Below are 112,051 nucleotides of genomic sequence, written 5' to 3' on the forward strand. Positions count from 1 at the left end.
GGAGCTATTTGGAGCATCACATTCCAGTCTGATTTCTTCATTGCCCTGAGGAGGTGAAGTGATCAGTTCAGTAGATCAGCAGTGGGACTCAGGGAAGTGTCTTCTAAGGACTTGTTGCTAAACATGCAATCAGGGAGCCTGCTAGAGAACCTAAATCTCTGGCCCCACTCCGGATGTACTGAATCAGAATCTGAATTTTAATAAGACGTCCAAGTAATTTGCTCACTAAAATTTGAGAAGCACTATAGGAAAGGCAGGTTTGAGCTGTATAATCCTTTTCAGGGCAATATTAGGGAGCCAAGCTCTGGCTTCATTTTTTTTTAAGTACTGAAGACTAACTGTCGTCAGAGATGATGAGGCCCTGATATAAATGACTCACATTATTAAATTTTACAAATTATTGAAGTAGACAGCTTATTGTCAGCTTAATAATATGAAGTAATAAATAACTGATACACCATTTGGAATGCTCATGTTGGTGTGCTCAGCATATTCACTCCTGTAATCTATTGTGATATGTTGAAAAATCACAACCATATGCTACTTAGTACTTGATCATGAGAAATCATAGGTCCAGAACCTTGGAATGCCAAATAATCCTTTCCTTGGAGACAGACTTGGGGGAAATTAGATCATAATCTGAAGGTTACTGTGTGATCTCAGAATCAAAACAAAGGAACATAGGGATTAAAAACTCAGAGGGTTTCAGGCATCAGGAAAGTATTGTACAGAAGCAAAATGGGGTGAGTGAGGACTGTGGTCACCTGGGAAATACGTGTCTCACCTACAGGTAGCAGTTGATGATATTTAGGTTTAGCTAATGTTTGTCCTGTGTCACACATATCATGCTGCCAGATCTCCAATTTTTCAAGTGAACTTAAAAACCCGTATTTTTTTTTATGAAAGCTTCTGAGTTTTGAATATTGACAACTAATTCAAAAATTTTGTTAATTCTGCAATACTCTGAATCAGCAATTCAAATTCTGGGAATTAAAATACATACCTTTGAAATGACATACAGTGCTAAATTATCTTCTACAACATTGTTTGAAATAACAAAATATTTAGAAGCAAAATAAATTTTCATCAGCAAGGGTTGGTTAAACAAACTATGGCACACCGAAACAGGGGCATACTTTTCAGCTGTGTTTTTTAAAAAAGGCTAAGGAATCTCTTTGTGTATTAATATGAAGTGATTTTCAAGACACTTTATTAAATGAGAAAAACAAGTGCAGAACATGGTATACACCATGCTATTAGTTGTTAAATAATAGTAAAAATATACATTTTTATACATATACATAAAATATCACTGGATGGATACCTAAGAAATTAACACTGGTTGTCTCTGAAGAGGGCAAATGGAAGGGTGGGGGACAAGAGTGAGAGTAAGAGTTTTTACAGTACACCATTTTATACCTTTTGAATTTTGAAACATGAAAATAGATAGTTTATTCAAAAATATTACTTTAAAAATAAAAGGAAAAGAAGAATGTCTGGAAAGATACACATATATGCAAAAACAAACTACCTTAATTGCAGTTACCTCTAGAAAGAAGGATTGGGAAACAAGGCAATGTCTAGGAACTTTCTGCATTTTTATCCTTAGGTAATGATTGAAAAAAAAATTTTTTTATTATGTGCATTTGTTACTTTTACAATAATAATTTTAAAATGTCAACTCAAAAAGCAAATATAAAACCCAACACATAACCACACACGCTTTGTAGATTACACTGGAGGGGGTCTGGCCCAATAAAACTTCTTTGCAGACCCACTGGATTTCTAAATCGCCAGTTTAAGGTAAGTGAAAGGAATGTTTAAGGACACCAGATTAACAGAGGTAATGTGGGCAATAAAACCAGACAGACCCAAGGTCTGTGGGCTGCAGCTCCCTGAATCTCCGCACCAAGGACTATCTGGCTACTGAGCCTAGAAATAATCAGCTGTCCAATGGCTAATTGCCTTCTTTCCTGAACAGCATTCACTCTGGCCCTGTGTGAGTTTGCCTTGGGTTGCTACTCTTTCTCTGCTTCCACATATGATCCGTTTCTTCTGACTGACGCACTTTTTTTTTTCCTTGGATAGGTTACTGGAGAAAGTAGGATAACAGTCAAACCTGTCACTCTCTAGTGACTATATATGGATGCTCTCATTAACCATGTGTTTGTCTTGCATTTTATTTTATAAGGTGGAGAAAAGGTTAATTTCTGAGCTTCTGGAGGGAAACACATGTAACCCTCAAGTACTGCTTCAATCTTAATCTGCTTTCATTTTACCCTGACCTGCACCTTGTCCTGAATTTCTTTTCAGCCAATAAGGGTACAATCACCTCTTGCTCTCTTTCTCCAGTTTAACCAATACAGCACCATCTGTTCTGGTGAAGGCAAAGTCTAGTATCTCCAGTGGAAGGCTCCAGTATCCCTGCCTCCATTTTCAAATAATCCTGAGCATTTACTCATGCCAAGCAGGGGGGCAGTCCTGCTTCCAGGAATCAGGAACACAGACAATTATCAAGTCTCTGCTAACAGTGCATGGCTAGAGTTATGTCTCCATACCATTTCGTATTGCTGCTAAAGCCTGGTCCAGCATGGTCCCAAGGATACAAGTCTCCTCTGAAGTGACTGCATGCTGGTACAAGTCCCTGCACAAGCCCAAGTGATGCCCCACACTTAGATTCCAGGGTTACAACTTTCTTAGTTCACATTCCCATGCGAGGTCACTGTTGCCTAGAACATTTGGCCAGCCTGGCTGGACTTGAGAGCTTTAGTCTCTATTATTTACTGTGCTAGAACCAATTCTCTTCAGCCAAACCTGTGTTGAGCCTTGGTCAGTGGCCTAGATACCTCCTTTCCTTCTAATGAATTCTCTTACAGACTTTCCTGCCGGTTAGCCCTAGTTCACTCTACCAAATTTCCATTAACTTCAGACTTTGGAGAGTAGGCATTATGATTTCCTTCTTTTTTCTCTTAAAAGGTCCCTGGGATGCTGATTGTGACACTCATCATCATCATCATGATGTATTATATATGAACTTCCTGTGACTGCCATAACAAATTATGGCTTAAAACAATAGAATTTTGTCTCAGAGTTGAGACAAACTAGGTGGCTTAAAACAATAGAATTTTGTCTCAGAGTTCTGGAGCCTAGAAGTCCAAAATCAAGGTGTTGGCAGGGCTGCACTCCCTCCAAAGGCTCTGGGGAGAATACATCCTTGCCTCTTCCAGCTTCTGATGGCTCCCACCAAGGATTCTTTAGATGTGGTTGCAGAACTCCAATCTCTGCACTGATCTTCACATGACCTTTTCATCTCCCTCTCTCTGTGTCTTCTCTTCTGTCTTTTATAAAGACACTTGTCATTGGATTTAGGGCTCACCCCACTAATCCAGGTTGAGTTCATCTTGTGGTCCTTAACTTTCCATTTGCAAAGACCCTTTATCAAAATAAGGTCACATTCATAGATTTCAGGGGTAAGGACATGGACATATCATTTTGAGGGCCTCTTTTCAACCCACTAGATGTTATTTTATAAATGAGTAAATGAGTAAATGTAGGCTGAGGGAGATTAAGGGACTCACGCAAGGCAAATTTGTTCCCCTCTACCACAGAGCTCTGCCTGCTTGAGAAGGGCATCAGCTTTTTTTTTTTCTTTTTTTGGCTGCGTTGGGTCTTCGTTGCTGCGCACGGGCTTTCTCTAGTTGCGGCAAGTGGAGGCTACTCTCCATTGCAGTGCGCGGGCTTCTCATTGTGGTGGCTTCTCTTGTTGAGGAGCTGGGGCTCTAGGCGCACAGGCTTCAGTAGTTGTGGCTTGCGGGTTCAGTAGTTGTGGCTTGTGGGCTCTAGAGCGCAGGCTCAGTAGTTGTGGCGCGTGGCTTAGTTGCTCCCCGGCATGTGGGATCTTCCTGGACCAGGGCTTGAACCCACGTCCCCTGCACTGGCAGGCAGATTCTCAACCACTGTGCCACCAGGGAAGCCCCGGGTCATCACGTTTTATAAAACCTCACACACTAAAAAGGTCCTGTAAGACTCTTTATCTTATAAGGTTCCTGCTGCCCTTATATTTGCATAGCTAAAGGTACTTCCTAGGGCCACCTCTAGGAGGGCTTCTAGTTTTAGATGCACCTTACCAAGCATCATGATATTATATTACATTACCTCATAAAATTATGGCCAACTTTCTTATCTTAAGAATATTAGATACTGGAGGATTGAAACCCATGGCCTTATTTATTTATTTTTTTTTGCTGTACACGGGCCTCTCACTGTTGTGGCCTCTCCCGTTGCGGAGCACAGGCTCCGGACGCGCAAGCTCAGCGGCCATGGCTCACGGGCCCAGCCGCTCCGTGGCATGTGGGATCTTCCCGGACCGGGGCATGAACCCATGTCCCCTGCATCGGCAGGCGGACTCTCAACCACTGCGCCACCAGGGAAGCCCATCATGGCCTTATTTTAATCAATAAGTTCAACCTGTCTCTGTCCCACTTTGGTAACTATTTTCCTGAATAGGAACAACACAGACTGACTTGTGTTTCATCCTTGTTATTATTCTCAACTCAACCTCATGTGCCTATTGTGGAATGCAAGAGTGAGAAGGCTGAGAAACAGGGAGGTGAAATAATAAAAGTCTGTTTCATAAATGTCTGTATAAAAGATTTCATATCTCCTGTGAAGGAAGGTCTACCAGGCTTTTTCATAGTTCAGCTCAGAGATGATTCTGTGGCTGTGGAGCTGGCCTTATAGGGATTCTTCACCAACTTGGCACACCGAAAAATCATCACCATTAGGAACAAAAAAAGAAGAACAACAAAGGCAATGGCAAAGCCTTTGTCTACATCAACACTGCTGGACAGGCTTGAATCATCCATGAGAACACACACCTCTTTACCCTTGTCCAGCTGTAGCTACTTCCTCAGGAATGTCTTCAGATTTGTCATATTCCTAGACAAAAGAGGATAAAACAAGTTTACTGGTTTGTATATGTATATATGTATTTTCTTAATAATGCTATGCTGAAACCAGAGGGTTTTCAAAAAAAATTAGCAAGATTTATTTGAGGCACTTGTGAAACTGATAACATTAGTATAGGTGACCTTCAAGAAATACACATATGCAAAAGCGGAAGAAATACTCCAAGGCAAAACATGAGCAATTATGTGTATCTCAGAAATCAACTGGGGCTTCCTTGCTCTGTTAAATCCAGGTAAAATTGTCTTGAACACCCCAGTTCTGTGTTAAGTCCAAATCGTTCTCTAATATTTATTCAAATTCTGAGTACTTTAAGTAATTTCTTGTAGGGTCTTAACTTAGTAGGTATGAACATAAAATTGTTTTATTTTTTCTAATCACTATGTGCTGTCATTCCCATGTCTTAATTAAAAATCAGGTATGTCGCAGAAGTGATCAGTTTCAGTTATTAAAACTTAATCGGACTTCCCTGGTGGTCCAGTGGTTAAGAAACTGAGCTTCCAATGCACGTGGTGTGGGTTCGATCCCTGGTCAGGGAACTAAGATCCTACATGCCGTGTGATGCAGCAAAAAACCCCCAAAAAACAAAAGACAGCTTAATCCACCAAAACAATACTGAAAAGAACAAAGTCAGAGGACTCCCTCTTCTCAATTTCAAAACTCACCATAAAGCTACAGTTATCGAGATAGTGTCGTATTGGCGTAAGGATAGACATATAGATCAATGGAATAGAATTGAGAGTACAGAAATAAACTCATATATGTATTGTCAACTGATTTTTGAGAAGGGTGCCAATACCATTCAATGAGGAAAGAAAACAAATGGTGCTTGGACAACTGAATAGCCATATGCCAAAGAATGAAGTTGGACCCTTTCTTCACACCATATATAAATATTAACTCAAAATAGATCAAAGACCCAAATGTAAGAACTAAAACTATAGAACGCAGAAGAAAACAAAGGGGTAAATTTTCATAACTTTGGATTTGGCAAAGGATTTTTAGATATGACATCAAAATCACAGGCAACAAAAGAAAAAAATAGATAAATTGGACTTCTTCAAAATTTAAAACTTTTGAGCTTCAAAAGACACTATCAAGAAAGTGAAAAAACCCACACAATGGAAGAAAATGTTAGCAAATCTTATATCTGATAAGGGATTTGTATCTAGAATATCTAAAGTATTCTTACAACTAAATAATAACACAACCCAATTAAAAATTGGGCAAAGGATGTGAATAGATATTCCTCTAAGGAAGATATACAAATGGCCGATAAGTACATGAAAAAATGCTCAACATCATTAGTCATGGGGAATTACGCTAATCAGCAGGCATAAAGTTTCAGTGAAGCAAGATGGATAAGCTCTAGAGATCTGCTGTATGACATTGCACGTGTAGTGAATGATAATGTATCATACACTTAAAAATTTGTTAAGGTATATCTCATGTTAAGTGTTCTTACCATAGTAAAACAAAATTTGAAAAAAGAAAGAAAGAAAAGAGGTTGGCTGAAGCAGCCTGTGGCAGTAGAGAAGAAGGCAGCGTTGAGATTGAATTGATCAAGGGGGATTTTTTTTTTTTCTTGAGGACCAGATACGGACCACAGATAGGGACCAGCCTGGGGGTCACATAAAAGAGGATCTAGCCCAACAGAGCTTCTTGCTAAGATGACGGTTACCTTAATAGAAAATGGCTGGAGGTGAACTCGGATTCAGCATTGTAACGACCAGTCAGAGGAGAAACATTGACCTGGAGGGATCTGCAGTTAGATAACCCTAGTGAGGGAATTTCTGGGGAGCTCACGAAAAGCACATCATGAGCGAAAGAGTCCTGAACATCATCCAAGCCTAGAGAGAAAAAATGTCAATAGATTTGTTGTGAAAAATGGTTTAATGGGTCTTTTGGTGACACACAGAGAAAACTAAAATATTGTTTTATAAAAGATTAATTGGGATGGTGAGGAGATAAATTGCTCTGTGAAACAATATCAAGAATTGCGTTCATAATGGGCAGAGGCAGAGAATTGTAAGGAAGTGTTCCTAAACTGAAGATGAGAGAAAAACTAGTCTGGTAGCTGGAAAATGGGGGAAGATTGGTAAATATTTGTACCGTCTTTAAGATATGTATCTCATTTACGTATGTATCACATTTTTTATGTGCCTTATCCTTTCTACAGTGCAGAGTCATGTGTATTTTTGCATTGAGCATTTCAGTGGCTTATCACTCTCTACCTCTGTTAATATCCTTTCAGGTCTACTTCCCAAATATGTCTCAGATCAATTCCCTTTTCTTTATCCCTTATGGCCACCCCTGTGCTCTAGGCCATCAAATGCCAGACACCTGCAAATACTCTCTGATCTCCTGAAAACACTCTTATTCTCCTCCAAACCACAAAGCAATCTTTAACAAATGTAAATCAATCAGTCTGCAGATTAAAATCCTTCAGCAGCTTCCCACTGTCTTCAAACTTCTTGATGGGGTTTCAAGGCTGTCCACGATTTGGTCTCATCTTGTTTCCTGCCACTCTCTTCTTTGTACTTTTTTACCCAGCAATGCTGGGCTTCTCACAGTTCCATGAGTTTTGCATGATCCTCCTTTGCCTCCATCCCTTTTCTGTTAACATTATCTTTGCATTACTCCCATCCTTCTACATTCAACTTTTAGGCCTTAGCTTAAATGTTAATTTCCTAGGGAGATATTCTAGTAACATTCACTATAGTTTATTATAGTTAGTTTCTGTCTTCTCTGATAAAATAGTAATCCTACATGAGACTAAGGACCCTATATAATTTTTTTTTTTTTTTTTTTTTTTGCGGAACGCGGGCCTCTCACTGTTGTGGCCTCTCCCGTTGCCGAGCACAGGCTCCGGACGCGCAGGCTCAGCGGCCATGGCTCACGGACCCAGACGCTCTGCGGCATGTGGGACCTTCCCGGACCGGGGCACGAACCTGTGTCCCCTGCATCGGCAGGCGGATTCTCAACCACTGCGCCACCAGGGAAGCCCTATAATTTGTTTTTTTATCTAAAAGTCTGGCATACATTAGATGTTCAGTAAGTATCTGTTCAATGAATGACAGTAGCACTACACTTTGTAAAGATGCTCATTGAATGAATGAATGACTTTGAGAATGTGGCACTGAATTAAGAAAGGAGAAGACTGTTGCTGATGTAAAAGGATAGTGTTAGCAGAGTGGTAAAGAAGGAATCCAGACTTTAGTGGATTAAGCAGGAAAGGGCAGTGAGGAAATGAAGACACCGAGATTTTAAATCGTTTATGAGGAGTTCATCTAGGAAAGAAAGAATAGCAGCTAAAAGCCTATTGCAGAATCAAACGAGGGATTCCTTTTCAAAGGCAGAATGGAAAGGTATCAGGTAGGATGTTTTTGGTTGCAAGAGACAGAGAAGTCCACTTAAGTGAGATTAAATAATACATGAAATTTATTGACTTATAAGACTGAAGTCCAGAGTAAGGATAACTTTAGGTATGGTTGGATCCAGAGATTCAAGACGTTATCAGGGTTCTGCATTTATATGTCTACCTTTCTTCTATGTTGATTTTATACCCAGGCTGGGTTCCCTGTTGTAACAAGAATGGCTCCAGAAAATCCAGACCTCACATATTCTCCTTTCATATTATCTCCTCTTCATCAATTCCAGAGGAAGAAAGAACACTTTTATATCCGTCAGGATTCTTGTTTGCAAGCGATAGAAACAGGGTTTCCTTTACTTAAGCAAAAAAGGGTATTTATTATAAAGAGATCAGGTGGCTTCCAGAATCAAGCAGAAGGAGAACTAGTCCTATAAAACAAGCAGAAACCAAGAGAGGCCAGGCATTGGGAACCACAGCCAAGGTCAGCACAGGAAAAGTCTGGTTAGGGCACTGTCGGCACTGGACACTACCACAATTGGACACTGCTGCTGCTGAGCACTGCTGCTACCGTCATTGGATACTCTGCCTCTGCCATGCCTGAATTATAAATTGTGTCATCTTTGTGTCATTCAATATTCCAGACCCTGGCTGGAGCATCCGACTGGTCAAGGCTGAGTCATGCCCCAGGACTTAGCCACCACAGGGTGGAAGAGGGAATATTTGGTATCTCTAGGCACTGTAGTGAAAATGATGTTCTGCCTCTCACAGACTCACATAAAGGAAGATTTCCCTCAAGTAAGACGAGGTTTGGGATGTTGAGCAGACCAAAAATGACAAACATCTATTTTTCGGTCTTGGCCCCAATCCAACTATATGCTGTTTATAAGAGACTCACTTAAAATTTAAAGGCATAAAAACATTGAAAGTAAAATGTATGCTAAGTAAATACTCACCAAAAGATAACTGAGGTGCTATATTAATGTCAGACAAAATAGACCTTAAGACCAGAAGCATTATTAGGGATACAGAGGAATAACATTATGATGAAGGGCAAAATTCAGTAGGAAGATGTAACAGTTCTAAATTGTATGCACCTAATAAAATAGTCTCAAGAGAAATAAGAAAACAATAGGACTATAGGGAGAAATTGATAAAAATTGTAGTGGATAATAAACACATTCTTCTCAATCATTGATAGGTCAACTAGACAGAAATCAGTGAAGATACAGAATATTTCATTAATACAATTAACAAGCTTGATTTATAGAACCATGCATTCAACACTGAGCAAACTCATACTTTTCCACATATTGTTTAATCACATTTGAGTTGGCTTTGGGATTTTTTTTGGTAATTTGAAACTAAAAACATCCTAATTCCATGTATTAAATCCTGTTCTGCTTAGAATAGCTAGAATGGTTTCTGTTCTCTGCAAGTAAGCCTTGATGGATATAGATACCAAGCTGAGTTTATCCCAGAAGTAGAAGTGTACTATATATATATGTAAACCATATGAATACCTCAGTTGTTGCAGAAAAAGCATTTGATACATTTCAATACTAATATAAAACACCCATATTAATATTCTTAGCAAAATAGGGGTAGAAGGGAACACCTTTAACTCAATAAAGGTACCAACAACAAAAAATGTATAGCAAACAACCTACTTAATGGTCAAAAGTTGAAAGATTTTCCTTTTAAAATTGGGAACAAGACAAAGATGTTCACTAGCTTCACTTTATTCAACATCATTCTGGACGTTCTAGCCAGTGCAGTAAAATAAGATGAAGAAAGAAAAAAAAGGGCTTCCCTGGTGGTGCAGTGGTTGAGAGTCCGCCTGCCGATGTGGGGGACACGGGTTCGTGCCCCGGTCCGGGAAGATCCCACATGCCGCAGAGCGGCTGTGCCTGTGAGCCATGGCGTCTGAGCCTGCGCGTCCGGAGCCTGTGTTCCGCGACGGGAGAGGCTGCGGCAGTGAGAGGCCCGCGTACCGCAAAAAAAAAAAAAAAAAAAGATTTAAAAGGAAAAAACAAAAATGTTCGTCATTCACAGATGTCATTTCCTTCAGAATAGTCTATAGAAAATATGAGAAATAGGCAATTTAGCAAGGTATCTGGATGAGATACATAAGTCAATTGCATTTCTAAATGCCAGTAACAAACAATAAGCAGAAGGAAGAAGAGGGAGGAGGAGGAGGGAGGTGGTGGAGCGTGGTGGAGGAGGGGGAGGGGGATGGAGAAGAGAAAGCTCCTGGGTGGCGTGGCGCCCCTGCTCCCCCAGGCGCTGCCCAGCCCCCTGTCAGCCAGGGCTGATCCCCCGCAGATCTTGGCTCTCCTCTCATTTTCGGCCTCACGAATGTTAGTTTGTTCTCACACACGCTCAGCCTGCAGAAACTGTTAGATGTTCTCAGGTCGCCACGAGGGAAGCTGAGGGTCCTGGACTTCACCAGAGCTGTGTCTGGAGGACAGCTCTCTCTTCCAGGTCCAGGATGCCCCTCATCTGTGGGTGCTGGGCACAAGCTGGGTACTCTGTGGGTGCTGTGGTTGCTGGACTGATGTTTGAGGTACCATGAGGACCAGGTGGAGCAATGACCAGTTTGCTAGATTCCTAGAAGTGGAACTGGGGACTGTGGGATTACAGGCTCTCCAGGGCCTAGGCTGGCTATCCCCATCCCGTGTCTGGCTGACCATGCCCACCCTCAAGATTCCTTGATTGCGAAATGAGAAACTCAGGGGCCCTCAACCCTAGTCTCCTTTAGCCTCCACTGGCCAGATGACAAACACTTTACCAGGATAAGGAAACCTGCGTGGGTCCCAACAATCAAAGCTACATCTGTGACGCAGGACACTGCTGTGGACAGTCTCAGTGCTGCAGCTACTACTCTGAATTCTGGTGGTTCTGGCCCGTGTGGACCATCATCATCCTCCTGAGCTGCTGCTGCGTGTGCCACCACCGCCGAGCCAAGCACCGCCGTCAGGTCCGACAGCGGCAACATGAAATCCACCTGATCGCCTACCGGGAAGCCCACAATTACTCAGCGCTGCCATTTTATTTCAGGTTTTTGCCAAACTATTTACTACCTCCTTATGAGGAAGTGGTGAACCGACTCCGACTCCTGCCCCACCATACAGTGCCTTCCAGCTCCAGCAGCAGCTGCCTGCACAGTGTGGCCCTACAGGCGGCAGCCCCCGGGGCGCCGACCCCACCAGGGGCTCCCAGGGGGCTCAGAGCAGCCCCTCGCCCGGGCCCAGCAGAAGCAGCACGCGACCCCCGAGCATCACTGACCCTGAGTCCTCCAACACGCCAGCAGACCCAGCAGTCGAGCCAGAAGGAGAAGTTTTGTGTGCAGGCTTGGCTGGGGGCTATCTCTGGAACTTCTACGGGTGAGCAGAAGGCCCTGCACTGTGGCAGTGGATAGAGGTGCAGCTTACCGCATCTCTCCCCTTTTCATCTGTGCCCACAGGTGATCAGTACCTCCCCCATCCCAAACACACGTCTGCCGGCCTTCACGTCTCACTGTTCTCTATGAACAAATGAGGAGGCTGTGGGACCTGAGAAAGGGGAGTCCCGCAGCCTGACTCTCACACAGTATTTTCTCTTGATTCTGAGTAAGTTGTTTTGTTTATTTGTTTGTTTTTTCAAACTGACCATTTGGAAAAAATGCCTTGGTTATCTGTGGTTTTCATGTCCTTTCCCTGCTCTGCCCCGCCTTGAGTGGGGTAACTAATTTTGTAGCCTATGTAAAGTGTCTAAGTGGCCCAGGTAGGAGGGTGAAGGCAGCCATCCTGAAGGACCACAGGATCCTTATTACTGTAGTTTGGCTTCAAAAACCAGTTGAGTTTTGATAGGAATAATCTGAATGGAGAAAGCAAACTGCTGAAACTAACATTCCCTGTCCAGCCCTGTTCATATGAAGAGTTTGGTTCTTCCCCCACTCTTGAACGATGACATTCAGACTAGGCATTGATGTTATGGTAAGAAAGGAAGGTATATATATGTATATATATGAATACACATGTATATATGTGTATGTGTGTATATATGTGTATACACACACACACACACACACACACACACAAAATAGACAAATCCAAGGCTGTGAGGTGAACGAGTGTCTGAGTTTGGAGTCCACAAAACCAAAATCCATGTTGAACAAAGTGCAGTCCGTATACAGTGACTTTTTGGATAACCTGTGTGTGTCTGTTGTGTGTGTGCCCCCAGCCCTGTTTTCCTGTGACTACACTTTGAACGGCAGCCTCTCTGCTCACGTTACCCATGCGTTTGGAGCAGGCACAGCCCTCTCAAGGTAATTTGTTTTACGCATTTACTGTTTACTGAGCAAATGTCTGACTGTGCGCTTGGGTGTACCCAGCAGCGCTGTCGGCGGCAGTCCCCACGTTTGCCAGAGATCCTGTGCTCCATGTAGAGGTTTTACTTTACCCATCACTGCAATTTGCACATTGCTCCGTGGACACTCAGAGGCCTGTGTTCTGCTCCCTGTAAATGGAAACGTGCTCTGAGCCTGTTTGCCTCCCTCAGCTGCTCCTGACCCTCGGCCTCAGCCCCCGGGGGTATCCACAACCGCTTGGGACAGAAGGCCAGGGTGGAACCTCCGACAGAAGCTGGACTGGATCTTCAGTGTCCAGCTTGGACTGGCTGTGGCCCAGACGTCAGCCCTGCCCAGAATTGCCAGGAGGGTTTGGCGGCCACCACAGTGCCGTAGGACTTACCTCCCTCTGCTGAGGTCCAGCGCGTGGCTGATGTGTGGTGAAAGTGGGCAGAAATGTGCCACAGCCCTCAGATGCCTTTCCTGCCACCTTTTGGTTTTTGGTTTTTGTTTTTGTCTCAAACAACTCACTGAAGTGTCTCAAAGGAGATCAAGTTTTACCAAAATGAACCCTGCTTGAGTTAACTGGTCGAAGGGATGGATTCTGGCCCTCTCAGGATTCCTTCTCCAGTCAGAGTGGGGAACTGGTCCACGTGTTTACTGCTGGGTTCACTGCAGCATCCAACCCAAAAGGCATGAAAAGAAGAAAACGCAACGGGTGGAGCTGGGCTCGAGTCCAGCGTCACAGTCTGGCCCCTGCTACATGAGGCTGCCCTGCATGACGAAAGACGGAAGTAGGGAGCTGAAGGACTTGGGAGGGGGCCGGGGAGATGTGAGGGAGTCTTGTGTTCCAGGTGAACGAGAAGAAAGGGGTTGGTCGAGGGTTTGGTGCTACAGTCGGAAGATTTGCAAATGCTAACACATTCCCCTGTGAGGCACATCACCTTTTGTCAGTTATTGTGAATATGTGTATTTTAAGCAATAAGATTCAGTTGGTCAGACTTTTCTGGGCAGTCTCGGTGGCGCATTTCCTGTGCTGTGATTGTTCTGAAGACGGAGTGGCTCTAACCACTGTGAGAAGCCCAAATAAAATCGATCCCCGAAAAACAAAACAAAACAAAACAATAAGCAAATGTAATTTAAAAAAGACACCGCTGGGAATTCCCTGGCGGTCCAGTGGTTAGGATTCAGCACTTTCACTGCCGTGGCCCAGGTTCAATCCCTGGTTGAGGAACTAAGACCTTGCAAGCCATGTGCCGTGGTCAAAAAAAACCAAAACCAAAACAACTCATTATTTACAATAGCATAAGAATATATAAGGTATTTAAAAATAAATCTAAGAAAAGTTGAGCAGGACCTGTTTGGAAGAAATTATCAAACTTTACTGAAAGTCATTAAAAACACCTAAGTAAATAGAGAGATATGCCATATTTATGGATTCAACATGGTAGAGCTTTAATTCCAACTCTCCCCAAACTAACCTTTAGAGGCAGTGTAACTCCACCAAAATCCCATCAGGGTTTTTAGAGAAAACTGACAAACTGATTTTCTTAATTGTATATGGGACCTCACAGGCCCAAGAATTAAAAAGACATTCTAAAGAAAAAGAATAGGGTGGGGAGATTTCCCATATCAGTTATTAAGGTTTATTACAGAGCTATAGTATTTTTGACATGGGGTATATGTACATGTGTAGATAATAGACTATTTGAGCAGACTAGAAAGCCCAGAAACAAATTGCACATTTAGGGAAACTTGAGTTATAACAGAATGGGCATTTTTGACTGCAGAAAAAGAATGGACTATTTAATAAGTGATACTGGAAAATAGGATATCCATTTAAAAAAACACATCTATGGTCAAGAGCAAACTTTAAAACGTTTAGAAGAAAATACAGAATGTTTTTTTGACCTCAGAATAGGAAAAGATCTCTTAAACCAGACACAAATGGTACAACATATATTTTAAAAGATGGATAAGTTTAACTTCAGAGTTAAGAACTCCTGATCACCACAGACATGATAAAGTAAGTAAAAATACAAGTCACAAACTTGGAGAAACATATTTCTAAAAAAGGATTAGTATCCAAAGTTAGAAAAATAACTCCTCCAACTGAATAAGTAAAGGACAAATAATAGGAAAATTAGCAAAAGACATGAACTGGCATTAAAAAATAAGAAACATGAAAGGTACAAAAATATATGAAAAGGTGTTCAAGTTCACTAGTAATCATTGAAATACAGATGTTAATTTTTTATCAACTAGATTGGTAGACATTAAGAAGTCTGATAATACAAAGTGTTGGCAAGGATGCAACTCATCCAAAGTTCTTATACACTGCTGATCAGTGGTATCGAAGTACAAATTGATAAAAATCCCCTGTAGAAAACCATCTAGCATTACCTCTTAAAGTTGAATATACATATTCTCCACAAACCAACAATTCCACTCCCGTATATATACCAGGAGAAATATAAAAGAATGCTATTGTGGCATTGTACATACAAGCAAAAACCAAACAACTCAAATGACCACAGCCTGGAGAATTATCACAAAAATTATGGCATAGTCACAATTGAATATTATAAAGCAGTGAGAAGAATGAATGAATGAACTAGAGTTGCATCCAATAATATGGGTGACTCTTAGAAACATATTAGTGAGTGAAAGAAGCAAATTACAGAAGATTGCATACATTATTATATTATTTTTATAAATCTCAAAATAAAACACTATTTACAATAACAATGCACTATTTAGGGATGCATACCTATGTGATAAATCTATTTTTGAAAAAGCAAAGGAGGGAATTCCCTGGCAGTCCAGTGGTTGAGACTTGGCACTTTCACTGCTGTGGTCCGGGTGCGCAGCCAAAAAAACCAAAAAGCAAAGGAGTGATATAGAAAATTCAGGATAATGATCACTTCTGGGAAGGAGGCAGGAAGATGATTTAAAGGAAAAACACACAGGTAGATGCACTGAAATGGTAATGCTATATGTTTTAAACTGGGTAATGGATTCATAATAGTTCATTTATTACTGTTTCATAACTAATATGTTACATATCTTCTTTTGAATGTATCAAGGGACTTCCCTGGTGGCCCAGTGGGTAAAAACTCCGCACTCCCAATGGAAGGGTCATGGGTTTGATTCCTGGTCGGGGAACTAGATCCTGCATGCTGCAACTAAGAAGCCCACATGCCACAACTAAGGAGCCTGCATGCCACAATGAAGATCTTGTGTGCAGCAACTAAGACCCAGCGCAGCCAAAATAAATAAATAAATATTTTAAAAAGTATTAGACTTGATGAGGGCAGGGAAAAGAACAATTTTCCTGCACTGCAAGTATATTATCAGAAATCCAAAGTTCTTTGGCATACAGAACTCATTGGCTCCAGAGATCACTATGTGTTCGTGGGGGTGTCCTCTGAAGAGCCAAAGAGGGAACAGCTTAGAGAAAGCTCATTGGAAGCTCTTGCTTGTCCATGCAATTCTTGGTTTCAGAGGGGCAAAGGGCTTTCCTTCCAGATAAGTCAACCCCCAATGAGAACAATTCAATGGCAGTCATGAAATATAACATGGTAGTGGAGAGCATGAATTCTGTAGTCAGTCCCTCTGGATTTGGATCCTGGCTCTAATAAAGTTTGGTGATCCTGAGCAAGTTACTTAACTTTTTAGAGCCTTGGTTTCCTCATCTGTAAAATGGGGATAATAATACAATAATCCCATGACGCAGATGTTGAAATTAAATAAATAAGTGTATGTAGAACACAGCACAGTGCCTGGCACTTAACAACTGCTATATAAGTGTTTGCTAGTATTATCCTCCCTGGGTTTACTATGTTCCTCATTTCTTGCACCTTTTCTCTTGCTATGGAGTGTCTGGAAGTCAATGCTGTTTTACTTTTTCATTCAAGTGGAGTTCTAGAGCAAACTCTTCCCATATCACAGTTGTGCAGTATTGATAGTGTGTAACAGCAGCAGAGAGGGGAGGCTAAGAAGTTCCACAGTTCAAAGTACTGACAACTACTCTGGGTTACATACAGTTCATTTGGTGCTAGAAATGTAATAGATATTCAATGTATGATACGACTTGAAGAAAGGATTCCAGTTTAAGCTTAGCCTGTGTGTGTCCCAGAATTTAAGTGTCAAAACAAGTCTTGGGACTTCCCTGGTGGTGCAGTGGATAAGAATCCACCTGCCAATGCAGGGAATGCGGCTTTGAGCCCTGTTCTGGGAAGATCCCACATGCTGCGGAGCAAATAAGCCTGTGCACCACAACTACTGAGCCTGCGCTCTACAGCCCGCGAGCCACAACTACTGAGCCCACGTGCCACAGCTACTGAAGCCCGTGCACCTAGAGCCCGTGATCCGTAACAAGAGAAGCCACCACAAGGAGAAGCCCGCGCGTGGCAACGAAGAGTAGCCCCTGCTCGCCACAAACTAGAGAAAGCCCGTGCGCAGCAACGAAAACCCAACATAGCCAAAAATAAATAAAATTAAATCTTTAAAACAAACAAAAAAAACAAGTCTTTATGATGGTTGGGAATTGGTCTTCCAGACATTTGGTTGATTTCTAATTAGAAATTTCCCTGGTGAAAAATTCATCCTAAGGGAAGAGATAGTCTAGGTTGTGGGTTTAGCTAGAGTCAGAGCAGAGGTAATATTCTGACAATACAGTCTCTATGAGGTAAAGTGTTTTTTGACCCACCTCTTCTGAGTTCACTCAAACCTCAGTCCTAGGGTATGGGAAATTCTCCTTTATCGTTGCTCTTGTCACTTTATTTTACCTACAGACTTGTGTGGTTTGGGAACTAGAGATTACAAACAGATCCGTCTCTATTACTATATGAACTCTATCAACTTTCAATTTACTTTCAATGCACCACTTACCATTTAATAAGTAAAGCACAAAAACTAGGTTCTGTGGGCATAAAAAGATATATAACAAGGCCTGATTTCTGTCTTTAGGAAACTTACAGTCTGGTATGGGAGATGACATATCCATACAACTATGACACCAGTATTAAAATGATAAATGCCAGAACAGAAGGTAGTGGGCCTCTGTGAAATTGTCTGGCCCACACTTCCCCTCCTGTCCATCCATATGGCTATTGTGAGAGCTGCCGTGTTCTGACATGGCTCCACCATGCTGGCTGCCACAGTTCAACAGTCTGGGGTAGACATCCAAGCCGGGCCAAAGCTCTTCTCTTGAATTTTTGTAACTGGAATGGGAAATGCATCCTGGCACTTACTAGGTATTCAATATGTACTTGCTGATAATTGAGTTGTAGTGAGAAAAGCAATTTCATTGCAGTTTTAATACCATGCCTGTGTCTTTATCCATTTGTATATACCTCAGATGTCACTTTCTAGATATATTTCTTTAATATCTCATTACATTTGCAGGCATGTACCTTCTCTTTATTCATCATTACAGTCCCTCAAAAAGGTCATATTATTTTGCCCTGGTACTTACGTATCTCACTAGACCCTTTACAGTCTGGATAGTTCATTAATTTCCCAACTTCTCTCCATTATTGCATTTCAAGAGACTTGTGTTTCTATCATTTATTCTCCTTACTACAGATTTCTAGCTATGATTTTATATACTATGTAAACCATCTCCATTTTATAAAGTTAAAGAGAAAAATAAATAAAAATATATACCTCCTGAATGAAAATAAATAATTCCAAAGCAATCGCTGATAAAAGTATGAAAGGAACCCAAAGGGAAGAATCAGGAATGTTTCACTGAAGAGGCAAATACCTGAATTGAATTGAGGCCTGAGAATGAGTAGGAGTTTACCAAGCTGATAAACGTGGGAAAGGGGAGAAGCAGGAGAGAAGATAGTTCAAGTACAAACATGAAAGTTTAAGGGAGGACAGCATAGTATGTTTGAGAAACAGTAAATGTTCAGTAAGTATTTGAGATGTATTCTCCCACCGAATGGGCAGAAGCAGTAACCTAGGGGCCTTATATGTCACTTTAAAGACTCTGGACTCAACTTTGCAATCAGTGGGAAGCCATTAAAAGCTTTTAAGCATGGAAATTATACCATTAGATGGTGGTTTTAGAAATATTAGACTGACAGGAATATGGAGGGTGCACGAGACAACAATTAACCTGAAATTCTTCCATTAATATGAGCTTCTAGAGGGCAAAAATCTCAAAGTTTTTCTTTTTTTTCTTTTTGTGACTTCTCACAACATAGATTAACACAGTGCCCACACCTAGTAGGAAATGTTTGTTGATGTAGAGACTCCAGTGTCAGAAGGAACACTCTGCTCCTCTTGGGTGATGAGAATGGACAGGATGACCCTTGTCTGATTAACAAACTCAGCTGGGGTAGGATTAGTCATAGAAGTCTTTCTACAGGTGATGGTCAAGCTCAATCTGGAGGACGGAAAGTACACTCCAAATGAAGGAACAGTGATAGAGACAAGGAAGCATGGGAACTTTTGGGGAAATACTGCTTAATTCAGTATGTTGGAGCTGACAATACATGAAAATGAAAGGTATAAAATCACAGAATCTCAGAGTTGGAAGGAACCTTTAAAAGTAATCTTGTCGCATCAGCCTTCTAATCATTCCTGCAAAGCCCCTGGGGGTAGGGTGAATTTAAAGGTACTGGTGTGGCATATGCTCAGGTGGCAAAAACATGGGACTGAAGTTTAGGCGTAAAGAAGAGCGAGATCTTTAGAGCTGATAGTCACCCAAGGACAGGATAGTTGAATCACAGGAGTAGATGAGATGGTCAAAGGAGAATTAGAAACAAGTGAATGTCTGCATTTATGGTGGAGGAAAGAGGTCAAGGAACCACAGATGGAATAGTTACAAGTAGGAAAACTAGAAGAGATGGGAGAATTTCAGGGAGGGGGCGGTTTGCAAACAGCCTTGTATGCTAGAGAGGCACGGACAACCTTCAATGTCTGGAAATTTGAAAACGTCAAGTTATCTTTGATTCTCCTTCTCCTCTAATTACATCTGAATTCCTGAACTTTGAATCAAAGGTCTCTAGTTTACTCATTCAAACTTCTCACTCATGGCTGCCAAATTTCAACAAACTAATTTTGCCCCTGTTAGGCTATCTTTCCTCTCTCTCCCTTAAAAAGTAAAACACATTCTTATTGAGAAGAGAAAAGAAAAAGGATGATGTTGTTTTGGTTTCAAGTATGACATGTATGTTCTTGGCTTTTATTTTCAAATGTATGGATCTGATCCAGGTTTTATAGGGTCTGAAGTTTATACAAGTTGGAGGTCTCTCTTTAAGAAAAAAAAAGATTTTTAACACAAAATTAGGTTTAAAGTTTTTAGAATGGGAAAAGATCACAATAAATTATTGGAGACTTGGATATTCAGTTTCCATTCTTCTGAAAACTCTTAGATAAAATAGCTTTTCTTGACAGATACAAATGACAGATAAAGTGGTAAATTCAAGATCTGTTTTCCAAAGAGAAGAACTGCCCTAGAATTTTTTAAAGTAGCACTTAAGTTCCTGTTTTGTTTGGGTTGAATAGCAGCACTGCTCGGGACTAGCATAGGGAAAAAGAGGTAGGGCCTGAATCTGTTGGTTTATGTAAAATTTGGTCTTGCTAAAATAAGAAACAGAATAACCGTACTTACTTACAAATCTATAGCAATGTCAGTCCCTCTTTCACTTAACACTTTCCAGAAAGATCAATCACCTTCTCCTTTCCTTGTGTTCTCTTCCCAAGTCACTTAATTTTTCCCATCTGTAGTGCCCTATATTTCTTTTCTGTTTTTAAACATTTTTATTGGAGTATAATTGCTTTACAATGGTGTGTTAGTTTCTGCTTTATAACAAAGTGAATCAGTTATACATATACATATGTTCCCATATCTCTTCCCTCTTGCTATATTTCTTATAAAAAAAACCCCAAAAACCAAAAATCCCAAAACTTAAAAAGACCCAGATTCTTTCGTGGCCATAAGTTTAGTCTGAAGGGAGAGGTGATGGTGAAGAACTACAATAATGAAAATTTCTTAACGATAATCCCTAAAATCAAAGACTTCCTCTAGCTAATAGGACTAACAGAAGTTCCACCTAATTTGCCTCAAACACGACTGTGCCCAAGATATCCCCTCTCAAATGAAAATTTCGCTTTTCAAAAACTCCCTAAGGAAAAAAAGCTCTTTACTTCCCTCAGTCATATCCCTAGTATTCCCCAAGCTTGTAGAAAGGTGTTATTAAATTCAGAAGAATTGTTGGAATTATTCCCATAAAAACTTTACCAGGAAGGTAATACAGGTAGTTATTTACCTTTTGAGAGAGTGATATCCAAGGCTGGCTGTTGGTAGGGCAGTCTCCTCCTACTCAAGCACATCTCTTGGCAGCCTCTCCGCTTTTCATCAACCCCTTCTTACAAAAGGAGAGTGGTTGGTGGCTCTCTCCCTTCCCCACTCCCACACTGAACTCAGAAGCGTCATGAATAGTTCAACTAAAACAGGATCAAGTTTCAGACACTCCCATAGTGGGTGAGAAAATGATCCCACTAGATTAAATTGGAGCCTAGATCAGTAGAAGTATATTTCCACAACTCTGCTAGGGCTGGGGCAGCCAAGGTTAATGGCTCAAGTAATACCTTTCAAGCAGGATCACATGGGTGGTAGAAGTTGGGTCAGTAGCCAGCTTTTTTGATCTCTGCGATGATTCTCTGCACTAGTAGCATCACCTGAGAAATTGTTAGAAATGTGAATTATTGAACCCCTATTCCAGCTTTAATGAATCAGGAACTTTGGAGGTGTCGGCACCTGTGTTTTAACCAGCCCTTCTGGTTACCTGCAATGTATGCTCAAGTTTGAGAATTACTTGCCAACAACATCAGTGAAGCTCTAAAATCTCCCCTTTTCCTCAAAAAGAATTTACTTAGGACATTTGGATCAGAAAAGTCAAAACTATTTCACTTAGCATTAGTTATTATACATGTACATACACTTCAAATGCAAAATTTACTGCTATTTCCTCTTAGGTTTTATTTGGTTCATTTAAAAAACTTCCATAGGATGTGTGTGCCTGTGTGTGTGTGTGTGTGTGTGTGTGTGTGTGTGTGTGAGAGAGAGAGAGTGTGTGTATGCTTATAAGTATACAGAATATTTCTGGAGGGACGCACTCCAGGGCTTCAAGGTGAGAATTGGGTGGCTTATATTGTACCATGGGCATATTATCTAGTCAAAATTAATTTGTTTCAATTAGACAAAATTTTAAACTATCATCACACCTTAAAAAAGTAACTATCCCGAAAGATGTGCTATATTTAATAAATATTTACTGAATGCCTACTGTGTGTCAGTCACTGTGCTGGATCCTGAGGACAGAATGGAGAATGAAGTGTAGTCCCAGCCCTCAAATTTTTATTTTCCCAGAACACTAATTATAGCAATTAAAAAATATTTTCAGTTTCCAAATTTCTTTTGAACTTGCCCGTACCATTTCAAATTGTGTGAAGGAACTGAGGGAAGGTAAGCGTATTATCTCTTTCTTTCCAGGAAAAACTAAAACCTGAAACAAAACCACTCACTATAATAGGTACCATCTATTTAGTGATGCACCTTAAAACAAAATTGTTATATCTTTCTGTTTTGCATAATTATAAGTGTAATGTAAAGTCATAGTACATTCAAACATTACAGACATACACACCAAAAGGTAGAAATCTCCTATTAATCCCACTCTCTAGAGATATACTGTTAACAGTTTGGTGGATTTCTCCAGCTTCAATTTCTATATTTACCATAATTTATTATTATTTACAAAATAATACTTATTTTATGCTTTTTCATTTAACAGTATATCTTGGACATCTTTCCATTTTAATACATATAAATCCATTTCATTCTTTTTAATGGCTGCTGAGCACGCAGGTACTCCATTACATAGATATCCCATGGTCCATTTTCTCTATAAATAGGCATTTGGGCTGTCTCAAAAAATCTTTTTAAATTAATTAATTTATTTGTTTTTGGCTGCATTGGGTCTTCGTTGCTGCGCACAGACTTTCTCTAGTTGTGGTGAGCGGGGGCTACTCTTCGTTGCGGTGTGTGGGCTTCTCATTGCGGTGGCTTCTCTTGTTGCGGAGCACGGGCTCTAGGCGCGTGGGCTTCAGTACTTGTGGAACGTAGGCTTCAGTACTTGTGGCTCACAGGCTCTAGAGCTCAGGCTCAGTAATTGTGGTGCGCAGGCTTAGTTGCTCCGTGGCATCTTGCTCTGTGGGATCTTCCCAGACCAGGGCTCGAACCCGTGTCCCTTGAATTGGCAGGCGGATTCTTAACTGCTGTGTCACCAGGGAAGTCCCTTGAATTTCTTATTATTATACCAACATTGCAATGGATATCCTGTACATATATCTCTGGGTACTTGTGGAAATATTTTGTGGGATGCATTCCTCAAAATATTAGAAATATAAATGCTGAGTTACAGGTTATGAACATCCAGAATTTTAATAGGTATTGCCAAATTACACACTAAAATGGTTATAGCAATTTGTGCTTCATTCTTGTTTTTTTAACGGTGTCACCAATATAGATTACTTTCAATCTCTGAAATACTTGTCCATCCAACAGGCAAAAAATAATATCTTAGTTTCTTAGAAACTTGCATTTCCCTAAATACTATGGTATTTGAAGCTCTATTGTTTGAACATCTTTTGTAGATTTCCTGTAACCTATCCTTTCCCTTCTTTTAACTGGGCTATTCATCTTTCACTTACTGATTTGAAGAATATATGAATTCTTATATATTCTTATATATATACATATACATATATATTAAAATATATTTTTACTTATAACTTTTTTTGATTTGTGCTTTTCCTAGTTCCTATCCTCTACCACTCCCAATCCCTCATATTTTTTGCGTGTGTTATAAATTTATTTATTTATTTGTTTTTGGGTCTTCGTTGCTGTGCACGGGCTTTCTCTAGTTGCGGTGATCGCTTTGTTGCAGTGCTCAGGCTTCTCATTGCAGTGGCTTCTCTTGTTGCGGAGCGCAGCTCTAGGCGCACAGGCTTCAGTAGTTGTGGCTCGTGGGCTCAGTAGTTGTGGCACACGGGCTTAGCTGCTCCGCAGCATGTGGGATCTTCCCGGACCAGGGCTCGAACCCATGTCCCCTGCATTGGCAGGCGGATTCTTAACCACTGCGCCACCAGGGAAGTCCCAATCTCTAATTTTTGAATCTGCTCTTTATCAACATCAGCTTCCAGAATTCAACCTCTTTTCTCAGCCCAATAACCTCTTTCTGGCTTCTCTTGTTTCCCTGAGCAGTCTCACCCCCTTCCAGACACTTGTAAACTATACTTCTTCTGCAGCTCTAGAATCTTCCATTCTCAAGATACTGATCTAATTTGTCAGTCATTTCTCCAATTCTGGGTAAATTGCTCTGTTTCCTTTCTTTCCTCAGGCTTCTGAGTATTGGCAGAGAAAGTAATTACAATGCTCCATAGTTTCACGAAAATTTATGCCTTCTCACTTTGGGCTCTCAGAGCATTTGACAATCTTTGTATTATACTTTTTTTTTTTTTACATCTTTATTAGAGTATAATTGCTTTACAATGGTGTGTTAGTTTCTGCTCTATAACAAAGTGAATCAGTTATACATATACATATGTTCCCATATCTCTTCCCTCTTGCGTCCCCCTCCCTCCCACCCTCCCTATCCCACCCCTCCAGGCGATCACAAAGCACCGAGCTAATCTCCCTGTGCTATGCGGCTGCTTCCCACTAGCTATCCACCTTAAGTATTCATACTTTTTTATCCATACACTTCCTAACCAATTGCCTACAGCTGTACAGCTACAACCAACACCATTTCTACCTCTTATTCTCAGTGGAAGTTTCAGCTATTATTTCTCTTTGAGCATTGAAGCCATCGCACATGTGTTGTCAATTTCTCTTTCTTCTAGTTCAAAATGTTTATACATTTTCAGTAAAAGGGTGCCTTGGTTTTTCCGAGACTAACACTTCCGCACGCAGCCCAACCTATCTCCTGGTCCCTACTAAGATCAGTCTTACTTGTTTTCTTGAGCATATATATTTTATTGCATTTTTAAATTGTATTTTTCATTTGCCCCTTTCCACAAGCTCAGTCTGTAGACATATTTTTATATCTCTACCCCTACCCTATGCCTCACCCCAAACTAATGTTTGATTATATTCTCTTAATTGCCATATTTCTTGAGAAAATGGTGTATGCTAACAACCTGCCTGTATTTACCCACTTTCTATTCACGTCTCACTCATCTGAACTATGGGTTTCATTCCTTCTACCTCCCTTAGGTTTGTTCATCCTCATCTCTGAACATATGATGCTGTTTCTCAAACTCTTTTATCTGGAAATTCCTTTGGCTTCCATTGCCCTGTTCTTTCCAGGTTGCCTCTTCCTTCTTCTATAACCTGAAACAGGCATTTCTTTTTTTTTTTAATTGAAGTACAGTTAATTTACAATGTTGTATTAGTTTCTGATGTACAGCAAAGTGATTCTGCTATACATACATATAGATATATTCTTTCTCATATTCTTTTCCATTATGGTTTATTACAGGATATTGAATAGAGTTCCCTGGGATCTACAGTGGGACCTTGTTGTTTATTTTATATATAATAGTTTGTATCTACTACTCTCAAACTCCTAATTTATCTCTCTTCCCTTTCCCCTTTGGTAACCATAAGTTTGTTTTCTATGTCTGTGAGTCTGTTGCTGTTTTGTAAATAAGTTCATTTGTATCACATCTTAGATTCCACATATATGTGTTATCATATGATATTTGTCTTTCTCTTTCTGAATTACTTCAGTATGATAACCACTAGGTTCATTCGTGTTGCTGCAAATGGTATCATTACATTCTTTTTTTTAATGACTGAGTAGTATTCCATTGTATATATATACCACATTTTCTTTGTTCATTCATCTGTTGATGGACATTTAGGTTGCTTCCATGTCTTGGCTATTGTAAATAGTGCCGCTCTGAATATTGGGATGCATGTATCTTCTCGAATTATAGCTTTGTCTGGTTATATGCCCAGGAGTGGGATTACTGGATCATATGGCAACTCTATTTTTAGCTTTTTAAGGAACCCCCGTACTGTTTTCCATAATGGCTGTACCAATTTACACTCCCACCAACAATGTAGGAGGGTTTCCTTCTTTCCACACCCTCTCCAGCATTTATTATTTGTAGACTTTTTAATGATGGCCATTCTGACTGGTATGATGTGATACCTCATTGTAGGTTTGATTTGCATTTCTCTAATAATTAGCGAAGTTGAGGATATTTTCATGTGTCTGTTGGCCATCTGCATGTCTTCTTTGGAGAAATGTGAATTTAGGTCTTCTGTCCTTTTTTCTTTTCTTTTCTTTTTTTTTTTTTTGCGGTATGCAGACCTCTCACTGTTGTGGACTCTCCCGTTGTGGAGCACAGGCTCCGGACGCGCAGGCCCAGCGGCCATAGCTCACAGGCCCAGCCGCTCCGCGGCATGTGGGATCTTCCCTGACAGGGGCACGAACCTGCATCCGCTGCATCAGCAGGCGGACTCTCAACCACTGCGCCACCAGGGAAGCCCTTCTGCCCATTTTTGATTGGGTTCTTTTTTGTTATTGAGTTGTATGAGCTGTTTGTATATTTTGGAAATTAAGCCCTTGTTGGTCGCATTGTTTGCAAATATTTTCTACCATTCCATAGGTTGTTGTTTCATTTTGTTTATGGTTTCCTTTTCTGTGCAAAAGCTTATAAGTTTGATTAGGTCCCATTTGTTTATTTTTGCTTGTATTTCTATTGCTTTGGGAGACTGACATAAGAAAATGTTGCTACAATTTACATCAGAGAATGTTTTGCCTATGTTCTCTTCTAGGAGTTTTATGGTGTCATGTCTTATTAAATATATTTAAGTCTTTAAGCCATTTTAAGTTTATTTTTGTGTAGGGTGTGAAGGAGTGTTCTAACGTCATTGATTTACTTGTGACTGTAACAGGCATTTCTTGAGGTGTTCTTTGTGTCCTTTTTCTTACCTGTTTTAGTTTTTGTGCTATCATTCCTGCAGCCACAAGTCTCTTGTGGCTAATGTACAAATTTAGGTCTAGGTCCTATCCTCTCTTTTGCACAGATGTCTTGTAATTCCATACGCTTAATAAGCATTTTTACCTGGTTTTCCCACCAAGCAATCCAACAACTGAACTTCAACTGAACAAATCTGAACTTCCAGTTAGCATCTGTCTCTGTCATTGATATCATCCAAAAGACTTCTTTGACATCACAGCTTCCTTTCATTCCATATACAATTACATGGTAGGCCTTGTTGATTATTCTGTCACAACAGTATTTGTGGCAATCATTTTCTTTTCAGTTCCATTGACCTATGTCAAGTCCTTGTAATTTCTCCCCTGGATTTCTGAAAAAGTAGAATCCACCTAAGTGGATTTCCTGCTTGTAGTCTCTCCCCTCCCCAAAATAACCTGGATCAGTGTTCCTTAAAATTTTAACTTCGAGAAGTAGTATTTCCAGATAAAAGATGAATATTTTTAATTATAAATATGTCACATGCAATATTTAGAACACACTGATACTAAAAATTTATTTGTTGTTTATCTGAAATTCAAATTGACTGGCCAGCTTATATTTTTATTAGCTAAATCTGGCAACTCTATCTGGAGAGACTAAGTAAAACTGATGTATCTGCAGACCACCATTTTAAGTAATTAAAAAAACTGGCTTACCATGAACTTACCAAAAAACTTGTGATAGTTAAAAATTTAATAGTAGTAATGGTAACTGTTTAATATTGGCAAGCTGAATACACGTGCAATAGGGCAGGTTTCACAATTGACTTCTTAATTTTTATTTCTACTAAAATTAGAAAATCTAAATGCACAATGAGCTTGTCAGATATTGCAATGAGTGTTAGGTGGCTACTAGATAATTCTGAACAGTTGAATCTAGCGTGGATCTAGCATCATGAGGAGCTTCTAATTGAAGACAGCTTTTAGTAGTGTTAGATCCTAAGTAGAAGAGCATATGGCAACCTAAAAAATTGAAGTTTCAAGTTGAGAAAGAGTAGGAGTCGTATTCAATTGCATGGATTGCATTCAGCTCTGAAAAGCATTTTTTCCATACAGTTGCAACATTTGGATGTGGTTGAAAATATGTTGAATAATGTGTCATTCATTTTTTTCTCTTAATAAGAAAGAAAATTATCATGTATTGGGAAATAATAAACTCCTGGAAGTAAAGGCATTTGCATAAAAGTCTGGTTTTCTTACAAAACCCTGATACTTTGTTTTTTTTAAAAAAAATTAATTTATTTATTTTTGGCTGCGTCGGGTCTTTGTTGCTGCGCACAGGCTTTCTCCAGTTGCAGAGAGGGTGTGGTACTCTTCCTTGCGGTGCATGGGCTTCTCATTGCGGTGGCTTCTCTTGTTGCGGAGCACAGGCTCTAGGCGCATGGGCTTCAGTAGTTGTGGCTTGCGGGCTCTAGAATGCAGGCTCAGTAGTTGTGGCACACAGGCTTAGTTGCTCCACGGTATGTGGGATCTTCCCGCACTAGAGCTTGAACCCGTGTCCCCTGCATTGGCAGGTGGATTCTTAACCACTGCACCACCAGGAAAGTCCCGAAAAATCCTGATACTTTGTTCCTAACATTAAAAATCATGGCATTTAGAATTTGAAGTAATAATTCAGGTTAATAAAAAAAATGAAAATGTTGCTCAGATAAGCCATTTGAACAAATCTACTTGGAAAAATTAAAATAGTTTCTGTTAGCATTGTTTGTATAGTAAAGAAGGGATTTTTACTCTAGCCCTTATTTAGAAACTTGTGAGAGCACCTTCCCCATTACTGGCCTCCATACTTTATTGTGGAAAAAGCAGTGTTCTAACATTTGCCTGTTTCTTCTCAATGATTATGCTTACTGGCTGCTATTACTATATACATAGTAATATGTTTACAGTTTACACTACTTTGTTATATGTTGAATCAGAATCAGGAGAAATATTGTTTGACTACCAATGTTCTCTGAATAAAACACGAAGTGGACTGACATTTTGCTTATTGTAGGAATAATATCCTTTGTACACCCAAAGCTACAACCCCATCAGTTTTTTTTGCGGGGGTACGCGGGCCTCTCACCGCTGCGGCCTCTCCCGTTGCGGAGCACAGGCTCCGGATGCGCAGGCTCAGCGGCCATGGCTCACGGGCCCAGCCGCTCCGCGGCATGTGGGATCCTCCAGGACCGGGGCACGAACCCGTGTCCCCTGCATCGGCAGGCGGACTCTCAACCACTGCTCCACCAGGGAAGCCCACAAAATAATTTTTTAAGTGAAAATTTTTCTAAATGAAAATGTCTTCTTCTATAAGCTGAATTTTTAATGATAAACCAAACAGGAAATTTCTGGGCATCTTTCCTTGTGTACCACATATACACTGTGAAATGATTCATATTGTGTATATCAGTGCATCCACTCATAAGATAAACGTCTGTTTAGCAAGTACAGGGTGATACTGCCCTTTCATGTTGTATACCATGATTTTGTATGATATTGATATTTGATTAGGGATTTTTGCCTAGAGCTTGTTATACTTTCTCCAAGCAAAATATTTATTATTAACTGTGTAGCTAGTTGCACAAGTTACCTCTGAAACAAAGTGACCTTTACCATTTTTTAAAAAAATGAGGGAAGTAACTTGATCTTTTTTTATCCACAAGTTCATCTATTTCATTCTGGAAAACATTGCTTTTATTCCAGAAAAATACATTTCTTGGCAATGAAGTTATTGTATTTGGGTCAAAACTGACTTGAAGGCTTTGATGGCTTTCCAAGTCATTGACAAAATTTCCTAAACAGTCGAGGTGTATTGGGCAAGGGACAAATGGATGCTAGCCCAATAAAATCCAATTTTTAGATCTTCATAGCTGTACTTCCTATTTACTGTTTATTTTTTGTTGCTTGGATCAACTTACCACATTTAAAGCCACATAATGATTCATATTCTATATCTGCACTGCAGTCTTGTTTAATAGCTAGCTACCTTTAACACGTAATTTGAATTGAAGTACTTGTTACCTTTTTTCACCACTACTTCTAATGCTTCAATGTACTTCATTTGAGTGAATGATTTTTCTCTTTTTGGTGAATTGGAAATATAATACAACAAAATGGTAACAAAGAAAAATTTAATTTTAACAAATGTAAACAATAATATATGAATTATGTTAAAATACCTTGGTTGAGATAAACTATACTGATAACTAAATGAGGGAAATGGATCTGTGTAATCTTTGTAGTACATATACAACCTACAAGAATTCAAAGATGCTCAATAGCATAATGGGATTTCTGTTAAAATTGGAATAAATTTATGTTAGACAATTTGTGAAAGATGTGTGAAGAGGTAGTACACTGTAGTGCTAAAACAGGGGGATGGGTGGAATATAGTCCCAGAGTCAGCCTACTTCAGTTTGCCTCCCGCAACACTACTTACCAGCTGGGTGTCCCTTGCTTAACCTCTTTGCTTCTGTTTCCTTATCTGCAAAATGTAAATAATAGAATCTACCTCACAGTGTTGTTATGAGGATTAAATAAGTACTTATAAAGCAGTATGGACAGTGTCCGGCTCGAAGTGCTCAATGCTTCCTATTATTAGAAAATAAATCTGTGCAATCATCTTACCACTTCTCTACTAAAAACTTGTCACTATGTCCCTATCGTTGATCAAAGGAAGTTATCCCACTCTTAATCAAAATACATTGCCTCCTGTTTTGGCTGTCGGTATCTCTCCTACCAGACATAAGCGCCCAGATCCTCTTACACTACCAGTTCTATAGCAGGCATTCAAAACTTGCTGAACTTTTTCCCACTAGGGACAAAGGTCCTTAAAAGAGGAAAAAACTAGAAAGGATTACAAATCACGAAGTGAAGTTTAAGCAGTAAGGCACCTAAAGAAGATTTACAAAACAAATCATCTGCAGAGTGGCCAACCAGGCGAATCCACCACCCAGCGAAGCTTTTTAGTAAAATTATTTTTCACTGACGTCACTCGATCGCTGACCTCTAAGGTAGAAGAGGCGGAATTAGAGAGACAGCTGGACTTCTTCCTCGCCCTCCCTCCTCCACTGGACTGGCTGGCAGCTCCGTGGCCAGTCCTGCTTCTGGTCGTTTTGCGATTCCATTGGTCAGTTTTCCCGAGGAGGCTGGCCTTGGGGATGACCCCGCTCCCTCTAGGGGCGGGTCTCTCCGTCGTAGGGGCTGGGGATGGTGAGGCGGGGGGCGGTTGCTGCAGCCGCCATCTTGGATTCCGCGGTAGCATTGGCGGCAGTACGGCGCCGCGTCTGGGGAGTGGCTCTCCCCTCCCCCTCCCCCCGGTTCCTTGGCGGTGGCTCCTCCCACTGGGGGGGGGGTGCGGCGGCGGTGGCATCTACAGCTATGGCGGCGACTACTGCTAATCCCGGTGAGGAGACGGAGGACTGGGGTGCCTCTCAAGGAGGAGGGGCTGAAGGGCTTGGCAACTGGGTAGACCCAGCGCTGAGGGGCCGTAGTTGGGGCTGAGGGCGCTGAGACGCGTGGGGGTGGCTACGGGGCGGTGGGGGAGGGGAGTGACCTGGGGGAGGGGAGTGACCTGGGGGAGGGGCCCGCCCCTGGGGAACAGGGGAGACCCGAGGTGGAGGGAGGGAGCAGGCGGGTGGGAGTTGGGGATTCCTTGCCCCGAGTTCTGTTTGAGCAGCTGTCCGTGCGGGGCTGGCCCGCCTCCACTCTTGTGGCGGCTTTCTGGTGTGCGATGTAGTCCTCTTTCAGCCTTCTGCCCACTGTGGACCTGCTTGATGCCGAATAACTGTGGGCAGTGTGGCTCGTTTTACTTTAAAGGTAGTTGGGACTCATAGGATCATGTTGCTGTTTAGCTGAGGTGTTACTTCCAAACGTTTAGATTTTAAATTTTAAAAATCTTTGAATTCATACTCAGTTTCTTAAAAAAAAAGAAGCTGTACCTCCTCCCTCCCTATCCGAGGGCTATCCTTTGAAACTGCCTCTAGTGTCATTAGCTGCTGAAGGCAGAGGTTTGTGTAATGTTTGAGTTACAGGATAGATCTTGCCAACAGCAAGCATCCAGGACCCAGATTTAAATCTTGTTAGGTGGGTCAAGGCAGTTCCCATTCTTTAAGAAGAGTTCAGTTCATGCTATTTCTCAATGAACATCTCTTCTAAAGTGGGAGCTTGAACGTTAAAAATCTAGTCAGTCATGTCTAAAAGATGGAATGGGGTGTAGTGCAGCAGCAGGTCTAGACAGATCAGGTCTTCAAATTCCTAGTCCCAGTCCTCTTTCCAGTACATTACAGTTATTTCTCCCTAGGAAGTATTTCATTTAAGGGATCCTAGTTTACTTTGCTGACCTTGGCTATTCCCCAGAAATCCTTATCTTTGATAGCCTTAGAAAAGAAGTGAGAGGTGGGGGTGAATAACTTGAAAGTATGGTAGTGGGAAGGATTCACTGCTGTTCCCTTGTTAAAACTTAAACTGGATTTTTTTTCGTGTCTCTGAAAGGCAGTAGTATTTTACAGTACTCAGCTTTTGCTATTACAATTGAATCACTGAAATTTACTGTCTTTCCTACCATGTTTCTGGGAACAGACCTATTTAAAGAAGTTAATTTGTCACATGTCAATATCATATTTTTAAATCTTTTAAATATTTTAAGAGGAAAAGGATATAAAGTTAATGGCTAAAATTGCATTGCAGGAAGTGCTGAGTGATGGAATAAAATCAGAAAGATGCTATTATTATGGCAGACCTGACCTTGAAGTAAAATAACCTGTTAACTAGGGAGTAAATAAACAAGATTTTAAACTGATAACACATTGCAAAATACTTATATAACCCTAGTCAAGTTGCAAAGCATTTCTCTTATTAAGAGGTGGCCTGGGTAAAGAAGTTTAGTGCATATGTCAGAAGCTTTTTTCCCAGCAGTGTGGGTTGGGTTGCTTTATTTTGTTTTGTTTTTTAAACAACAGTAACCAGAATGACAATCTCTTGACCACATTTTCATTAGCTGATCAATATCAACTTAAAACTGTAAGCAGAAAATAACATTCATTTGTGCAGAATCCTTGCTTATGATGAAACAGTTACTTTGTTTATTGCCCTTTGGCAGCCTGCTTCTGCAGTTTTTAGGGTTCTTTTTTTGCGGACCTCTCACTGTTGTGGCCTTTCCCGTTGCGGAGCACAGGCTCAGCGGCCTTGGCTCACGGGCCTAGCCGCTCCGCTCGGCATGTGGGATCTTCCTGGACCAGGGCACGAACCCGTGTCCCCTGCATTGACAGGCGGACTCTCAACCACTGCGCCACAAGGGAAGCCCTAGGGTTCTTTTTCGATGTTGGATAATTCTCTCATCTCTTACAAGTTATTGATCCCAAGTTCAACACATGATAATTAAATTAGAAAGTGCATTTTCTTCCTTCAATTCTTGTTTTGCCCCTTTGTATCAAAAGGAAGAGATCATAGCTGCATTGTGGAGTTTTGATAGCCTGTTCCATTTTGGGAAATGAGGACCATAAATGTAGGGACACAGGGTGGGAATGAACTGTGCTCAGTGAAAAGAAAGTAAATGGTTTTCAGGTCAGAATTCTTTGTTGCATGGTCAAACCTTTAATCCTTAGAGTCATTTTAAGGACTAGGGACATCAGACTGATTTCTTTGAGTTTTTTCTACTTTGTCATTTTGCTAGTTAAGTTTCCCTATGGTTCTTGTTTGTTCTGTCCTCACATATGTCTGCAAAGAATTTTGGTAATAATTATTTAACTCTTCTAAGCTTCATTTAAGTTAATCCTTAGTGTTAATAACAATACTTGATGATCATTTTAGTTGTATTTAGAGTTTGATTTAGAGACTGTTGGTGTCCTTTCAGGGTCTTGCAGGGGAACTGGTTCCTTTGCATTTTTCTCTATGTCTTAACATGGTGCTGGATCAAAAGAAGAGTAAGATATAGTTTATACTCCACAATCTAAGAGTTACGTTGAAGTAATAGTTCTAATGTGGTGGTGGCTTTTTTCTGCGTAATTGATAATTCTTCATATTCTATTATTTTTCACTAATTCTACTTAGCAGTGGCAAGATAAGTGAGTGGGTGGGTGGTCCATGAAGTCTTAGGCTATATCTTTCTTGTCTACATAATACTAAACATTTTGAGAAACATTTAAAAAGTTGCACGTGTGATTTGTAATGTATCGGCTAAGGCACTGTTTGGGAATAGATTAGTTATTTGATTTATAATTCAGTATTCAAACCAGAGATGTGAATGAATTTTTAGGAGTGCAGTTTTCTTCTTCCTTGATTCTGGTGTTCTCTTTCCCAGGGACCTCTTTTTGTGGTATTAGGTACCATTTATTGTGGGTAGAGAACGGGTAGAAGGCAAAGGAAGGAACACACTTGTTTGGGTTTGTAAGGCTGACACTTAGGAAAACTTTTTTTTTCCACATAATTTTTACCTTCATAAATTATAGTTTTTAAAGCATCAATTAGCAGACTTCTTACCCATTACCTTTACTTAACCTTTTTCAGATACAGGAAAATAGGAATTTATGCAGTATAAAATTACAATGCCAAGATACTTTAAAAATTATATTCTATTGCAAAAACCTATTTCAAAAGTGTTTAAATATAGTTTACTAATTCAGCAATTGAAATACAATTAACATTTTTGAAAAAGAACCTTAATCCATATACTTTTTATGCTGTTCGAATTGTGGCACCAAACTGAATCTTTTCTGTTTTTTTAGAAATTAAGAAGTAGATACTTCTGCATTCTTGGAACTCTACTTTTCTTGTTGTTTTGAAATAGTGGTCTCTCACTTTACTTTTTTGCATTCCAGCCCTACTCCTCTACTCAAACAATCCACTAACAGATGAGAATATGTTGTTTCATGGATGTTTTGTGAAAGTCTTTTGTGGTTGTCTGCTATGGATGACTTTCTTCTAAGGCAGTAACAGTAGGGATTTCCACAGTACCAAGTGGTGGTTGATCTTCAAAAAACTAAATTGCAACACTCAAGGAAACTAAACACTTTTTCCTTGATTTTACTTAGGTTATGACATTTGGGGCATATTTAATTTCAAAACTAGTAAAATTTGAATCCTTAATTGTAGAAACTATCTTTGGAACCATCTTTTTTTTTCCCCCTTCAGGCTATTTACAATATTTATTTTAAATGTTAATTCCCTGGCGGTATAGTCCTGTATAGAGGTGCAAGGGTGACATTTCTGTCAGTGTTATCCAGTGTCTCTGTGGTTGTATAGCTGATCTTATTTAGATGTAACAGTAAAGGAATACATTTAAAGCTCTTGTGATATGCAAGGCCTGAGCTCAGTGGAGTCTATTTGGGCCCATCACCCACACCCAATGATAGGCCCTGCCTGTACAGCCATCTGTTTTTAAGAATGCTGCCTAATATGCCATGATGATTTCAATAAGTAGACATCAACGAATATTGGAGTTGGATTCAAGGTAACTCCTGTCATTTTACATGTAAGAAAACAAACCTAGAGAGAGGAACTGGCACATTTATTAAACATCTATTAAGTTCTTACTATATGCCAGGCTACACTTTCCTGTTTTGTTGGCTATTCTGTATGTTAGAAACCGTCTCTTAGTTTCCAAATAAATTCTCTAAATTTGCATCTCTTTTCATCATTTCTTCATTTTGTATTTGTCCCTTCACATTTTCTCTAGTTGAGTAGACAAACTAAGTTTATGACTTCAACAACTTAATTAGAATTTAAGTTCCATGAGAGTAGGACCTTTACCTCCCTTGTTCACCACAGCACCCTACTGCTCCCAGGGGTGCCTAGTACGTAGGACTACAGTTCAGTAAATGTTTGTTGAATAAATGAATGTTGTAAAACCTGGCATTAGAGGTTCATATCTTTATGCACTGTTAATATGAAAATACCTTTGAAAGGATAACACTAATTAAACCATTAACAACATGAATTAATTTATAATAGCTAACAATAATTATATGCCAGATATTGTTATAAATATATTACCTCACTTAATATTCATATATTTATCTCATTTAATATTTTTCTTTAAAAAAAGTTATTTATTTATTTTTTTAATTTTAGCTGTGTCTGGTCTTAGTTGTGGCGCACAGACTCCAGAGCACACGGGCTCAATAGTTGTGGCATGTGGACTCTCTAGTTGTGGTGCAGAGGCTCAGTAGTTGCGGTGCGCGGACTTAGTTGCCCTGCGGCATGTGGGATCTTAGTTGCCTGACCAGGGGTCGAACCTGGGTCCCCTGCATTGGAAGGCGGATTCTTAATCGTTGGACCACCAGGGAAGTCTCCTCATTTAATCTTTACAAGACTCCTATGAGGTATATATTAATATTCTTGTTTTCAGATGAGGAAACTAAGGCACAGAGTGAATAATTAGTTTGTCTGAAGTCACATAGCTAGTAGCGGGTAGAGACAGTTTTTTTGGGGGGTGGGTGGAGACATTTTGATTGCTGGCAGTCCGTCTACACAAATTTTTTTTTTTAGGAGTTTTTTTTTTCTTTTTTTAAATTAAAATATAGTTGATGTACAATATTATATGTTTCAGGTGTACAACATAGTGACTCACAATTTTAAAGGTTATATTCCATTTATAGTTATTATTAAATATTGGCTGTATGCCCTTTGTTGTACTATAGATCCTTGTAGCTTATTTATTTTATATATAGTAGTTTGTAGCTCTTAATCCCCTACCCTTATCTTGTCTCTCCCCTCTTCCTTCTCCCTACTAGTAACCACTAATTTGTTTTCTATATCTGTGAGTCTGTTTCTTGTTTGTTACGTTCAGGAGTATGTATTATTTTTTAGATTCCACATATAAGTGATATCATACATTGTTTGTCTTTCTCTGTTTGACTTATTTCACTTAACATAATACCCTCCAAGTCCATCCATGTTTTTGCAAATGGCAAGTTTCATTTTTATGGCTGAGTAGTATTCCGTTGTATATATGTACTACATCTTCTTTATCCATTTGTCTGTTGATGGACACTTAGGTTGCTTCCATATCTTGGCAATTGTAAATAATGCTGCTATGAACATTGGAGTACAAGTATCTTTTGTATTAGTGTTTTGTTTTGTTTTTTTTGGATAAATTCCCCCGAGTGGGATTGCTGGGTCATATGGTACTTTAATTTTTAGTCTTTTTTGGGAAACCTCCATACTGTTTTGCACAGTGGCTACGCCGTTTTACATTTCCACTAACAGTGTCTGAGGGTTCCTATTTTTCCACATCCTCACCAACATTTATTATTTGTGGTCTTTAGACAGTATTCTTTTTTTTTTTTTTTTTTTTTTTTTGCGATACGCAGGCCTCTCACTGTTGTGGCCTTTCCCGTTGCAGAGCTCAGGCTCAGCAGCCATGGCTCACGGGCCCAGCCGCTCCATGGCATGTGGGATCCTCCCGGACCGGGGCACGAACCCGTGTCCCCTGCATTGGCAGACGGGCTCTCAACCACTGCGCCACCAGGGAAGCCCTAGACAGTATTCTTAATTACTAAGTTATAAGACTTTCTCCATTGTGACTTAAAGTCACTTCCTACAGAAATGTGGCACAATGGATACTTTTTGAGGAGGAGGAGGGTGGGGTATTGTCTTTTTTAGTAGATGAAGAAGGTGAAATACCACGTCCAACAGCCAGGATGGCACAGTTGCTTGGATGGAGAAGTGAGTGCAAGGTGCTGAAAAAGTTGCTGGAAGAGTGTTGCAGTTCCTAAAATCGTTTCTATAACTTCTTGTATTCTTTCTTCATAGTTGTTTTTCACCTCTTTAAACAACTTTTACTGGAATCCTTAACTCTTACTGGAATCCTTCTCCTAGTTTTTCATACCCCATTATTGTCCCTTTTTGATGAACTTCTTGAATTTGGCTTCAGAGACACTGCATTGCTTGTTCTTTCTCACTGACTCTTCCTTCTTTGTTCCTTAGGCCTGCTCATTTTCTTTTTCTTGTTCATTATGCTTCTCCTTTTCTAGTCTCACTCCTGGGACTGGAGCTCTTAATTGATTAATTAATTAGTAAGCCAGTCAACTTCCTTCATTTCTATTTGCCCACCTACCTGCCTCAATTAAACATTTATTTGGTAACTACTGTATCTCCTTCCCTCATTTATCTTTTATATATTGAAGACTCTCTAAAATTTTTATTCCTGTCTTCTCACATAAGCTTCTTTTCCTGTATTTTCATCTATTTAAAAAAAAACTTTATTTGAATAACTGTAACATGTTTTTTTTATATATATATATATATATAGTCACTAGTATTTCCTTCAGATCTGCTGACCTTCCTAACTTTTCTGTATCTTTTGTGACTATTGCAGTTTTTCCAGTTCCCCAGGTTAAGCAATTAGATGTGTTTGGATTCTTTTATGTATTTATCTGATTTGTTATCACATCTTGTTTTTTTTTGCATTTAAAAAAGCATTTTTAAACATATAAGGATATTAAAACATATAAAACATTTTAACCATATAAAATATATACCCAAAATAGATGTATTTATTAATTTTTTAAAATTGATCTTTATTGGATTATAGTTGCTTTACAATGTTGTGTTAGTTTCTGCTGTACAGCAAAGTGTATCAGTTATACATATATGTATATCTACTCTTTTTTAGATTCTTTTCCCATATAAGTCATTACAGAGTATTGAGTATAGTTCCCTGTGCTATATAAGTAGGTTCTTAATTAGTTATCTGTTTTATATATAGTAGTGTGTATATGTCAATCCCAATCTCCCAAGTTATCCCTCTCCCCCTTTCCCCCTTGGTAACCATAAGTTTGTTTTCTACATCTGTGATTCTTAAAATATATTTATTTAAACATATATATGTTAAAAATTATTTTAATAAAAATTACCCATGCATATATTTAATGACTTAGTGTTACATGATTTGTTATAAAAACAGCAGTCCTCTACCCCTTCTCTCAGCTTCTTCTCCCCAGTGACATCCATTTTTATTTCTTTTAACCAAACTTTTAACTTTTGATTAAATAAAATGTCCCAGAAGTAAAAGGCAAGAGTTTTCAAATTGAAGGAGCCAGAACAATGAATGAAAAACTCACCCACTCAAGGCACATTATTATGAAATTTCAGCATCAAATACAAAGAGTATCCTATAAGCTCCAGAGAGAAGAAAATTGGTCAGTTAAAAATAAGAAGGGGGCTTCCCTGGTGGCGCAGTGGTTGAGAGTCTGCCTGCCGATGCAGGGGACACGGGTTTGTGCCCCAGTCCGGGAAGATCCCACATGCCGCGGAGCGGCTGGGCCCGTGTGAGCCATGGCCGCTGAGCCTGCGCGTCCGGAGCCTGTGCACCGCAGCGGGAGAGGCCACAGCAGTGAGAGGCCCGCGCACCGCAAAAAAAATAAATAGGTAAGGAATCAGATTAGTTTTGCTTCTCAGTAGTCACACTGGAAGATAGATGACAATGGAGCAATGCCTTCAAAATTCTGAGGGAAAGTAATCTCCAACTCAGAATTCCATACCTAGGCAAACTATCAGTTAGTGAAGTGGAAGAAAGATATTTTCACATACCCAAGGTCTCCCTTATACTCTTTCTCAGGAACTTACTAGGGGATGAGATTTACCAATAGGCGAGAGTAAACCAAGAAAGAGGAAACATGGAATACAGGAAAGAAGCAGTACAACAGGATACATCCATTTTGCATACATTGCTGTTAGTTACCCTGTTTTCAGTATTGTAACCTCACTTTCAAATTTGTCTGGTGTTCCCCAGTCCAGAGAACCTCTGGTTTACACTCTTCAGAGAATAAATCAGTTTTTTGACTGGGTGGTGGAGGGGCATTTTCCCTGCTGGAAGGGACGGGGAGAGGATCTGGGAATCCACCTGCTGCTTAAACAGATATCAAACTAATCCTTTTTATTTTAGCTTTCATTTGCCCTGCCTTCTACACCCCACACCTCATTTTTGATTAGTCTCGTTTCCCTGCTTCTATTCAAATTTTAAATCTGTCAAATTAATCTTTTAACTTACATTTTCTTCTTGTCACTCTGACTTAATATATTTTGTCTTTCAGTTGCTTATTGAATCAGATTTAAGATTTCATCTTGGCATTCAAGGCCTTCTTACAGTTGGCTAGCATTTGACATCTTATATTTTCTCCTGAATACAGACTCTGCTCTTTACAGGCCTGTTTCCCTACACCTCCTCACAGCTATGTTCATACCTCCCTTTATGATTTGCTCATGTTCTTTTGTCTATGTGGAATGTCTTTTTCCTCTTCTTTAGTTTTTCTGAGGTCCAGCTTGACCAACTTTTCTGAAACTTCCTGGCTGGCTGGCTGGCTGGCTGGCTGGTAGCTTTATTTCCTTTAGTTTTTCCTTCCTGTTGAGTACCTTCTCTGTGCTAGGGAGTGTGTCAGACCTTAATTTAAACCATCTCAATTATCTTTTTTTTCTCTAAATTTCTCTATCCTTTAGATCCCATAAAAACCTATTATTGAAAGTATGGAATTTATTTTTTATGGGAAAATTTTGTTTTTTCTTAGGAAAGTTACATATATTAGCTATTTAAAATTTAACTGGAAAAAGTTAATAGTAATAACATATAAAGTAAACTCAGTTTTACTAATGATAGAGAAATCCACATCAAACCAACAATGATAATCATTTTATACCTGGAAAATTAGTAAAAATTTGAAGATTGCTAAGGTCCAGTGCTGTTGGAGGTATGGATAATTTGATACCATTGGTGAGGTTCTTAATTGGTATGACCTTCTTGGAGGTTAATGGGCAGTTTTAAATATGCTCCTTTAGATCCAGTGAGTCATTTTTAGAAATTTTTTAGTTGTAGGTAATACTGGCATCTTTGCTTAAAGATATACAAGGATATTCATTGAAACATTATTTATGATAATGATAGTTTGAATGTCATAAATGTGTACGTTTGTACTATGAAATACTGTATAACTTAAAAAGAATGAGCTAACAGTATTTATTGACATGATATACCTTCCAAGATACATTGTTAATTGGAAAAAAATAAAAGTTTCAGAATAAATATAATATGGTCCCTCTCCTTTGTTATGTAAAAATTGCTAAAACCCTGTAATATATGGTGTATAGAAAAAGGTCTGGAAGGATTCGTATCAAAATGTTAACAGCAGTTTCCCATGGGGGAAGCTGGGGTATATGTGTGGAGGATTTTACTTTTGACTGTTTGCTTCTGTATTGAGTATTTTTAGAGACGTCTACATCTGAGTTTCTGTATATCCATATTTTAATATATTACTTTTGTAATGTAAAAATTAGTAATGGCAAAACCAGTTAACAAATTGGTGTTCGATATATTTTTACAAAGCTACTATTCAAGGCGTACTTTACAATGTGTCAGGCACTATTCACGTGCAGTATCTAATTTAATCTTCCCCAAAGGTAGGTACTGTCATTAGCTACATTTTACAGATAAACCCTGAGAGATTAAATAATTTGCCCAAGGTCATACGTAGTAAGTGGTAACCCTAGGATTGGAATCTAGATTTATCTCACTTTAGAGTTTGATTTGTGTTCTCTAAGATTTTCAATGCATGCCACACACATAGACACATGCACATAAATTTTCTTTTTAAAAAATTGGGATCACGCATTTCCTGATTGTAAAAGTAATATATGTTTAATGTAAAAGAGAAAACGAAATGGATATGTAGAAAATCAAATATAGGAGTCTCTAAATGCCATCCCATAGATAACGACTGTTAATAGTTTATTGTGTAACATTTGCTCACTCCATTCTAGCCATGATGTCATCCACACCATTTCTAGAACTTAGGCATGCTCTCACCTCTGGGTCTTTGCACTCTGCCTGGAATGCATTTTTCCCAGATACCTGCATGGTTTGTTCCTTTACCTCCTTCTGACCTTTCCTTAAATGTTAACCTTTTCAGCGAGGTCTTCCCTCAGCATCTAAAATTGCTGGAACCTTTATGTATTTCTGAGTTGACTCCCCTAGTTTATTTTTCTCCACATTTATCACTATATAACATATCGTTAGGTCAAACCAAATGAAATGACTATCCATTTTTTACCTATAAAATGTCAGTTTCGGGCTTCCCTGGTGGCGCAGTGGTTGAGAGTCCGCCTGCCAATGCAGGGGACACGGGTTCGTGCCCCGTTCCGGGAGGATCCCACGTGCTGTGGAACGGCTGGGCCCGTGAGCCATGGCCGCTGAGCCTGCGCGTCCGGAGCCTGTGCTCCGCAACGGAAGAGGCCACAGCAGTGAGAGGCCCGCGTACTGCAAAAAATAAATAAATAAATAAAATGTCAGTTTCATATTATCAACCCATTTTATATTTTAATCATTTCTCAATTTATCTTTCTCTTCCACTAACATGTAAAAAAAGTTAGGATTTTTGTCTCTTTTATTTATTGTTCTATCTCTAGGGCCTGCAACAATGCCTGGCATATAATAGGCATGCACTAAATAGAAATGAATTCTTCCAGGCTTTTGTTATGCATATAACCTTTATAAAGGATTATATTATATATAATTTTCTGTAGCTTATTTTTCCATATCATATATGGTGAATAACTTTCCATTTCAATCATATAGATCCACCTCAAAAATTTTTTTATATATTGAAATTTTTTTATTGTGGCAAAATACACATAAAATTTGCCTTTTTAACTTTTTAAAAATTTATTAACAATTTAAAAACAATTTTTATTTTATTTATTTCTTTTTGGCTGTGTTGGGTCTTTGTTGCTGCACACAGGCTTTCTCTAGTTGCGGCAAGCGGGGGCCACTCTTTGTTGTGGTGTGCGGGCCATCCATCACGGTGGCCTCTCCTGTTGTGGAGCCCGGGCTCTAGGCACACGGGCTCAGTAGTTGTGGCTCACGGGCTCTCAAGCGCAAGCTCAGTAGTTGTGGCGCACGGGCTTAGTTGCTCTGCGGCATGTGGGATCCTTCTGGACCAGGGAACAAACCCGTGTCTACTGCATTGTCAGGCAGACTCCTATCCACTGCGCCACCAGGGAAGCCCCTAAAATTTATTTTTAATTGAAGTGTAGCTGAATTACAATGTTGTGTTAATTACTGATGTACAGCAAAATGACTCAGTTACACCATTATATGTACATTATTTTTCATATTCTTTTTAACTATTTTTAAGTGTACAGGTCAGTGGCATTAGTATAGTCACATTGTTATGCAGCCATCACCACCATCCACTTCCAGAACTTTTTCATCTTGCAAAATTAAAACTCTGTACTTATTAAACAATTACTTCCTGTTCCCCAGTCCCTCCAGCCCACGCCGCCATTCTGCACTCTATGAATCTGACTATTCTAGGTACCTTATATAAGTGGAATCCTGCAGTATTTGTCTTTTTGTGACTGGATTATTTCACTTAGCATAATATTTTCAAGGTTCATCCATGTTGTAGCATGTTGCAGAATTTCCTTCTTTTTAAAGGCTGGATAGTATTCCATTGGATGTATATGCTATGTATTTAAAGATCCATTCATCTTGATCAACACTGGGTTGCTTCTTCCTCTTGGCTTTTGTGACTAATGCTGCTTTGAACCTGGGTGTTGTACAAGTGTCTTTTCAAGACCCTACTTTCAAATTTCAGTTCTTTTTAGTATATGCCCAGAAGTGGAATTGCTGGATTATATATTCATTGTAGTTTTAATTTTTTGAGGAATTTCCATACTATTCTCAGTAGTGGCTGCCACTTTTACATTCCTACCAAAAGTGTACAATAGTTTCAATTCCCTCACATCCTTGTTAACACATATTATTATTTTTTTTATTTTTCATGGTGTCCATCCTAATGGGTGTGAGGTGATATCTCAGTGTAGTTTTGATTTGCATTTCTCTAATGATTAGTGATATTAGGCATCTTTTCATGTGCTTATTGGCCATTTGTATATTTTCTTTGGAGAAACATGTTCAAGTCCTTTGTCCATTTTTTAATTAGGTTGTCTTTTTTTGTTGTTGTTGAGTCATAGGAGTTCTTTATGTATTCTGGATTTTAATCTCATCACACACATGGATCACAACTGTTTTCTCCCATTCTGTGGGTTGCCTTTTTACTCTGTTGATACAGTGTTCTTTGATGCACAAAATTTCTAATTTTGATGAAGTCCAATTTATCTATTTTTTACTTTTGTTGCTTGTGCTTTTGATATATCCAAGAAATTGCCACATCCAGTGTCATGAAGCTTTTTCCCTGTTTTCTTCTATGAGTTGCATACTTTTTGCTCTTACGTTTAGATCTTTGATCCACTTTGAGTTAATTTTTGTATATTAGGTAATGTAAGGAAGGATACAACTTCATTTTTTTTAACATGCAGGTATCCAGTTTTCCCAGCACCATTTGTTGAAAAGATTATCCTTTCCCCATTGAACGGTTGTGACACTCTTGTTGAAAATCGTTTGACCGTATATGTGAGGTTTTATTTCTGGGCTCTGTATTCTATTTTGTTGGTCTATGTGTCTGTCTCTATGCCACTGTCACACTATTTTGATTACTGTAGCTTTGTGATGCATCAACATTTTAATGGTGAGTATTTGAGTACTCTCTTTATCCAGTATTAAAGGCAGTTATAATGCTTGGGCATGTAACAAAAGACATGCATAAAAGAGGTTTTGTATTTTGAGTTTAGATGCAGTTTATTATAAATATAATTTGGAGGTAGGTTTTAGGAATAATAAGTAAAATATTAAAAAACACATCCAGGACTTCTCTGGTGGCACAGTGGTTGGGAGTCTGCCTGCCAGTGCAGGGTACATGGGTTCGATCCCTGGCCCGGGAGGATCCCACATGCTGCAGAGCAGCTGGGCCTGTGTGCCATGACTGCTGAGCCTGCGCTCTAGAGCCTGAGAGCCACAACTACTGAGCCCTTGCCCCTAGAGCCGGTGGTCTGCTGCGGGAGAGGCCACAGCAATGAGAGGCCCGTGCACCACAGGGAAGAGTGGTCCCTGCTCCCCACAACTGGAGAGGGCCCGCGTGTAGCAGCAAAGACACAACGCAGCCAAAAATAAAAATGAGTAAATAGGGCTTCCCTGGTGGCGCAGTGGTTGAGAGTCCGCCTGCCGATGCAGGGGATGCAGGTTCGTGCCCCTGTCTGGGAAGATCCCACATGCCGTGGAGCGGATGGGCCCGTGAGCCATGGCTGCTGAGCCTGCGCGTCCAGAGCCTGTGCTCTGCAACGGGAGAGGCCACAACAGTGAGAGGCCCGCATACCGCAAAAAAAAAAAAAAAAAAAAGAGTAAATAAATAGGTTTATGAAAAAAAGAAAACACATCCAAAGTGGTTCATATTTTATACAAGGTAGGAATATGATGAATTATTGTTATCAACATTTCTTTTTGAACATTTCATTATCTGTTCAACTTTTAATGCTTCCTTTATCATTTCTGTTTTCCTCATTCATGTTTTCAATGACTTAGTTTTATATTATTTCTCCTATTTCAGGAAAGGAAGTCACATTTAGTTAAAATTTATTTATTTATTTATTTGGGTGTGCTGGGTCTTAGTTGTAGCACGCGGGATCTTCATTGCCGCGTGCAGGATCTTTTTTGCAGCATGCGGGATCTTTAGGTGCAGCATGCGGGATGTAGTTCCCTGACCAGGGATCGAACCTGGGCCCCCTGCATTAGGAGTGCGGAGTCTTAACCACTCAACCATGAGGGAAGTCCCGAGAAGTACCTTTTCTATAAATTTGGGAGACTGTGTTGACTAAAATATTTACTATTTTTCTGTAATTTATGTCAAGTTATGATTTTAATAGAAGGTGCTTTTGTTCAGTGCACTAAGAATACTCCTTAACTGTGCTACACTTAACATCACGCTAAGTTCCTCTTCCATTTAAAAGGAGCTAATCTTAGTAAGTTAAATCCAGAGTATGTTAAAAGAATCATACATCATTATTATATTAGGTCCTCGGGCCTGTAGTGACAAATTACCACAAACTAGAGGGCTTAAAACAACAGAAATTTATTCTCTTGCAGCTCTGGAGACTCAGCGTCCGAAATGAAGATATTGGCTGGTTAGGTTCCCTCTTTTCTAGGTTGTAGACACATCACTCCAGTCTCTGTATCCAAATGTCTGTCTCATTACGTTTATAAAAACAGCAGTCATTGGATTTAGAGCCCATCCTAACTCGATATGATCTCCGTCTTCACTAATTATATCTTCAGAGACCCTATTTCCAAGTAAGGTCACATTCTGCGTCTCTGTGGACATGCATTTTTACACTCTTCAGCCCACTACAATTTATTGAGCAAGATTTATTCCAGGAACTCAAGGATTGGTCACCCTGAGAAAACCTATATACTTGGGTCGTTAACAAACTAAAGGGGGAAAAATGATTGTATCAATAAATGCTTTATAAAAACATTTGTTTCTGATTTTTAAAAATCCATTCCTGATTTAAAGAAAAAAAGACTATTAAATCAGAATATGGGAATTCCTGAGCAGTCCAGTGGTTAAGATTTGGTGCTTTGCTGTCACTGCCGTGGGCCTGAGTTCAATCCCTGGTCAGGGAACTAAGATCCCACGAGCTGCATGGCATGGCCAAAAAAAAAAAGTGAGTAAATAAAGAGATTCTTAACCTTTTGTATCACGTGGACCCCTATGACTGGTGACATTTGTTGAACGCTTCTTCAACCTCATTGGGTCATTGTGGGAATAAATGAGAGGCACACAAGTTGCCCAGCACAGTGCCTGGCACACAGTGAAGACATAGAAAAAAATTAGTCATTATTATCACTGATTATCCATGCACTCACTGTAAAGCCAAGGAGTAACACTTTTGCTTCGAGGCTTCAAAAGTTCTCATCACACTTTTTGTGTTGCATCCACTCCTAAATAAAAACCTTCTCTGGTCTGGGCCAAGTTGGAGACCCTGGTGAGGGGCAGAAAGACTTGCACATGGGAGGAAACTCTGGTGAGCTGGTGGGGCAGGTCCCTAGGCCCCCAGATCACCCTGGCGTGCAGCTTGCTCTCCCTGTTGAACCCATAGAATGTTGTTCAGAGTGTAAATAACACTACATAGTATTTTGAAAAATCAATTCTATTAAAAATATAGCTATCAGAATATAAAAAATTACAAATTTGTAATACAAAAATTAATGTTTCTTCTTTATTAACACAATAAATAAGATGTAGTGACAAGTCTAATAATTGCCATATTCTCAAAGTAGTATTGAATGTAACAGTAATTCTAGATATCTGTAATAACTGTCATGTGATATCTGATTTTATTGATGACAAAATCACAGATACTGCTAAAACTACTGTTATACTGTACTTTCATGATTGAAGGAAATGCTAAATTTCAGCTAGAGATTAATGAAAGTAAAGAAAGAAAATTGTTCTTCATACAAGTTTACCGGTGGATTTTATCCATTGACACACAGATTAAGAACCCTTGCAATAATGCAGTAAGAGAAGGAAACTAATTACTAGTGTAGGGCTTCCCTGGTGGTGCAGTGGTTGAGAGTCCGCCTGCTGATGCAGGGGACATGGGTTCGTGCCCCGTTCCGGGAAGATCCCACATGCCGTGGAGCGGCTGGGCCCGTGAGCCATGGCTGCTGAGCCTGTGCGTCCGGAGCCTGCGCTCCGCAACGGGAGAGGCCACAGCAGTGAGAGGCCTGCGTACCGCAAAAAAAAAAAGAAAAAAAAAAAGACTGTTTGCTTTTTTTACTGTTGAGTTTTGAGAGTTCTTTTTATATTCTAGATACAAGTCCTTTGTCCTTTGTTGCAATGTTTTTCCCACTCTGTAACTTGTCTTTTGATCCTCTCACAGTCTTTCACAGAGCAAAAGTTTTTCATTTCAGTGATGTCCTTCACAGAGCAAAAGGTTTTCATTTCAGTGATGTCCAGTTTGCCAGTTTTTCCTTTCGTGGATCATGCTTATGGTACCAAGTCTGAGAACTCTTTGACTAGCCCCTAGATCCTGCAGATTTTGTCCTATTTTTTTAAAAATTTATTTTTATTTATTTATTTTTGGCTGTGTTGGGTCTTCATTGCTGCGTGTGGGCTTTCTCTAGTTCCGGCGAGCGGGGGCTACTCTTCGTTGCCGTGCGCGGGCTTCTTATGCGGTGGCTTCTCTTGTTGCCGAGCACAGGCTCTAGGTGCACAGGCTTCAGTAGTTGTGGCACGTGGACTCAGTAGTTGTGGCTCACGGGCTCTAGAGCGCAGGCTCAGTAGTTGTGGCACACGGGCTTAATTGCTCTGCGGCATGTGGGATCTTCCCAGACCAGGGATCGAACCCGTGTTCTTTGCACTGGCAGGCGGATTCTTAACCACTGCGCCGCCAGGGAAGTCCGACTCCTGTGTTTTTTTCTAAAAGTTACATAGTTTTACACTTTACATATAAGTCCATGATCCATTTTGATTAATTTTTGTATAAGGGGTCAAGGTTCATTTTTTGGCCTATGGATGTCTAGTTGCTCTAGCACCATTTGTTGAAAAGGCTATCTTTCCTCCATTGAATTGCTTTTGCACTTTTGTCAAAATCATTTGGGCATATTTGTGTGGGTCTGTTTCTGGGTTCCATCGATCTAAGTGTCTGTCCCTTTGCCAGGGCCACACAGTCTTAATTGCTGTAGCTATATTAGAAGTCTTTCAGGTAGATTTTTCTCCCACTTTTTCTTTGTTTTAGCTATTATAGTTTCCTTACCTTCCTGTATAAATTTTAGAATGGTCATGTTTAATTTTTTATTTATTTTTATTTTTTTTGTGGTACACGGGCCTCTCCCTGTTGTGGCCTCTCCCGTTGCGGAGCACGGGCTCCGGACGCGCAGGCTCAGTGGCCATGGCTCACGGGCCTAGCCTCTCCGTGGCATGTGGGATCTTCCCGGACCGGGGCATGAACCTGTGTCCCCTGCATCGGCAGGCGGACTCTCAACCACTGTGCCACCAGGGAAGCCCCATGTTTAATTTTTTTTTTTTTTTTTTGGGTACGCGGGCCTCTCACTGCTGTGGCCTCTCCCGTTGCGGAGCACAGGCTCCGGACGCGCAGGCTCAGCGGCCATGGCTCACGGGCCCAGCCGCTCCGCGGCATGTGGGATCTTCCTGGACCAGGGCACGAACCCGTGTCCCCTGCATCGGCAGGTGGACTCTCAACCATTGCGCCACCAGGGAAGCCCTAATTTTTTAAAAACATTTTTTAGTTAAAAACATTTTTTTTAATACAATTAGTTTTTTAGTTTTTTTTTTTTTTTTACCATTAGTTTTTTTTTTATTTTTGGCTGCGTTTGGTCTTCATTGCTGTGTGCAGGCTTTCTCTAGTTGCGGCGAACAGGGGCTACTCTTCATTGCAGTGCACAGGCTTCTCATTGCAGTGGTTTCTCTTGTTGTGGAGCACGGGCTCTAGGCATGCGGGCTTCAGTAGTTGAGGCACATGGGCTCAGTAGTTGTGGCTTGCAGGCTTAGTTGCTCCGTGGCATGTGGGATCGTCCCAGTCCAGGGATCGAACCTGTGTCCCCTGCATTGGCAGGTGGATTCTTAACCACTGTGTCACCAGGGAAGTCCCTAGAATGGTCATGTTTATATCTTCAGAAACATCTGGGTAGAATTTTGATAGGAATTGCATTAAACCTGTTTATCAGTTTGAAGAGAATTAACATCTTTTGTTGAGTCTTCCAATCCATGAACATGGTATGTCTCTCCATTTATTTAGGTCTTTGGTTCTTTGATCAGCATTCTTTCAGCATACAAATCTTGTGCCTGTTTGACAGATTTATACTTAAATATTTTTTCTTTTTTGAAGTGGTTATGAATGGTTTTATAGTTTAAATTTTGATGCCCATGTGTTAATTGCTAGTATATAGAAACACAATTGATTTTTGTATATTTATTTTGTATACTGCAACTTCGTTGAATTCACTTATTTGTTCTAGGAGGGTTTTTTGTTTGTTTTGGTAGATTCCTTAGGATTTTCTGCAAAGACAATCATGTAATCTGCAAATGGGGGCAGTTTTATTTTTTCCTTTCTGATCTGTATGCCTTCTATTTCCTTTTCCTGCACTTTTGCACAGGCTAGAACTTCCCACACTATGTTTAAATAAGTGATGAGAGTGAACATTTTTTCCTAGTTCCCAAATCTTAGGGAGAAAACATTGTCTTTCACCATTAAGTATAATATTAGCAGTAGTTTTTTTTTTCTTTCTTTTTGTAGATACTTTTATCAAGGTGAGGACGTTTCACTTTATTTTAATTTTTCTATGTTTTTATCAGAATGGGTATTGAATTTTAGCAAATACTTTTTATGCATAGGCTGATATGATCATGTTATTTTTCTTCTTAGCCAATTAATATGTTGATTGATTTCAAGTATTGAACCAGTTTACTTCCCTTGAATAAAACACATGGTCATGTTGTATAGTTCTTTAGCTATTGCTAAATTCTGTTTGCTAAAATTGCTAAATTTTATTTACTAATATTTTGTTAAGGATTTTTGCATCTATTTTCATGAGGAACATTGATCTCTAGTTTTTGTTTTGTTTTTCTACTGTCTTTGTCTGGTTTTTGTATCAGGGTAATACTAGCTTCAAAAGATGAATTGGTAAGTGTCCCCTTCCTCAAATAGTTTCTGGAGGAGATTGTGTAGCATTGCTGTTAGTTCTTTAAATGTTTGGTCGCATTCTCCAGTGAAATCAGCTTGACCTAGAATTTTTTTTTTTTGAGAGTGCTTAAATTATGAATTCAGTTTTCTAATAGGTATGAGGCCATTCATATCAACTATTTTGTGTTTGAACAGTTGTTTTAGTTTGTATTTTTTAAGGAATTGATCCTTTTGGTCTAAGTTGTCAAATTTATGTGTGTAAGTTTTAGTATTCCTAATTATCTCTTAGATTTCTTCAGGGTCTCTAGTGATATCCCTGGGTTTTTTTCCCTGATTTTGGTAGTTTGTGTGTTGTGTGTCTTGCTAGAGGTTTGTCAATTTTATTGATCTATTTAAAGAATTCTTTGTTTTATTTTTAAATTGTTTTTCTGTTTTAAAATTTTATTATTTTGTGTTTTCCATTATTTCTTTCCTTTTGCTTGCTTTGCGTTTATTTATTTATTTATTTATCCTAGGTTCTTGAGGTGAAAGTTTAGATGATTTATTTGACTTTTCCTCTTTTCTAATATAGCATTTTAATGACTATAGCTTCTGGGGTGTCCCACAAATTTTACCATCTTGTAATTTCATTAAAATTTTTAAAAATAAATTTATTTATTTATTTATTTTTGTCTGTGTCGGGTCTTCGTTGCTATGCATGGGCTTTCTCTAGTTGCAGCGAGTGGGGGCTGCTCTTTGTTGTAGTGCGTGAGCTTTTCATTGCAGTGGCTTCTCGTGTTATGGAGCACGGGCTCTAGGCACACGGGCTTCACTAGTTGTGGCACAGGGGTGGGCTCAGTAGTTGTGGCTTGCGGGCTGTAGAGTGCAGGCTCATTAGTTGTGGTGCACGGGCTTAGTTGCTCCGCGGCATGTGGGATCTTCCCGGACCAGGGCTTGAACCTGTGTCCCCTGAATTGGCAGGCGGATTCTTAACCACTGCGCCACCAGGGAAGTCCCTCATTTTAATTTTAGTTCACTGTACTTTTTATTCCCTTTGAGACTTTCTCTTTGACTGATTATTTAGAAATGTGTTATTTAATGTCCAAGTGAATGGAGATTTTCCTGTTATCTTTCTGTTACTGATTTCTAAATAGTTTGATTCCACTGTGGTTGGAGAATCCAATCGATGATTATTTTATTTATTTGTTTGTTTTTTAAATTTTTGGCTGCACTGGGTCTTCCTTGCAGCGTGCGGGCTTTTCGTTGTGGGTTTCTCTCTAGTTGCGGGCTCAGGAGCATGCGGGCTCAGTAGTTGTGACACGCAGGCTTCTCTCTAGTTGTGGCTCGCAGTTTTGGTTGCCTCGTGGCATGTGGGATCTTAGTTCCCCAACCAGGGATCGAACCCGCATCCCCTGCATTGGAAGGCGGATTCTTCACCACTGGACCACCAGGGAATTCCCGCAATTCTTTTATACTTGTTGAGGTTTGTTTAAAGGCCCAGGATATGGTCTATCTTGGTATATGTTCTGGGGACACTTGAAAAGAATGTATATCTGCTGTTGTTGGGTGTAGTGTTTTTATAAATGTTAATTGGACCCTGTTGATTGAGGTATCATTGAGAACTTCTATATCTTTCCTGATTTTCTTTTTTTCTTTTAAGTTCTCTTTAATACTTATTTATTTTATTTTGGCTGTGTTGACTCTTAGTTGAGGTATGCCAGATCTTTGTTGGCGGCATACCGGATCCTCCCCTGCGGTGCGGACTCCTCGTTGTGGCGCGCGAGCTTCTCTGTAGTGGCGCGTGGGTTGCAGAGCGTGTGGGCTCTATAGTTGTGGCGTGCGGGCTCCAGAGCTTGTGGGCTCTGTAGTTTGCAGCACGTGGGCTCTCTAGTTGTGGCCCGCATGCTTAGAAGTTGCAGCGCGCAGGCTTAGTTGCCCCGCAGCATGTGGGATCTTAGTTCCCTGACCAGGGATCAAACCCACGTCCTCTGCATTGGAAGGTGGATTCTTAACCCCTGGACCACCAGAGAAGTCCCTGTTTAGCTATAGGTCTGCTGGTGACAAATCCTCCTTAGTTTTCCATCATCAGAGAATGTGATTTCCCACTCATCTCTTAAACTTTTTTTTTAATTTTTAAAAATTTTAAAAATTTTATTTAATTTTGGCTGAAGCAGAAGTAGTATATGACATTTAATAAGAAAATTTTGTAAAATAAATTAATGGAGAATGGAGGACTTTCCTATTAGATAATTCAAATGTACTATAAAGCTGTAGTTATCAAACATGTTCAGTATTGACATAGGAGCTGGAAAATATATTAATACAGAATAAAAGTATAGAAAGAGATCAATTATTTGCAGACACCTAAAAGTAAAGTAAAGTAAGTAAAGTAGTAAAGTAAAAGTAAAGTAGTAAAGGAGTCATTTCCGATAAGTGAGGAAAGGATGGATTATCCCATAAATGATATTAGAATAATTATCTAACCATGTGTAAGAAAATAATCAGAGTCCTGCCTTATGCCAGGTAGGCATAAATAGTAAATTCCATATGGATTAAAAATCTAAATGTGAAACACAAAAGTATTATAAGAAAATATAGAAATAATCTCGAGGGTGGGGAGCTTTCCTAAGTAAGACAGAAATCCCGGAATTATTTAGGAAAACACTGATAAATTTTACAGCATAAAATTGTGAAATGTTATATATTTAAAGGCTAAGGTAGGTGATGAAAAATATTTGTAATACATAACAGGCATATATTATCTTTTATATATTGATATCCTTTAATATCCTTTATATACTGATAGATCTTACAAATTCATTAGAAAAAGATATTCAGTATAAAAATATTAAAGATATGAAGAGTCAACTCATTGATTTCAGATGACTAATGTAAAAAGATACAAGAATTACAACAAATACTGTACCATTTTTACCTGTCAGGTTTGGTGAAATTAAAAAGTATAATATGCAGTTCTGGTGAGGGAAATAGGTACTCTCATATCCTGTTAGTGGGAGCAAAAATTGTAGCAGGCTTTCTGGAACATAATTAGCCATGACCAAATGTGCCTGTTTTTGATCAGAGAGATAGGTGTATATAATCTGAGGGAAAAAATAAGAAATAAAATGAGCTCAACTTAAAAAAAAAAACACATTTGTTTATTTATTTGGCTGCACTGGGTCTTCGTTGCAGCACGTGGGATCTAGTTCCTTGACCAGGGATCAAACCCGGGCCCCCTGCATTGGGAGCGCAGAGTCTACTGGACCACCAGGGAAGTCCCTACTCTATATAGTTTTTTTTTGAGTATTGGAATTTAGGTGATTTTTTAAATTTTGGGTTTTTTTTGTATTTTCCAAAAAAAATAAATCAGAGGAGCTAAGTTATGTATATTTGTTGCATTAGTGAAATATGTAAACCAATTTGTGTGTGTGTTTTAGATTAATATTATGTCACTATTACCAGCTTTTAAAAGAGAAGGCTATAGAATATAGTGCTACCTCTTCCAAACTGTATGAAGTTGGGGGAATTGAAGTGTAGGGAAATCTTTTCTCAGGGTAAGAATTCAAGAAAAGCAGCCTGGACGTGAGCATTTGGGTTTTCTAGCAAACTCCTGAGATTTTATCCATAGCTTGAGCCTTTCTTCTAGCCAGTTTGATGATGATGATAAGCAAGAACAATCTTTTTAAAATCTGTATTTCTGTTTTTCTCTGACAGAAATGACATCAGATGTACCATCACTGGGTCCAGCCATTGCCTCTGGAAACCCTGGGCCTGGAATTCAAGGTGGAGGAGCCATTGTCCAGAGGGCTATTAAGCGGCGACCAGGGTGAGTTTGAGTGTACTATGTTACAAATGTCTCTCCTTTAAACCAGCCTGATTTTGTTAGTCGCTGAACCATCTATTCCTAACCCTCTCACTTCTTCTGGCTACTTACTACACTCCTATCAGATAACTTTCTTTAATCCCTGGATTTTTCTTTGTATGGAATTGATGTCTTTATCTTAGTTTCTTACAAGCAGTTTTATTTTGTTTTTTAAAACAAAAATCTCTAAGAGGTAAAGGACTCTGGCTAAGCCCAAAGATTTCACCATTGCTGAGAAAATTTCACTGCTTTCATTAAGCTTTGTATCTGCATTGTCAAAATTTTTTTGGTAGGCCTTTTTTTTTTCTTGGCTGCGTTGGGTCTTCGCTGCTGCACTTGGGCTTTCTCTAGTTGCAGCAGGCAGGGGCTACTCTTAGTAGCGGTACATGGGCTTCTCATTGCGGTGGCTTCTCGTTGTGGAGCACGGGCTGTAGGTGCGTAGGCGTCAGTAGTTGCAGCACACGGGCTTAATAGTCACGACACAAGGGCTCTAGGGCGCGCGGGCTTCAGTAGTTGTGGTGCTCAGGCTCCGTAGTGGTGGCTTGCGGGCCCTAGAGCGCAGGCTCAGTAGTTGTGGTGCACGGGCTTAGTTGCTCCATGGCATGTGGGATCTTCCCAGACCAGGGATCGAACCTATGTCCCCTGCATTGGCAGGTGGATTCTTAACTACTGTGCCACCAGGGAAGTCCCTGGTAGGCTTTTTACTTTTCTGAATTTAGAGAATGCTGAACTGTAGAATATGTCTCCTTTAAGTTATTGATCTGTTGCCTTGCTTGGAACCTAGAGTCCATTCAGTTCCAAAATTATTTATTAGATGCCTCATTAGTGTAAGTCATTGTGCCGATTGCTACTAGGATACAGAGGTAAATAAGGCACAGTCTTCGTCTTTTAGTTGCTTATGTTCTGAAAGGGATAATCACTACATGCATAAATATAATTCAAGATAGAATATGCCAGGTTTGCTAAGAAAGGAGCAGATACACTGCTGTGTTCCAGTGTATGGGAATACCACCATTGGTTGTTAGAAATTGGGAAAGGCTTCAGAAAAGAGGTTGCTTTAGAAAGGCCTGGAAGAATGGGTAGTATTTTACCTACTTTTTAAAGTATTAAAGTATTGAATTTCTTTTTCTTTCTTTTGCTTTTAATAATTATGTAGCTAGTGTTATAACTAGTCTTTAAGTTTCCTCTTACCAGTAGTAATGAAAGAGTGATCCCTGGGTTAAGGTGTTAACATGAGTAACATATTAAGACTTGCTATGTCTCCAAGAGCTTTATACATTTTAACTCATTTACTGAGGTATCTGGTGAATAAGTAACTTACCCAAGGTTTTGAAGCTAATAAGTGGAAGATCTATGATATGAACCTTGGGAGGTTAGCTTTTATTGTCTACTCTCTTAAACACAGTATTATGGTTATATATAATAGCAAACAATTAGAAGCAGTATTATCAAAATTAGGGGATTGATTGAGAAAGTTGTATTGAAAATGTACAGCTATTAGAAGTGACAAATATGTATTGGTACAGAAAAATGTTTACAGTATATTGAGAAAAGAGGTTACAGGGGCTTCCCTGGTGGCACAGTGGTTAAGAATCCACATGCCAATGCAGGGGACACGGGTTCAAGCCGTGGTCCGGAAGCTCCCACATACCACGGAGCAACTAAGCCCATGTGCCACAACTACTGAGCCTGCGCTGTAGAGCCCACGAGCCACAACAACTGAAGCCCGTGTGCCACAACTACTGAAGCCTGCACGCCTAGAGCCTGTGCTCTGCAACAAGAGCAGCCACCACAATGAGAAGCCCTCGCACCACAATGAAGAGTAGCCCCCGCTCACCGCAACTAGAGAAAGGCACACAGCAACAGAAGACCCAACGCAGCCAATAAATAAACAAATAAATAAATAAAATATATTTTAAAAAAAGAATAAAATGAAATAAAAAAGGTTACAGTGTATGTAATATACCAACTCTATCAGAAAAAAAAATATAAATAACATGTGTGCATAGCAAAAAAACTGAAAGGATACTCATCAGATGTATGGGTGATGGGATTATGGGTGATTTATTTTTTCTTTTGTTTTTAGTTATTTCTAGATTTTCTGAAGTAAGTGTGTTTTATTGATAATCAGGAAAATAAAATAAATATACATTTTTTAAAAGAAAGATTGGAAAATATAGAAAGAAGACTAAAGAGCAATAATCCTACTACCCAAAGTCATCTCCCATCAGTTTTTTTTAGGGTAATTACTTCATTCTTTATTCTATATGTAGATTTCTTTAAATAGTTATAATCATATAATTATGTAGGTTTATATAGCCTGGTCTTTTCACCTAATTGTATACAATAACCTTTTTTCCATATTGTCACATATGCTATAGAAACATAATTTAAAATACTTACATAGAGGGGATGTACTTAATTGCTATTTTGGGACATTTAAACTGTTTTGAAGATTTGCTGTTATATATAATGCTTAATGAATATCTTTGTATATAAATTTTTTTCTCTGAGTTATTTCTTTAGGATAGATTCTTAGAAGTGGAGTTATTGGGTAAATAGGTAGACTTTGACAGGTGATCTGGGGCTACAGAGAGGAAGAAGAATGGACACTTTCAGGGTTGATGCTATGTACTTCATATATAACCCATTTAGAGGCCCATAATATCAGGTTATCACAGTAGTAGAGATGCCAAGATCATTGGGTTAAGGTGGTAACATGAGTAATGTTTTAGTTTAATGGAGTATAGAGATTAATAGGAGATTGGCCTATCTTGTTACCTATAATCTTGCCTAATCCCTTGAAATGAAAGTCACCTCTGTTTTTACGAAACATTTAAAGCTTACTGATTGTGCTCTCCATATGAAGCTTTCTCATTCTCACTTGTATATTTTATTTGTCTAGGCAAAGAATCCCTTGAGGGCAAGTCTTTTGTTTTCACCTCATCTAGCACAGTATCCGGAATGTAGCATATATTACTTGTTCATTAGGTGAATGAAGGAGAGAAACATCATTTAACAACCTTCGGGGAATTCCCTGTTGGTTCAGTGGTTAGAACTCCGCGCTTTCACTGCTGAGGACACGGGTTCAATCCTGGGTTCAGTCCCTTGGGAACTAAGATCCCACAAGCTGTGCAGCGCAGCCAAAAAGCAACCAACCAGCCAACCTCCAGAGGTCTTAAAATCACTCCCTATGGAACATCACTGTTTTGAGAGATGTTTCAGAGAGCTTAACATAGCCTAAGGCAGACTATAGAAATGAAAAACAGTCCTGAATTATTCATATTAATTTTTTCTTGTCTTTTTGAGTTGATCCTGCTCCTTTTGTAGAGGTTGTACTGTGATATAAAACTTTGGCAAAGGTGGATTGCTACCCTAGGAAAATGAAAGGTAGCAATAGGTATTCCTTTTTTTTTTTTTTCTTTTTGCGGTACGCTGGCCTCTCACTGTCGTGGCCTCTCTCTGTTGCGGAGCATAGGCTCACAGGCCTAGCCGCTCCGCGGCATGTGGGGTCTTCCCGGACCGGAGCACAAACCCGTGTCCCCTGCATCGGCAGGCGGACTCTCAACCACTGCGCCACCAGGGAAGCCCCGGTATTCCCTTTTGATTGGCTAATTTCTTTGCCCAGTTTGGTACAACAGGAAGAGGTAATATACCTTTACTTATTCCACTTCCTCTTTTCCTTCTTCCATCTGAGTGGGTGTTCAGATAGCTTGTAGATTTAGAATTTTAGTTTTTTTAATGTTCTGCATTTTCAATAGGCTGATAATATTTTTTGTTGGCTTTCCCCAGATTGGATTTTGATGATGATGGAGAAGGGAACAGTAAATTTTTGAGGTAAGATCTTAAAAAACTTTCTCTAGATTTCTGATATTAAAAATTATTTCATTATCTTTATATTTCTGACTCATAATATTTTTGTCTTTAGGCCTAAGGAGAGTGCTTCACCCTAAAACTAAAGTTACCTATTACATTATACCCCATAAAATTTTCAAGCATTCTGGTAATAGCTCCAGAGGAAAGAGCTCAATGAGGGGAGAGCAGAGGAATTTACAAGACCCTCTGTGTCAGTTATCTATTGTTGTGTGGCTTAAAAAGAAAAATGATTTATTATTTCTCACAATTCTGTGGATTGGTTAGATGGTTATTCTGCTGATCTTGCCTAGACTCACTCATAAGACTGCATTCAGCTGCTTTGTCAGCTGGGAACTGGACAAGGCTGATAAGGCTGGGTATCTCTTTCTTTGTGGTCTTTTATCCTTAAGGAGGGCAGACTGAGTGTCTTTACATGGTGATGGCTGCAATCCAAAGGGCAGGTCCCAGTCTGAATGCTTATCAAGCTATTGCTTTGGATTGACGTTTGCTGTTGTCCCATTGGCTAAAGCAAGTCATATGTCTGAGTCCTGATTCAGTACAGGATGGTGCTATACCAGGTAGTGAATACTGCAAGGTGTAATTAGTTTGGGGGTCATTAATGTACTAATCTTTCATGCCCTCTAATACTCACTGACTTCTCCTACAGAGCAGGAATTGGAATTTGTATCTTTGAGTAGTGAATCTTCTGGAGAACTGAAAATGGACTTTTCAGTATATTGATGAAGGAGTTTTTTCAGAAAAGGGAAATTTTTATTTTTGCTTAAGACCAGTCACTTGGCTTTGTTTTTAAGTAAGGAAAGCAATAAGAGTCAAAGAATGGAAGATAACCTTGACTGCAACCTGCCTTTTTTCTTTTCAAATTTGAAAATATTACCTAGGTAGTGTCTACATTGCAGAATAACAAATATTTGAGAAATAAATAAAGGAGCCCTGTTTTTTAAACAATTTATTTTATTATGTGAGTGCCCAGGCTTCATTATTTGTTTGTTTTATTAACTAAGTTCTTAAAAGAAATATAAACATTATATTGCAAAATTTTTAAACAGTGCAGAGTTATATGTAATGAAAGTACATCTTCCCTCACTTCAGACCTTCAGAATCCTTCCCCTTAGACAATTATAGTTTCCAGTTTATTAAGTATCCTTCCAGAAATATTCAGTGCATATGTAAGTGTATTTAAATGCACATATATGTGTGCACATACACACGCTGTCTCCTCAGTTTTTGTTTTTACACAGAGGATGCCCATATTGTAAATTGCTTGCCATTGTTTAGTTTTGTAATGCTTAGTCAGTTACATCTATCTGTGTATTTTTTTTAATATCGTTGTTGTTTTTGCAATGTTTAAAGTGAAAGCTTGTGTTTCTAGCAACTGCCTAGTTGCGGAACACTGCCATATATTCTTGAAAACAACAACCATGGCTTGGCCACCATAAAGAGATAGTTGCAAAATATTGGAGAAAGCAATTCTCCAGGAGAGCTCTTTAGACTTAATGAGTGTCAACAAATGTGAAGAGGGGTAGAGATTTCAATTTCTGTTCAAGAATAGACTTTTTTCATACAGTTCCATTGGGAATTCCTCCAGTTAGGAATCCCTAATTATAATGATAAATACTGTTAGTGGAACTGTGTTGTGCATATGAATGAGATAGGGGTAACCACTAGTCTTATTTATACCTATCAGTTAGCTCTATCCCTGAGTCATTGCTTCCATTTCCACAAAATCTGGTAGTCACAAACTATATGCAAATTTAAAAAGGTTTATTTGTCTTTTCCCCAACCATAAAAAAAGGTTTTCATAATTCATCTTACCAAGTAGGTCATTATGCCCAAGTGAGGCATCACCCATTTTTTTTATTTGACCATCGGTACTTTTTTTTTTTGGCCTCGCGGCTTGTGGGATCTTAGTTCCCCAACCAGGGATCGAACCCATGTCTCCTGCAGTGGAAGCATGGAGTCCTAACCACTGGACCGCCAGGGAATTCCCAGTACTTTTTTTTTTTTTTAATTGGAATTCTCCACTTTGGTCAATGAGTGAAAGTCTTATTTGCGTTGTATCTGTAAATCAATATTAAATCTCCTTGGTGGATGAAAGCTGTAATTTATTACCTCTTTTCATCACTTTGTTCAAGTGTCATTTTTTTAAAAAATTGATTTTTAAAATTTATTTACTTTTGGCTGCATTGGGTCTTCATTGCTGTGCGTGGGCTTTCTCTAGTTGCGGCGAGCAGGGGCTACTCTTCATTGTGGTGCACATGCTTCTCATTGCAGCGGCTTCTCTTGTTGCAGAGCACAGACAACAGAGAGATATAGGCTATATATAACGCTGTAGGCGTGCGGGCTTCAGTAGTTGTGGCACACGGGCTCTACTAACTAACTAACTACTGATAGCTGTGGCTCGTGGGCTCTAGAGTGCAGGCTCGGTAGTTGTGGCGCACAGGCTTAGTTGCTCTGTGACATGTGAGATCTTCCGGGACCAGGGCTCGAACCTGTGTCCCCTGCGTTGGCAGGCGGATTCTTAACCACTGTGCAACCAGTGAAGTCCCAAGTGTCATTTTGTTATATTCTCCAGACAACATCTATAAAATATATATATTTTTTTAAACAGAAGAAATTTATTTTCTTACAGTTCTAGAGGCTGGAAGTCTGCGGTCAAGGCACCAGCATGGTTGGGCTCTGGTGAGAGCTCTCTTCTTGGCTTGCAGATGGTTGCTTTCTTGTTGTGTCCTCACACAACAGAGGAAGAGGAAGAGAAGTAAGAGAGAAAAAGAGAGAGAGAGAGAGACCATAAAATAATTTTTAAGAATATAAAGGCTTTGAAATTCTAGGTACAATATTAGAGTTGCTAGTATCTAGAATGCTTCTCAAATTCAAACAAATGCATGTACAAATCCACCAGGGGTTCTTGATAAGATAGAGATTATAATTCATTAGGTCTGTGGTAGTACCCAAGATTCTGCATTCTAATAGATTCCTAAGTGATGCTGCTGTTTCTGGTCCACTGACCACATTTTGAGTAGCAAATATCTGCAAGATTCATTCTTGAGATTCAAAATTAATATGAAAGGACTTCCCTGGTAGTGCAGTGGTTAAGAATCCGCCTGCCAGTGCAGGGGACATGGGTTCGAGCCCTGGTCCGGGAAAATCCCACATGCTGTGGAGCAACTAAGCCTGTGCACTGCAGCTACTGAGCCCATGTGCCACAACTACTGAAGCCTGTGTGCTTAGAGTCCGTGCTCCGCGACAAGAGAAGCCACCGCAGTGAGAAGCCCACACACGGCAACGAAAAGTAGCCCCTGCTTGCCACAACTAGAGAAAGCCTGTGCACAGCAACGAAGACCCAACTCAGCCAAAAGTAAATTAAAACAAACAAACAAACAAAATTAATATGTAAATTATAGGTCTCGTTTTTCAGCTTAGATCACTGTTTTCATTAAAAGTTTGTAGCGGGCTTCCCTGGTGGCGCAGTGGTTGAGAGTCCGCCTGCCGATGCAGGGGACACGGGTTCGTGCCCCGGTCCGGGAAGATCCCAGGTGCCGTGGAGCAGCTGGGCCCGTGAGCCATGGCCGCTGAGCCTGCGCGTCCAGAGCCTGTGCTCCGCAACAGGAGAGGCCACAACAGTGAGAGGCCCGAGTACCACAAAAAAAAAAAAAAAAGATAATTTCCATGATACTTGAAGAACTCCTGCAACTCAATAACAAAAAAACAACCTGATTAAAAAATGGGCAAAGGACTTTCAATAGACATTTCTCCAAAGAAGATACACAAATGGCCAAAAAGCATATGGAAAGATGCTCATGATCACTAATCAGAGAAATGTAAATCAAAACCACAGTGAGTAGGCCATTAGGCTGGCCACCATCAAAAAACCCGGAAAATAACAAGTGTTGGTGAGGATATGGGGGAATTGGAACTCTTGTGTACTGTGGATGGGAATGTAAAATGGTGCGGCCACTTTGGAGGAACATTAAAAACAGAATTATCATATGATCCAACAGTGCCACTTCTGGTGATATATCCAAAAGAATTGAAAGCAGGATCTTGGAGAGATATTTGCACACTCATGTTCACTGCCCAATTTTTCATAGTAGCTGAGAGGTGAAAGCACCCCAAATATCCATTGACGAATAAAGAAGTGTGGTATATACAGCTAGTGGAATATTATTCAGCCTTAAAAAAGAAGGAAGTTCTATCACATACTACAACGTGGGTGAACCTTGAGGACATTATACTAAATGAAATGAGCCAGTCACAAAAAGATAAATACTGTACGATTTCACTTATATGAGGATCTAAATAAAGTAGCCGAAATCAGAGAGACAGAAAGTAGAATGGTGGTTGCCAGGAGCTGGGCGTGGGATGGGGGCAGGGAGAGTGGGAGGATGGTGTTCAGTAGCTATAGAATTTCAGTTTTTCAAGGTGAAAAAGTTCTAGAGATATTTTGTACAACAGTGTGAACATATTGTAGTTAGCACTACTGAATTGTACACTTAAAAATGGTTAAGATGGTAAATTTTGTGTTACACGTTTTTTGCCATAATTAATGAAAAACAAAAACAAAACAATCCCTAACCTCAGTGGTGTTGACAGGGTAGTCAGCTGTGCCCTCATGAGATCATCATCTGTTTTTGGAGTGTCTGATAAGTAAGAGTAAAGGACACATTAGAACCCTGACAAATAATAGTCATGGGTTTTTAAGTTCTGTGGGATGCTGTTATTATCTCTGTTGTTCTGTGATGCCTTTTCATTGGCTTTTTTTTGTTGAATATTTTTTACCCCTTTCTAGTTTTCCTTTCAGAGTGAAATAGATATAACAAGTGTAATGCCTTGGACTAAGCCCCTTTTTTTCTCCTTCAGGTGTGATGACGATCAGATGTCTAATGATAAGGAGCGGTTTGCCAGGTAATGTAGTAGAGCATCTTGGTCCTTGTCGTGGGACCAGGCAATTCAAAAATACTGAGTTTTAATTTTATCTCAGTGAGAGTTAATTTCTCTATCCAGTCTGTTTCTTCTTCTGAAAGCTGTTGAAATTTAGTATTATACTTGTTTACGTTCGGGTAACAGGGCTTCAGACTTACGGCTTCAAACTAATGGTATATTTTACCCAGTGTTTTTATGTATGTGTTAGATAGCTATACAGTGTGCTTGCTGGGTGTCCACAGGAACACAAACAGTATGAATTTCTTTGTTGCATTTATTATTAAGTGGATCTACAAAATCTGTATAGATAATGGTTTTATTTTTTTAAAAATAACAGCAAAGAAATGATTTATGTGAAGACTGGAGTTTTTATTGAAAACAATATGTTTATCTGTCAAGAGGATGAAAAATAATTTGCTTTATTAAACAGATCCTTCTCAAGTCAAATATTGGTTTATTTTTAGAAAGTTTATTCTATATATTATTAAGTAGTAAGTTACTTGTTTTTTAAATATCGAGTTTGCAGCCACCTCAGAAAAGTGAATAATCCCAAATCCAGTGCTTAACTAATAAGCATTTACTATTTATTCATTGCTGATACTGCTGGTCTGGGGCCCATATATTGAGAACAATTGATGTAGAGGGCTAAGAAATATCAGTCAGAGTAGTTTAAAACTACTCTGAAGCAGTGAGATGCCATCATAAGCTTTGAATGAGATGCTAATATATAAAATGCATATGGGATTTTTCTCTAGTAGCAGTATATAGGACTGATTAAACAGAAGCACTATAGTGAGGGAGGTAGATATGAGGCTATTGAAATAATAAGACAGTGATAAAATCATGAGGGCCTGGGCTAGAATGGTGGCAATGACAGTAGGAAAGGAGTGAATTTAAGAGGTTTTTGAAGAATTTGTTTATCGAAGTAGATACTTGTAAACATTTTAGGATGTGGACCATCTCTAAAATGAGAAGTTAATAATAGGGATTTGGGGAGTAGTTTTTCAAAAGCTGCATTAGAAAGTGAAGCCATCAAATAGTAGTGGTGGTGGTACAGGTTCATAGTCTCTTGACTGAAATTCCTAAAAGCTATGAAAACATGACCTGAACTGTTTTAGACTTCATTTGTCTTGCTTAATGTGAATATTTATACATTCATGTATTTCACTCGGAAATATTAGAGTGGATAAGGGATTATGGATCTGTAGGAGTAGGAGTAGTAATAGGAATTTTAGATATTTAACTTTCAAACAAAGGAACTCATTTCTTTTTCTTTTTTTTTTTTTCTTTTTGGCTACACTGTGTGGCTTGTGGTATCTTAGTTCGCTGACCAGGAGTTGAACCTGTGCCCTCAGCAGTGAAAGTGTGGAGTCCTAACCACTGGACTTCCAGGGAATTCCCAGAACTCATTTCTTTAAGATATGATTTGTTAAGCTAGTTCACCTCACATATCCTCCTTCGGAATTCAGTTAGAGGGTCTTTAGAAGCTTAAATGAATTTTCCCAACTTTTTGAAAAAATGATTTGTAGTTTGTTAAGGAATTATAACAACCCAATGAACATGAAACTTCACTTAATATCACTGTTTTCTTTCTCTTCTGGTAAGTATGCATAAGTTTTCACATGGTTCTTATCATTACTGTGTTATTTTTTGTCTCTTTTTTTTTCCTGCTGGCCATTTTTTAGAAACTTTCCCATATATTGATAAAGTCATTATATTTGTCATTTTTAATAGCTAGTCTTTCAGCCTGTTATGTCATACTTAGACTTTTTTGTTACTCTATTTATTGTTATCTCTTTATGTTTTTATATATATATATTTATATATATATATATTTTATATATATATATATATATTTAAGATGGAATTGATTACTGATAAACTGGCCTACCAACACCTTCTTTCTTCAGCTGTCACCAATCCTTATAGTATTTTAGTTATCCAGAGAAATTTAGTGATAATCTTTGTAGCCCCCTCCAGGAAGGGGGAGTTGGTACTAGGATCTAGCAATGTTATGGCTTTATTGCAGAGAAATGGGAAAGTGACTGAATCGAAATTTACTACTTTAGGATCAAATCATTGATAGGGAATATATCCGAAACTTAGCTCTTAGTTTTATTTATGTAATTTCTCCAGTGAAGCTGTTTGGTTATTTTGTCTGTGAGTGCATGTGTGCTATATGTGTGTTATAGAAAGATTGTGATCACTTGTTTGACATTCTTATCATGATTTACTGTTTGATTTTTTTTCATTATAGAATAGCATATGTGGATATCATTTTCTTTTCAGATTGGGATCATTGTGTGAGAATGGTATTCCCTTGTTTGTTTCTTGTTCAAACTGTATATCCTTGGTTTCTACAGAGAATGATTGGCTTACTGTGCTCAGATTATGTTAATTTATAATGAATATTAGCCTTGCTTTTATGTTGACCTTTGTCCTGTAAGTTACTTTTTCTTAATCCTAACAGATGGCTTTTTAGAGTTACAGGCAAGGTTCTTGTCCATATTTCCATTTTCCCCTCTCTTCTCTGCATCTGTTTTGTTCTATTTCTTTTCTTTCCTTCCCTTCCCTTTTTTCTCTGTCCCTTCCCTCTCTCCTTCCCTTCCTCCCTCGCTTCCTTTCTTCCTTCCTCTTTCTTCCCTTCTTCCCTTCCTCCCTCCCTCCCTTCTTTCCTTCCTTCCTTCTTTCTTTTTATTTTACTTTTAGCTTAGTTCGTTAATTCTGTTTTTAGGTCGGATGATGAGCAGAGCTCTGCGGATAAGGAGAGACTCGCCAGGTAGGAGAACAGTGTCTTTTGGCATGATGAAGCAGATCATGCTGCTTTTTCTATCCTTTTTCTTATTCTGCTCTTTTCTTCCCCTTTCTCTTCGTGTTTTTCCTTGTCTGTGGCAAGAGAGGACAAGATTTTTAGAAGTTTGTGTGTAACAGGAACTTTGGCTTCCCCCATCAGAAAGTGGGTGGTTGAAGGAACTTTACTTAGGAATTTAAGAAATTGCTATTAGTTTTTATAGATTTCTCTTTTTATCTTTATCTTAGCACTAAGTTTCACAGAATAAAAAGCTTTCAGAAACAGTGCAGCTGTGCCAGTTGGTGCTTTAGCAGGGAAATACTCCTTTATCAGAAAACCAGTAAATATATCTGTGTTTGCAATTAGTTCCCAGTCTTTAGGCCTCAGTATTTACTCCACACCTCTCTAGAAGGCTCACCCTTATTTTCCTGTGTAGACTCACAGTCTAGATTACTTTGTCACAGCAGTACTGGTGTTGCTTTGGTGATTGAATCTTTTGTGTTTCCCAGAAAAGCTTAGCAGCCTAGATGTGGCTGTTTAAAAGATCAGCCTTATGGATTTCAGTGTCAGAAATCTGTCAGATACTAGGAAAATGGGTGCTTTATGTTTGAGTATTGAATTTTATGTTTCTCAGGCAAAGTAACTGAATGTCAATCTATGTTGTGAGACCTTTTCAGTAAAGGAGACTCTATGGAGTTCTCTTTGGAGACTGTTGTCGATAATGTAGAAATACTGTGGAAGAAATGTTGTGCCCAAATTTTCCTGTTTTTTGGTCTCTGTGATTTGGGATACTCAGTAGGAGGTAGATCACTAATACCAGTACCAGTTTTTATTACTTCCCCCCTCTTACCTACCATTTCCTCTTTCAGCTGGGCCGCAAGCTCATTTTGCTGCCATTTCAACTTATGTCTCCTACGAACTCTTTCACTTTCATAAAACTGATTGGTGTGGTATGGTGGGAAGAACATTGCCTTCATTGGGAATGAGGGCAGCCCTTAGAAGAGTCAGTTAACTGCTTGACCTTAGTTTGCTCTTATCATAAAAAAGAAATTTATGTTAGATTTGTTGTGTTCTTTTTGTTTTGGCAGAGAACTTTTGTTCCAATAGAATCCTTAAGTGGTAATAGAAGTCAATAAAAAAGACAAAAGCAAAGCTGCTCAAGTAAAAACAGAAATGTAGCATGTTGTTTGGGTCTTTCCTTGAAGCAGTCCCACAGAAGACACTGAGGAACTATTAGGCTTTTCAGAAATCCAGTTTGAAAACTACTGGATTACTATTTTTAACAATGATACTCTGTTTGATTTTGAGGAAGTCAGTATTGGAGATATGTTCCACTTACCCTGGTGAGATCCAGATTGTATGTTTTCAGGCCTTTAAACATCTTCCTGTCCACTTCACTCCTATTCTCCAGTTCGCTTTGTCCCAAATTGGGCACCCATAAGGGACCTCTAGTAGATGATATCTTACAAATCTCATGAGCTCAGTGTACTGGCACCAAACCCAGATAGAGAAGGTAGGGCTTTGTGCATTAGTGGGACAAGTAAAACTTCCAATTCTGCCGTCTAGTGTTGAGAATAAGAGAGAAGCTTAGAACAAACAGCATTTTATAGACCAAGGGAATCTATACTATCAATTCTTGTATCAGCTGTTGAGCAACATACTTGTGTTGGAAAAAATTGGTCATTTTATGTTTTCAGCCTTTAAAAAGTTGAATTGGTAGACATGAAATCAGCCAAGCTGCTTTCAGCATTTTTTAAGACTGTCATTTCTTTTTTTTTTCCTAACATCTTTATTGGAGTATAATTGCTTTACAATGGTGTGTTAGTTTCTGCTTTATAACAAAGTGAATCAGCTGTACATATACATATATCCCCATATCTCTTCCGTCTTGTGTCTCCCTCCCTCCCACCCTCCCTATCCCACCCCTCTAGATGGTCACAAAGCACTGAGGTAATCTCCCTGTGCTATGTGGCTGCTTCCCAAGACTGTCATTTCTTAAAACACATTTTGTTCTGAGGGAGTGGTAATTTACATAGGAAGTGAAGTTTCCAGGAGTTAGAATTGCTGGTATCTGCTTGTACCCTGTCTGCCTCATTAGTTTCTATTCCATACTTGCTCTGCATGAGAAGTTTGGCAAACCTTACTTTAACTTCTGAGACTTAAGCATCACTAAATCTGAATACCATATTTCTTCAGCAGCTCACTTGGTATTCATATCTCTCTCTCGGCTCCCAAATGGCCAGATGTGACCACCTGGATGGGGCTTCTCCTCTCTCTCTCTCTCCATGCAGGGAAAACCATAGTGAAATTGAACGGCGCCGACGGAACAAGATGACAGCCTACATAACAGAACTGTCAGACATGGTACCCACCTGTAGTGCCCTGGCTCGAAAACCAGACAAGCTAACCATCTTACGCATGGCGGTTTCTCACATGAAGTCCTTGCGAGGAACTGGCAACACATCCACTGATGGCACCTACAAGCCGTCTTTCCTCACTGATCAGGTCTCTGGGAAGCACAGCTGAGAGAATCTAGAATCTTTTGAAGGTTTTGATCCTTTTGGGGTAGATGACCATAATCCTGAATAGCACATTATATTGGGAGTCAGAGCAGAGCTAAGTGTGTAGTTTCTTATTTATTTATTTAATTTATTTTTCGACTGCTTTGGGTCTTCGTTGCTGCGTGCAGGCTTTTTCTAGTTACGGTGAGTGGGAACTACTCTTAGTTGTGGTGCGCAGCCTTCTCATTGCGGTGGCTTCTCTTGTTGTGGAGCACGGGCTCTAGGTGCGCGAGCTTCAGTAGTTGTGGCTTGTGGGCTCAGTAGTTGTGGTTTGTGGGCTCTAGAGAACAGGCTCAGTAGTTGTGGCACATGGGCTTAGTTGCTCCGCAGCATATGGGATCTTCTGGGACCAGGGCTCAAACCCGTGTCCCCTGCATTGGCAGGCAGATTCTTAACCACTGTGCCACTAGGGAAATCCCTGTAGATTCTTTAAAGCACAAGAATTCCGCTCTGAAGGAAATATTCAGACCATGGGAGAGTGAGTTTTGATCCCTGACTATATCATTTATTAGCTTTGGAGCAGTGAGAAGTAGAGAAGAATTGTGAAAGCTATTTAGCAAAACTTATAGGTACTTTAGAACTGTACTCATGAAGAACAGTGGAATCACAGGGAGAAGAAATGACTGTGTCCATGAACCAGTTCTTTTCCTTGGCTTTAGGGTTATAGAAGATGGAAGGAAACTAGTTTTTATTCTTGAAGCAGCTTCCAGTTTTAGTGATACAAGGAGTCTAATAGGAAGTTGTTGCTTAGAGATGTACTCTGGTACATTTGATGCACTATGAGAGAAATAGAGAAGGCAAAAACATTTCCAGCCTTTCAGGAACTCAGTCTGAATATGGATATGTGAGTGGTAGGATACACACATAAGTGAAAAATGATAGGAAAATGGGTACGGAGAAGAAATGCCTTAAAAAACTTATTAATAATTTATATAGGATTAAATATGTGTGTGTGTGTGTGTGTATATATACACACATTAGAGGAATAGCTAAAGTGAATAGAATGGCCAGGCCTGAGTGAGAATAGTCAGCAAAAACTTCAAAGAGTAAGGAAGCCATGTTGTGTTTTATTAAAAATAACACTTGGTTATTGCAGAAAAACTTGTAAAATATAGGAAGTATAGGGAAGAAAAAATTGACCTGTGATGCCATGCTTTTATTCAGAGGATTAGAAGGAAAGAAAGAATATAATTTGGAAGAAAGGAATAAGAATTTTCCAAATAGGATGGTCTGTATGAAAGTACATATAGCACAGATATTATATATATGTACAATGAAATAGCTAATCAATTTGTTCTAACAGAACACATACAGATATTGATTCAACAAACTCCAGTAATGCACATTTTTAAGCTAACCAGGTTCTTTGTGCTATTAGAAATGTAAAGAGTGGTAAGAGATAGTCACTGGTAGAAACAGACATGTAAGTAAATCAATCATAATATAAACACAGAATCAGTTCTGTATCAGAAAGAGGTGCAGTAATAAGTCCTGTAGAAGTGCAAATATGGAAAGCAAAGAATAGGGGAATAGGGTTGTAAGTATTGGAAATAACTTGATCAAAAGCATAGTGAGAATAATCAGGTTATTCAAGGAAAATCAGGTAGTTTAGCGTGCCTTGGGAGATGGTAATAGGAAAGTAGGCTGGGACCTGATGATGGAATATTTAGGTGTTATGTTAAATAATTTAGATTTTAATTTTTAGGCAATGGGGAGCTATAAAAAATGTGGTAGCATTTTAAGGATGGATTGGAGACAGTGAAAGCAGGAAGACCATTTGTCTTGGCATGAGATGACTAGGACAGTGACGTTGTATTTGAAAATAAAATTGATAAAACTGAGTTATCCCTGGAGTGTGAGAAAAAGGAGTTAAGAGTTTTGAGCCCTGTATCCTGAGAGGAAGGGAATACTGTTAATCAAGAAAGGGAATGCTAGAAGAGCACAGAGGATTGTTTTCGAAGGGGGAAATGATAGGTTTTGAGATGTTGAAATTGAATTGCTGGTAAAATGTCTATTTGGAGATGCTTAATAGATTTTAGGCAAGTCTAGGCATATGGATTTGGGTATCATTTCTTAGTGGAGGAGTGGATATGATTTCTCAGGGAGAGAGTATGGGATAGAGAAGAGAACTTAGGATAGAACCTTGGAAATGCCTACACTTGAGACTTGAATAAAGGAAAGGGAACCTGAAGCAGAGAAGGTACATTTGGAAAGGAAGTATAAGTTGGAGTGCAGTGTCATAGAAGCTAGGGAGAAATAAAATTTAAAGGGTAAAGTGAACAACACTATCAGATATGCAGTGACATTGAGTAAAATGATATGGACTCAGGAAAGGGGACTTGAGTTGGCATTTAGGAATACATTAGTAACCTGAAAAAACATGAATGTAGTGGTTTAGAGTGAAGATTGCAGTGGGTTTGAGAAATAAGTGAAAAGAGAGTAGAGCCAGTGAGTGTAACACTACTCTTAATTTAAGCTTGGCGCTGAAAGATGAATTGGGCGAAGTTGAGGGAAGTTTTGTATAGAATTGAGAAAACTTGATCATGTTTAAGATCTGAGGGGAGGGGCTTCCCTTGTGGCACAGTGTTTAAGAATCCACCTGCCAGTGCAGGGGACACAGGTTTGAGCCCTCGTCCAGGAAGATCCCACATGCGGCGGAGCAACTAAGCCCATGTGCCACAACTACTGAGCCTGTGCTCTAGAGCCCGTGACCCACAACGACTGAAGCCCGTGTGCCAAGAGCCCGTGCTCCGCAACAAGAGAAGCCAGCGCAATGAGAAGCCCGCGCACTGCAACGAAGAGTGGCCCCCACTCGCCACAACTAGAGAAAGCCCACGCACAGCAACCAAGACCCAACGCAGCCAAAAATAAATAAATAAATAAATTTATTTTTAAAAAAAAAGATCTGAGGGGAAAGAGAGAGAACACCAATATTTGTAGAGCAAGATCCTAAAAAGAGACCAGAGAGAGTGAGATCTAGAACTCATTTATTTATTTATTTATTTAAAAAGTAATTTTTAAAAATTTATTTATTTATTTAATTAATTTATTTTTGGCTGTGTTGGGTCTTCATTGCTGTGCGCGGGCTCTCTCTAGTTGTGGAGAGTGGGGGCCACTTTTCGTTGCGGTGCGCAGGCTTCTTATTGCGGTGGCTTTTCTTGCGGTGGAGCATGGGCTCTAGGCATGGGGGCTTCAGTAGTTGTGGCGAGCGGGCTCTAGAGCGCAGGCTCAGTAGTTGTGGCGCATGGGCTTCGTTGCTCCACGGCATGTGGGAACTTCCCGGACCAGGGCTTGAACCCGTGTCCCCTGCATTGGCAGGTGGATTCTTAACCACTGTGCCACCAGGGAAGCCCAAGAACTCAATTATTGTTAATGGTAAGCCTTTTTATTCCCTGTCTTGAGTTCTGAGGTAAAGAGGAGGAGATGGATAGTGACATAGACACATTGAGGAAATACCTATTGGAAAAACCTCTCTTGTCCATGAAGGTGGTTACATTTAGGTTGCAAAGCTGTGCCTGTGGATTAGACAGAAGCCAGCAATTACTTATGGAGAGATACATGTGGCCTGAAGTGTCTTACTTCTTTCCATGAATAATATTTGGTTTTTCAGAAGAGTTCAGTTTTAACTTGTATTTCTCTTCCTTGGGCAGGAACTGAAACATTTGATCTTGGAGGCAGCAGATGGCTTTCTGTTTATTGTCTCATGTGAGACAGGCCGGGTGGTATATGTCTCTGACTCAGTGACCCCTGTTTTGAACCAGCCGCAGTCTGAATGGTTTGGTAGCACACTCTATGATCAGGTGCACCCAGATGATGTGGACAAACTTCGTGAGCAGCTTTCCACTTCGGAAAATGCCCTGACAGGTATGAGTTAATACGGATGGAAAATGAATAGCAAATTCTTTCTTCTTTTTTTTTCTGAGATAGAAGAGGTGTTTTAACTCTTAAATTTTTTGATTGAATCTGGCAAAACTTTTAGAATTTTCTCCTTCAATGAATATAATCTGTTCTTTTTATCCACATGCAGGTAATATATTTTGTAGCTCATCTTTAGAGAATGTTTCATTAGTGACAATGCTTATAAAAAGTTTACTTTGATCTTAATATTAGTGTAAATACACAGTAAAGGCCAAGCCTACAATAACCCCCACCCCCACCCCTCCAGCCATTCCAGAAGAATGAAATTATCCATTTTCTGTCTCATTTGTTGGGTAAATACCTGGTATTTTTTCTACCCAGTTGTGCTTGGCTTTGACTTGGTATTAGGTTCTATGATAGTAGATTTTTATTTTAGAGGGGGATGATTATCAGTGTGTAAGGTGTTTTCTTGGTTTTTTTTTGTATTTATACTATCTTTCTGTCTTGTTTTTGCCCCCACCTCCACACCCCCATTTAATGTTATTCAGTCCTTCTGCCCTAGTTTGGCTGAAGGAAACAAGTCACATCTGCTCCTAAGCGATCTAGAAAAAATTTTAATGTGGAAGCAGATTAAAACTGGTAATTAAAATAAAATCCATTATGGTCATATTAATGTTGGTATTTAGCTTTCATTTATGTTTTTATGGGTTTCATTTTCCTAATTCTTCTTTTTCCCAAAAGTTCCCACTGGTTTCTGTATAATAAAGGGAGGAACAATTTTAGCATGAGACAGATGGGTGTTTCTGTAGCATATAAAATTACTTGTTATTAAACCAGTGACATTCACTCCGTGTGTGTGTGTGCGTGCATACGCACATGCATGTGTGTTTATAAATATAATCAGACCTAAGGATATAGCCTTGCTCTTGCTTGCCAACTTTACCTACTTCTACTCCTGTCTTGCCTTGCACAAAGTTATTTCCAGTGCTTTGAACTGAAGAGTAAGTAAGATTCACTGATGGGAACAGAGGTGTTTTAGGCTTGAAAAAAATCCATCTCCTACTTGGCTTATTCTCTTATAAGCAAGGAGATTGGAGAGCACGAATAGGCTACTTACTTATCTTTGCCTCCAGTATCTCTGTCTCCCTCTTCCCCACACACAAGAATGTACTCCAGACTGTTCTTCACATCCTTCTTCAGGGCGTATCCTTGATCTGAAGACTGGAACAGTGAAAAAGGAAGGTCAACAGTCTTCCATGAGGATGTGTATGGGCTCAAGGAGATCTTTTATTTGCCGTATGAGGTGAGTGTCAGGATGAGGATTGTGATTTGCCATAGGAAGAATTAAGAGCTGAGGGTTTGATTTCTGGTCAGAGGAGTTAAACTTCTAAATCCAAGATCCAGTTAGATTAAATTTAGCTCTCGAGACCCACGTAAGTTGTAACACAGAATAAAGCGTTAAGGAAACTAACATTTACTGAACTCCTCCTATGCCAAACATTATGATAGGTGCTTTATGTCTGTCATCTCATTTCCCACAACTGCCCAATAGGGTAGAATTCATGGTTACTATTTTGCTGATTAAAAAAAAAAAAAAGACTCAAAGAAATTGACTTCCCAGGATTACATAGATAATTGTTTGATACAGGATTTTATTCTAATCCATACTAGTCGGATGCCAATACCTATGTTTTTTCCCAGTATATCACAAGGCAACATCCATGTACTCAGATCATTTCTGCACCCCTCCTTTTTTTGTAGAAATTTAAGACTTTATTATGTCTTTCACTTAATATTTAGCATTAATAAATTATATACTATACATTTTAGGATTCTGAAGAAAGGATAGTGATACTTTTCTTCACAGCTAGAGAAAATACTTCTTAAAGTCACAAAATAAATTCAGGTTGTATAATGGAAATTGACTACATTGTACGAGAGGATGCTTCTTAGAAATGATGAATAGGATATTAAGAAAGGTTTCCTGGGGGAGTTTAAAAATTGAATATTATGTGGCTTAGTGGTTTAGAGTAGTTTCTGGACCCAGACTACTGGATTTATCACTTATCTTCTGAGACCTTGAGCAGATTAAATGACTGCTTTGTGTTTGCTTTTTTAAAAAATATTTATTTATTTATTTATTTTTGGCTGGATCGGGTCGTAGTTGCAGCGCATGGGCTCTTTGTTGCAGTGCATGGGCTTCTCTCTATTTGTGGTGTGCAGGCTCCAGAGCACATGGACTCAGTAGTTGTGACGTGTGGGCTCTCTGGTTGTGGTGTGCGCGGGCTCCAGAGCGGGTGGTCTCAGTAGTTGTGGCTCACAGGCTTAGTTGCTCCACAGCATCTGGGATCTTAGTTCCCTGACGAGGGATCGAACCTGCCTCTCCTGCATTGGAAGGCAGATTCTTAACCACTGGACCACGAGGGAGGGTCCCCCTGCTTTGTGTTTTTATTTCTTCATCTAATATAGGGAGTTATATCAACCTCATAAAGTTGTTATAAGGATTAGATGAATAAATATATGTAAAGATGCTTAAAATAGTGCATGACACATGTAAAATTCTGTGTAAGTTTTATTTATTATTAAAGAAGTGAAAGAAAGAAAGTAGAGGATGGGAGACAGTGTTGCAACATGTGGACATGGCTAATGCAAAGACATAGGCAGGAACAAGATAAATAATAACGAAATGTAGCAAATAGATTGTGTTGCAGCATAGTGCTGGAGTCAACAAACCACAACTCTTTGTTTGTAAATAAATCTTTATTAGAACATAGCCATGCCCATTTGTTCGCATACTGTCTGTAGCTGCTTTTGTGCTATAATAGCAGAATTGACTAGTTGCAACAGATTGTATGGCCCACAAAGCTGAAAATATTTACTGTCTGGTCATTTACAGAAAAAGTATACTAACCCCTGATGTAGAGAATCTCTGCATTTGCAGAGCATGTAGAACATTTTGACTTAAAATTCTGGGATAGTTACAAGTTTTAGAAATACCAAACCTGACTTCTTTATCCTTCCTTGTTAGGGGCATTGTTACCAATTTTCTGTGTCAAGTTGTATTCAGAACCTGTTATCTGGCTGTTAACTGATGGAAGCTTCTTTGATAGTGTAGTGCAACTTTTTTTTTAATTTATTTTTTTATTGAAGTATAGTTGAATTACAGTGTTGTGTTAATTACTGCTGTGCAGCAAAGTGACTCAGTTATACATATATATTTTCATATTCTTTTCCATTATAGTTTATCACAGGATATTGAATATAGTTCCCTGTGCTATACAGTAGGACCTTGTTGTTTATCCATTCTACATATACCAGTTTGCATCTGCTAATCCCAGACTCCCAATCCAGTCCTCTCCTACCTCCCTCTCCCTTGGCAACCTCCAGTCTGTTCTCTATGCCCCTGATTCTGTTTCTGTTTCATAGATAGGTTCATTTGTGTCATATTTTAGATTCCACATATAGGTGATATCATATGGTATTTGTCTTTCTCCTTCTGTTTTACTTCACTTAATATAATGATCTCTAGTTGCATCCATGTTGCTGCAAATGGCATTTCATTCTTTTTTGTGGCTGCATAGTATTCCATTGTATATATGTATCACATCTTCTTTATCCATTCTTCTTTCAGTGGACATTTAGGTTGTTTCCATGTCTTGGCTATCGTGAAAAGTGCTGCTGTGAATGTAGGGGTGCATGTATAATACCCTTTTTTTTTTTGGTAGTACGCGGGCCTCTCACTGTTGTGGCCTCTCCCGTTGCGGAGCACAGGCTCCGGACACGCAGGCTCAGCGGCCGTGGCTCACGGGCCCAGCCGCTCCGCGGCATGTGGGATCTTCCCGGACCAGGGCACAATCCCGTGTCCCCTGCATCGGCAGGCGGACTCTCAACCACTGCGCCACCAGGGAAGCCCTATAATACCTTTTTTTTTTTTTGTGGTACGCAGGCCTCTCACCATTGTGGCCTCTCCCATTGTGGAGCACAGGCCCCGGACGCGCAGGCTCAGTGGCCATGGCTCACGGGCCCAGCTGCTCCGTGGCATGTGGGATCCTCCCGGACTGGGGCACGAACCCGTGTCCCCTGCATCGGCAGGTGGACTCTCAACCACTGCGCCACCAGGGAAGCCCTATAATACCTTTTTGAATTATAGTTTTGTCTGGGTATATTCCCAGGAGTGGGATTGCTAGATCATATGGTAATTCTATTTTTAGTTTTCTGAGGAACCTCCATACTGTTTTCCACAGTGGCTGCACCAACTTACATTCCCACCAACAGTGTCGGAGGGTTCCCTTTTCTCCATACCCTCTCCAGCATTTGTTATTTGTAGACATTTTAATGATGGCCATTCTGACTGGCATGAAGTGGTACCTCATTGTAGTTTTGATTTGCATTTCTCTAATAATTAGCGATGTTGAGCATCTTTTCATGTGCCTATTGGCCATCTGTATTTCTTCTTTGGAGAAATGTCTCTTTAAGTCTTCTGCCCATTTTTCCATTGAGTTGTTTGTTTTTCTGTTGAGTTGTATGAATGATAGTGCAACTTAATTGCTTTTAATCTCTCTGTTCATTGAAACAGGTGTGGCAGTAGCTCTGTGGACCAAGTCTCCATGAATAGACTGAGCTTTGTAAGAAACAGATGCAGGTGAGATCCTAAGCTGTAAAAATAAAAACCCAAAGGGATGGCCAAGTACCTTTAGAGATCGTCACATTTTCAACTATTTTACTATTGTACTTCCTTCAGCAGCCCTCACCCTCATCCCTCACTTCCCAGTTACTTTTTTTCTGGCAATATTTTCCTGAACTTCTAAATCTTTTGCTCATCCTGTTGAAGGAAGTTACGCTACCACTTTACCTATTGATACTTTCTTCCTGCTGCAGTACCTTTCAGTTGCTTTACTTTGGCAAAGGTAAAATATATGCTGGTCACTTTTGGGTGGGAAAGGTCCAAGTACAGTCGTCCTGTTTTATAAACACCCAAGAGCCTAAAGTTAAAGGTACTAAGCCAGCATTGCCTTTTAAATGTTACTGGGTAGGGTTTTCTCCTCACACCTGTAATTTTTCTAGGAATGGACTTGGCTCTGTGAAGGATGGGGAACCTCATTTCGTGGTGGTCCACTGCACAGGCTATATCAAGGCCTGGCCCCCAGCAGGTAGGAAAGTTGAATAGTGACTTCTTCCTGGGTGCAGCAAGTTCCTCACAGAGTCCAAGAAAGTTAGCTAATATTTATCATGTACCTGTAGTATATGAAATGTACTTTGGTATAAACTGTAATAGGAAAGAAAAAGTGGACTCCTTCCCTTCCTTTATGGATCTTATATTCCAGTTAGGGAGATGGATTACTCAGACTTGAAAATGACTTGGTGATGGCTGTGTCACAGAATGTAGTTTTTAAATGTCCAAATAGTAATGTATACTGAATACCTGTATCTAAGTATTTGTGTGCAAAGAAGCAGTTGACATTGAATGCAGTTGATTTGGGAAAGTTTTCTAAAGAAGGAGCAAGACTTGGATGGAGAAGCGGGTAAATGGCTTGATTGTAGTAACTTGTAAAGGGGATATTCTCTGCAAAGACTTTAAATCAGGATGTGAGCGGATTAATTTTACTAGAACTTGAAGTCAAAAAGGGAATGTGAGAAAAGTGGTTGGGGTACAAGGATCAGCCTTTTAACCTGGCTTGTCAGAGTTTCCAAATCGTAGCAATTTTATTACCTCCCTGCTGGCTAGGTGTGCCTGGGAAGTGGGGGTTTTAGGGAGATAGAAACTAAGAGAGGCAAGGTGGTGTATTTTGGTAAAGGTTAAACTTTGGATTTGGAAAAACCTGGGTTTGATTCTGGCATTGTTATTTATTAGTGGTATAACTTAGGGTAAGTTGCTTGACTTGTATGGGAAAAAAAAACCCTCAATTTTCTCATCTATAATTTAGAGATAATATAACCCATATAGAGTTATTGTGAGGATTAGATTTAATGTAAGGAAAGCACCCAGCCTAGTGCCTGGCATATGGTAGGCACCCAATAAATGGTAGTTAAATGTAATTAAGAAAAATTAATTTTAAGTCATAATGAAGTTTGAACTTTTTAGTTTATATACTGTATAAACCATGCGTTTGAGATACACATGATCTTTTATACTTCTATGTAGCTCTCAAAGAAATACTATTTTTCTTGGTAAAAAGAAGAAAAATATGCAAAGAGTAGGGGGAAAGTGCATCCTTCTTCCCTTTCCACATAAACATTGAAACACTAGCTTGTCTCTTTTCCAAAGTACATAAATAACTATTGGTGTTTGGTTTAATCTCATTTTTGGTTGTTTGCTTACTTTGAAAGTCACAGGTTAGGCAAGACATCCGTTCTCTGCCTGTGATATGGTCACAGAGTAAATGGCTGTCTTCATATGTATTTGGTTTGGCCAGCATAGTCTTTTAGAATACTTTGAGTGGGACTGTACTCTGCAGTTTATTATAATTAATGTGAGTATAATATATGAATTAATATATATAAAAGTTCTTAAAATAGTACCTGATATATATGGTAAGTTCTTTGGGTTGTTTACCTTTATTTCTTATTTTCAGCAGTCTGTATTGTTTCATACCTAGTCTCTTCATACCTACATGTGTTTTAAATCTTTACATATCTGACTTTGGAAGGCAATTGAGTTTGAGATACCTGTTAAACCTTTTAACTTCACCTTCCTGAAGGTGTCTCCCTCCCAGATGATGACCCAGAGGCTGGCCAGGGGAGCAAGTTTTGCCTGGTGGCTATTGGCAGACTACAGGCAAGTATGAATTTTTCACATCTATATCACCCATTTTCAGTGGGAGAAAATCTCCTTCAGGATGTGTTCATGTTATTTTTTCTTTTACTCTCTGAATACAAATGAAGAATTCTGAAAAACTCCGAACATTTTGAGGAATATGGTATTCATAGTTAACATTGCTTCTCTTGGATTTAGCAGAAGCTGAAGAGAGAGAGAGAGATCTTTTCCTCTTTCATACTTTTAGCTTTGCAATGCTGAATTGTCTATTTCCAACTAATTTCTTTTGCTCCTATACAATAGAAGAGAGATCTTTTCATTTTTCATTACATGACTAACAGTAGAGAATTGGAATTATTTTGATTCTCCTTATAAAAACAGATGTTTCTTGGTTACTTGGGAGTATAATTTTCCAATCTGAATAGTGAATACCACCTAGCTAAATGAAAGTAAGTGGGTTTTAGGTTGAATGAATTATTACCTTTCTTTACAAAGTTCGTGAAGAGTACACGTGTAGGAGTGGAGCTAGGCCTCATGCCCTATCTGTGATGATCACTTTTTCCTTTTTGGATGGGTTGTGAAAGTTTAGAAATTCCTAAAATTGGAAACCTGATGGGAAATACATCTGTAAAGAATGGTGTCATTTTATCTCATTTTTATCTCTTTTCTTTCAGGTAACTAGTTCTCCCAACTGTACAGACATGAGTAATGTTTGTCAGCCAACGGAGTTCATCTCTCGACACAATATTGAGGGAATCTTCACTTTTGTGGATCATCGCTGTGTGGCTACCGTTGGCTACCAACCACAGGTGAGGAGCTGGAGCTATTACACCACTGATATTTAGGCTTCTGTTTTCCCTTTGCTATGCTGAGATTATTCAATCGTATAATTCCAGAGATAACCAAAACATGTCAGCCCCAACTCAGAAAAAGAGATGATCCTAGTCTGTTGATAGCTAAATATAATTTCAGCTTCCTACCAAGGTTGTCTGATCTAGAAAAATATGGCTTGTGAAACCAGGCTGGAGCAGCAGGTACAGGTAATGTATTTCTTTTTTGTTAGTGATATTAATACAGATGATGATGCAAAAACTAGTTATAATGATTTGGCCATCTTTAGATAATTCATATAATCATCTAGTTGCATAGTAACCCATAAAGTATGCAAATTTAGCATATTTATTATTATGATTTATTTAGATATCTCATTCAGCAGACCAGGTAACTATGTCTGAATTGAGAAACAAGTCATTACATAAACTTTCAAAATTATAGCTGCCAGGAGGGACTTCTGTAAAGAGGTTGGTGCAAAAGAGATCTTGAAAAAGGAGAACAAAGTCAGAGAGCATTTACAGTACCTGATGCAACACCTGTTGTAAAGCTGTTGTTACCAACACAGCGTGGTGTTGGTGTAGGAATAGTTACATAGATCAGTAGATAAGAATCGAGTCTGTTCTCATATTTATGGTCAACTGATTTTCAACAAAGATGCCGAGACAATTCAAGGGGAAAAGAAGCTTTTCCAATAGATGGTGACGGAACAATTGTATACTCATAGGCAAAACAAAACAGAAAGAACTTAGACTCTTACCTCACACCATACACAGAAATCAACTCGAAGATATAAATGTGTAAGTGCCAAAGTTTTATAAAACATCTAGAAGAAAATAGGATAAAATCTTTGTGATCTTGAGTTAGGCAAAGATTTTTTTTTTGGCCACGTTGTGCAGCTTGCAGGATCTTAATTCCCCCACCAGGGATTGAACCAGGGCCACAGCAGTGAAAGTGCCGAGTTCTAATGACTGGACTGCCAGGGAATTCCCTAGGCAAAGATTTTCTATATGACCCTAAAAGCATGATTCACAAAAGAAAAAATTTGGTAAGTTGGGTTTCATAAAAGTTAAAATTTGCCCTCTTAAAAGGGCATCATTAAGAAAGTGAAAAGACCAGCCACAAATTGGGGGAAAATATTTGTAAATCATATATGTGAAAAAGGATTTGTATCCAGAATAAAGAACTCTCAGAACTCATTAAGACAACCAGCCAGTAAAAAAGGGGCACAAGATTTGAATAGACATTTCACCAGAGAAGCAATATGAATGGCATATAAATAGTTGCTTGTCATTAGGAAAGTACAGATTAAAGCCACAATGAGATACCACTATATGCCCATTAGAATGGCTATCATCAAAAAGTACTGGCAGGAACATGGAGAAACAGAACCTTCATACATTGTTAGTAGATAAGTAAAATGGTATAACTACTTCGGAAAACCATTTTGGCAGTTTCTTTAAAAGTTAAACATACACTTACCCTACAAATTAGCAATTCCACTCCTAAGTATTTACCCAAGAGAAATGAAAACATATGTTCACACAAAGATTTATACACAGATGTTCATATCTGTATTATTCATAATAGCCAAAAAGTGGAATGTCCATTAACTAGTGAATGGATACACACTGTGTTATATCCATGTTAGAATATTTATGAGCAATAGAAGGGATATACTATTGATACATGGAACAACATAGATGAACTTCAAAAATATTGTGTTAAATGAAGGCAGCCAGACACAGAAGACTACCTATTGTATGATTCCATTTGTATAGAAAAGGCAAAACTGAAGAAGCAGAAGCAGATCAGTGGTTGGCCAAAGGATTAGGAGCAGGGATTGACTACAGACGGGCAGAAGGGCACTTTTGGGTGCAGTGGACGTGTTCTAAAACTGAATTGTGGTAATGGTTGTACAACTGTATAAATTTATTATAGGTCATCAAATTAGAATTATAAAATTCATTTAGAATGAGTGAGTTTATCTAAATTATACCTCAAATCTGTAAAAAATTCAGTTAAAATAAATGTACAATATCCTGAAAAAGAAGAATGCTCTAGAGGTCAGTTGTTTAGCAGATTCCATCTTTTTTTGTTTGTCTTTTTTTTCCCCCCTCCACTCTTATCCATAATCTTAGGATAAAAGCAAGAGAAATGAAATCCAAGTCTCCTACTAATGGCCCAGGAAAGTTAGATGATCATAAAAGTGTCAGTTTTACTCTTCTTTTTCTCTTTTAGGAACTCTTAGGAAAGAATATTGTAGAATTCTGTCATCCTGAAGACCAGCAGCTTCTAAGAGACAGCTTCCAACAGGTAACTTTTTTTCCTGGTTTGGATTGGAATAGTATTTTAATCTAATATCTATTATTACATTCATTCCACAAATATTTATTGACTGCTGATTAACCTAGTACTGTGGCAGGCCCTGCAGTTTTATGTACTTTAGTACTTAACCTGTATTTTTAAGAAACAGAAAAGGACCAGTACTTTGAAACTATGGATAATGTTCAAGGTATTTTTGTTTGGCTTTGGCTACTCAGTGTCTTATATCCAAGAGTCTGTCTTTAAAATATTTAAAATAGTCTACACTTCACTGAACAGTGGATAGTAGTTGAAAAATTCATTTCATGGTTCTTTTATAGATAAGTGAAAGTTGGCTCTTAATTGTAAGCAAACTCTTAATTTCAGGCCCTAGATCCTGAAAACATCTGGCGAATTTAATTTCAGGACAGGCTTGGCTTTAGATAGTAGCTCTTACTTTATATTAGACTGGTTAGTTTTCCTCTTTAAATCTCAATAGTGTTTTTACTGATACAATGGGTATATAAGATAAAGCATTTAAAGCACAAAGGCCAACTTCTAGAGGAAATCAGACAATGGCAGTAAAAAGTCTCTCTGTCTCTAATTCCTCAGCATCACCTGTTCCATCCACTCACATTCCATGTACGGGTAGTCTTTTTTTTTTTTTTTTTTGGTAGTGTAGTCTTAGAAAAGCTATTCTGACTTCTGTTGAAACCATTCAAAGCTAAGGACGTGGACTTCTGGCAGTGCGAGATGTTGTACAGTATATTTTAAATCCATGAAATTCATAATTCTCACGCTTAGGGCCACAGAGTATCACTTGATCATTTCTAGAAAAATGTTTATTCCAAAGCAATGGGCCATATATACACTCTGTAATCTCATGGTTTTTATTCTGACATCAGTTGCTGCTATGATACTAGAGTACAGAAGCAAAGGTACTTTTTAATGTGCAGACTAGTTGCTGCTTACTAGTTGCTGATATCTAGATTTTGATGTTTCTTATGTCTAGATGGATTTGTATTTCTTTTTGCTTTTCAGTACATAAATTTAGTTGCTATTTCTAGTGAAGGTTGTTTTTCTCTTTTTTTTTTTTCTTCCCATTTTGGTTCTTGTCATGCTTTGTTTCACATTTGATTTTTTAAAATTTTATTTATGTATTTTAAATGTGCCATTTTATTATTGCTAAGTGAAGTATGTCCCGTTTTCTGTTATAATTATTTCTCAGTCAGATTGTAATGTCAGCGGTTACTGCCACACTCTTGTCAACTTAAACACAAATGTTATCACTTAACTTTTTCTTAAAAAGCAATTTAAAGTGTAGGTATTTTGAATTACTGGGCTTATACTTCATTGGCATGAATATGTACAGTAATAATCAGGTTTCAAATCCAGTATTTAGTTTGTATACAAATGTAATGATGTTCGTTGTGCATATATTATACAGTGAGCGCATGTATTAAAGACTACTTATTATTGTTTAAATGTAGATGTTCATATCTCATTTCTTTTTTATAATGTTAAATAAATGTTGTTCTTAAAAAAAGAAAAAATACATAGCCTAGTGCTTGACATATAGTAAGTACCAAATAAATGTTAGCTGCTAATATTATTTTTTTACTGTTAAGGAGGGGATTCAAAAGATTATTTTCTGTTCTTTGAGATTAGAAACTAAAATGATCTAAAATTGCTTTCTTTTAAAAAATAAAAGCAAAACAAAACTAAAGCCAACTTAGTTTTATTTATAGAAACCTTCATGGGTGCTATGAAAACAAATTCTCAGGCTTGGCAGAAAAAGCTAGGATTGAGGGGCAATATATAAGCTATGTTCAGTGTCATTAAACTTATAAACTCCTAGTAAATTTGCTAGATCAGTGTATCTTTAAGGGACTTTCTAAAGGAAGTGGGGAAAGGTAGTCTTTTCTCTCCTGGAATAATTGTTACTCCTGTTTGATATTGACAAGAGTGGTTAGATAGCTTGGGACTCTGAGAAGAAACATGATAAATATACCTCCTTATTGTTTAGTCACTTATTTTTACTCCCCAAAACAACAAAATGTTGTTTTGCTAGTAACATTGCAAGAGACTGTTACTTCAAGGACAGTGACACAAGGATCTTAAGGTTGTAAATGTCTAAAGAAAATTTTTTGTGGGTTTCAACTGATAGCATGAAAACTTTTTCAGGTGGTGAAGTTAAAAGGCCAGGTGCTATCTGTCATGTTCCGGTTTCGGTCTAAGAACCGAGAATGGCTCTGGATGAGAACCAGCTCTTTTACTTTCCAGAACCCTTACTCAGATGAAATTGAGTACATCATCTGTACCAACACCAATGTGAAGTATGTACCATAAAGACCTTTTCCAATGTTGGGATTTCTCACGGGCCAAGTCTGCTTAGCCTTATCAGGTTACCTCCTCTTCTACTTTTCTAGTAGTAAACACCATTATTTCTTCATCTTCCAACTTCTTAGAATTTGGGGTAGTTCATCCAGGTAGAGTAAAATTTTTTTTAATTTAATTTTTTACTAGAGTATAGTTGACTTATACAGGTAGAGTAAAATTTTAACAAACAGTAGCTTAGAGACTAGATTCTGAAATGTGAAGGGTTTGGTCAGTTGACCTTTGAACAACATGAATTTGAACTGTGTGGGTCCACTTATATGCAGATTTTTTTCAGTAGTAAATGCTACAGTACTACGTGAGCTGCATATACGGAGGGCCGACTATAAGTTATACTCAGATTTTCGACTGCTCAGAGCGTCGGTTCCCCTAACCCCCGTGTTATTCAAGGGTCAACTGTATTTCAACTTTATGTTTCAACCCTTTTTAGAAAGGATTTTTTGTTGTTGTTGTTGTTTTTGTTTTGTTTTGCGGTACGAGGGCCTCTCACTGTTGTGGCCTCTCCCATTGCGGAGCACAGGCTCCGGATGCGCAGGCTCAGCGGCCATGGCTCACGGGCCCAGCAGCTCCGCGGCATGTGGGATCTTCCCGGACCAGGGCACGAACCCGCGTCCCCTGCATTGGCAGGCGGACTCTCAACCACTGTGCCACCAGGGAAGCCCAGGATTTTGTTTTTTATACACCAGTTTATTACTCTAGTCTGACAGGAATTTTTTCTAGAGCAGGTATCTGCAAACTTTCTGTAAAAGACCAGATACTAAATATTTTAGCATTGTGGGGCATACAGTCTCTATTGCAGCTTCTAAATTCTGCTGTTACAGCACGAAAACAGTTCCAGACAAATGAAATGGATAAAGATGGCTGTGTTCCAGTAAACTTTTATTTACAAAAGCAGGCAACGGACTGGATTTGGCCCACGGACCATAGTTTGCTTTAGAGCATAGCTATATTCACTCTTTTGTTAGCTTCTGTTTCTCTGTTCCTTGATTCTTTTCTCTTTGAAATTTCTCAGCTTTGTAAGAAACAATTTTATTAAAATAGATTTCATATACCGTACAGTTTACTCATTTAAAGTGTACAGTTTCTTAAGTATGTCACAGGGTTGTGCAAGTATTACCACACACACACAAAAACTATTACCTCCAAAGAAATCCTGTACTAATTAACGGTCATCCTCCCCAAGCCGTATGTAACAACTATTCTATTCTGTGTCTCTATAAATTTGTCTGTTCTTATAAATGGAAACATATAATATATGGTTCTTTTGTGACTGGCCTCTTTCACTTAGTATAATATTTTAAGGATCATCCATGTTGTAGCATGTATCTGTACTTCATTTCTTTTTATTGCCAAATAATATTGCTTTGTATTGGTATACCACATTTTGTTTATCCACTCGTCAGTTGATGGATATTGAGTTGTTTACACTTTCTGGCTACTAAGACTGCTGCTATGAACATTTGTTTACTAGTTTTTGTGTGGATATGTTTTTATTCTCTTTGGTATATACCTAGGAGTAGAATTGCTGGGTCTCATGGTGACTCTATGTTTAATCTTTTGAGGAACTCCCAAACTGTTTTCCAAAGCTGCTGTACCATTTTACATTCTCATCAGCAATGTATGAGGGTTCCAGCTTCTCCATATTCTTGCTGTCTTTTTTTATTGTACCCATCCTAGTGGGTGTCGGTTGTCAAGGTACTTCTTTTCCATTTAATCTATCTGTGTAGAATTGGCCTTAAACCCACGTGTGAAGATCTGATTATGAATAATTAGCAAGTGTGAATAATATCGGTGACAACATTGAGTCTCTGTCCTCCAATTCAACTTTTAGGGCTTGTAAAGTTTAGTTCTTTGCTAATTAATTTTAGTATAACTGAGTGGATTCAGTTAGAAATTTTCATTAACTTAGGACTCAGGTCATTGTAGTTTTTTGGGGTTTTGATTTTGTATCTTTATATTACAGAACAACAACTGTTTTGTATTTCTGTTTTGCTTAAGTTTTGAAATGTGTTAAGTCTTTTTAAGAAGTTGTTTCTGGAAATAATGGCTTTCCCCATTTTTGCATACTACAGTTTTTCCCCCTACAGTAAGTTTTAGTTGATTATTAATATTTTATTTTGTAATAAATACTCTTTGTAGAAAATTCGGAAGGTATTGAAAATAGTAAAGAGAAGGAAAAAAATTCTCACTATCCAGAAATAGTCTTTGTTAATGTTTCATTGTGTACTTTCAGTTTTTTACTTATGCTTTTTTTAAAACACAATATATGGATATACAACATATACATACACACATCCACAACGACTAGGTATTGAATACCTGGAAGGAGTTAGAGCCCAAACAGGATGAACTCTTGTCCAATAGGACATAGTTTCTATTTGTACCATGTTTTCTGTAGTGTGAATTATTTGCTGAATCTGAAGTTACAGGTTATCATAGGATTGGACTTGAAAGGGGAATTGATCAGTGATTACCCCATGTACAGGTGAATCTATAATGTCTTATGTACAAACAGAGTCAGATACTTTTTTTTTCTTTGTTCTCTCTACTCTTCATTTTCCTAGGAACTCTAGCCAGGAACCACGGCCTACACTGCCCAACACAATCCAGAGGCCACAGCTAGGTCCCACAGCTAATTTATCCCTGGAGATGGGCTCAGGGCAGCTGGCACCCAGGTGAGAAATGGTCGGAGAATCATTTATTGAGCAGTGACTAGCCTGGGGTGGTGGCCGTATACAGTCCCACTTTTTTGTTTATTTGTTTGTTTTAAGCCCTTTCCCCAGATTCTTTTTAAAAATCTCTTTTCCCGTTTCTCTCTTTACTTGCCTTTAACATATAGGCAGCAGCAACAGCAAACAGAATTGGATGTGGTACAAGGAAGAGATGGACTAGCCAGCTACAATCATTCCCAGGTTAGTGTGTCTTCTTTGAAGGATGGTGAGCATTTCCTTAAGAAGTATCCCTGAGAGCCAGTTAGAGTATATTTGTATCTTTACATGAATTTTAGGGTTATTGAGTTGTCATGTTAAACCTTCTTCGTTATTTTTATCATTGTATTTCCACAGGTTTCTGTTCAGCCTGTGACAACCACAGGGCCAGAACACAGCAAGCCCCTCGAGAAGTCAGAGGGTCTATTTGCCCAAGATAGAGATCCAAGATTTTCAGAAATCTACTCCAACATCAATACGGGTATGTTTCTTCCTTATTCTCATTTTAAATTCTCATTTTCATCACTTACTGATGGGCCTACAATTGCCCAATCAGTAGTCTCCCAGTATATTTCCATTTAATCCTAATACCTCGTGAGTAAATAGGAACTTGCTGAACTAATATACTACAGCCCCTTGACTGGCCCTCCCCCAACTCCTTTTGGTCCACAGATCAGAGTAAAGGCATCTCCTCCAGCACTGTCCCTGCCACCCAACAGTTATTCTCCCAGGGCAACACATTCCCTCCTACCTCCCGGCCGGCAGAGAGTTTCAGGTGAGCCCCACATGTGTGTGCTACTTTACATGGCAACTGAGGGATTCAGTTACTGAATCCAAGTTTTATTCTTCCCTAACTTGCTCTGGTTATTTCAGACAAAGCAGTGGAACTTGTAGGCCTAGGATGAGACAAGCTTGTTTTTCTTCCTCCTTTTTCTTTGCACCTGTCCTGTTGCCATGTTCTAGGTTCCATCTCTGTGTGTCCTGATCAGCGTGTGACTGTCAGTCTTTCTCGTCTTTTCCAAATTCTGTTATCAAGTTTTCCTTAACCCCAGGGAGTCAAGGGAATCTAGGTATAGCACTAGATTGTCCTGTGATTCCTAGATTCTGTGATAAATGCACCTTTTAAATCCTTACCTCACTATTTGTTCACTCCTAGAAATAGTGGTCTGGCCCCTCCTGTAACCATTGTCCAGCCATCAGCTTCTGCAGGGCAGATGTTGGCCCAGATTTCTCGCCACTCCAATCCTACCCAGGGAGCAGCCCCAGCTTGGACCCCTAGCACCCGCCCAGGCTTCTCTGCCCAGGTAAACCTTCTCATCTGTCTGTCCCTTGTGTATTTTTTGTTTGCTTGGTTAGGCTTTTCTACATATGTAAAATTATTGCTGTCTGTCTTAGACATCTTCTTTCCACCCCTCCATCCCCTTCCTTCCAATTTTTATCTTTATTGGGAGCAGCTAGATAATTAAAAACCATAGATAATATAAACATCTCAGAGTCCATGGTTTTCACATTCACCTTAAATCAAAAATTGCTCACAAACATCTTGAACAGGTTTCAGTTTCAGATTTGTTTTGGAGTAAATTCTGAGAAGTTTCCACTTTGGTTAGGGCTACAAAATACAGGGACGAAGGAGAAAATTAATCACTAATTTATACACAGTGATATCTATTTACCAAAATAAAAAAAATTGTGTTGAAAAATCTTCATATAGTATATATGTGTATATATAAAATATATGTTAAAGCTAAAGCTAATGTCCTGTCATATGTTGATATATACTTATATTGCTAAGTAATATCTTAAATAAAAAAGCCAAAACCAGAAGTAAGCTCCAGAATTGTTATATGCAGTATGACCTCATTGTATAAAAAATGCATAGGAAAATAAAAACTGGAAGAAGTTATCCAAAAATGTTAACCATGGGTCTTTGGTGGTAGAATTATGGATGATTATTTCCTTTTTATTTTCCTTCCTTTTGAAAATATCCCACAGTACATATGCATTAATATTGTAGTGAGAAAAATGTTTAGTTTCCAAAAACAAAAATCATTAGGAACAAATAAATGTGGTACAGACTAAATAAAATGATACAAAGTGTTTTTTCTCTATATATAATGCTATACTATTATTAATACCTCTAGTTTTTGTATAACTTTACAGTTTATAAAATGCTTTTGGTTAAGTCATTTTCGTTTAATTCTCACAACTCTAAATAAACGTGTACTGTTACTAATCCCATAGTTCTTTGTTTTTTGCAATTTATCACGTGTCTAAAAATAGTGTCAAGGGAGATTGGGAGTTAATTGGAAGAAATATACAATGGCATATAAGTAATGAGCTTGGCTCAGAAGAATCCAGTGATTGACAGAGGTAACATTAACTCTCACAGGAATGGCCTGTGCAATAATATTAATGTTCCATTTGTTCTCTACCCCTTTCTTTCTTTTAGCAGGTGGCTACCCAGGCTACAGCCAAGACTCGTTCTTCCCAATTTGGTGTAGGCAACTTTCAGACTCCATCCTCCTTCAGCCCCATGTCCCTCCCTGGAGCTTCCACTGCATCACCTGGTGCCGCTGCCTACCCAAGTCTCACCAATCGTGGATCCAACTTTGGTGAGTTCAGACTAGAAGGAGAAATATCACACCACTAAAGTGAAAGGATTTTGGGCTTCCCTGGTGGCGCAGTGGTTAAGAGTCCCCCTGCCAATGCAGGGGACACGGGTTCCAGCCCTGGTCTGGGAAGATCCCACGTACCGCGGAGCAACTAAGCCCGTGCACCACAAGTGCTGAGCCTGCGCTCTAGAGCCCAGGAGCCACAACTACTGAGCCCACGTGCCACAACTACTGAAACCTGCGCGCCTAGAGCCCGCAAGCCACAACTATTGAGCCTGCGTGCTTAGAGCCTGTGCTGCACAGCAAAGAGAAGCCACTGCAATGAGAAGCCCGCGCACCACAAGGAAGAGTAGCCCCCGCTCGTCGCAACTGGAGAAAGCCCGCATGCAGCAATGAAGACCCAGTGCAGCCAAAAATAAATAAATAAAATAAATAAATTTATTTTAAAAAAAAGAGAGAGAAAGAATTTCGTAGTTAAAATTGCTTGCTTTTGTCACGGCTGTACTGACCTAACAAGGTGACAGTCCATTTGGAATATAAAACATACCCACATGAAAAAGACTTTAGCACATATAACAGAAAGCATGTAAAGTATTATAAATTTAATAATATGCAAGTATAGTGTGAATGAGCAAAGGACTCTTTGGAAAGGGTACCTAGAGAAGAAAAATGAATCTGAGACCAGGGTTTGAAATAGAAGAGGCATTGATTTGCAGAAAGAAGGGCAGAAAGTGTCTAGGTAAAATTAATTATTTGCATGTGATAATATGCTAGTTTCTCCTCTCTAGTGGAGTTAGCAGATTGAAGTTGTTTATTCTTCCTTGCTGTATTTTTAGCTCCTGAGACTGGACAGACTGCAGGACAATTCCAGACACGGACAGCAGAGGGTGTGGGTGTCTGGCCACAGTGGCAGGGCCAGCAGCCTCATCATCGTTCAAGTTCTAATGAGCAACATGTTCAACAGCCATCAGCACAGCAACCTGGCCAGCCAGAGGTCTTCCAGGTGAGAGGGTGAACAGACTTCAGAAAACCAGAAACTGGGAGAGAGTCAGGGAGGAGAGACAGAGAAGAAAGCATGCATGGATTCAGGTGTTTGATTGAGGTTAGTAAGAAGAGAAGAAAAGAGTCAAGACATATAGGAATAGATGTCATTAATTGAAAAGATTGTGAAGTTAGTGTGCTGCACAGCCTTTGACTAGACCATCGTTAGTGATGTGAAGCGCCATGTGAAGACATCAAAAAAAGTAATTTTGGCCCATTCACGGAGAACCGTGTGCCCGCTTGATAGTACTTTAGGTATAAAAATACTGAATACAGCTCTAAAGGTCTATTTACATACATCCTGAGGGGACTGCAAGAGTCAGTGGAGTAATCTCAGGTGGGACAAAGGAGGAGCTTAGTTTAAAACACAGGTCGAAAGAAGGCAAAACAAGGTTTTGGTGGAAAACATAATAGGATAAGAGATATTCCATATGTATCCACAGGGGGGTTTTATGAAATGTGACAAACAGATTTTTCTCCTTTTGAAAATACTGAGGTCTAGAAAAGAGGGAAAATGTGGAACTGTAGGAGGAAGACAGAGAAGGAACTAGGAAAAAAGGTTGTCATCTAAAGGAGTCATTGTTGCTGGGAGTAAGGAAGGCTAAGAGAACTCAGCACAGCAGAAACTCTCTGGGGCCAGAGATGACAGTTCAGGGGAATGTTGGGAGGCAGCTTGATAAATGTAAAGGGTCAAGGTGTGTGACCCAAACTTATTCTTTTTCACTTATTAGGAGATGCTGTCCATGCTGGGAGACCAGAGCAACAGTTACAACAATGAAGAATTTCCTGATCTAACTATGTTTCCCTCCTTTTCAGAATAGAACTATTGGGGTGAGGATAAGGGGTGGGGGAGAAAAAAAAGATCACCATTTGTTTTTAAAAAGCAAATCTTACTATAAACAGAATAAAAGTTCCTCTCCCTTCCCTTCCCTCACCCCTGATGTATACCCCCTTTTCCTTCTGACCTTTCCCTTGTCTTCCTTGTTTCTCTCTGAGATAACATTTATAGAAGAAATGGAGTTGAATCCTCAAGGCTTTGGGGACCCTTTGAAAAATTGAGACTGGATAAGGTTAAGAATGCCTTTCCTTATGTCTCCTGACCAGAAATTTTGTGCAGAGATGATTTGTGCTGGGTCAAGGAGCAGGTTAGAGAACCTGGCATCCACTATTTGTCTTGGATACTATGGCTTATTTCTGGAAAGAAATTCTCAATAAGGTGGAGGAGGGGAGAAATGTCCTCATGTTTGAGGACCATGAAGCATGGTAGGTATACATGGGGCTTTAGGAAGTGAGCATAGGCTCTTTCTGCTGCCTGTGAGCAATTCCTCTGGAAAGAAACATGAGTAAGGAAGTGTGAGAGAGAGAGGGAAAGAGAGAGAGAGAGAGAGAGAGAGAGTGTGTGTGTGTGTGTGTGTGTGCGTGCATGCATGCATGCATGTGCACATGTGTGTGCATGAGCACGTGCACGTTTGTTTCTGTGTTTCTTTCTCCCTGTTGGGGAGTTATGCAAAATTTGTCCCAGATTTTGTCTTTCTTTGTGTTTTTTAAAGAGTCCTAAGGAGTTAACTCTTCCAGGTATTTTCCACTTAGTATTGCAGCCAAAGAGTATTTAAATAAATGTCTTTGCTGCACTTATATCTATGCCCAGCCAATAGGCAACTATAAGCAAGTATATAAAGTCTTCTATTGAAATCGTTGGTTTCTCATCGAACACATATAGTGATAAAGATGGGTCATTCCTGCTTTTGGTGCTCTCACCTTATATGGAAGATCTGTAAACATTACAGAAGTAGGCTGGCAAGATAAACACTTTTAGAAACCCCCTACTTGGCCATAATGATAATGCTGCATTTTTCTGTCAGAATCACATATGATGTGTGTTCTGTAGAGGTTATATATGCATGGAAACTCAACTTCTTGGATTAGCAGTCCCAGTGAAAATCCTCACTGGTGGAGTTTAAGCCAAATACCAAGCCTTCTTGCAAAGTAACCTCTTTCATCCCATTCTCAAAGTATCCAGTCTGAAAGAAACGGAGATTTAGGTCTCTTCTGGGCCTATAGTTCTTTCCTCTTTGCTCCCTTTCCAATCTTGAGATTGGATTTTGCTTTATAGTACAAGTGTAATAAATCCATGTGATAGATGGGACCTGGACTCCCATCCCGACAGGGTCACTTAGCAATTAACTATAGCCATATAAACGCGGATACAGGTTACGACTCTCACTCTTTCCCTTCCTCAGGTAACAGCCATGTGTATCGGCCTTTTTTTGTTTATTTGTTTGGCTCAGGCCAGTATCTTAAGTGCAAGATTGAATAAGGAGAAGACATACTAAATGTAGCCATAGGGGACTGAGGAACATAGGTGGCCTTGGAGAGGCTGAAAGAATGTCATTAGGTTTCCCTCCCTTTTGTCTCCAATCTGGTGCCAGGTAGTGGAATGGAAAAGGAGACAGTTTATTTTTTTATTCTATGTGCACACATACAATATACATATATATTTATATCACAGTTTAAGAAACCAAAAAGTTGAGTTTCCAATGAAATCCTTGTTTTTTAATAATCAGCTGTTTTTAAATGTGATCAGGACTATAATATTGTACAGTTATTATAGGGCTTCTGGGGAAGGGGAGGGGCGGGAGAAGATGCTCTGGGGGTTTTGTTTCTGCTTTTCCTTCAGGGTTTTATTTTTGATTTTTTTTTCCTTGTTGGCCATTTCTGTACTGCTGGCATCTGTGCTGAGCCTTACAGTGGCAAAAATAATGACATGTAGCAAAGATTTTAAAACAAAATATTTTTTCCTTTTGTAAACTTTCCTGTGTTGTGTGATCTTGATTGCGGCTTTATTATTCCTTCCCAGCTCATAAACAACAAACACCCACAACTAGTTGAATCCATAGCTTGCGCTTCAAATATACAAACATAAAAGCACAGTATGTCTATAATTTCAGGAATCAGAAATCATAGGGCTCTGATCACTCAGCGTTCCTTGGTTGTCCTCCTGATCTTGACTCATTCTGAGTAAAATCATCAGAAACATCTGACCATGGGATGGGGGTGGGGGATTGCCCAAGTCCTTGGGAGAGGGGGAAAGTTGGGACTTGAGACCAATAGGGCACTTCTGGATTTAAAGGTATTAAGAATGGGGAAATTTAAACTATTCAGGTCTAGACCTAGTTTCCCTCTAGGACAGTGTGTTTCATTAGGAAATTTAAAAAACCCATAAGCATAAGCCTGTGTTCTTGAGGGTCTATGTGTGTAATCCAGCTAGAAACTGACTCTAGATCCCATGTGTTATCCTTTTTGTTCCCAGGACCCCTTTTCCTCTTCGCACACATCTGTTTATGGAAGAAAATGTTTGGGGTTGTGGTTTAGGGACTGAACTAGATTCTTATGATCTGTCACATGCCTGGATGTTGAGGGAAGCATTTGGTGAAGCTCATATGACTGGACCTGGATTGGGGATTTTAATAATTGAGACAGATAATGTTCATCATCCTACCATCTGAGAGTTGTAGCAACAAAGAAGTCACATGTGAATTTGTCAGTGCTTATGGCATTGATTCAAGTGCTGTCATAAATAACCAGGAATACTGTTTCTGGTTACTTTTAGAACTGGTTTCATCTGGACTTTTCTTGATGTATCCTTCCTCAGCAAAACCATGTTAGTCTGGGGAAGATATTCCCCTGCCTGGAAGCAATGACAACTTTTAGTCAACAAGTTTATAAAATACAAATGATTTTGGAGCCTGTGACTTCCCTTACATACTTTTTTCTAGCCTTTTGTGTTCATTTCCTCATCCCTCATGTGAGGGTCAGACATATTGGAAAACTGAGGTTTCAAAGTTGGAGAGATGAATAATAACAGGAAAGGGACTGGAAAGTTGTAATCCCCCAGTGTAATAATATTTTGTCCACGAAAGAGAAGGTAAGCCGCAACTTGGATAATATGTATTGAGGTATTTTTTTTGTCTGCTCTCAAAGGCAGGCAGCCACGTGAAACTAAATACCTAACTCTCTGCCCTGGCACACATGCTCCACATGCGCACACAGAAACGATGCAGATCTGCTGCCTCCTTCCCTCCTCCCTAATCCCCCTCTCTCAGCATTTCTATCTCCACTGCCCTCCCCATCCAAATTTTCCAGCCAACAGCTACAGTTGACTTCCGCAATCCTGGTGGAATAAATCCAGCACCCCTAGTCATCCGCCCACATTATCCACACTTCTCTGCTGAGACGAGCCCAGAGAACAGATCCCCATCAGCAGGTAACATTTTCAACTTCCTAGATCTTTTAGCTTCTCATTCCTTTCAGTTCTCCATTTTAAGGAATATTAGGAACGTAGTGACTTGGGGATCAAAATGAACTTTATAGGCTTTGCAGATGAAAACAGTGATGCCCTTCTTAGGTTATTTCCTGGCTAAGTAAAATTTGCCTGGAAATCTTTAGGACTCCTTTTACGGTTTGTTTGTATGTATACATGGTTATTAGTGAAAGCAAAGAATATAGGGCATCCTTTACCCATCCCTCAAGGAGTGACCTCTCAGGGTTGGTTTTTTTTTGGGGGGGGGAGGTGCGGGGGTGGGTGGGCAGGTACCATAAGGGTTAACTTACTAGCAGGGGGGAGGAGTGGTGCAGGGAGGTGGTAGCTCAGTAAGGTCTTCCTGCTGTTTGAGACATCCCAAAGCCCTTAACATTCCAGATATTAAACGTCCTCCTGGACATTTTGCCAGTTTGCAAAGATTACACAAAAATGGACTATAAATTCAAAATTTATGCAAGCTGTGTGGCTTGATGCAGACTAACTTGCTCTTAAAATGGAGGACATGAAATTAGCAAGACACTGCGAGAAGTGAATGAAGCTAGAGTAAACTTCTGAAAAGCTGTGTATCTAATAATCACAGAACATTGCTTTTCTGTCTTACATTCTTCTAACAAACTTTGGTTCTGAGGCTTTTTGTCCTGTGAGGCAGTCACAGAGGTTTTGTGGGCTTTTTGGTCAGAAAAAAAGAAATTTTCCTGCCCACAGCAGCTGGTTGAGATTAGGACAGTTTCCTGCCTGAGGAAGGAACAGGAAGAGAAAGGAGGAAGAAATGCATAAGACGACTGAGGAGACAGTAAACATCTCATAGTTTGAGAACAGGAAATGCTGTGAGCTTTTCCCTTGTCTTCTCCTAGCAAGATCAGAAGTATCAGAATTTAGGCAAGGAACAAAAGAATGCCTTGAAGAAATAATCAGGAAGCAAAACTTAGCTGAAAATCTCTCCTTTGTGTATTCTCCGACCCCACTCATCCCACCCTGCACTTACCTTGTCTATCTCCTCCAAGTCTGCTGGGGACACTGGAGCAGACAGGTGTTGTCCCATCCTGATTGTCCATTTTCTATCCCATTGCTGGTTATCTGTGCAAGTGTATCTGTGTGCATGTGTGTGTGTGTGTTGAATCTCCCTAGGTCAAAATACTTGTAACCAGATGTATCAGCGTCCCACCCAAATCCAGAACCCTCCTGACTATCACTGTTTTTATCATATGGAAGTCATCCTCAATCTCTGTCTACCTTCCTTGTAAAGCCTAGTTTTCCTCTGCCTCGTGGTCCAGAGGAAGGCGTTCTTAACTTCGGATTCATGAACCCCCCAGAATAATTGTGTGCGCATTCATTTTTCTGGGACTAAAGTGGGTTGAAAATTTTTATTAGCTTGTCGTGGGAGTCTATGAATCCCAAAGGTTAAGAACCACCTGTCTGAGAATATGGTTCCAGCTATTTCCTCATCCCAAGCCAGGTTAGGAACCTCTGGGCAAATAGAAGAGTGTCCCCTAATTATCCCCTTCTCCAGGATGTGGGGGCTCAAGGTTCTACTACTGCTGCCTGTGGTGAGCCTTGCTCTGTACCCCGAGGAGATGCTGAACACCCAGTGGGAGCTATGGAAGAAGACCTACAGAAAGCAGTATAACAGCAAGGTGCCTGGGAACCTGGAGGGGAACATGGTGGGAGGGTTGGAACCTGAGACATCTAATCCTAGCTTCCAGACTCCCTTCTTCAACCCCAATACTTTAACCACTACAACCAAGCAAACCTGCCCCTGGTCCCTAACTGTTAACATATACTTTCCATTACTACTCCTCAATTCACCCTCCATCAAGTCCTGTCCTTCCTTTTCTTCATAACTGTCGTATATTTCTCTTTTGGGAAACCTTCTCAGATTAATGCTATTAATCCGTAAGCAATTATTTTCCTATATGTCTCTCCAGAGCTTTGCATTCTATTATTTGTTTTATATATTTCTTTTGCATGCTCTTAATAATCCCATGGTCAGTTCCCCAACTAGACTGTAAACCCTCTATGACTGTAAATTTAATCTCTTCTAGAAACCGCCACAGTATTATGTAGATAACTTTGTACACAGGACACAGTCTATGCCAATACTGACTATGCTCTGTTTAGGTGGATGAAGTCTCTCGGCGTTTAGTTTGGGAAAAAAACCTGAAGCATATTTCCATCCATAATCTCGAGGCCTCTCTTGGTGTCCATACATATGAACTGGCCATGAACCATTTGGGGGATATGGTGAGTTGATCCTTAGCTCCTGGTCTACCTTCCCTGTTTGTCTTGGTTCCCTGCTTATGCCTGGCCTCTTTCTTCTTTGTCCCAGACCAGTGAAGAAGTGGTTCAGAAGATGACTGGACTCAAAATACCCCCCTCTCATTCCCGCAGTAATGACACCCTCTATATCCCAGACTGGGAAGGCAGCCCAGACTCTATTGATTATCGGAAGAAGGGATATGTTACTCCTGTCAAAAACCAGGTACCCTCCTTCCTCTTGGGTGTGGGTATGGAAACTGGCATGACCTCTCTGTTCTTCTGCTTCTTTGTTCTTAAGGTAGGAGGGCATCAGAAAAAGAGGGCAAAGAATTAAGTTACCTCTCCCCCTGCTAAGAGAATAAAGTCTATTCTGTTATTTAACTCATCATCTGTTTTTGTAGATTTAGGTTATTTCTGTTTTTTCTTTTCTACAAAGTGTTGCTGTAAGCACCTGTGTGCATATATTTTTGTGAATATATACAAATATTTATGCAAAACAAATCCCAAAATTGGAATCAGTAGGTCACAGAATCCTTTCCAAAAAAGTTTGTATGATCTTACATTCTTACCAGCATGAGAATGTAAGTTTTCCCACAACCTTAACAAGGCTGATTTTATCCACCAGATAAACACTTGATTTAACATTCATTCAACAAACACTTTTTTTCAGAACCTACCAGATATAGTGCTAGGCAGTAGAGATTCAAGATGACTAAGACATAACCTGTGTCCTCAAGAAATCCCCAGTTTTAAAAAATAGAACAGGAAAGAAAGAAAAACGTATAATCTAGCTGAACAAACACTAATAATAATAGCTAGCACTTTTTGAGAGATTATTATTATTACACATAATAATTCATCCTTTACATGAATTAACTTTTTAAATTCTCATAATTCCATTAAGTATATTATAATTATCCACAATTTACACATAAAGAAAGTGAGGTACAGAGAGGTTTAGTAATTTACCCAAGGTTACACATCTAGTGTGTTGCAAAACCAGTACAGATGGTCCCCAACTTCTGATGGTTCACCTTATGATTTTTTGACTTGATGATGGTGTGAAAGTGATAGGCATTCCATAGAAACTGTACTTCAAATTTTGAATTTTGATCTTTTCCCAGGCTAGGATATGTGGTACGAAACCTTTTCTTGATCTTGGCCTGTGGTAGAGAGCCGCTGCTCCCAGTCAGCCACATGATCACGAGGGTAAACAACCAATACACTTACAACCAGTCTGTTTTTCACTTTCAGTACAGTATTCAATAAATTATGTGAGATATGCAACACTTTAATATAAAATAGGCTTTGTGTTAGATAGTTTTACCCAACTGAAGGCTAACGTAAGTGTACTGAGCACATTTACGGTAGGCTAGGCTAAGTTTTGATGTTCAGTAGGTTAGGGGTATTAAATGCATTTTCGACTTACTATATTTTCAATTTATGATGGATTCATTGGAGGAAGAGCTGTATTCTGCTTTACTACAGCTAATGGTAACAATAGTAACAACAGTTATCAATAGCAACAATAGCAATAGAACACTGTAACAAAGGTTAAATGAAGGGAAATAGGAAGACTTCACAGCAAAGGGGACAGGTGCTGGAATTTATAAAACATATGGAATTTCATCAGGCAGGTAGAAGGAAGAAACAGAAAGTGTGAACAGCAATGACTGGTAGTTTCTCTGTTATGCCTCTCAGGGTCAGTGTGGTTCCTGTTGGGCTTTTAGCTCTGTGGGTGCCCTGGAGGGCCAACTCAAGAAGAAAACTGGCAAACTCTTAAATCTGAGTCCACAGAACCTGGTGGACTGTGTGTCTGAGAATGATGGCTGTGGAGGGGGCTACATGACCAATGCCTTCCAGTATGTGCAGAAGAACCGGGGCATTGACTCTGAAGATGCCTACCCGTATGTTGGACAGGTGAGACTGTCCCATGCAGTCATACAGCTCTGTAATGGCTCCTCCTTCCCCAGCATGACATTTTGTACTGGAAACAAGTCCAGAAATCTTGTTTTCTGTTACCCTATCCAGCCTTCTTGATGGGATAATTTCCCACAGAGGCCAAGAAGATTCCCACAGTCTGGGAGAATTTGGGGAGCTTAGGCTACCATGGTTCCTATCTGCCTCTCTGCCCTGAAGAAAAAACAGAGGACAGGTTATCCCATAGATCTCTGAGTCAGTCTCTGTAACTCTGCTCAATTCCTCCACTCCCATCACAAGTCTCCAGGCCCACCATGCTAATTTCATGAATCACTTGGCCTTATTTTGTATGATCTCAGTGTGGGTTTGGGGAACATTTAAGCAAATTATGTAAGTTAACATGCTAACATGTATAAAATGAGGGAAAAAGCAAGTTGCTTCATATTTACTGCAGTTTTAGAGATTAACTCACTTCCTCCTATAAGGTCCTTTAGTAATAGGAAGATCTTTCTTATCTAAAAGGAAGAAGATCTGAGGGCTTTTTATATACTTGGGGTTGATAGATAATATAATATGGGGCCTTTGCAATAAGAGCCTTTGAAGCAGGGATAACAAGGCTGAGTAATACAAATGATGGCTACCATACGCTAAGCCATGTACTTAGTGCATGCTCTCATTTAATCCTCATAAAAGCCCTGTAAGTTACCCTTATCCTCACTTTATAGGTGAGGACATTGACACTTAAGGAGATAAAATAGCATATTCAAACTCACACCTCTAGTTATGTAGCAGAGCCAAGATCTATCTATTGGATCTGTTTATCTGCTGCAAACATTCCCGGGCACGTCTTCTATGCACATGTACAAGAATTTCTTTACCAGAATATAATATCTAGTAACAGAATTGTCTGAGTCTTGGGGTATGTGCATCTTCCTCTTTACTAGATAATGTCAAATTATTTACCAAAGTGTTTGGAAAAATTTGTATTTCCCACCTGCACAGTATAAGAAATCCTATTGATTCATCTCTTCATTGGTATGCTTATCTGGCCATTTGCATTTCTTCTTCAGTGAATTGACTGTTTATATCTTTTCCCATCTTTAGGTTGTGTTCTCCTTTTTACTGATTTTTAGGAATTTTAAAAAGATATTTGGATACTAATACTATGTGTATTGTGAGTCTATTTTTCTTTTCATTCTCTTTATGATGTCTTTCAATCCAGAAAAGTTTTTAATTTTAGTGGAGAAAAATTATTAATTTTTTTCCTTTGCAATTTGTGCCTTTAAAAAATCCAGTAAAAACGAGTTTTATTTATTCATGTTTAGTCATCTGAAATGGTATCTCCTGCAACAAAAATGCTCATTAATGTAAATGACTGAACAGATCCATTTTACTGGATACTCAGCAACCTACATAGTAATGTCACTTCAGCACATCATCGTGACATTGGCCACATCAAAACTACTTCATTTCGTAAATGTCATGCCATTAGTATTCCATGTTATGGTTTTTTTAGCTGTCAGGTAAATAAGTCAGAGAAGTTGGAGGTTGTGTGTGGAAAGCTTTTTCTTTACTCTGTGTACAGTTCTCAGAACTGCTGTGTCCCCAGTCCATATCTGACCCTGGGGCTGCTGCCATAAGGCGCAGCACACTGAAGCTGTCCTACAAGGTTAGCTTTTGAATTCTGAGTACATCAGGCCAGTCAGTGAGATAACCTGGGCGTGGTAAAATATTCTTTTTTAAACTGTCAAATATTCTCCTGACAACTTTTTGTTGTCACTTGACATCAAAAAAATTAAACAAATCCTAACAGTGTATACAAAAAAACAGATTCATGTTTATAACTTTTTTTGTATTGATTAATCCAGGCAACCAATTTAAAGGGTTGTCTAACTATATTAAAAACATAACTTAAATATTATTAGAGCTAGTAGTTGATCACTTATCCATTGACAGCTTGCATCATTTATTCAGTACTATATTAACCAGTTTGTTGAGAGACAGTTTAACTAATAACTCAGAAACTCTGAATAATTTAAAGGAAAATTACATAACATTTGAAACCCTATTTTGGAATAGAAGGAGCAATTGACTTATAATCTCTGTTCTCCTACCCCCTCAGATGATCTCGTCAGCATTTTAGAGAAATGTGCAATGATTTTGGTCTCGTAATCAATTAAAATGAAGAATTAGCCATATAAAACATGTGTTCCATTTTTAACATTCTGAATCTTGGACAACTGTTCTCTTTTTTACTTTACAGTTTTTAGAAGCAGTTATTGTCCAAAACTGAAAGAACATCTTATATGAACGTGTAAATGAATGGAAGGAGGTAAAGAAAAACAAAATTTAAAAAAAGAAGAGATCTGATAGGGCAGCAGCCAGATAATACAGTAATTTAAGTTCCCTCCAGCCATAATACAGGTTATTTTTAAAGTATCATCACGTGGTATCCTTCCAAATCCATTCCCTAGATATTTTATTTTACTTGTAGATCTATGCAATATTTGGCGCTAGGAGGCATCAAGGGTTTGGATCATATGGCAGATAAAGGAATCTTGAGAAATTATTAAGACAGGAGACTACTGTAATCTTAGAATATCATGTCAACTGCTGCCATTATTGTTAATATTTAGACAATGTATTCTTGTAGATGCAACTTCAGGGTTTTGAAGGGGTAGTCTGTAGGAAAATGAACTGCCAAAAAGAATACACCACCTTGATGTGGGTTCCCATTATATTCCATAATTGTGGCTTGACAATGAAACATATCATCGTTAACTAGACCTGCAAAACATAACTTTGGAAATTCACAAGCTGAATTGCTAAGTTCCTTATTAATTTGTTTTAGTGTCATGTTATGTGCTTTTATCTCATGAGAGCACAAGGGTCCAGCCAGAACTCTTTGCCTGCTATATGTGCATGGGGCCAAGGTCCTCCCTCTAGCTGGGTCTTGGCCTTGGCCTCCTCCCCACACAGCAGCTGCTGCCTCCCTGCCTACCGAGGATCACACATACTACATTGCCGGAAGATGATTTGTGCTTTTAAAAAAATCTTATTTCAGAAATCTTTCTCTACCCTGAGGTAGAAATAAAAAATATTCTCTTTTTTAAGTTTTACAGTTTCCTTTCACATTTATGTTTTAAAACCACCTGGAGCTGATTTTTGTGTACGGTACAAGGTATCCACTTTTCATATTCTTTTCTTTATAGTTTCTAAAATGGTGAGGAGAGAACAGACCCTTTCTAGAGACTCTAGTCTGCTGCCCCTGTTAGTGCACTGACATCACCCAAAACATTGGCAGAATTCCTCACTCACTGATTCACTGCCTGTTGCTTAGTCCTAGTCCTATTTCAACCTGTTTTTTCCAGGATGAAAGTTGTATGTACAACCCAACAGGCAAGGCAGCTAAGTGCAGAGGGTACAGAGAGATCCCTGAGGGAAATGAAAAAGCCCTGAAGAGGGCAGTGGCCCGAGTGGGACCCGTCTCTGTGGCCATTGATGCAAGCCTGACCTCCTTCCAGTTTTACAGAAAAGGTAAGGCACTGTTCCTATGGGGCACAATCAACCTTCTCTTATGACGTGGGCTGGGCAGCTTCTTGAAGGGTACTGAGCATTTTCAGTACTTGTTTCCATAAAGACTGAGTCTGCCAGGGAGAAACAGCTGCCGCAGCACAGAGCATCTCTTTTGTAAGCCCTCCTGACTGGAATGGGATTCTACAGAGGGTCTCCTAGAGTGGGAGACCTCACAGGGCGACCCTTGGATTGCAGGAAGCTTCACCTTGACAGTTTGTTTCCTAGGTGTGTATTACGATGAAAACTGCAATAGTGATAATCTGAACCATGCAGTTTTGGCAGTGGGATACGGGATCCAGAAGGGAAACAAGCACTGGATAATTAAAAACAGGTAATGATGGGAACACTACATGTCATCCTCTTAACACTCACCCTCAACTCCAACTTCCCAATATTCCTTTCTTTCTCTTAAATCAAGAGAAAGTTTTCTCAGATGTTTCAATTCTACCTTCCCAATCAGAGGCTATTAATTCTAACATTTAATGACCAGACAAGAGTACTAAAGGTATGTGTTGGGCAGCTGCTATATGTTCAAGGTACTTAGTCACATACACAAACACATGAGCAGATGTCTGTCTTCAGTGACCTCATTGCCCCCTAAGAAAGACAGACCTAGCTAAATGAGAACATAAAGTAGCACCAAGAACCAGCAGGAGCTTTGGAATTATATTTTTTTCTTTCTTTTCTCTCTAATGTGATTGATTTTTTAGAGAGGTTTCCATCATCAGTCTGTCTATAAGCACTAGGGTACAGTATAAACAAAGTAACAGTTTAGTATCCTCTTGTGCAGCTTTTTGCCCTTCCAGCTACACTTAGGATAGACATGTATAAGAACTGGCCAAAGATTTTGAAGTCTGTGAAGAGAAATGCTTTTCAGAAAGTGGATATGAGCAACAACAACAAAAATTAGTGTTTCCCTCTCTATTATTGGGAACAAATAAAACTACACGTTATTAGTAGTTGGCTCCCCATTTCTCTTTAGCCCCTTGTGACTTTGTAGGGGCGCAGATTTAGGGTCGTTATTCTTTTTCTTTCCGCATTGGTCAACACCAGCCTAGCAGTAGCCCTGATTAAATTTTCTGTCCTTGGTGCCCTCCAAAGAGCAGGGGTCCTAGACTCTGGGGAGTGCACAGGCCAATGCAGTAGTATAACCAAGTTGGATGTGCTGCCTGGAGGGCTGGCAGGATAGAATGTAAGGCTGGGAGTTGCTTCAAACCTGAAGCAACTTTTTATATCACAGTCCCAATTAAGAGTGAACCTGAGCACCTTTCTAAGAGGATGTTCCTTCTCCCACAGCTTCTGTCTTGTGTTCTCCCTTTCTTGACTCCCAGCGCAAGCACTTACCCTTTCCTTTCTTGATCAACTGCCAAGAGAGCTGGGAAGAATAAAGGACACACCTAGGCAGGATCAGGATCATTGGGGACCTCTGGAGAAGGGAACAGCGGGCTTAAGTAAAATGTACCGGGTAACTGGTGAATTTTCTGGTTGGGGAAAAAGGACAAAAAACTCATGAAAACAATTTAGGAAGATGTATAGACCAATCTTCCCTCTCTCTGCCTGTCTCTGTCTCTGTCTTTGTCTACCTGTATCTAATCTTCCAGTCTCTCCACTTGACTCCTTAGCAATCTCATCAATTCTCATAGTTTCATTCATTTCTTCTATGAAACCAAGATCACCAACTTCAGCCTCTCTTGCCTCTTTCTTATGCTCTAGACTCACGTTTTCAAGATTAGTCTTCATAAAACACAAGTTGAATGATTTTACTCTCCCAATCAGAAAACTTCAGTGTCTCCTCTACTATCATGGGCCAGAGAGTCAAACTCTTTAGCCTGGCAATAAAGATCACTCAACCTGATCTCCCGCTACACCCTGTCAAGCACCCTGTTTTTCAGCTACATGATCCTAACACATGTCGCATGCTTTCCTGCCTCTGTTACTCATTTCACACTCCCCTGCTGGCTTCCATTTCCACAGGTCCAAATTCTATCCGCCTTTGGGCTCAGCTCAAATGCCACCTTTTTCTTAAGCCCTTTTTGATCCCCTTGGTCAGAAGCAATTTCTCCTATAGCAATATGCCTCCATTTCTTGACTTTAAACTGTTTAAAGGTAAAAACTGTCTTATTCATTTTTGTAAAACATCAGTACCTATACTCAGGTACAATACTCAGTAAATATTTTATTGAATAAACTGAGGGTACTAAGTATTTTCCTTGCTTGGTCCTACAGCTGGGGAGAAAACTGGGGGAACAAAGGCTATATCCTCATGGCCCGGAATAAGAACAACGCTTGTGGCATTGCCAACCTGGCCAGCTTCCCCAAGATGTGACTTCAGCCAGGCAACCCCATCCTGCTCTTCCATTCCTTCCACAATGGTGCAACATACTGATATACCTTGGAAGGGAATTGGTGTGCCTTTCTTGAAGAAGATGTAATGATACAGAGATTGTCTGTTCAGTTTCCATGTTTGTTTGTGCTTCAAGTGACACTCCTACTACGTTTCTTCTCTCCACCCAAGGTCTTTATTTTTTCATTAGAAATAGGAAATTTCCCTAACAGGTATGCATTCTTAGGCTAAGAGATGTGACCACAACCTGCCCTGACTGTGTTGTCCTGGGGCCAATGCTGTGTAAATAGAGGCTAGAGATCTTCAGCTAGGCTAGATTCTCATTCACAGGGACTAGTTAGCTTTAACCACTCTAGAGGACTAAGGTGACCTGACTTCTCAGTCTCCACATTTACTTCTATATCTTCAAGGTAGAAATTCCACCCCATTAATAAATCTATTCATAAATCTTTGGTACAAGGTTACATGATACAACAAATGTGTTTTGTTTTTCCTTCTTTGCATTTATAAAGTAAACTGTATTTATCGCTTATCTCTAATTTAATAAATAGCTATTTAGTAAACGTTGATTTTGTGTCAGATACCATGCTAGGTGCTGGAGACAAAAAGATGAACAAAACATATTCCTTATATGTGATGTGTTCACAATTTGTCTGGAGATTCTGCTGCATAAACAATTTGTCCTAATTCATTTATTTGTTCATTCCTTCAACATTTTTATTATTTTTTTAATAGATCTTTATTGGAGTATAATTGCTTCACAATACTGTGTTAGTTTCTGTTGTACAACAAAGTGAATCAGCCATATGCATACATATATCCCCATATCCCCTCCCTCTTGAGCCTCCCTCCCATCCTCCCTATCCCACCCCTCTAGGTCACTGCAAAGCACCGAGCTGATCTCCCTGTGCTATGCTGCTGCTTCCCACTAGCTAACTATTTTACATTTGGTAGTGTATATATGTAGATGCTACTCTCACTTCACCCCAGCTTCCCCCTCTCCCGCTGTGTCCTCAAGTCCATTCTCTATGTCTACGTTTTTATTCCTGCCCTGCAGTTTCATCAGTGAGATGAACATTTTTTTTTTTTAGATTCCATATATATGTGTTAGCATATGGTATTTGTTTTTCTCTTTCTGACTTCACTCTGTCTGACAGACTCTAGGTCCATCCACCTCACTACAAATAACCCAATTTCATTTCTTTCTATGGCTGAGTAATATTCCATTGTATATATGTGCCACTTCTTTATCCATTCATCTGTTGATGGACATTTACAACCAACATTTTTAAAGTGCTTACTCAGTATTAAGAATTGTACTAAGAGACTGGTTCAAGATGGTGGAGTAGAAGGACGTGCGCTCACTCCCTCTTGCGAGAGCACCGGAATCACAACTAACTGCTGAACAATCATCGACAGGAAGACAGTGGAACTCACCAAAAAAGATACCCCACATCCAAAGACAAAGGAGAAGCCGCAATGAGACGGTATCAAGAGCTGCACTGGGGTCTAAAGATTCTTCTCAACCACTCCTGTTCCTTTTCCCATTACCCTTCAGAAGCACTGACCCTCAGTAATTGTCTTACACTTCTAATTCCCTCTTGGTGTCTGCTTCTTGGAGGACCTGAACAGGCATAGCCTATAAATAACAGAAGACTAGTATCTAGAACGTATATGTAAAAACAAACAAACTACAGATTGATGAGATAAAAACAAATAATAGAAAATTAGGCAAAAGACACAAACAGGCAATCCACAGAAGAAATCTAAAAAGCCAATGAATACAGGAAAAGATGCCTGATCTCATAGAGAAAGCCAGGGCGTTGCAACAAAAACCCAAAGCAGCTAAACAAACAAATAAATAAATAAATATATTTAAAAACAAAAAAAGATGAAGTACTTACCCATCTTTAGAGACATTCCCACATGTGCATAAGGAGACACACAGAAGAATGCATTGCAGAATTATTTGAAAGAGGAAAAGAACCTAGAACAATCTAAATGTACAGCAAGAGAAAAATGGATGAATATATTGTGAAACAGATATGCTACGGAATATCATACAGCTGTGAAAACAAATAAGCCACAGCAAAAATTTCCACGTGGAATGGAAGTGAAAAACTGACTTTTGGCTGTGAAAAGTCCTAATAATGTATACTTTATTTATCTTGAAAAGTTAAAAAAAAAGAAATTAAAAAAAACAAAAAGACTTGTTTATCCTCTAGTCTACAGGAAGTAAGTTGACAAGTACTTTTGATATGATTTGTCTTGGCCACACTAGCTGCTGAAGGAGACTAATTATGATTTTGTAAATCTTTCATCTATTAAAAACAGAAAAATGTAAAAAAAAAAGAATTATACTAAGTTTCAGGGATTAAATGGATATAAAAGTATTTCAATATTTAATTCTATCTGTATGGGGACCAGATTAAGTGACACATGAACCTATGTCTTGAAAAATATCTTAATGCCCTTTCTGAGGTTCTGGAACCTAAAATTTTGCTATCACCAAAAGAGGAGATTGAAACTCTTTATAATGATTCCCGAGCAGTATCAATTCTAAAAGAACTTAGCTGGCTAATAATAAATCAGCACAACTGGTTTTGCCATTTTTCGCAGAACGTTTATTGAGCATCTGTTATTACCACTAGAAAGAGTTCACATTTATTGAATGCTTACCATGTGTCAGGAGCTACTTTATTTCTTGCTGTGCAAAAATTATTTATTTTTGTGTGTCAGTATTTATTACCATGTGGTAAGCAGTGTATTTAAAGCTACCAGGATGAAACAAATTAGTAAGACATGGCCCTGACTTCTATGAATGTTATAGACTAGTGACAGGCATATAAACAACTGATATCAATATTATTAATAATATCAACCATAATAAAATAAACATGAATTATGGAAGCTCAGGAATGAGTCATTCTTAATCGATTTTAGATGTGGTTTCATTGAAAACAGCTTTGAAAAACCTCAGTGAGCAGAGAAGATTAGGGTTTGGAGTGGATGAGGGATTGGAGAGATTTGGGTTGGGGGTGAGGAGTAGGGTTAGAGGAGGGAGGGCGGCGTATCAGGCTGAAGGATCTGGGTGAGCAAAGGCACCAAGAAAGCTGTGTGTGTGAATGGTAAGAGCTGCAGTGGCTCTAAATATAGGGTGCACATTCATATACATGGTAGACTGAGGACAGAAAGTAGGTTGGAGGTGAGTCCTGGAAGGCCTTGAAAGCCTCTCATGTCCCTAGAAGTTCATATTTTATTTTATAGACACTCAGGCATTTAGTGGGCATCAAATATTTTTTAGTAGGAGAAAGACACTATCAGATCTATATTTTAGCAGTATTCCTCTGGCAGTGGTGTAAAGAACAAATAACAGATGAAGAACAAAATGGAGATGCAAGAAATTGGAAAATCAACATTTAGGAGACACTGCACATACTCTATTTCTTCTCAAAGAAAGAATACTTAATGGAAGAATGACTCCTGAACTTTTTTGAAGCTTGGGTATGGGTTTGGCAGATTGGGAGCTGTAAAATGGCATTCAGACACAAAGAACAGTATACTGAAATGTATAGGCATGAGAGACCACATTCGATAATCTGCAAGTAGTTTTTGTTGAGCTTTGTAAAGACCAAAGACAAGCTTGAGAGATGTCTGACTTCCAACTAGGCAAATTTACACATTTCTATTATTTTGATTTCTTTCTTTTTGTCTTTCTGCCTAAAGAACATCCCTTAGAACTTCCTTTTGTATGGGTATGTGGGCAACAAATTTATTTCATTCCTGTATGTATTTGGGTTTATTTCTAGATTTTCTATTCTGGTACATCAATATGTATATCTATCCTTGGCCAGTATCACACATTTATAATGTTTTAATATCTAGTCAGGTTAGTCTTCCCCTTATTACTCTCTTTTTTTAGATTTTTTTCCTGAAGATTCTTGCTTTTTATTTTTTCCATGTGATCTATTGAATTAGCTTGTCAAGTTGTCTAAAATTCTGCTGGTATTTTTATTTGGATGACATTAAATTTATATCTCTAATTAGGGAAAATTGACCTCTTTATACTATTGAACCTTTCTATCTAAGAATAAGAGGTGCCTTTATATTTTGTCAAGTATTCTTTTGTGCCCTTCTTATAGATATTGCCCATTTCTTGCTAACCTCTTTTCTAGGGAGTTTATCTTTTATTTTTGCAGTTTAAATGGGGTCTTTTCCAATATAATTTTTAATTGGATGTATATTTGAAAGCTATTGATTTCTATTATATTAGTTTTTGTACTCAGCTACCTTACCTTGAATTCTCTTTTGGTTTATACATTTTTCAGTTGATTCTTTTGATTTTTTTTTTTTTGAGTATGTAAGCATATCATCCACAGAGGTAAATTTTACCATTTTCTTTCTCATTTTTACCTCTAATTTCTTTCTTGTCTGTTTGCATTATGTAATATCTCCAAATGATGCTAAGTGATAGAATTGATAGGTCTTGACTTAGAAATATGATTATTTTTATAGATGCATGAAATTCCCTTATAAAAATGTATATAATTTATTTAATTAAACTCCAGTAAATGAACATCTATATTGTTTCCAGTGTTCTCAGTTACAAATTATACTGTAATTAATGATTGATATTTTGACACAAAGAAGTTTTAAAATTACTGTAAATCAAATCTGTTATTACATATTTCTTTCATAATAACAACATTAGCTAACATTTATTGAGCTTAACTATGCAGGCCATACTGTGTTAAATGCTTTACATATCCTTATTATTGCCATTTTACAGATATCGAATAGCTTCCCCAAGGTAACCTAGCTAGTAAGAGGCTGAGCCAGGAAGCAGACCAAGTCTTTTTTGTTTCTCTCTCTCCTTTTATATATTTTATTTTTTATTTTTATTTTTAACTTGGTTATAGAATATTTTAAACATATATATGAAAGGTGAGAGAGAGTAGTAGAGTGAGGTGCCATGTACCCATCATCCAGTGTTAACAATTATCAACATTTTCCAGTCTTGTTTCATCTATCCCGCCTCATTTTTTTTTCAGTATTTTAAAGCAAATCCTGGATACTACTTTACTCATATAATGAGGGATTATGTGTAATCCCTCATTATACATCTCTGAGTCAGAAATTTTTTAATATAACCACCATGCCATTAGCACATCCAACAAAATTAATAATTATTTCTCAATATCATTTAATATTTAGTCCATTTAAAAGCCTCTCCAATTGTTTAAGGTGTCTTTTTACTGTTCATTTACTCAAATTAGTATCCAAACAGTTTTACACACTGCATTTAGTTGTTAAGTCTACTGTATTCTTTGACAGTCACCTCCTCACCCTACACTCCCCCCAGACACACATACTTTTTTTTCCCTTGTAATTGATTTTATGGAGAAGCCAGGTCATTTGTCCAGTAGACTCTCTCATGCTCTGGATTTGGCCAATTGCTTGCTCTTTCTGAATCCAAAGTCCTAGTGCTCTTAGCTACCACAATATACTCTATTTCTCATTATCCTTCATAGATGTTGTGAGGAGTAAATGAAAACTTACAAGTGACAGCCCAGTAACTTTTTTAAATTTAATTTTATTTGTTTAGTTTTGGCTGCTTTTGGTCTTCCTTGCTGCGCGTGGGCTTTCTCTAGTTGTGGTGCGCGGGCTTCTCATTGCAGTGGCTTCTCTTGTTGCAGAGCATGGGCTCTAGGCACACGGGCTTCAGTAGTTGTGGCATGCGGGCTCAGTAGTTGTGGCTTTTAGGCTCTAGAGCGCAGGCTCAGTAGTTGTGGTGTACGGGCTTAGTTGCTCTGCATCACGTGGGATCTTCCCGGACCAGAGATTGAACCCGTGTCCCCTGCACTGGCAGGCGGATTCTTAAGTACTGCACCACCAGGGAAGTCCAGCCCATTAACTTTTAGTGGCACAGGTATTATAATACTCCTGGGAAATTTTATTTTTTTACAGTACATATCCTTTTTGCTGAACCTTTAGGCTCTAATGCCATTGAAAAGCCTTTATGAGTCAATGACAGCCTTCATAATACTTACAAACTAAGTTTGTCCACGGACTTCAAGAATCTAATTCTTCACCTCTGGACACTTATAGCCTAAGGTCTTCTTTCCTGTGTCGACTTAAAGAAAAACACACAAGGTAAAAGTTGTGAGTTAAGTTAAGCAGTAAAGAGGCTATTAAGTCATTTATATAGGGCAGTTCTTTGGGGTCTTTGTCTTCCTTCTGGCCAATCCTGTCCCCCCTGGCTTATTTGTTTCAGGACCCTCCCCCTAGGTGCACACATACCTCTCAGCCTAGATGGATCTCGATGAAAAGGCATCTGGGAGAAGCAAGACTCATTATGGCCTGGCATTGTCCCCGGACTTTTGACCCCCGAAGGAGCCTTTCTGCGCATGTATAGTGTCTCCCTTGCCCCAACGAGAGGGGGGGAAGCTGAGACTCTTGATCCTTTACTCAAACGAGGTTTTGCCCCTCTTTGTTAGTGCCATGACTGTTATCTTAAGGTGTCCACAAGAGACAAAGCCTGGCTATTTACCCTGTTTCTGTTGTTACTTCCATTTTGGAGGGCAAACAGGAGGCTGATTGTAAATGCCTAACCTGGAGCCCACCTACCTCCTGTCTCAGGAAATGCAAACAGGAGGCTAGTTGTGAGTGTCCGACCTGAAGCTCGTCTTTTTCTCGCCCCAAGAAATATAAATAGGCGGCCAGTTGTAAATGTCTAACCTGGAGCCCATCTATCTCCTGCCTCATGGGGATATAATGTACAGGATAACAACTATAGTTAATAATACTGTATTGCATATTTGGAAGTTGCTAAGAAAGTAGATCTTAAAAGTTTTCATCACTAGAAAAAAAAATTATGTAACTGTGTATGGTG

General features: G+C 39.1%; 3 protein-coding genes, 1 non-coding gene and 1 pseudogene across 9 annotated transcripts; 3 read left to right on the forward strand and 2 right to left on the reverse strand.

Moving 5' to 3' along the window:
• Positions 1–4,697: 4,697 nt before the first annotated feature.
• On the reverse strand, positions 4,698–4,865 carry CTXND2 (cortexin domain containing 2). Its single transcript, XM_060286887.1, has one exon. It carries the CDS (start codon positions 4,863–4,865, stop codon positions 4,698–4,700), a length of 168 nt encoding a protein of 55 aa, XP_060142870.1.
• Positions 4,866–10,570: 5,705 nt separating this feature from the next.
• LOC115846990 (WW domain binding protein 1-like) lies at positions 10,571–11,725 on the forward strand (annotated as a pseudogene).
• A 19,215-nt stretch (positions 11,726–30,940) lies between these two features.
• ARNT (aryl hydrocarbon receptor nuclear translocator) lies at positions 30,941–93,550 on the forward strand. Of its 5 annotated transcripts, none has more exons than XM_060299805.1 (22): positions 30,941–31,121; positions 53,942–54,053; positions 57,882–57,926; positions 62,823–62,867; positions 65,620–65,664; positions 67,968–68,181; positions 71,888–72,101; positions 73,296–73,398; positions 76,672–76,737; positions 77,160–77,245; positions 78,794–78,870; positions 79,524–79,658; positions 81,922–81,996; positions 84,169–84,320; positions 86,946–87,056; positions 87,221–87,293; positions 87,447–87,570; positions 87,762–87,864; positions 88,246–88,393; positions 89,542–89,701; positions 90,538–90,704; positions 91,474–93,550. In XM_060299805.1, exons 1-22 carry the CDS (start codon positions 31,097–31,099, stop codon positions 91,561–91,563), a joined length of 2,370 nt encoding a protein of 789 aa, XP_060155788.1. In that variant the 5' UTR covers positions 30,941–31,096; the 3' UTR covers positions 91,564–93,550. The 5 variants fall into 5 exon arrangements, with proteins under 5 accessions (XP_060155788.1, XP_030702261.2, XP_030702262.2 ...); XM_030846399.3 differs by having other exon boundaries at positions 30,942–31,121; positions 89,539–89,701; XM_030846401.2 differs by lacking the exon at positions 65,620–65,664 and having other exon boundaries at positions 89,539–89,701.
• On the reverse strand, positions 45,297–45,369 carry TRNAR-CCU (transfer RNA arginine (anticodon CCU)). The gene has a single exon. It is a non-coding gene; the product is annotated as a tRNA-Arg (tRNA).
• A 125-nt stretch (positions 93,551–93,675) lies between the features above and the next one.
• Positions 93,676–105,880, forward strand: CTSK (cathepsin K). Of its 2 annotated transcripts, XM_030846405.3 has the most exons (8): positions 93,676–95,006; positions 96,574–96,697; positions 97,182–97,304; positions 97,390–97,542; positions 99,021–99,239; positions 102,611–102,776; positions 103,041–103,146; positions 105,042–105,880. In XM_030846405.3, the coding sequence occupies exons 2-8, from the start codon at positions 96,575–96,577 to the stop codon at positions 105,139–105,141; spliced, it is 990 nt and encodes a 329-aa protein (XP_030702265.1). In that variant the 5' UTR covers positions 93,676–95,006; position 96,574; the 3' UTR covers positions 105,142–105,880. The 2 variants fall into 2 exon arrangements, with proteins under 2 accessions (XP_030702265.1, XP_030702263.1); XM_030846403.3 differs by lacking the exon at positions 93,676–95,006 and having other exon boundaries at positions 95,371–96,697; positions 105,042–105,879.
• Positions 105,881–112,051: the final 6,171 nt, after the last annotated feature.

The sequence above is a fragment of the Globicephala melas genome, chromosome 1 (genome assembly GCF_963455315.2).
Source record: "Globicephala melas chromosome 1, mGloMel1.2, whole genome shotgun sequence".
Lineage (NCBI taxonomy): Eukaryota > Metazoa > Chordata > Mammalia > Artiodactyla > Delphinidae > Globicephala > Globicephala melas.

What these genes read in the sequence shown, in the direction of transcription:
- ARNT (XM_030846399.3), top strand. Translation starts at nt 31,097, where the DNA reads ATGGCGGCGACTACTGCTAATCCCG. An exon ending in TTTGTAAGAAACAGATGCAG is followed by an intron (nt 76,738 to 77,159) that starts GTGAGATCCTAA and finishes TAATTTTTCTAG; the next exon opens with GAATGGACTTGGCTCTGTGA. An exon ending in TAAGAGACAGCTTCCAACAG is followed by an intron (nt 81,997 to 84,168) that starts GTAACTTTTTTT and finishes AAACTTTTTCAG; the next exon opens with GTGGTGAAGTTAAAAGGCCA.
- CTSK (XM_030846403.3), top strand. Translation starts at nt 96,488, where the DNA reads ATGGTTCCAGCTATTTCCTCATCCCAAGCCAGGTTAGGAACCTCTGGG. An exon ending in TGAACCATTTGGGGGATATG is followed by an intron (nt 97,305 to 97,389) that starts GTGAGTTGATCC and finishes TCTTTGTCCCAG; the next exon opens with ACCAGTGAAGAAGTGGTTCA. An exon ending in CCTACCCGTATGTTGGACAG is followed by an intron (nt 99,240 to 102,610) that starts GTGAGACTGTCC and finishes TGTTTTTTCCAG; the next exon opens with GATGAAAGTTGTATGTACAA.
- CTXND2 (XM_060286887.1), bottom strand. Translation starts at nt 4,865, where the DNA reads ATGGATGATTCAAGCCTGTCCAGCAGTGTTGATGTAGACAAAGGCTTT.